The sequence below is a fragment of the Lampetra fluviatilis genome, chromosome 43 (assembly GCF_964198595.1).
Source record: "Lampetra fluviatilis chromosome 43, kcLamFluv1.1, whole genome shotgun sequence".
In the NCBI taxonomy this organism is placed as follows: domain Eukaryota; kingdom Metazoa; phylum Chordata; class Hyperoartia; order Petromyzontiformes; family Petromyzontidae; genus Lampetra; species Lampetra fluviatilis.
In genome coordinates, this window is record NC_136317.1 from 653,128 (window position 1) to 797,306 (window position 144,179).

Below are 144,179 nucleotides of genomic sequence, written 5' to 3' on the forward strand. Positions count from 1 at the left end.
TGCTGCTGCAGCTGCCCGCGAGGCGCCTGAGAAGCCGTCGAGCCGCGGGGCGTCTCGCTCGGTGACCCGCAGCGACTACAAGGCGTGGAGGAGGGTGCCGCGCGAGCCGAGCTGCAAGCCGCGCCGGGAGTACCTGCCGCCGGAAGACCCCTTCTCGAACGACACTCAGTACAAGGCGGACTTCAGGGTATGGCCTCTACACAGACGCGAGAAGCCGCAGTGGGGTCATCACTACCACGACCAACTTCAGCAGCAGCAGCAGCTGCTACCCCACCAACAGCACCACGGTCAGCAGCAGCAGCAGGACTCTGTGTACACGAGGCTGCTGGGTGAAGACGGCACGGGGCGAGACGGTGGAGGGATGATGGGGCCGGCTGGCGACGGGGAGGGGGAGCCCCTTGTCAAGAAGCACGGCGCGGAGTCGACAGCCCTGCTGGCCATGGCTCGCGAGGTCTGCATCATGCCCGTGCAGGGCACCACCAGGTGCGTCTCTCTGTCTCTCTCTCCGCGTCTCTCTCCGCGTCTCTCTGGCGGCCAGGCGTGGTGCTGGCCACCCACCCCCTCGTCGTGTGCCGTGCCGGCCTTCGTAGGTGCTCGCTGACAGCACTTGCCCCTACAGTCTGTGCAGGCTATACGGGGGATCTTTGTCTCTGTGTGTGTCTCTCGATTCACACTCACGGCCAACACCAGTAACGCGTATCTGAACCAGTCCTGGACCTTCCCTAGGTCGACACAGCCCTAAATGAGTACCTGGCGCGGTGTGTAAACATGCCCACTGATGCGTAAAGAAGTGGAGACCTCTCCGGAGTTTTGCCAGCTTAGACTAAATGCTGCTGTGTTGGCTGATAAAAACATCGCACGATCATTTTAATATCGTCCAAAAACCAGCACGCTCTTCAACAACACTGTAACATTAAATATATATTTTTATACAGTAATCGATAACGTTTCAGGCAATGGGCCTTCTTCAAAGCATACTCCTAAAACGTCACTGTACAATATATATGAATGAAAGTTTAAATTTTATGTTTTTCGCGTGGACGTACGCGTTGCGAGTCGTGCCAACGTCGCAGCGGCATCACCAGATATAAATAATGTCATCATGTGTCTGACCACGAATAACAATGTGTCTAACACACACATTCAACCGTTCACAAATTTATATATTCACATATTTATCCATTCACAATGGAACACATTCGCAAACGTGTATATTCACATGTTCAGTTACGTACATTATTTTCACCGGACAATATACGCACCAAATACCGATAGCTTAATGCCTAATTAGCATTTTAAAAAAATATCCGTGAAACGTGCAGAGCTTAGAACAGCAGGCGGCGCTCTGTGCCCGTGAAGTGCGGCCGGCCGCGTGGGTGTCCCGGCGGGTGTCGGAGTGGCCGCGTGAACATCGCGTGAACCCGGCGGGTGTCGGAGTGGCCGCGTGAACGCGTCGGATGAACGCGGCGGGTGTCGGAGTGGCCGCGTGAACGTCGCGTGAACCCGGCGGGTGTCGGAGTGGCCGCGTGAACGCGTCGGATGAACGCGTCGGGTGGCGGAGACGGCGGTAGTCGCCCCGATGCTCACAGAGCGGCACCCGCTGTGTCGGAGTGGCCGCGTGAACGCGTCGGATGAACGCGTCGGGTGGCGGAGACGGCGGCAGTCGCCCCGATGCTCACAGAGCGGCACCCGCTGTGTCGTCGGTGCAAATCTTTGATTTGGCCCCGTTCATTGCACGGGCGCCGCGAGGCTGCGCTTTGCTTTGACCGAAAACGAACGCCCTGGTCACTCAGCCTCTCCTCCTCGTCCCTCTGTCCCTCTGATCCATCCACCCCTCTGTCTCTGGCCCATCCATCCCTCTGCCTCTGGCCTATGTGCTTATTTATGATCCATCCATTGAACCCATCCATTAATTAATCTGTCTATCCCATCTTTCTGTGCACCCGAGACATAATCTGTCCTTTTTGTCCGAATAGGAGACCCAGCCGCATGTCCCATCCATCCCTTCCGTCTCTACGATCCATCCATCAATCTTTTCCCGTCCGTCTGTCCCTTCAAGGGCGTTTCAGATGTTGTCATGAAAGCCGGACAACCCCTAAACCGATCGCCGTGTTACTTACCGCATGGGGTTACCAATCGCACCACTTAGATCCGGTGTGCTTCTTGGGTGGAATTGGCAATTAAATATTGTGTGTATATTTTAATTACGACGGTGTTCATGATTTGTGTTCATGCTGCACGCTACGGCAATTAGCGCAGGTGCGTTAGAGCCGTGCTGCTGCTCTCCTCCGGATCAGGGCTGTTAAACCTGTTTTTTTTGCATTCCCAGCAACTGCATTACAAAAACGGTTAAAACCGGTTCACCAGTGCCCTGCACAAATCGTAGTGTGTCTCGAGCAATACACATCATAGATTCACCTTTTGAACTGAAAAACCTTGCACTCCGGCGTGGAAGAGTAGACCAATTACCCCTCCAGAGCTTCCTTTAGAGGAGCCCTGCTGCCCGGCAGTGACGCGAGCGAGCTGTTGCAGGCCGCGCCTTTACACTCGAACTGAGAACGCGTGGTGATGAGCCACGCCACGTGGACGATTTCGCCGTGAATTCGTGACACAAATTCCACTCGAATCGATTGATTCCCCCTTCTCCCCCCCCCCCGTCCCTGTTCCGGACTTTTTTTTCCCAGACCTGGTAACTGCTTCTGAAAACGGTTAGCGGTTTTTTTTTTACCGGTTATCGTCAAACGACCAGAAGCGGGCCAGAGCAAACCTCCCTCTGTTCCAGTGCCGAACAGTCCGTGATTACCAATCAGCAGGTGCGTGCAGTGTGCTGTGAGGCTCACGAGGGCTGGGGAGAGGCCCTGCGTTCGAGTGCGTGGTGCTCGCTTGGCTCTGGCCCTCGGCAACCGGGCGGCTCCTGAGCCGCGTGCGGCTCTTTAAGGACCTCGCTCCGTGACAGTTATTGATCAAGGTCCCACCACCGCCTCCTGTTCACATGCATTGCATTGCGGCTCTTGAAATATTGAATTTGTTACTGAATTCGAAAACAAACTAAAAAAATGTGGCTCTTCTTGATAGTTCGGTTGCCGACCCCTGGCTGAGCTGGTCGAATGCCCCAGCAAGCGAGAAGCGAAGGAACGGAGGCTCACCTAATGGATTGGCTTGTCAGCTCGTTTTTTTACGTCACGTCTCTATTAATCTTTTCCTCCCAAATTCATCCCGATTGGGCAATTGGTATCATTTCATGATGAGAAGAAGAGGACTTGTAACCCTCCGTATCAAGAGACTGACCCACGTAAGCGGCTACCGCAGAGCTACCACTGAGATCCCATCAAGCGAACCTCTGATCCACGCAAACAGGGGGCAGCACTTCCCCTCCCCACCCGGCCACGGGGAGCATTGTCCGTGACGTGACACGCTTTGAGTTGCCGAGGCGCTCAAAGCGCCCTGCGGCCACCTTTGTGCCGCACAGGGGACAGCTCCCACCCGGGGGGTTGCCTGCGCTGATCTGAAACGAACACGTGATAAGGTCGCGCTCATTGCACACAAAGTGCTTGCCACAAATGAACCACAATACCTCGCTGATCTCGTCGAGGAGTATAAACCATCATCACGTGAACTCCGGTCATCTCCACAGCAGCGGCTTTTGGCCGGCAATTAAACAAAGACGGTCACCGCATCACGCACTTTCAGATACGCTTATGCGCCCGTCTGGAACGCTCTTCCTTCCGATACTAGCTCACCACCGGAGTAATGCACCTCTAAATGAACTAGATTGAAAAATAATATTTTTAGAGCTGCTTTTCGCGTTTAGTTTGTCGTTCTTCCCCCGCACCTCCGATTATCACGGTTGACTACGTAGGGTGCGAAAGAAGTCCAACATACGTACTTATATACGTGCGTGAAAGAAGGCCGGCCGTTGGAAGGGCCGAGAGGGGATGCCGCTAACCCGCGTGGTTGCGCGCAGGCCGGACGCCCGGCGGCAGGAGACGTCGCCTCGCAGGAAGCGCGTGGCCCCAGCGTCCTCCTCCTCCCCGGAGTCACGCCGCCCGCGAACCCCCACGGCCACGGCGACGGCCCCGCGTCGTGACCTCTCCTCCCGTGCGGGCCCCCCGCCCGCCAGGCACAGCCGCTCACCGGGGCCGCCCCCCGCCGCCGCCGCCGCCGCCGTGGTGGAGAAGGGGGGGGGCGACGGCGCGGGAGCACCCGGAGGGGGGCGCGGACGGAGGGGATCGTCGAGGCGCGGCCGGAAGGTGAGCGTCGTGACGGCTACGGGCGGTCGCGTCACAATCGGAATTATTACTTAGGCCGGAGGAATCCGATGAGCTATGAAGCTCACCGATGGCCGGTACGGGCGGGTCTGGAAGCTACAACGGCAAACGTGAGGCTGCGTGACCGATGGAATGTAATAAAAGATACTCTTTGGGTCTTTTGGTAAAGTAACGGAGATAGAAAAAGAATAGATCACGACGTTTCGATCGCAACACGATTGCTTGTGTTGCGATCGAAACGTCGTGATCTGTTATTTTTCTATCTACGTGACTTTACCGGAAGACCCAAAGAGTATGAAATCCTGCAGTCACGAAAGCTTTAAATGAAGTAATAAAAGATGTTTATATTCACGTGGAGAGACGAATGTAGAAAGGAAGCTCCGTGAGTTAACTGCAGGCAATGGGAAAGATAATCGGTAGACATAACGGTGGCGTTGATTGAGATCTCCTCAACACGTGGGTGGCTCACAATGGCCGTGTGGGAGGCGCCGTGCCAGGGCTGATGAGATGCCACGCGGGAGTCGCTTTCTCTCAGGAGCTCATTTTGGCCGTGTCAGAGACACAGCGGTTAAGCCATAGTGCTGGCTGTCATAGCAATTTGAAACGTCGATAGCTGCCTCAGAGCCACCACGCTCATTTAATTGTGGAGAAGTTTCGCCTTTGTGGTCGCGAGGTCAAGGCGAGGGGTCACCGCAGACAACAGCGTTGACGCTGCCGCACCTCGCCGCAAGACGATCGCCGCCCTGGGATGACGGGCGGTGCCGGCTTTGGCCGAGCGGGCGGTCGAGGTTGGGTGTCGCTTGAGGGTCGAGGTCACGCGAGGCAGCTTTGGCATCGATCGAAACGACCTCGGGCAACGTCGCCCGGCTCGGATGGTGCGTGAGCAGGGGGGGGGGGGGGGGGCTGCGCTCTCTCCCCGCGTCCGGCTTGGAGAGGTCGGTCACGTGGCTCGCGAGTTGACTGGCGATGGTGAGCACCGCGTTTTCCTCCCTCTGCACTCCCCCCCCCCCCCCACCCTGAGCAGAGTGGATCCCAGGAGAACGACGCCGCGGGGCCGGCGGCCGGGGGGACGGCCACGACGAGGGCCGGCAGCGAGAGCCCCCGACCCGTCCGCCGCCCGCCCCGCGCGGCGGGCCCCGGGTTCGAGTCCGGGTTGGGCTCCGGATCGGGGAGCGGGCCGGGTCCGGGTCCGGGTGAGGCGGCGGCGGTGGCGGCCCCGCGCCGAGCGATCGAGATTCCGTGCGGACGGCCGGTGGCACGAGGAGGGGCCGGCGCCGCCAAGAGCGTCACCTTTGGGGAGAGGGCGGCCGAGGAGGAGGCGGCGGCGAGGGGGGCGCGGGGGGCCGGGACGAGCGAGCGGCGGCAGAAGCGGAACGATGGGGAGGCGCCCACGCGGGAGACGGACACCGGGGCGACGACCGGCGTGGCGGGGCCAGGGTCTGGACCCGGTGATTTGCCAGGGGGGGCGGCGGTGGGTGGAGCGGCCAACGCGGCTGGAGCGGGGTCTGGGCAAGGCAGTGCGGCGGGCGGTCGAGGTGTGAGTGGAGTAGGGGGCGTGGCAGTTGGAGGGCCCGGGCAAGGTCCCCTAACCGGCGGTGCCGCATCAGGCGGAGTGGGGGGCATGTCTGGGAGCGGAGTGGGGGGCATGTCTGGGAGCGGAGTGGGGGGCATGTCTGGGAGCGGAGTGGGGGGCATGTCTGGGAGCGGAGTGGGGGGCATGTCTGGGAGCAGAGTGGGGGGCATGTCTGGGAGCGGAGTGGGGGGCATGTCGGGGTCTGTGCAATGTCCCGTCACCACCGGTACGGCGGTGAGTGGACCAGGGGGCTTGGCTGGCGGTGGAGGTGGTTGCTTGATGGGGAGCATGATCGGTGCCGGGGCAGGCGGCATTCTGGAGGGCAAGGCCGGTGGGTTCGTCGGGGTCACGGCAGGGCCTGGAGTCACCGGCGTTTGCGATGAGGCTGCAGTGGTTTTGACGAAGTTGAACGGAGCGGATTTCTTGGGTGTAGGGGATGAGAAGGGAGACATTAACCAGGCAGAGCCCAAGAAGGCAGGGTAGCGCTGCAGGGACGCAGTAAAGTGCATACACAGTTGTCATTTGATAGAATCGTAATACGGTAATGATTGCTTGCTTTGCCCATGAATATCTCCTTCTCTGAGTCTCAAGACTCGTGTTCATGAGGGTCCTGCTTGGGATGTATAACCAAGCTCTTCTTATATTAACGCTTTCCAGCGAATGGTTGAAAACCTTAATGCACAGCTCCGTCTGTTCATCTGTAGTGGGGGGGGGGGTCGATAACTCCCATAAAGAAGATCCAATAGAAGCGAAACTTTCGCGTAGAGTCGCGTTGCTACGAGGGATTTACCTTCTGGGCAACTTTATTGTAGGGTTTCCCCGAATCGTGGCAATAAAAACACTAAAGGCCAGCACTAAACGTAAAATAAGCTTCAAATCAAGATAGAATAAGCCCTCCGGCCTAGGCAATGACGTCACAGGGCACGCCCCTGGCTGGGCCCTGGCTGGGCCTCGTTCTGGCGGCCCGGAAGTGACGTCGGTCCCGCCAACTGAAACGCTCTCGAGCCTTTTAGTTGGCGGGCGTTCTAGAACCCGTGCGTGCCACGGGAGTTTTATTTTATTTTCTTCTTCAAATAAGTGCCAGGGGAATGCTCATTTGTACGAAATGTGAACCTACTTGCTGCACTGCCTCACGTAGGCATCTCGATGCCGCCACGGAGGTGGGCGGCTCTCCACACATGATGAAGATGCCTCCGTCCGAAATGATCTGGGCGTCGCAAATAGACGAGTCCGTCAATTTAGACGCGGCTAATTTTCGAGGAACGCTGCCGCAGCGGGGTCACGGTGAGCGATGTTCTGGCCTTGCAATCCAGACGTTGCTGGTTCGATTCGACCTCCGGGAGCGGCAATAGTAACAGTGGATGCACGTTCCTTAACCCCCCTCCCCCCCCAACTCCCGCCGCCTGTGTCCACCCGGCAGCACGATGAATTCACCATAGCCGATCGGCAGGCTACGTGTGGTGGGGTGAATTGTGGGTAGTCCCACCCCGTCCAAGACGTCTGGTCAGCGTGACAGAGTAGGCAAACATACCTTCCGTGAGCAGGCAATTGCAGGGCTGCTGGGCCTCTTTTGCCATAAATTTTCTCAAAGGTCAACGAGCCAGATCGGCCTTCACGAGAAATGTGGGCGCAGTGAGAGTGCCTGTGGGCCGCCTCCACCTTCACTGGGACTCTTCTGCGTGTGCGCAGGCCACTCGTACAAATGCCACGAACGTTGTTTAAACGTCGGGCGATATAAAGTGGTTTGTTCGGTCGTGGCCATCGCACAGCGATGGAGGAGCGCGTTGCAGAAACGCAACCGCCTGTAAAAATCCGGTGCCCATTTGCCAAATGGAACCGTTTATCGATAGCACTTACACACAGCACTTATATAGGTGGATGGCACACGAAGCTTGATTGTGTATTGGACAAGGTCTGGGCTTAACTTTAGCTTTAGACAACAACAACAAAGACAAATTGTTGTTGATATGAGTTCTCTGGCCTTAAAGAGTCGCCGCGAGCTTCGCTCGCTTGCTCGCCCATTCCTCGATCGGGGCCGCGAACGCGTGCCGCCGCTGTGACGTCACGTGTCGATGATTGGGCAAATGCGGCCACGTGCCCCTCGTGCAACGTTGGCGCGGGCGTCGCGTCGAGTGTGTTTGCGTGCGCGAATCATCGTCGTCATCATCATCGCCATCGTCGTCGTCATCATCGCCATCGTCATCATCATCATCATCGCCATCGTCGCCGCCTTACCTGTAGTCGTCATTACTCGTGTTATTACGCTCGTTAAAAGGGGAATTGGTAATCGATTGAAGTGTCGTTTGTCATTCCGCAAACACGTTACCGCTATCGCTTGTCGATGCAGGCTGATTGCTTCTTATTAGAAGTGGGGATTTGGATTTCTGCCGCTGGCACATTCCGAATTGCTGTCTGCTCCATAGTGGCGCGTGATTGGTGCTCCATAGTGGCGCGTGATTGGTGCTATCGCCGATGCCAGACGGTCGCGTCGCCGTTTAGCCGTTCGGCGTGCATGCCCGGCCGGGTGTACAGGGTTCGTAGCGCCACGCGGCACCGTCGACACCTCCAGCGTAGGGGTGGCTGTCGCCTGATGAAGCTGGTTGTAATTACTGCCGAAACGTCATACTCGGATTGTAAATGTTGTGGCTTGGCTCTCCAACACACCGGTGTGCTGTACTAGTGACGAACTGGCACGTTCTCTTCACGTGACAACCCTTACTGGTTGACTGTGTCGGGTGGTGGCGGGTTTAACGACACAACATTTATATATTCACGCGATCTAACCCAAACAAACCTCTATTATGGGTGGCCGAACTGTCAGCCGGGTCGAACCGGGTCGACCACCCGCAAAATATTTCTGCACCCGGCACACCACATCCAGTATACCTCTCGTCGCTGTGGCTGTGGCTACTACTCACTCCAATGTAACCGCGACCCGGAGAGGGGGCGTATCGCCATTGTGGGCAGCACTCCTGGCGCTCTAAGCGACACTGAAGCGAAACGTCACCGCCGTCACACGGCACGATCCGCATCACTCATGAAGACTCTGAACGCGCGCCCGCATCTCGCGATGAGGCCCCAATTAGCAGCGTCGCTGCTAATTGGGGCCTCGGATTGCAAGCGGCAGTCGGTGAGCCACGGCGAGAGGGGACGGGCGAGGGACCTGGAGAAGCGTCTCCGGCAGTGAGGCGGTGCCCGGGAGGGCGCGTGTCACACCACCCCAGGGCCGGCGGCAGAGGAGAGTTGACCTCCCACGCAGTGAATGGATTTGTACATTTTGAGCAGGAGGCGTCTGGCTACCCGATTGTCACGCTGGATAGGTGGGGGAGGGTAGAGTTGAGATCAAAACGACGCCACCACCACCACCATCATCGTGATCATCATTATTCCCAGCGAGTTCTCAAGCGTTCAAGTTGCCATTCATACAAGACACGCATTACATTGTTAAAACTACACAACGATTGGGGTTAGATATTGTAGCTACTAGTTTTAATTTATGTCTGAGTCAACCTAGGCGTGGGGGGGGGGCACAGGCTACATTTGCAGTTGTTGATGGTCAGAAAAAGGAATCAGACCTGGGTATCAGCGGTCGAGGCGCAGTGCAGTATTACCACAGTAATAATACTGCCAATTATCCAGAAAAGCCTCAATTGAGTCTCAAGACTCTTTATCCAGGAGGGTCTTACTGTGGGATGCTTGGCCAACGCCATGAATGATGAGCATGCTTGGCTTCCTCGCGTAGGGGAGGAGAGTGGAGCAACTGGAGACAAGCCAGCACCTGGCCCACACACAGCCCCTCGCCCACAACACCTGGCAAGCCTTCGTGGTCATCCACGCGAGCACGAGGTCGGGCCTCACCAACGGTGATTCAGTCCCCATCCTTATATTCGGCTACTGATCTGATACACACGTACGCACGTACGATGGCTTCCATGCGTGTAATCCAATGCGACTTCGTGCCGGGTTTTTGCAAAACGTTCCCTTGCCGGTGCGGTGCACGTGTCATCAATGCACGTGTCATCGCAAAGCTCAATTCGTCGAGATTAATCAACGGAGTGACGCATTCCTTACGTGCCCCTACTCCCAGTGGCCGCCGTTCACTTGCCACGTTACCAGCGAACCGGGCACTCGTTTAAGGCTGAGTTAACCTAGTGGATTCGCAAGCCTTGGTCCGCATTCCGACTGGCACTGTGCGTCATCACTAGGACTGAAGCCCCCCCCCCTGCCGGCCTCATGGCGCCGTGTGAACCACGACACACAGACACGTGGTCGAAATGGTTGGGAAACGATTTGCTCAACAAAAGGTGACGTGACCCAACTTTGGGCTTATTTTGAAGCCTTGCATTGCATATTTTCTTATTTATTCTCTCCGTGTGTGTGATATACTACCATGATATACAACAGTCTGTGAGTATAGATGAATGCATGTCTTGTCAAAGTAAAATTGCTCTCATCATTCAAAGGGAAGTCGGAGCAGCTTGATCCTTAACATTGGGCGGTATTCATTTCTCCCGGTGGTCCCGAGCCACCGTTGTAAATTCCACATTCTTGCGACGGGGACCAGTATATCCACCCTCATTAGGTGTATTGTAGTTGGAGATGTGTGTCAATTCTGGGAGAGAAAGACAACAGCGACGGCATCGGTCTGCGGATTCACCACTCAGTCTTCTTTGGCAGCCGTGAATCAAACGGACGTGGCTCGCCGTTGAACTCGGTGGCCGAGACTCGAGGTCATCGACTCGATGCGGATCGCAGAGCTGTGCACCAGGAGGCCGTTTTCAACCTCGGTACGAGGGGCGAAGGGACATTTACCGTGGGGCCTGCCTGGAAACGTTGGAGCTACTCGCAAACGGCGAGCAGTGCGCTTAGAAGCAAGTTCGAGTTGATGCTGTGCGACCAGGAGCTGAGAAGTCAGGAGGCCAGGAGGGAGTCGCGTTCGCAAGGGTGACTCGGGGTGTTCGTCTTGCCAGTCGGGGCTCACGATCGCCGCTGTGTCCGCGCACGCGATCCCACTCGAGCGGTGGAACTTTCAAATTTTCGAATGACGTCACGGGATGTTTAACGTCCGCTGTGAAGCAGGCGGCGCGTGGAATTGTGGGGGTGAACCGCAGGAATAAGTAAGAGGATGGGGTCACACAATTGTACGGCAACAGATTAGCACCGTAGTGAAATAAAAATAGTTTTTGTGGTCATTCACTAGATTGAGGAACAGGTGGGGAAACGTCGGAGAGAAGTCTCGCTGGGCGGTGAATCAAATCCAAGAGAAATCTGGAGACACCTCACAGGTGCGTCGGTGCGACGCCCAGATCAGACCCCGTGGCGTCTGCGCTTCTCCCCCCAGCCGGAGAGTCGTCACGGGGTCAGGCGTCGTGGTGGTGAAGCAACTGGATCAGAGCGCGCCAGCGCGTGGCGGTGTGGGGGTTAAAGCCCTGGACTGCGCTGATGGTACAACACTGATCGATCGATAATGGTACAGTACTTATCAATCGAGCGATGATATAGTACTGGTCGATCGATGAACCAAGTGCACTGCACATGAAGGGACCCCCGTAGAGGAATAACGCAGCTTCGTCCAGGTCACTCACTGCTCTCCGTATCGGACCACGGACTCTTCCTTTAGCCCTCGTAAGTCCTAAACGCTTGCAGCCTTCTGCCCATAAAATCAGGGCACCCAATGGCATCGGGTTAAGAGGCAGCGGCTTGCTGATGAGACTAATTTATGACTTTGCTCTCTGTAATATTATCAACGTCGTCATTACGAATATTAAACTGGAGAGTGTCGAGAGCTAACGCCTGCATTTGAGACTCCGCACCTCCTGAAATATAAATAAATGTCGGTAACCTACTTGCTGTGCTGTATCTCTGCCCCAGCTGCCCAGTCGGTTCCGTGTCGATGTGTGAGTGGCCTCCTGTGTCGCAAATCTGTCTCACCTGTGGCTGCCAGTGGCGTGCAATAAAAACGGTCTGTGCTCCGTTGAATGTGACGATCGTGGTGATTAATTCTTACCATGGGATGGGGTGAATTAGTCTATCAATGTCTTCATCGATGTCATTAACAAAATCATCATCAACACTATCATCACCATTGTAACCAACATCATCATTGAAGCTGCCGCTACCATAACCACCATCAATACGAGCACCACTGCCGTCTGGGTTTGACCCGGCACGGACGTGGATGTGGCGTCTGTGTTCCGCTGGCAGCGGGCATTGATTTGTACCGAGGTCTGGTGCCCGCGTTGCTGTGTTGAACTTCGTTCCGGCAAACTGCACCGAGTCGAAGCTCGAGCCCGCGCTGACGGAGCGATGCGTCCGGGTTGTGTCTGCAGTTGGGTTGGTGGCTTCGCTGCCACGAGGAGAGCAGCAGCCCAGGGCGCATTCAGTCGGTCTCCGATCACACTCCGGGAGTGACCCAATGTGTTCTATTTTGGCCATGACCTTACGAACTATTCACATGAGTTATTTAGATAAGTAGACTTTAAACTACGTGCTGCATATAGGTTTTCAATGAGGCTTGCCGCAATACGACCCTTCTCACGAAGCGACAGTAAAATATTTGCGTAGTGACGGTGCTGCTCATCCGGTCTACGATTTACAAAAGCGAGGTGTAATGTCGTGGAGCTCCGCTTCAAAATCACACAATGGACAGGTACGTGGCATGCTGATGAGAAGCCACCGTTGCACCCCAGCCGGGTTCCCACGCGCGCTGCAATCATCGCCGTGCGTCAGCAAGAAGAAACATGTAAATCACAAGCCAAAAAAACCACCACAAAAAATGTGGGTTCATGTCGAGCGATGCGTCGCCGTTGGGGACTTTAGGAGCGACGTAATCAACAGAAACAAAAAACCCGACATTTATTTTTTATAAATTTACACGCCAAGAGAATATGTACTTCCCCCATAACGCGTAAAACTGAGTGTAAATGTGTTCACTCGGAGGACATTAATCCCGCACATTCCTCAATCCACCAACGGACCGTGGCCGGGAATCGAACGCGGGTGGCAATCACTGGGCCACGGCTCCACCCCCCCGAATGAAATTGACAATCTGCAAATTAAACAATAAATAATTGTTACATTCTGCAAGCGTTACCAATGTGAGCTCAACGAATTGACTACAGGACGTGTCTCTCGTAGCGTGAATGATACGTTAACTCAATGTTCCGTTGTATCGTCGCGTTGAGCGCCCAGGATAAAGTCGATTATACTGCCCAAGAAATCAAATCTCTCACTGCTCAAATATCAAATATGTAATGAGACAGTCGCTGATCTTTATTGGTGGCCCTGCGTCACGGGCGGAAATTCCACATTCCCATGGTGGGGGTGGTGGGGGGGGCAGTCTCTACGTTCGGCAATCACTTTTGAGAAGTGAATAACTATTGATGATGATGATGATACTACTATTAAAGTAACAACAAGAAAGACAGGGCGTATGGAATCCATGTGAATCACCCAGAATCCGCCCGATGGCTCCAGATCCTGGGACACTAAAGCGAGATTGACTTTGGAGACTGCATGAGCGCGCGATCATCCTGCACAGCGGGTTGCTGTGGGGGGCTGTGCGGAGGTCATCGCAAGGGACGATTGTACAACAGCACTCCGATGCTATATGTCCGCCTCTATTTAATATATTTTAAAGGATCTACACACAGCAGATCATAGATGAAATTCTCCATCCGGGCTGCTTCCAAAATGACCTGACGGTCCCGGGTCGATCCAGCAAAACCGCTACAAAGGATGTCACCAGTCCGGCCATCGTGACACACTCGTGGTCGTGTTGACACAAAGAGCAGAGCAGTTCGTGCCAAGGTTCCTACACCATCACGTGATGTCTTCGAGATTGGGAGTGGTACGGACGGTAAAGCAAATACGGTAACTTGTAACCGCAGGTTATTTATTTTGTCTTATTTGTATGTTTATTTACACCAATTTCATGAAGTAACATATATTTTTTAAATGTATACCATGTCTTGCAAGAGTATGTTGTTTTAAATGGTGACGATGTGGCGATTATCCGGCGTTTGTGAAAATCCGGCGCACCCTTCCCATCCGAAGCCGCCGGATAATCGATTATCTACTGTACAGCATATAATCGATTATCTAATATACTGTATGTAATCGATTCTCCACTGCATTGCATATAATCGAGTCTCCGATGTACTGTATATAATCTATTATCTACTGTATTGTATATAATCGATGACATACTGTAGTATATATAATCAAAACTGTACTGTATGGAATTGATTATATTGCATTGTACATCATATATGACACACTATATTGGATACAATCGACTATCTACTGTACTGTATTTAATCGATTATCTACTGTAAATGTATTTTTGTTCCGTTTAAAATCCTAGCTAGCCGGCAAATGTGCCCTTAACGCTCAAACTCTTTCCTGTCCACCCTCACACTCACACGCTTTGACACTCACCCCCACACACAATCGTACGCACACCCACACACACCCTCCCACGCACACCCTCTCTCACACACCCTCTCTCACACACACGTGCAACCTCACACACACACCTCACACACACACACACGTGCAACCTCACACACACACGAACCCTCTCTCACACACACACCTCACACGCACCTTCACACACACACCTCACACACACACACACACACCTCACACGCACACACTATCGCACACGCTGCACTTTCTCTCTGCGGAAACGTCGTGCGGGGAAATTGTTCTGAGAAGAAGTCCCCGAGGCGGCAGGGGGCCGTCACGTCCCCGCACATTCATCACGATGCCGGTAAGTGCGCGAGCGCGTGCGTGTGTGCGCGCGTGTGTGCGTGTGTGTGTACGTGTGTGTGTACGTGTGTGCACGTGTGTGTGTGGTGTGTGTACGTGTGTGTGTGTACGTGTGTGTACGTGTGTGCACGTGTGTATGTACGTGTGTGCACGTGTGTGTATGTACGTGTGTGCACGTGTGTGTACCTGTGTGGGCGTGTGTGTACGCATAGGTGTATGTGCGCGAGTGTGCGCGCGTATGTGTGCACGTGTGTGCGCGTGTGTGTGCGTGTTTGTGCGTGTGTGTGCAAGTGTGTGTGTGCACGTGTGTGCACGTGTGTGCACGTGTGTGCGTGTGTGTGCGTGTGTGTGCGTGTGTGTGTGCACGTGTGTGCACGTGTGTGCACACACGTGTGTAGCTGGGGTTGGCATCGTCCCCCACTCCACCTGATGTCGAGGGTAAATGGGCGAGGTTTAAGACTGTGACTCATGCAGCTGCAATGGCTGCTTTGGGTACGCGGTCCAGACCTCCCCAGAAACCCTGGCTGACGGAGGAGGTGTTCAGGTTAATTGAGAAAAAGCGACAGGCCCACTCTCATCGCCTACAGCATCCCACGTCAGAGAATGAGGAGGTTTACCGCAGTCTTCGCTCGGAGGTTCGGAGAGCCGTGAGGCGCTGTAAGGATGGGTGGTGGTCGCGGGTTGCTGAGGAGATGGAGTCTGCCTCAGTGGCCCGCGATCACAAATCACTATTTAACTCCATCAAAAAAGTAACCTGTAGCGCCACACCTATTACCATCATTAGAGGAAAAAACGGTGATCCAATCTCCGACCCCCAGGAACAGGTTTGCAGATTTGCTGAGCATTTCTGTGAGGTCCTGGGGGAGGGAAAATCTCTCAGCCAGGAAAACATCATGGCACAAAGTGGGGATAACCCTGCTGAGGCTGCGGTGCCTCAAATATTGGAAGAGGTCACCCCCTGTGAGTGGCTGGCTGAGGTACCGGCTGTTGAGGAAGTACTGAGGGCGATCCGGAGTCTGAGACCAGGGAAGGCACCGGGCAGAGATGATCTCCCAGGCGAAATGCTGAGGGAGGGTGGCGTTTGTGCACAGACTGCCCTATATGACATCATAACAACAGTCTGGACCACTGGACGGGTTCCGCAGGACTGGAAGGATGCCCTGGTGGTCCCCCTCTTTAAGAAGGGGGACCGTACCGACTGTAACAACTACAGGGGCATCTCACTCCTCAGTGTGCCGGGTAAGGTCCTGGCAAGGATTATTCAACATCGCCTTGCTAGGCATGCTGAGGAGAGGCTTGCGGAGCCCCAATGTGGTTTCAGGAAAGGGCGGTCCTGCACAGATGCCATATTTTCTGTCCGTCTGCTACAGCAGAGGTGTAGGGAATTCCAAAAAGACCTACATCTCTGCTTTATTGACCTGGTCAAGGCCTATGATACCATCAGTAGGACTGGGCTCTGGGTTGTTCTTCGTGCTTTCGGAGTCCCTGACCCTCTGCTCACGATCATTAAGGACCTTCATGATGGTGAGCGGGCCCGGGTAAAACTACGTGGCCGGGAGTCGGAGCCTTTCCCTGTACACCTTGGGGTGCGACAGGGATGTCCTCTGGCTCCCACATTATTTAACATCTATTTCGACTGCGTAGTTCGTGAAGCCTTCAATAGCTGTACCGGGGGAATTACCATTTGGTACAGATATAATGGGAGGCTGATCGACGCCCGGGTGCGATCAAGGGATGGCTCCCTATTGGTCAACCACGTTATGTATGCCGATGATTTGGTAATAGCTGCTCATTCAGAAGAGGAGTTGGAGACGCTGCTGCTGAGACTGGAGTGTGCTACTAAGAGGTGGGGCCTTACCATCAGCCCCACCAAAACTAAGCACCTGCCTGGGTATTTTGTACCATCGGGCACTCCGCCCCCACAACTCCCAATCGGTGATGGGGCAGTTGTGGAGAGAGTAGAGAGTTTCCCATACCTGGGCAGTGTGCTCATGACCGGCTCCAGTTTATCAGCAGAGGTCTCACTCCGAATCAGTCGAGCGGCAATATCTTTTCATCGGTTGCGTAACGCTGTGTGGAAGCTACCTGGTCTGTCGCTCCGCACGAAGCTTCAGGTCTTCTCGGCCACGGTCATTCCCTCCCTTCTCTATGCTTGCGAAACGTGGACCCCCCTAGTGGAGCATCTTCGCCGGTTGGAAACATTTAGGCTGGCCTGCCTACGATCCATCCTGGGTTTAACCAGGCTGGATTGTGTAAGGAGCTCACAAGTCCTTGAAAGATCTGGGCAAAGTCCCATCAGTGAGCTCCTCCGGCAGGCAAGGCTGCGTTGGCTGGGTCATGTAGCCCGCATGCCCAGCCACCGCATGCCTAAACAGCTGTTGTTCGGCCGGATCGAGGGGGCTAAACGGGCGCGGCACGGGCTAGAGAAGAGATGGAGTGATGTGGTACAGGAGGACGTGGAGCTGAGTGGACTTGCCGATGACTGGTACCAGCGGTGTCAAGATCGGCCTCAGTGGAGGAGGCTCGTGAAGGACGCTACTGGGCAGTTGGAGGCAGTCGCCCTCCAACAACAACGGAGGGCGGAGGAGCGACGCTCACAACAACGAGCGGAGCGCCGGGTGGCTAAAGCACAGCAAGTTGGCACAGTAGGGGGCACAGGTGGTGCATCAGCCAGTCATCTCGGTCATCTCGGTCAGTCGACCCGTGGCACCTGGGTTTGCCCCGTGACCTCCTGCCAGCGGGCGTTCGACACTTCACGTGGCCTCAAGGTGCACATGGCCTGGCACAAGCGTCGTGGTGACGTCACCGCCACTTAGTGGCGAATGGCGGTTGTTGTTGTTGCGTGTGTGCTCGCTCACAGCACTTGCTCCAAAACCGTTGTCCGGCTATCCCGGGCATCTTTGTCGTGTGAGCAAATTTTAACGAAGTTCGCGGCGCCTTATTGTCAAGAGATGATGATGATGATGATTCAATTGTCTGTCTGGACCGTCTTATTGTCAAGAGATGATGATGATGATGATTCAATTGTCTGGAGTGCCTTATTGTCAAGAGATGATGATGATGATGATTCAATTGTCTGTCCGCAGCGTCCTATTGTCAAGAGATGATGATGATGATTCAATTGTCTGGAGTGTCTTATTGTCAAGAGATGATGACGATGATGATTCAATTGTCTGTCCGCAGCATCCTATTGTCAAGAGATGATGACGATGATGATTCAATTGTCTGTCCGCAGCGTCTTATTGTCCGGAGAACGGCCGTAGTTGTTAACACGTTGCACGTCAGGGGGGGGGGGTTCACAGTATTTTCATCAAACCGACAAAACACATATATAATTAAATAAGTATACATATAATTATTTATTGTTGGGTTTTCCTCCCCCGTGTATATATAGAGTAGGCGGCGTTATCGGCGAACAGCAGCACCTGTAGCGATGGCTGTGTCCATCAAGATTGCACGAGAGATGATGATGATGATGATTCACTGCTGCTCAGCGGCATGAGTGTAATGTAGGAAACGCGTGGACTGGCGCTTGTCAGTTCAGTAACCCGACCGCCGTCGCCTCAAATCCCTCCGTGCTGATCGGGACGAGTCTGCCGAGCACCTGAGTTGGAATCCCACACGCCGCCTGTGCGTGGACGACGTGCGCTCTGTCCGCAAACGCGTCTCGCGAGGTAGGTGGATCTCAAGCGCGTGCGTTGCCTCTGCGTTCCATGACGCGTATTCGCATGCACGCACGTGCCGGTGTTTTGTTATAATTGTACGAGGGCCGTGTTCATGGTCCAAGCCCGTAAGGTGGAGGTCTCAGTCGTGTCTCTGCGCACAACCCACACGGTCCACTCGGTGTTGTTGTAGAGTGAAATTTGACGGACGCTGTCTTTCCGACAGCCCTGTTCTTCACCTGAGGACGACTGCTTGCGTTGTGACCGAAACGTCGTGAGAATTGTATTTTATTATGTTTTATTTTTATTATTTTATTATTTCCCATCTACGTAACTTTACCGAAAGAACCACGAAGATGAAATTTGAGTTTTCAAGTCCATACGGCGTGCAGCCGTTGCAATACGGCCGCATATTTGTGCGTCTATTTGCGTGTCTCCCGTGTGATGGGACTATGCAGGATGAACGTCGAGATGCATAGGGGCGCTGGGTGACAAATACGGTCTGAGTTGGTGTGTAATGGACAATGCCTCTCTTCAGGAGCTGCTGGAGGTTTATGTTTTGCACAAAGCCAGAGTGCGAGTTTTTAACGCACCGCGTTGTTTAAAGTGCCTGGTCTGGAGATGGAATCGAACCTGCGCACTCTGGGTTGCAGGTCCACCGTGCCGACCATGACACCACTGTCGCAGCTCCGCCAGTTGCTCAGATTCACATGTTGTGTTTTTCGCGAGATATTTCTGTATGTGCATCAAACCGGTAACCGTTATTTTCTTCCAATACGGTTACCGCTAATACGAAGATACGCTGTAACCTGAGCCTGTGTGCTACGTGCGCAGTCTTGTGGGTAGCCGTGCTGGAAGTGACTGATCGCCGCAAGGCGTTATTGCCCCCCGAGAACCGAGTTCAATTCCTGACCCATGACGAACTACGCCTCGCCATCCACTGCTGAAGGTCTTCCCCCAAGCCTCTGCGATGTAGCCATTCACCGCGAGCTATCTCCCTGCGTGCCAGCCGATGTCATCGCTCCATCTCCCCTCGGAACGCGTTCCAGGAGGACGTCCACTGATTGGCGGCGTTGTGGACCTCGCCGCCTCGGTCACCGCGAGCGTTCAGGGGCTCGATGTCTGCTGCTGGCCACGAGGAGAGGGCCTCAGGAGAGGGAGAGAGTTCGCGTCGTGTCGCTCTTCCTCGTCGGCGGAATGAGAGCAGACCGCTGTGCTTTACTGAATGGTCCATAGCTCTGGTGGCACGGTAGCGATCGCATAGTGGCTCGCTTTAACGCATCTCCGTGGGTCACTTCGTGAGTCTCTCTGCGAGTCTCTCTGTGTTTGTGTGTTTATATCGAGTTACTATGTGGTCCATAGTTGCACCGGCGTGGCTCGTCGAATGTTTCTCGATGTCTCTCCGTGGCTCTCGATGCGTCTCCGTGTCCCTACGGGTTGACTGCACGCTGCATAGTTTGGGTCGCATGGCCACACTCGCGCTCCTGTGACTTGGATCTTGAATTGTCCATTCGCGAAGGAGATGCGGTGCAGCGCCGTCTCCCCGCTGATCTTCCCACCGGTGTCTGTGAGGTTGGATGTCAAAGCCAGGCGGTGCGCAATGTTTGAGTCTCGAACGTTTGGCCGGAGGTTATGAAGTTTTCTCTTAGGTTATCAAAATGAGAAACCAGGGCATTGGTGTAAACCCTTTGAGCCATAATAGGTGCTCGCCAACAGCCTAAATATCGCTAAGCACGTTATCTGCACTAACACGGAGTGTATCGCTGTACCATGCTGACATGTACAGTGCAACCTCGTGGGGTTTGCGGTTTCTATCCGCACAGGAACACGCTCAACGGCTCGATTCTTCGCGCCGATAGCCCGAATGGACTGTCAAATAGTGTACGTTAACATTGAGTCACAGCTCCGATAAACTATGACGTGCCCGCATCGCAGCCCACGTACACCGTAATATTTGAGCGCGCATTTTAATAAAATAAAAATATATATTTATAAGGAACGAAACGAGAGGATTTCTCCACAAATCTGGCTGTCGCCTGATGAAGCGATTTGTAATTACTGGCGAAACGTCGTGCTCAGATTGTAAATGTTGTGGCTTGGCTCTCCAACACACAACGGTGTGCTGTACTAGTACACTACACTACACACTACACTACACACTACTATACACTACACTATACACTACACTATACACTACACTATACACTACACTATACACTACACTATACACTACACTATACACTACACTATACACTACACTACACTATACACTACACTATACACTACACTACACTATACACTACACTATATACTACACTATACACTACACTATACACTACACTATACACTACACACTAGTGCTGTACTAGTACACTACACTATACACTATACTATACACTACACTATACACTACACACTAGTGCTGTACTAGTACACTACACTATACACTACACTATACACTACTATACACTACACTATACACTACACTACACACTAGTGCTGTACTAGTACACTACACTATACACTACTATACACTACACTATACACTACACTACACACTAGTGCTGTACTAGTACACTACACTACACACTACACTATACACTACACTATACACTACACTATACACTACACTATACACTACACTATACACTACTATACACTACACTATACACTACACTACACACTAGTGCTGTACTAGTACACTACACTACACACTACACTATACACTACACTATACACTACACTATACACTACACTATACACTACACTATACACTACACTATACACTACACACTAGTGCTGTACTAGTGCACTACACTACACTATACACTACACTACACACTAGTGCTGTACTAGTACACTACACTACACACTACACTATACACTACACTATACACTACACTATACACTACACTATACACTACACTATACACTACTATACACTACACTATACACTACACTACACACTAGTGCTGTACTAGTACACTACACTACACACTACACTATACACTACACTATACACTACACTATACACTACACTATACACTACACTATACACTACACTATACACTACACACTAGTGCTGTACTAGTGCACTACACTACACTATACACTACACTACACACTAGTGCTGTACTAGTACACTACACTATACACTACTATACACTACACTATACACTACACTACACACTAGTACTGTATGAGTGACGAATTGGTACGTTCTGTTTACGTGACAACCCTTACTAGTTGGCTGTGTCGGGTGGTGGCGGGTTTAACGACACATTTATATATTTACGCGATCCAACCCCCCAAACAACCCTCTATTATGGTTGAATCCACCTGTTGAGTGTTTTTATCATCATCATCATTGTTATTTGTAATACCCACTTGCACGTGTGTGGGTTTTTACTTTGGGGTTCTTCGATTTCCTCCCACAAGCTAAAACACCCAGCCACGGCAATTCCCGGCATCCCGACACGAGAGCGCCTCTGGCAAGCGGCGCATCTGGGAAGCCAACCTGGCGACACTTGACGTCAAGCCGCAATGTTCGTGTGTTTGTGGAACTTCTTTCGCGCCGTACGTAGCCAACAGCCGACAGCGCTGATCAGAGGCGGGGAGACAAAGGCAATGGGGAGGGGGGGCTGTGACATCAGTGGCGGGGAGACAAAGGCGGTGGGGAGGGGGGGTCTCCACACCTGACCTTGCCATGGCATTATCGGTCTCTGGCGTCTGCCACGTGCTGGTAACGGCAGCATGGTGGTCCTGGCAGACGCGGGGAGCAAAGCGAGCGAGTTGGTGGCCACACTTTGTAACGACTCCGAGCAAGAGGGAGGAGGACCCGTGAGACGGCGCTATTGTTGTTGTTATTGATATTGTTGTTATTGTTGTTGTTATTGTTGTTGCTGCTGCTGCCATTGTCCTTTGTGGTTGGAGACGGCGCCGCTGTTGATGGTGGCGCCGTCTTGGCGAGCCACTTCTGGCCGTGAAGGCCGACGCGCGAGTCTCGGTCCCTCCCGCAGTGCTGGCGCCCGTGGCTGGATGCGAGGGTTGGGGATGTTGGCCTGTTGAGGCCCGGAGTTGTCAGCGTGGCCTGGGAAGAGAAGTGAGCGTGGCCTGGAGCGGCGTTGTGCCGCCGTGGGAAGGGAGCGATGGCCGAGGCTGACGCCGGAGTGGGAGCCAAAGGCGGCGGGAGTCGCCGGGGAGTTGGGCCACCGTGGGGATGGCGGCAGCTTGGGGAGAGGCCTTCATCCAGCGGCGGATAGATCGTGGCCAATGATGCCATGAAGATGTTAGCCTGCTAACGATGTATCCATCCACTTGACCTCTGTGGACTAAGCAAGCCACCCCCCTCTCCTTCACGTCTCTGTTGCAATCTCAATGCCCGGGGGGTTATATTCTTAGGTTTTTTCTGTAAAGTCACGTAGGTAAAACATCAAAATTAATGAAAATAAAATAAAAAACCCGGGGGGTTGCGTCGAGGCCGCGCCCGTCGCGTGCGACCTCGAGTCTCGCGGCGTTGCAGGGAGACCCGCAGGGGCAGGGAGACCCGCAGGGGCAGGGAGACCCGCAGGGGCAGCTGGTCCCTTGCGGGTGAAATGCGCCTGACGAACGTCAATGATGATGATGATCTAAGCGCGTGCAGGAATCACTTCCCAGTGAAGCTGACGTGACTCGGCTTGTTCTGCGTCGCTGTCGCTAAACTTGTGGCTGTGGGCTGCGTGGGCGCGCGTGCTGCATCCAACCAGCCTTGGGATATCATCAACCCACGCGCTCTCTGGCCGGACAGGTCCAAGATCTGCCGCACCGCGCACGCTGTCGCCTGATGCTGGAAGCAACAAACACAATCGGGCAGCTGAAGGTGCTGCAGGTCGCCGCCACGGATGTGCCGGTGCTGCTGCTGCTCCTTCTCAGAGTTTGAGGGGCTGTAGCACCGCGTGCCACGCCTCGCTGCCCGGTGACCTGTGACGAGATCGGGTGCGAGTCGCTTTCACTGGATCGAGAACTGCGGAACGGGGCGCAGCGACCCGACGGGAGGCTTTCTATGCCCGCGTTGTTGCAAGCGGCACGGGGTGGCAGCGTGCTGGTGGTAGTGGTAGCACTCGCGCCGCGCACCAAGAAGGAGACCTGGGTCCGATTCACAACTCAGGCACCGTTCTAGATGGGGGTGTGTATGTTCTCCCCCTGTTTTGCGTGGGTTGATTTCTCCGGGTTTTCAAGTTTCCTTCCCTAGGTGTAACAAAAAATCACACGTACAATGTAACTGGTACTGGTGAAAGATCTTAACGTTGAAGAACTACCTGCAAATTACTCAATTAGGATTACACAGCAGCAGCAGCAGTAGCAGCAGCATCAGCAGCAGCAGCATCACCCCTCCCCTACTGCGAAGAGCGTGGCAGGACCCCCCTGGAAAGCAGTCTTGAGACTCGGCTGAGGCTTCCCGCGGGTAAGCAAGCGGAGCAATAACAACATCATAATGTGATGCATTCAAATGGCATCCGCAAGATCGTGCAATTTAAACAATTAAAACTTCTTAACACGTGGGTCTTCACAGCCTATGTTATGATTCAGAATTGAGTTTATTCTTAGGCCACGTGATGACCTGCGCGCTTTGTCTGGTGAAACCTGCTCATTCTGACTTCCTGGAGCAGGACCTGAAGATCCTTGGCACAGTTTCGTAATTTTAATTTGCTGCTAATTCTGGTTGTGACATTTGTCCTCAACATTACCGCCGAGTTCAAACAATGACAACTGGCGCACTGCGATGCTTGCACACCAAGCGCCCATTTAATATGTTTGGCGATGTCGGGTGGTGGAGGGTCATCACGACATCTACTTTGACAAGATCATTACCGTGGCAAAGCCCAAACCATTCATTGAATGAATTTCAACCTGCGCTCATCACACACATTTTTCAATCTCCCCACTGCCTCCCTAATCCAATCCCATATCCATTTCAAGATCGCACTCGCCGTCTTCAATATTGTTTCTTGTGTTTAGTTTGTTGTCCTTCCCCCGCACCTCCAATTGCCACGGTTGACTACGTACGGTGCGAAAGAAGTTCAACAAACTATACATTCCTTCTCCGTGGACTTGCCCGTGTGCCTGCATCTCAACTCACCCTCCAGCGATCCGTTGTGCTGAAGCCCCAAGTGAACCGCGTCCAGTGGGAGGTCGCTCATTCTCCTCCGCTGCCCCCACAGCCACCCGTGCTGTCGAGGCTGAAGGGCCTGGCCCTTCTCCTCTGCCCATGGCTGAGGGCGACTGCCTCTTTGTCGCGATTACATGAATGTGGCCGTCGTGTCTGTGCGGCGTCGTGAGATGCAGGTGCATGGAGCTGCGCTGGCAATGTCAACTGTGATTTCAACACAAAGCTCGCCGCGCTCATACAGGCGGGTGAACAGCACGCCAGTAGTGGATACGTCGTGGAAATTCAACACTTCAAGCTGAACGAGTTGTTCTCGACTCCACGTGGGTCAGAGTGTATTGGCAAATGCGATAATGCGAGAATTGTATTTACCCGGAAAGAGACTCGCAGAGTCTAAAAGACACAGATCCGGAAGGGTTCATGCATTGGGGATGTTGCAAACGCGAGGAAACCGAAGTGCCCAGAGAAAACCCACACTTATGAGAGTGTAACAATCAAAGTTGCACACACACATGCACCAATCCACAATGGCCATTGTGGTGAAGTATGGTCAAACAACCTTTGCGATCAACGTGGCATGGAGAGGCCTACACCCACGAGTCGATTGTAAAGCATCTGTCATTGTTTTAAATGTTACACGAGAAAGAGACGAGTATTCGTACAAGGGGATTCATATCCCAAGCCTGACACGTGCTTGGAACTCAGCGCCGATTTAGGAATCGCTCGCCGTGGCCGGGAATCGAGCTCGGGTCGCCAGATAATCACTGCACCACCACTTTCACATTGTTCATTCGTCACTGTCTGTGATTGCATTCCGATGATCTGTGCTCTGGTGGGGGGGGGGGTGATATCACGGGCACGTGGCCCGCGGTTTCGTGGAACAACAAAATCCGAGAAATATTCAAAATAGCGCGGACGTGACCCCTGGAGGAGCGAGCCGCGTGAGATGCAAATAGCCCGGCACCCCCCTCGTGGCACCCCCCTCGTGCCCCCCCCCCTTGTGGCCCCCTCTCGTGCCCCCCCCCCTCCTGCCCGGCTCGCACAATCGCCAACTTCTTCGTGGCCACGGGAAATATTTCAGGTTGACATTTTGGACAGAAATTTTCATTTAGTGCACTGATTCTATATATTTTTGCCGAGATATCTGTGATCTATTCCTTTTACACGGATATGAATGCCTGTCAACCCATACGGTTGAGCCATATGCGTGTGCAGGGAAATTTAGTTTGCAGGCCCATAAGGCGCACAGCCGTTTCAATTCGGGCAACAAAACAAAAATACGCTTCCGTCTGTTTGTGTTTCTCGCTCGCGATGGGACTTTGTAGGATGAACGTTGGGATTTGCAAGGGGCACGGGGTGACCAACAAGGTCTGACTTGGTCTGTGATGAGGCAGGGCTCTGACAAGGGGTTGACAGCTATGGATCTGTGATTCTTAAATTATATTTTTGCTCCGTTTTTTACGATTCGGTTATTTTATTTATGCGCAAACAGTGAATAGCTGCACTAATTCTGTTTCTCCAGCGGCTCCGGCTGCTTTGGTGACGTCTATGTGGCCTGGGTGGATAAATAATGGCAAAGAAAGTGACAGACATCCTGAAGTCTCTAGAGCCATCGGCGGAAAGAGAACACCGAGTGATTGTATCGTGAATAAAATACAGCTCTAAGGACGACGATGAGATCAGCTTCGGGGCGCAGATGTTTGACTGGCAGTCTTTATCGACCGCGGGACCTTGACAGATGGCAATGGCACGGGAAAGCCTCCCAGCAGTCAATTATTCATGGCTGATGATGCCGATGATGATGATATCTGCTGTGTAAGAGGATGTGAGAGAATAAAAAAACCAATCCCTTCTGCCACTTTGCAAACTCGTGTCACCGACGAGCAAGGTGGAGTTGGGCGCGGTGGAGGGGTGGATAATAGGGGAGAGTGTTGTGGATAATAGGGGAGAGTGTTGTGGATAATAGGGGAGAGAGTTGTGGATAATAGGGGAGAGTATTGTGGGTAATAGGGGAGAGTGTTGTGGGTAATAGGGGAGAGTGTTGTGGGTAATAGGGGAAAGTATTGTGGATAATAGGGGAGAGAGTTGTGGATAATAGGGGAGAGAGTTGTGGATAATAGGGGAGATTTGTGGATAATAGGGGAGAGTGTTGTGGGTAATAGGGGAAAGTATTGTGGATAATAGGGGAGAGAGTTGTGGATAATAGGGGAGAGTGTTGTGGATAATAGGGGAGATTTGTGGATAATAGGGGAAAGTGTTGTGGGTAATAGGGGAGAGTGTTGTGGGTAATAGGGGAGTGTTGTGGGTAATAGGGGAGAGTGTTGTGGATAATAGGGGAGAGAGTTGTGGATAATAGGGGAGAGAGTTGTGGATAATAGGGGAGATTTGTGGATAATAGGGGAGAGTGTTGTGGGTAATAGGGGAGAGTGTTGTGGGTAATAGGGGAGTGTTGTGGGTAATAGGGGAGAGTGTTGTGGATAATAGGGGAGATTTGTGGATAATAGGGGAAAGTGTTGTGGATAATAGGGGAGAGAGTTGTGGGTAATAGGGGAGAGAATTGTGGGTAATATGGGAGAGAGTTGTGTGTAATAGGGGGAAGTGTTGTGGATAATAGGGCAGAGTGTTGTGGGTAATAGGGGAGAGTGTAATTCGTGTGAGTGGGAGGCAGGTAGTTGCGTGTGTGCGTGTGTGACTAAGAGCGGAAGCAGTGTGGCAACGCAGGTAGAATGTCACTGTGGAATGAGTCACGCTGTGGGGGTGCAGCCCACCCACGAAGTTAGCACCACGTGCGAGCCAGACGCAGAATAAAAACAATGTTCAGATAAAGAAAATTTGGTAAATAAAAACTAAAAAGCCAACCGTACTGGGAGCGCGTGTTCGCCTGGACATGGACTTCATTTGTGACCGGCGTCGTCCCCTGGACGTCTGTGTCGTCTCAGCGCTGCCGGGATGAAGCCGCCTTCCTGCCGCCTGTGCGTGGCCCTCCTGCTCCTGGGCGCCGTGAGCCCTTGCCGACCCGAGCCCGGTAAGAGGAGCTTCACTGTCATCGTCACCATCGCCATCGTCGTCGTCAACACCACGCGCGTCCTCTGAGCTCGCGGGTCAGAAAACGAGAACACCAAGAAGAGCATTTTTCTTCAAATTCTGGACAAAACAAATTGATAAGCCGCAATGCGTTTGAATTCGAAACGGTGGTCATTAATACGTGACGTCACGAGACAGGGTTTTAATTATCTGCTTGTGGCTTGGGAGCCGCAGGTTGCTGACCGCCTCCTGCCTTAGCTACTTGTCCCATACTCATCAACCTCATCATTGCTCCCACACGTCTGGCTACACAATCATCATCGTCACAATCACCGTCGCCATCGTCTTACATCCTCCACCATCATCATCGTCACCATCACTGTGGTCATCGTCTTACATCCCCCACCATCATCATCATCATCGTCACCATCACTGTGGTCGTCGTCTTACATCCTCCACCATCATCATCGTCACCATCACCGTCGCCATCGTCTTACATCCCCCACCATCATCTATCGTTGTCGACCTCCGTCTAGCAGCGACCACATTAGCGACGCCAGCCGCATCACGGCGCCCTCGTTTCATCGCCACCGCCGCCACCACCACGACGATCAGCGCTGTCAGCGCTAATCTTACTCATTGTTTTAGAGACGTCAATATCTTGACGTCCAATTTGAGAACGCAGTGTGCGGTTACAGAGAGCAAGGGGGGAAACAAACACGTAGGAGAGGCAGTACAACGTGGGAAGGTAGCTGGCCTGGTGAGGGTTAGCATCATTGAGATGACTAGTTCTAGTGACTGGCTGGGTGAGAGTGACTGAGATGACTAGTTCTAGTGACTGGCTGGGTGAGAGTGACTGAGATGACTAGTTCTAGTGACTGGCTGGGTGAGAGTGACTGAGATGACTAGTTCTAGTGACTGGCTGGGTGAGAGTGACTGAGATGACTAGTTCTAGTGACTGGCTGATCCTCTCGTTGTTATCGCTCAGACCTGAAGCCACCGTCCCAGGTTCGTCTCAAGGCCTACGTGGAGGGCATCCGGCTGCCCGTGCGATGGAACCCCGCGACTCGGCAGGAGAACCCCGCACGCAGTCTGCTCTACCAGCTCCGCCTGTGCTCGCCTGTCGAGAAGGACGCGAGGCCTCAGTGTGAGGTTGGTCGGCCTGAGAACCGGGGAAATCGACAGCATGGGTTGGGGGCCCTGTCATTCCCATGGGCCCAATCTCTCCCTCTCTCCGTCTCTACGGGCCGTGTTACTTTGTCAACGATATCAGCGATCGGGGCCTTTCTTCAATTTAGCGCTGTGCATGAGACTTACTCAAGAACTTTGCTTTAGATTCTCTTCCCAGTTGCATCCAAGTGTTCGAATTGCTCCTGGTGTAACTTACAGCGCTCTTTGCCAGCGTCTTCTTGTGCCGATCTTCCAAGTCGAAGCACATTCGTACGTCGTCTCTTTTTTCTAAATAGAGTTCGAACGAAGCTGATATCACATAACTATTTCTGAGATCAAGTGATACCTCTAAACAAACTACGCGTGTCAACGTTCAGTCATGGAGCTCGCGAAACATCTCAATATAGGGCCACAGAGCTTGTTGGTGCCGATTCTGGCTGCCTTCCCCGCTTGTCTGTGGTTTCCCGCGTCTCTGTTAAAAAAACTGCGTGCGTTACAATTTGCACGATTGTCGCCGATATATATATGTGTATTTTATTATTATGACTTCAACTCGTGTGCAGGAGCGAGATGGACTGTTCCTGTGTTTGCGAGAGCGTGAGAGACACCGACCGCTTGGGGAAGCCTCAAGCTAGCAGCGGATAGATGCCGACGAGGATCTTGCGCGTCTGACCGTCGTCTGTGCGCGCGCGACGCTCCGCAGGGATCTTGCGTCTGCCAGCAGAAGCAGAAGGGGAGCAAAGTGTTGGGCTGGCCGGATCGGGAGGTGACCGTGTCCGTGCGTTCCGTGGCCTACGCCGACGACGCCGACGACGGCGCGTGCCCTTGCCCCACGCTGGACACCGCGGGCAACGCCAGCGCGTGGACAGAGCCCATCACCAAGCCTCCAGTCGGTAGGACCCACCGGCGCAAACGCAAATCTCACTCGGGAATTGGCTCGGCTTGAAGTCACACCGGTGTGTCCGTGAAGGTGCGGTCCGCCGGTGGTAACACATTAAACCTCAAACAGACAGATCTCGCTTAGCGCTCAAGATACGTTCCTGGGGAAGTGAGCGCGAATCAAATGGACGCTTAACGAGGTCGTGATGCAGGCCCGTGTAGTACTCCAATCCCCCGCCAAATCTGCAGCTCGGCGAAGGCTTCCTGCGTCTCGTGCCGTGAGTCTGTTGCCGTGACCTGTGCCAAGTGGTACGGATAGCCGCTCGATGTGTGTGTTGTTGTAAATTCACGATGTGCCTAAGTGTGTATGTTGGACATCTTTCGCACTGGACGTAGCCGACCTGCTCGTCGGGGGTGCGGGGGGAGGACAAGAAACTAAACACAAAAATAAGTTGGCGGTGGGTTCACGGCACATTTATATTTACGCGATATAACCCAAAAAAACTTGTCTTATGAATATTGGTTGCAAAAGCCTACCACGTGTTAAACTTTCCGCAACAGTCTGTTCGAAGCGACACGGGGTATCTGCGTGTGTGCGTGCAGGCGAGCCCGGCACGGCGGCCCGTGACGTCTCGTGCGTCTACCGAGACATGGAGGCGTTGGAGTGCCGCTGGAGAACCGGGGAGAAAGCTCCCCCGGGCACCAGCTACTCCCTCTACTACGCCGTGTGAGTTTCCCGCACGCTGACGACGGCTCGTGGCCTCATGGTTACCAGAAGCGGATTTAGGAACTTCCCAAGTGGGAGGTGGGGTGGGAGAGGCAGTCACAAAATGCCAGTTTTTCATCAATAGCCCCCGACATTTCTTGAAAAACAGAATCAACGTATTTCCCCCGCGGTAAATCTGAATAGAGACACACATTTCTGAGCCTTCGAGGGGAATGGTGGTGCTGGTGGTGGTGATGGGGGCAGTTAATGCTGCCACCATCCACCCTCTTGCCTCCGCCACTGAATGCCGAGCGCGTCGGACTCGCAATCCAGAGGGCGCGGGTCGATCCCAGATCCCGGCGCCGGTGGCCAGAGAGGTCCACCCTCCGCTGCCTCTACCCACCCAGCAGCGCGAATGGGCGCAGCGCGGCCGACCCAGGGGCTGCGTGCGTTGGGGGTATCGCCCACCTCCTCCAAGACGCCCGGGCCGGCGTGGAGGAGGTGGGCGAGTGCCCTCTGGTGGAGGTCATTCCGCCGGGAGTGGCGTTAGCAATCTGCACGGCTGCAGCTCGTGCCGTGGGGTCTCCGTGCCCTTGGATGGTGGTGAAGACGCGACGATGACGATGACGCAATAGCTCCCAAGACGTAACGACTGCGATGTCATTGCAGGTACTTGGACGAGCCCCTCCTCTGGACGAGGTGTGGGGACGACGAGGGGATGCCCCCGGGCACGCCGCGTTGCGTCAGCAGCAGCATCGTGGAGTGGGACAGAGACGCCAACAGCTTCGCGATCCTCGTCAACGGCACCCTGCCCGGCGGAGAGGCGGCTCGGCCCAGCCTGCTCCTCATCACCCCCTTGGAGAAAAGTACGATCGCAGCGCCACGCTTCATCATCACCAGCATCACCAGTCAGCCATGATCAGTCCACTGCTGGATGACCCCGCGCTGCGTGCGACCTCCAACAGAGCCACGTGACCCCGAGCGACCATCTGTGCCCCCCCCGTCCACTCCCCCCCGTCCCCTCCCCCCGTCCCCCCCCCTCCCCCCGTCCCCCCCCCGTCCCCTCCCCCCGCCCCCTCCTCCGTCCCCTCCCTCCCGTCCCGTCCCCTCCCCCCGCCCCCTCCCCCGTAGTCTCGCCGAGTGCTCCGCGGGGTCTCCGCGCCTCCGTGCTCAGCCCGTCGAGCCTCGTGTTCGTCTGGGACCCTCCCAGCAGCACGCGGCTGCTCAGCTTCGTCAAGTACCGTGCGCGCCTCGTCACCCCCCGCGCGGGACGAGAGGTGCGAGGTGCCGTCACGAGTCCAGACGATCGCGTCTCGTGGCACAGCAGGGGCTGGTTCCGATGCCCGACTTGGGCGCCCTTCCTGTGCATGTCCTCTGCCCCGCTGTGCAGTGTGTGAGTGAGTGAGCGAGCGAGTGAGTGCAGGTGGTGTGTGTGTGTCCCCTGTTCTATCGTGTGAGTGTGTGAGCGAGTGCAGAGTGACAATGTTCTCTCGGTGTTCCCCGCGAGCATGTGAGCATGTGAGTGGAGTGTAAATGTTCTCCCAGGTGAGCATGTGAGAATGTGAGTGAGTGGGGTGGAAATGTCCTCCCCCTGATCTGCATGGGGTTTCTCCGCGGTTCTCCAGTTTGCTCTCATAGCAAGCAAAACATTAAATGTAACTGGAATGAGCCAGAACATTCCAGTGCTGAAAAAGTAATCACTGCGCATAACCCAATTTGCATTACACGTAGCAGCAACATTGCCACCCCCACACTGCAAACACTCGGCAGGACCCATCTTGAAAGAGCCTTGAGACTGTGACATTTTTATTTGTAAGCAACAGAAACAGTAACAATGTTTGTCATCCATCGGTTACGGTCGCCACATTGTCCACAGAACAAACCGGGACATGTTTCTCAGCCGGCGTAGGACCGATCAAACGGGTGCGGCGCTATCCCTGCGTTAATTTTAGAACTTTCGTGACTGCAGGAATTATTATTTGGTTCTTTCGGTTAAGTCACGTCTAAAGATAAAATAATAAATTAAATTAAATAATAGAATACGACGTTTCGATTGCAACACAAGCAATCATCATCAGGTATAATGAAATAGCGACATAAAATCTAACCAGAAAACTATAGACAGACATATTAGCAGACCGATATTACCAAGATACATAGCGAAAGTAACACAGGAAACAGAGAGGGGTGATCGTCTCTGTGTGGTGGCCTTAAATAGACAGAGGGGGGGCGGAGGCAGAGAGAGGGAGGGAGGTAGAGAAAAAATTAGCATATCAATTGGTGCTGCAAGAACGATTACACGGCAAGCAAGCCTGAAAATCAGGAGAAAGACGCACTAAAATTAAATAACCTAGTAAAATATCGAAATGTAATGTAATACATGCGTTAATTGTGTGTTGACCGACCCTCTGTGTTGTATTACATTACATTTCGATATTTTACTAGGTTATTTAATTTTAGTGCGTCTTTCTCCTGATTTTCAGGCTTGCTTGCCGTGTAATCGTTCTTGCAGCACCAATTGATATGCTAATTTTTTCTCTACCTCCCTCCCTCTCTCTGCCTCCGCCCCCCCTCTGTCTATTTAAGGCCACCACACAGAGACGATCACCCCTCTCTGTTTCCTGTGTTACTTTCGCTATGTATCTTGGTAATATCGGTCTGCTAATATGTCTGTCTATAGTTTTCTGGTTAGATTTTATGTCGCTATTTCATTATACCTGATGATGATTGCTTGTGTTGCAATCGAAACGTCGTATTCTATTATTTAATTTAATTTATTATTTTATCTTTAGACGTGACTTAACCGAAAGAACCAAATAATAACTATCCCTGCGTGTTCGTCACCGCCCCACCGTCGCTGGATGATAACACCGCCGCTGCTGCCGCCGCTGCTGCTGCTGTTCACGTGTGCCGCTCACAGCCCCAGGTGCTGGCTGACACCTTGATAGAGAAGAGGACCGCGCTGGACCTGGTCGTGGACCCAGGGCTTCCCTACCGCGTGTCCGTCCGAGCCATCCCCATCTACTCCGAGAACTTGAGCAGTCCCTGGTCGCACTTGGATTACTCGCGTGAGGCACTCGTACACGCGGGCACCTGTGTGTCCGTACACCTGCAGAGTCGCACACCTGTTTACCTGCGTGTCCATTGTCGGCGTCGGCAGTCCTTCGGGGTCCGAGGATGACGTCCACCAGATTTAGCGATGGCTCTCGAGGCGGCTGAGGAGTCCAACTGTGGATCCGCAGATCTTGGGCACTGGGGGTGCCACGCGGCCCCAGATGGAAGTGGAATCCGCAGTGCCGGGTTGCTTTCCTTTCCCTCTCTGATTGGTGGCGGTGATCCGCTTCGGCATCGAGACGCCGCGTCTCCAAGTGGGCCGTGGCCCGCGGGATGCGGCGCCGCCACCGCCAGGCGGTCGGCAGCCTGCTGCTGCTGCTCCTCCTCCCGGTGTTGGAGGCTGATTTTTGCGCGCATCAGGGAGGACTCGAGGGTATTCTTGAACCGCTTCCTTCGTCCCTCCACTGGGCAGCTCGGAGAAAATGATCTGGCGGCGAAGGCGGTTCTCAGGCATGCGGATGCAGTGGCCGGTCCGTCGGAGTTGTTTTTCTTCAAAGTATCGCTGCAGTGCTGGTGGTGTCAGCCTGCAGGAGGACACTCGCAGCGGTGCAGCGCCTTCCCACTCGGTCCCCGGGATTTGACGGAGGCGGCGCCGATGGAAGCGCTCGAGCGCAGTGACGTGGCGCCGGTCGGCAGTCCACGCTCCGCTGCACAAGAGGAGCATCGCGATGACAACTGCCCGGTAAAGTGGGAGCTTTGTCGTCAAGCGGAGATCTTTGTTGTCGAAGACGGCGCTGGCGCAGTCTGTGGAAGGCGGCGCTGGCGCTCTGGACTCGGTGTTGAATCTCCTCATCGACAGTGGCCGTTTGGGAGAGATGACTCCCGAGGAAAGAGAAACACTCCACGTGTTCAAGCGAAATACACCACGTGATCAGGTGAAATACACCACGTGATCAAGGGCCTCTCCATCGACGTAGATAGTCGGGGGACGTTGGGCTGGTGGAGGACCTTGGTTTTGTTGGTGTTCAAGGCTAAGCCAAGTCTCTAGTACGCAGAGTGCAACACGCCGAGGGTCACCTGGACGTCATGCGCAGAGCGACCACCGCGCAATCTGCAGGTCGTGGATGCCCTTTGCGGTCAGCTCCTTCTTCGTCTTCTTTGCCCGAAAACGTCCGAGGTTGAGGAGCTTCCCGTCCAGGCGGAACTGGATGCTGATGCCAGATGGAAGGCGACCGTGGACGAGGAGGGTGACCACGACCCTATAGATGGTGAATCAGGTGGTGGGGGAGAGGGGCGATCATGCAACCCTGTCGGACACCCATTCGGACCTGAAAGGCATCGGTTTCAGATCCCCCACTCAGCACAGTGGCAGTCGCGTCGCCGTGCAGGAGCCGCAGGACGGCGACACACTCCTCTGGACATCCAAGACGTTGGAGGACACTCCAAAGGGCTCCCCGGTTGAGGGAGTCAAATGCCTTGGTTAGTAGGTCGAAGAATGTCAAGAACAGTTCTTGATGCCGCTCTCGACACTTTTCTTGAATCTGTCGGGTAGCCAAGGCCACATTTGCAGTGCCCCGGGATGGTGGGAACCCGCACTGCGTCTCCGACAGGACCTGCTCAGCGACAGGGCTCAGACAATTGAGCCGGATGCGGGCCAGCATCGTTCCTGCTATGGACCAGAGGGAGATCCCCCTGTCGTCTCCACAGCAAAACCCCTTCTTGGAGATTGTTACTATGTGTGTCCACACACCTGTACACTCACACACCTGTCTGTGTGTGTGTCCACACACCTGTACACTCACACACCTGTGTGTGTGTGTCCACACACCTGTACACTCACACACCTATACATTTACACACCTGTCTGTGTGTGCGTCCACACACCTGTACACTCACACACCTGTCTATGTATGTGTGTGTCCACACACCTGTACACTCACACACCTGTACACTCGCACACCTGTACACTCGCACACCTGTACAAAGGTGGCCTGACGTTGTGTTGTCGTTCTGGCCTTAATAGGTGCTCGCTAACAGCAATTGCCCCAAGAGTCTGCTGAAGGATATGCGGGGGTGGGGTTCTTTGTCTTTATTTCCATAGGCGAGTGGTGCTGGCCACGCGATCCCCTCGTGTCACGTGTTGGGCCGTCATTTGTGCTCACTGGCAGCACTTGTCCCAACGGTCTGTTGAGGCTGTATGGGTGACCTGTGTCTTTGTCTTTATTGTGTGTAGCCAAGGAGAAGTCCCCGTACTCAGGACCCCCACCCGTGGCTCCGCTCGTCATCGCGTTCGGCGCGGTTCTCGCCGTCATCACCGCCATCTCCTTCCTCGTGTGGCGCTGGCCCCGGTAACAAAACCACCGGCATCATTGTCACCGTCACCGACACCTTCTCTGCCATCAGCATGATTACCGCTGCCGCTGGGGGTCCCCGTGGATGGACTGCCGCACGGCAATGGAATGGATGAGATGGGATGCAAGAAGCCGCTGTCAGTTGCTGAGGCATTCCAGAAAGCGCCAGTGCACACAGAGATCGAGGATGATCAATTTATAATAAGAATAATGTCCTTTATCCAGCAAAGCCTCGCCGAGTCTCCAGATGGTTTCCCATGCGGGTTCTGCATTGGGATGTTTGTCCAATTGTTTTGGTCTCGAGTTTGTTTTTCAATTGTGGGAGGAAACTGGAAGTAGCTGGAGAAAATCCGCCACGCACACATGGGGGTAAAACTCAAAAGGTCGGCACAGATCGGTCAGGAACCCACTTGCTGTACTGCTGTCTCTGATCCACCTTGCAATCTCGTGGATGTAGGTGTTCCACAGCACACAGTGATCCTGCATGATCCATTAATCCCACTTTAAAAGCGATGGGTCACAGGCCACCACCATTCCCTTCAGCGTCACCATCTTCTTTACCCTTGGCTCATCTTTGCTTATGTTTGAGTAAAAAACGATGCGTGCATCACGGTGTGAAAATGTTACATTGTAAGATTGACCTTCAGAGGTGTGATCTAAGATCTCTGAAGACCTGGGTTTGAATCCGGGCACCCGCCTCTGAGTAAACTGGCTACTTGTGTGCAGTGAGTTGATGTTCTCAGCACAGACAAAAATAATCACGGTAAAAATGGCAATGTGCTTAGTTTGGCATCATTTTAGATCTGAGAATTTAAAAGATCAATGAGTTTGCCTCATGCGACCGACATGCTTGTTGGTGGCATGGCGAGTGGGGGAATTCTGCTTCTTACTCTGTCGGGCAGCGCTCACTTGAAGGGGTCTCAGAACTAGTTCTGCCATGCCCGTCCCTGCGGCCCATCCTCGAGCAGTATGAGCGGTGGCACCGCGACAGAGAGCCGAATGGACACTCCTCACGTGACCAGCAGCAGCAGCAACAGCAGCAGCAGCGCAGACGGGAGAGAGCAGTGGGAGAAGAAATTACGACGGAATAATCTCGATTTTAAAAATTCGATAGTTCACATTTAACCGCATTTTATAAAAAGCCGCATATCTGTAAAAGGAAACAAACTTGTAGCTCTGTGGCAGGAAATGAACTTCCTTTTATTATAAAAGCCATTTCTTGTGTTTGTGTTAAAGTAAATTTACATCGCGCCAAGCGCGAAGGAAGCGGACGCCACAAGCGACGCAGCGCGAGTCTCGGTACAACCCTGTGACGTCACCTCCCTGTGACGTCACCTCCCTGTGACGTCACCTCCCTGTGACGTCTCCTCCCTGTGACGTCACCTCCCTGTGACGTCACCTCCCACCGCCCACTTTTTGCCTATCCCATCGGGCCTCCAGATTGAACTCTAGCAGTGGTGTTTTATTATTATTATTATAGTTATGGTGATTATTATATTGTTATGGTGATGATGATTACACTTGTTCACTAAGGAAAGCCTGAGTCTCAAGGTTATCTTTCAGGAAGGTCCTGTCAAGTTTTGACAGTGGTGGGGGGGGTTGATAAGTTTCCCATCTCGTAATTTGTGGTGTGGATTTTTTGTTATTTTAAACGAGGGAAGTTTGGACCGTGAAGCCGGCACAACGATGGGGATCGTCCATGTGAATTGATGCGTCGTCACATGCCCAATTGTCCACACACACACACGTGTATGTGTGTGTGTGTTTGTAATTGACGACAGATGAATACATCTGCTCTCAATTGGCCTGGCACAGTCAGTCACGACTGGCCGTTGTGCTGCATGTTGCATGTGTACGCGTGTGTGCGTGTCTTGCAGCATGAAGGTTCGAGTGTGGCCGGATATTCCCGATCCTGCTGGGCCATTGGATGCTTTTCTCAAGAGAAACATTGATCCCGTTAAGGTGCGCGATGCAATTCCCTTCACGTGCCCTTTATAATCATAATATAAACTTGCAACGCGTCGCCACCGCTGCACCGAGATCGCCCGCTCATTCGCTCGCTCGCATAGAAAGGACGACTCAGAGGCATCACAGACGAGCGGGAAGGCAACCACGCAGTGGAGCCAGTACCAACAATTGCCCAACTTCTGCGGTCCTATATACATTAAGCTGTTATTGGCCAATCATTTTGATTCTTGCTTAAGGGCACTTTGTTCCGCAGCTGAATGCCAATGTCGAGGTTTGGCGTTGCCGGCCACGACGAGAGGGCTTCAGGAGAGAGTTTGTGTCGTTTGCCTGCTCCTCCTCCTCCTTTGAAGGAGCGCAGACGGCAGTGGGGTTGACTATATGGTTGACTATATGGTTGACTATAAGGTTGACTTCACGGTTGACTATATGGTGGACTATACGATGGACTATATGGTTGACTTCATGGTTGACTATATGATTGACTATATGGTGGACTATATGGTGGACAATATGGTTGACTATATGGTTGACTATATGGTTGACTATGGTGGACTATATGGTGCACTATATGGTTGACTATATGGTTGACTCTATGGTGGACTATATGGTGGACTATATGGTTGACTTCATGGTTGACTCTATGGTCCAAGTTTGGGTTGCGTGGCCACAATGCCACCACCGTGGCTCGCGTCTCTGATGTCCCAGTCGTGAAGGAGGCGATGTCCGTGCTGACGCGGCTCTCCCCCCGTGTGCCGCCGCTGGTGCTGCAGGCAGCCGCCTGCGCGCCCCGCCTGGAGGCGCAGGACCCCTACAGCCTGGTGGAGGAGCTCGACTCGCCCCAACTGCCGCAGCCACGAGCCCCCCACCCTCAATAGACCAATGAGCGCAACATACAAATATTATTTCGAAGTGTATATACGAAACGTAAAGTGAGATTGCATTTGCTTCCCACGCACAGGTGTGCCGAGGCACGTGACATTGAGTTGTTGGCAGCAATGACTTTCACACAATACCACCTTGAAAACGCGTCCCGTAGTGATATAACTGATACACGTGCACAGCATTCGTTAATCCACCGCTGGATGAAGGCCTCCCCGTGCTGCGCCGGTCGTGGGGACTTTGAGACCATACTTCTCCACGCTGGTTCAGTGCGGTTTGGTGAATGTGGGCGGGGCAAGGAGACGGTTCAGATGCCACTTGCCACTGATGTTTGCCGTGAGCCCTGCGTGTATTTTATGTTGTCTTCGTAGTTTGGCGACGGGGTATGCGCCGCACCGCAGAAGCTCGTGTGTCTGTGTGGGGTCAGCTGTCCGTCCCCCGCATCTAGCAACGTTTGGCTACGTACGGTGCGAAAAAAGTTCAACGCGCGGTACAGCGTACGTGTCGTGCATCGAAGAAAGGCCTTGTAAGGCGGGCAGCGAAACACAACGACAGGCCCCACACATCGTCACCGACAGCGACACGCACACGGTGGCCATAGAGGGGTTAGTCCAAGCTGACTGGGTTCAGTGTCCTGTCAATATTTAGACGACGCCTGTTTTACCCAGGAACAGCCTCGCCGAGTCACAAGGATCTTCTTTTTGGGAGGGTCCTGCCAAGTTGTGGCAGTCGTGACCCCTACACGGGTCACGTGAAGCACTGCGATGGGTGGTGTGGACACTGTGAACCTGGAGGAACGCCCACGACAAACGAACAGGTGGTGAGCAGACAAACTACACGCAGGAAGGTGCCCGAGTCGGGAATAGAACCGAGGGGCATCTTGCCGTGAGTGTTAACCACTGTGCCACCCCGCCACCAGTTTAAAAAAAAACACAAAAAGTTCCGCAGCGAAGACTCAGAAGGGCTCTTGACGTTTTATTTTTTACAATTTTTGCTGACCACGTGTCGGAAATGTGCCACAATAGCTGGCGTCATGGCGATCACAGATTACAAATGCACCTCCCCTGGCTATCAGGCCAGCCAGGCATGCTCGGAAATCATTTGCATACCATGCAGCAGGTTATAGAGCGTAGTAACATGAAGCAATGTGCAACAATGACTTTCCTGTTTTCACTTGAAAAATAACGTATCCCCATTTTTGGGATCTATTCCTGTAGTCAGGTTCCTCCACTTTTTTCCTGGAATTTACGTCAAGAGATACCAAGAACTGCACAACGCGAACTGCTGCATGCACGCAGACTACAACTTAGACTTGAAAGGCTTAAACAATGCAAACGAGATGTCAAAAGCGAAGACGCGTTAATACCATCTATTGTACAGCCTGAATAGTCACTGTTTATATGCCTGCTCCGTGTATCCTCATAAGAGAATGTTTGTTATCATCACAGCACTTACATTTAGAAAATAATATATAACTTTAAATATGTATTCTTAAAATGGGGACATGGTTTCAGCAACGTGGGTTCAAGTAAGGGAAGCACACCGATCATGGGGACGCACAGGGGCTGTTACTTCAACAGTAACCATGATTAGATGATGATGAGTTTTGGATGCTGCTGGGGCTCGCAGTGCTGTACACAATCACAACAACAACAACCCGTCACCAGCACCGCTTCAACGATAGGTGACGTGGCGGACAACGGCCCTTCACGTGCTGTGTGCTGAAGGGTCGTTGCCTGAAACGTCGCCTATTATAAATCAACCGGAAGGGTTCATCTCCTAGTTTCTGCTGAGGGCTTTGTGGGCCTGCGGGCTACAATTGTAACCAGCGAAGCCGAACGTAAGGTGAGGAGGCTTCATAGGTTAGAATTCGTCAAAGCTAAGCATCAAATTAATAAACATTAAGGAATACATTTTTTCTCTCTCTCAAAAACAACGTTAAAACATTCTTAATACACCATTGGAACCTCATTTGCCAGTAAAAATATGATAATTGTTTTTTTACCCTTCTGTCTGGCGTCATCTGGTCCAACCCATGTGAGACTAGGCTCTAAGGAAAGCTGTCTCGTGTGTGGACCAATCAACTTCAAGGACAGTGCACATTATCAGAGTTATGTTTTTTGTTTGCATTATGACTGCAGGTATTGTGGTCTATGTAAACATGACTCCTTGTAAAAAAGGTGTCAGTTTTGTTGCCAGATAGAAGGGTAAAAAAACAATTATAACATTCTTAATGTTAGAATATGCGGCAAAACAGTCCCCGTGTACTATTAAATTGATAGACCAAGCGTGTTACGTGCACAGTACTGGAGATGACAATTTTACCAAAATTGACGCAAAGTGTTTTTTGTTAATAAATATAAATGTTTACAATTATCTTCTTACCTTTTCTTCGTCCTTCATCTGCTTAAGTGAAACTCAGGAACTTTCTACGACGACGTTGCACGGTTCAAACGTCGACTGTTCAAATGTGTTCAGTCGCGTTGGGAATTGGGTCGCAAATGAAAATTCTGCGTCGTAAATCGAGCCGTGCTCGGTCTTCAACAAACGTCGTGAATCGAGCCGCGGTGGCCTTGCACAGATCTCGTGAATGGCGTCACGGCGGCATTGCATAGACGACTAAATCCAGTCGCGATGCCCTGATATCGGCGTTAATGCGCGTCGCAAATCGGGCTGTCGTAAATAGGATGTAATGTTTTCCAAAGGTTAAATAAAATTGTTTTATACTCACATTTTAAATATACTGTGCTTAATTGAAAATTAATATTTCACGAATGTTCTGCACTAAAAAAAATGGGCTTGAAAAAAATCCGGGCGGAGTAATAATGATGATGATGATGAATCATACAACTGTATGAAGCGAAGACTAACTCACGCTTGCTCCATTGTAGCATGATGCACTTGTAAGGGCGGTGCTATTGATGTACGCGCTGAGTTGTGGTGCTGCTTCAATTGTCGTTATATTTGTGTCACTTTACAGCATCTTGTCAATCAGTCTACTGCTTGATGAAGGCCTTGCCCATAACCCTGTCAATCATGGGAGTTGCTTGACCATACATCACCGCACTCGTATGTGCGGGGTCGCCGTGAGGTGGGATGCGGCACTGAGTCAGACTTGACTCGCCACTGATGTTGGCCGTTGCTAGGACTCGAACTGCGGCCGCTGGGTGCATTGTGCGGCGCGTGGACCACTTGCACCGCCATGTCGGAGGTTTAAACGACCGAATTAATGTTAGTTCGAGGAAAGTAATCATAGGGGTAACCAAGGAATCAGATTGTTTACACTGATAATATGAAACACAGTACGTCCTTTAGTACATTACTGTACTTCCGAAGTGCCAAGTAATTGTTTGGAAACCGATTACATTTCACTCAGATGTTTATTTATTTATTAGTAGCTTTTGAGCAGCGCTTGCAAGAAGGCTTCTAGCAATGGCGTTGTGTGTGTATTAGACACAACAATGGCGTTGTGTGTGTATTAGACACAACAATGGCGTTGTGTGTGTATTAGACACAACAATGGCGTTGTGTGTGTATTAGACACAACAATGGCGTTGTGTGTGTATTAGACACAACAATGGCGTTGTGTGTGTATTAGACACAACAATGGCGTTGTGTGTGTATTAGACACAACAATGGCGTTGTGTGTGTATTAGACACAACAATGGCGTTGTGTGTGTATTAGACACAACAATGGCGTTGTGTGTGTATTAGACACAACAATGGCGTTGTGTGTGTATTAGACACAACAATGGCGTTGTGTGTGTATTAGACACAACAATGGCGTTGTGTGTGTATTATACACAACAATGGCGTTGTGTGTGTATTAGACACAACAATGGCGTTGTGTGTTTACTAGACACAACAATGGCGTTGTGTGTTTACTAGACACAACAATGGCGTTGTGTGTGTATTAGACACAACAATGGAGTTGTGTGTGTATTAGACACACCAATGGCGTTGTGTGTGTATTAGACACAACAATGGCGTTGTGTGTGTATTAGACACAACGATGGCGTTGTGTGTGTATTAGACACAACAATGGCGTTGTGTGTGTATTAGACACAACAATGGCGTTGTGTGTTTACTAGACACAACAATGGCGTTGTGTGTGTATTAGACACAACAATGGAGTTGTGTGTGTATTAGACACAACGATGGCGTTGTGTGTGTATTAGACACAACAATGGCGTTGTGTGTTTACTAGACACAACAATGGCGTTGTGTGTGTATTAGACACAACAATGGAGTTGTGTGTGTATTAGACACAACGATGGCGTTGTGTGTGTATTAGACACAACAATGGCGTTGTGTGTGTATTAGACACAACAATGGAGTTGTGTGTGTATTAGACACAACAATGGAGTTGTGTGTGTATTAGACACAACAATGGCGTTGTGTGTGTATTAGACACAACAATGGCGTTGTGTGTGTATTAGACACAACAATGGAGTTGTGTGTGTATTAGACACAACAATGGAGTTGTGTGTGTATTAGACACAACAATGGCGGTGTGTGTGTATTAGACACAACAATGGAGTTGTGTGTGTATTAGACACAACAATGGAGTTGTGTGTGTATTAGACACAACAATGGAGTTGTGTGTGTATTAGACACAACAATGGAGTTGTGTGTGTATTAGACACAACAATGGAGTTGTGTGTGTATTAGACACAACGATGGCGTTGTGTGTGTATTAGACACAACAATGGCGTTGTGTGTGTATTAGACACAACAATGGAGTTGTGTGTGTATTAGACACAACAATGGAGTTGTGTGTGTATTAGACACAACAATGGAGTTGTGTGTGTATTAGACACAACAATGGAGTTGTGTGTGTATTAGACACAACAATGGCGTTGTGTGTGTATTAGACACAACAATGGCGTTGTGTGTGTATTAGACACAACAATGGAGTTGTGTGTGTATTAGACACAACAATGGCGTTGTGTGTGTATTAGACACAACAATGGCGGTGTGTGTTTACTAGACACAACAATGGCGTTGTGTGTGTATTAGACACAACAATGGCGGTGTGTGTTTACTAGACTCAACGATGGCGTTGTGTGTGTATTAGACACAACAATGGCGGTGTGTGTTTACTAGACACAACAATGGCGTTGTGTGTGTATTAGACACAACAATGGCGTTGTGTGTTTACTAGACACAACGATGGCGTTGTGTGTGTATTAGACACAACAATGGCGGTGTGTGTGTATTAGACACAACAATGGCGTTGTGTGTGTATTAGACACAACAATGGCGTTGTGTGTGTATTAGACACAACAATGGCGTTGTGTGTTTATTAGACACAACGATGGCGTTGTGTGTGTATTAGACCCAAGAGTGGTCCTCATCTCACTTTGTAACCAGCGCACGGCCCCAACCGCGATGTGGTCGCTATCTCGCTGAGTGAGGGGAGCGCGCGTAGAGGCGGGAGAACGCGATGAAGGAGCGGGTTATAGACCGTCACGCCATCTCTATTCACAACGACCATTTGTGTTTAGAGCTCACCTCAGGGCTGAAAATGAGAATAAATTACTGGGGGCGGGGGGGGCTCATAAATGATTTCCTCTCTACCCCCATAAGACCCGGGGAGGAGCGGGAGGAGGAGCGTTGCTTCATCGTGTGGGGTCTCTATGCGTGTCTGTGGGTCTCTATGCGTGTCTGTGGGTCTCTATGTGTGTCTGTGGGTCTCTATGCGTGTCTGTGGGGTCTCTATTCGTGTCTGTGGGTCTCTATGTGTGTCTGTGGGTCTCTATTCGTGTCTGTGAGGTCTCTATTCGTGTCTGTGGGTCTCTATGCGTGTCTGTGGGTCTCTATTCGTGTCTGTGGGTCTCTATGTGTGTCTGTGGGTCTCTATGTGTGTCTGTGGGTCTCTATGCGTGTCTGTGGGGTCTCTATTCGTGTCTGTGGGTCTCTATGTGTGTCTGTGGGTCTCTATGCGTGTCTGTGAGGTCTCTATTCGTGTCTGTGGGTCTCTATGCGTGTCTGTGGGTCTCTATGCGTGTCTGTGGGTCTCTATGCGTGTCTGTGGGTCTCTCTGTTAGCCTAGGGGTCTATCTGCGAGTCAAATTATAATTAGATGATTCATTGATTTCTTCCATAACGCAGTGGGGTTACAATGTTCTTTCCCACCACTGCGTTCTGGGGCGTGGTGGCCGGGCTCCCTCTTCTGCCAGCAGTGGCATGAGCAGGAAATTGCAGGGCTGCACCTCTACACTTCGATAACCAACGGCAATACTGTATAAAGGGCATTAACTGAAATATTACGTGGTGGAATAATGACAATATCTACTGCAGATTTCTGTGCGAAAAGCCTTTGGAGGGGAAACTGTGCGTGCCTATGGCAGTCGTGGCCATTCTATGTGGCGATGCTACGATGGTTTTAAGATCCAGGATCCACGAGAATCGTTGTTTATTTATTTGTTACATATTTAATTTCGTGAGAAAAGTTGTACAAAATAGCACTGATTGAAATTCATTACAATCATTTGATGTTATTTTTTTTACAAAAAAGTGTCGCCCAATAAATTGTCGCTTACTGAAATGTCTTCCCGAGTTACTGAAATTTTATTTTCACCGTGGGCTTGTGCCATCGTCGTAATCATACAATGAATCACCTGAGATTGACAGCGTTTGGGTTATGAGCGTGACAGACTGTAACGCTACAGCGGTCAGCAACCTGTCAGCAGGCTCACGTTGAGTGTGCAGCAGTTGGATAACGAGGTGAAGTCCATCACTGCGTATTACACCCTGTGCAAAGATATCATGTAAACGGTGTGCGTGCCATCACGCGTTTCTTATCGTGGGGATCGGTAGCGTAGTGGTGAGCGCCCTGCGCTACGAAGCCAGCCACCCGGCCTCGAGTCCCGCTCACGGTTCATTTGTAAAGAATGTCTAAACCGGTCATGGGCCTCCCCAAGGTCGACTCAGCCTTATGTGAGTAACCGGTGCGGTGTGTAAAATATCAGCGCTGGGGAGACACAGGCAGCCGGGCTGGGCACCCACCGCATTGTGTGCTGTGCCGGTCTTCATAGGTGCTCGCTAATAAGAGTTTATTAAAGGCTCTATGGGGATCTTTGTCTTTTGCTAAGCACGTGTTAATCAACGGCCTGGGCACCCTTGCAAACGAGATATTCCATCTTGAGGGATTGTTGGGAGGTGAAATTATAAAATTATAATAAAAAAACATCGTGGTAGGTGGTGTAAAATTAAATATAACCGCCGCATATTGTCCACTGACATTCTGTGAAAAATGTTGAAAACGTTTCAAGGTGGGTTCCTTTGACACCTCCAAAAATATTCCATTAAACAAAATTTTTGTTCGATGTGGCGGAATTTAGCTTGCGTTGGATTGCGCGCGCGAAGGGATTTTTTATTTTTGTTGTTGCTGGTGAAGGGAAATGCCAAACCAGCGGGAATTTACAGAAGTGTAGCTGCAAAATATCCTGACGCACGTCTTTAAAAGCGGCGCGTTCTTACTTTCGTTGGGGGGGGGGGGTCGGTGTGAAGGTTTCCGAACAAACCGACTCGAGTGGGGAAAGTGACGATGGGAACGCAGATGTCCTGGGACGGCTCCCTCATGCCTCTCGCAAACAGCCACTCCGGCGATGGAGCCACTGCGCATGCGTAGCAGAGGAATGCCTTCGAAAAATAGGGGTCAGATTAGTCACCTCCGGCTCGCAATTTAATCGGAGCTCTCCACAGGTCTGGATGTCGCCTGATGAAGCTTGTGGTAATTACTGGCGAAACGTCGTACTCAGATTGTAAGTGTTGTGGGTTTTCTCTCCAACACACAACCGGTGTGCTGTACTATACACTACACTATACACTACACTATACATTACACTATACACTACACTACACACTAGTGCTGTACTATTCACGAATTGGCCACGTTCTGTTTACGTGACAACCCTTACTAGTTGGCTGTGTCGGGTGGTGGCGGGTTTAACTACACAGCATTGATATATCTAAACCCTCTACTACGGATGAATACAGATGGTTGTGCACTGTGTGGAGAACGGTGGCGAAGTGGTGTTCGCACCATGATATCATCTCAGACGTCCACAATGATGAATGTCTGCAACGTGTGACTTGGTGTTCGATGCGATAAAGTGCAAAATGTGAATGTGTCGAACGCCTGCGTGACGATGACTCTCGTCACCCATGGTCAGTGTCTCACTCTGGTGGGTACACGTGGTACTACAAGCGACCTCTTCACACCCCTTGGCACGAAGCGAGTGGTTATCTATGAGCCACTGTTCCCTGCCCTCCTGCCCACCCCCAGGCTACTGAGGCTACAATCCACAGAGAGACAGGAAGGCGTCTAACGCCGTGCAAGTAAAGCATGTGTGTCTAAATGTCTAAGTGTTTAAATGTCTAAATGTGTATATGTCTAAATGTCTAAGTGTATAAATGTCTAAGTGTTTAAATGTCTAAATGTTTAAGTGTTTAAATGTCTAAATGTCTAAATGTTTAAATGTGTATATGTCTAAATGTCTAAGTGTATAAATGTCTAAGTGTTTAAATGTCTAAATGTCTAAGTGTTTAAATGTCTAAATGTCTAAATGTTTAAATGTGTAAATGTCTAAATGTGTAAATGTCTAAGTGTTTAAATGACTAAATGTCTAAATGTGTAAATGTGTAAGTGTTTAAATGTCTAAATGCTGCGCGTTTGGAGGTTTTGTCGCCACATCGCGACTCTGACGCCCCCCCCCCCCCCAGCGCATTCAACACGTTCATCCTGCACGGTATCCACGCCGCAGCACGTGCGCCCGGCACGTGTCCATGCATCGCTGCACGAAGCTTTGACGCCGCGTCCTTCACCTCACGACGAGGGCTCGCACACGCGCCGCCTCCAGGGGGCGGAGAGAGCCTCGATGCGCGTGAGGGCATCGGTGAGATTTCGAGACACCACCTTTGCTCACGGCCTACTGAAGTTGCCGTGATGCCACGACACTGCGACGTGTATAACCGTTGCACGATGTATAAATGGGAGTAGACGTGAGATCCACGACCATCGTAATCGTCCTAGGAGTGGGCAGGTCGCGCTGCGCTGCCACCAACTCAGCTCCTGCCATTGCAGCTGTGGAGCTGCTCGCGGCTATACCGGGTTCCCGAGCGCAGGTGGTCTCAGTCCCATTACTATCAACTACACAAGATTAAAGTAGGTGGTGCACGAACACAACCCTTGCGGTTGATTGTCAGTCGACAGCTGGGTGTGTGGGAGGGTGCTGCTCCCACCGCCCCCCAGTGTGGACAAGGGGGTGGCTTTCAGGGATTTCAGATGTACCGATAGAGCTCTGTGATATACACTTCCGCGGGACGTTCTTGAACACGAGGTTATTGATACATCTGCTCTTCGAGTGATCTGAATGGATTATTCGACTCGTAACGTGGCGCACATGGCACCATTGGCAAGACATTCGGGGGAAAGAAAATCTAAAAGGCGCAAAGTAACAAAACAATAAACCAGTTTGTCCCAAAACGGTCTCGATTTCCAGGCACAAAAAATCATTTTATTTTTACAAAAACTGCATTACTTTCTCCCTGATGTGATGAACAAACAGAAGCTCAAAGATACAAGCGAAGTTTCCTCTGAAAACAAACAAACGAGACATCCATCCTGAAGAGGGATGCCTATCGTAGAAGCACAGGGTCCCTTTAAGAGACATCTTTAAAACAGGGGACCCCCGTTAGAGCTGGAAAACTCCGTTGGGAGACACCGCTCCCTTCACATCAAGACCAGACACTCCTCTGCTGAGAGACACTGCTCCGCTGGGAGACACTGCTGGGAGACACTGCTGGGAGACACTGCCCTGCTGGGAGACACTGCCCTGATGGGAGACACTGCTGGGAGACACTGCTGGAAGACATTGCCCTGCTGGGAGACACTGCCCTGATGGGAGACACTGCTGGGAGACACTGCTGGGAGACACTGCCCTGCTGGGAGACACTGCTGGGAGACACTGCCCTGTTGGGAGACACTGCTGGGAGACACTGCTGGGAGACACTGCCCTGCTGGGAGACACTGCTGGGAGACACTGCTGGGAGACACTGCCCTGCTGGGAGACACTGCCCTGCTGGGAGACACTGCTGGGAGACACTGCTGGGAGACACTGCCCTGATGGGAGACACTGCTGGGAGACACTGCTGGGAGACACTGCCCTGCTGGGAGACACTGCCCTGCTGGGAGACACTGCTGGGAGACACTGCTGGGAGACACTGCTGGGAGACACTGCCCTGCTGGGAGACACTGCCCTCCTGGGAGACACTGCCCTCCTGGGAGACGACACTGCTGGGAGACACTGCCCTGATGGGAGACACTGCCCTGATGGGAGACATTGCTGGGAGACACTGCCCTGCTGGGAGACACTGCCCTGCTGGGAGACACTGCTGGGAGACACTGCTGGGAGACACTGCCCTTATGGGAGACACTGCCCTGATGGGAGACATTGCTGGGAGACACTGCCCTGCTGGGAGACACTGCCCTCCTGGGAGACACTGCCCTCCTGGGAGACGACACTGCTGGGAGACACTGCCCTTATGGGAGACACTGCCCTGATGGGAGACATTGCTGGGAGACACTGCCCTGCTGGGAGACACTGCCCTGCTGGGAGACACTGCCCTGCTGGGAGACACTGCTGGGAGACACTGCTGGGAGACACTGCTGGGAGACACTGCCCTTATGGGAGACACTGCCCTTATGGGAGACACTGCCCTGCTGGGAGACACTGCTGGGAGACACTGCTGGGAGACACTGCCCTGTTGGGAGACACTGCTGGGAGACACTGCCCTGCTGGGAGACACTGATGGGAGACACTGATGGGAGACACTGCCCTGATGGGAGACACTGCCCTGCTGGGAGACGACACTGCTGGGAGACACTGCTGGGAGACACTGCCCTGCTAGGAGACACTGATGGGAGACACTGCCCTGCTGGGAGACACTGATGGGAGACACTGCCCTGCTGGGAGACACTGCTGGGAGACACTGCCCTGCTGGGAGACGACACTGCTGGGAGACACTGCCCTGCTAGGAGACACTGATGGGAGACACTGCCCTGCTGGGAGACACTGATGGGAGACACTGCCCTGCTAGGAGACACTGATGGGAGACACTGCCCTGCTAGGAGACACTGATGGGAGACACTGCCCTGCTAGGAGACACTGATGGGAGACACTGCCCTGCTAGGAGACACTGATGGGAGACACTGCCCTGCTGGGAGACATTGCTGGGAGACACTGCCCTGCTGGGAGACACTGCTGGGAGATACTGCCCTGCTGGGAGACACTGCTGGGAGACACTGCCCTCCTGGGAGACGACACTGCTAATATTGCCAGGCAGAGGGCGCTCTTGAGACAGAGAGGAACCCGTCATTGTAAGAAATGGCGCAGCCCTTCAGAGTAATACTTTGTTTTTTTCGGTAAAGTCACAAAAAACCAAAGAGTATGGACCCTTGCAGTCACGAAAACTTCAACTCCTTCGGAGTAAATTTTGACTTGAAACTTTCGTGACTGCAGGAACTCATATTCTATGGTTCTTTCAGTAAAGTCACGTAGATAGAAACATATATAATAAATATCACGACGTTTCGATCGTGATATTTTTAATCACTTTATTTTTATTTATTATTATTATGTTTTCTATCTCCGTGCCGTTACCGAAAGAACCATAGAATACCCTTAAGAGTGACACGCCATGTAGCGGCAGGTGTAGTTCACTCTTATGGAAGACAGCCCGACAAGTGATTCACATTTCAAAGGCACACCGAGCAGTGGGAGACGTGCGCCTTTAAGACGCTCAGTGCAGGCGAACAACAGATGGGGATTTTTGTGTTTGTTTTAAAGAGACCATTAAGAATGGGGTCACTGATAACATCACAGACACGGCGTAGCCTTAAGACGTCAGCAGCACGGCTGATAATAATGTGAGAAAGACGTGCGGCTTCAGGAACTGCAACATTTTCATACTCACCTTTAATACTGACACACCTAAACTCGCAGCATAAAGACCACTCGTCGCCTCTAAAGCGGCACGCTTCATAGAGCAGCAAGGGGTGTTCCCTCTCGCCAGACGCGAATGCTATAGAACCCCTCATATCTGTAGTCATGCAAGAGACGAACATCGCCTGATCCGATAATTACCCACGGTATCATTTAGGGGGAAAACTGCGTTTAATCGAAATAGCCCCGCGAGTTAACAGGAGTTTGTGTGGCTACCACAGAACCCGCGGATACTAGAATTCCCCGGTGACAGGGAATTCTAGTTGAAAGGGAGATCCTGTCCACTCGCAGTAGTCGTCGTCCTGCAGTGCGCCTTGCAGGGAGGCCGCCTTGAGACGCTCGTGGCGAGAGGAGGAGGAGGCACCGCGCGCCTTGCAGACGGAGGCGCCGTGGGCTGTGCACCGTGTCGAGAGAAGTCCAGACACTCGATAAGGATCATGTCCAGTTCTTGGTCAATTCACTGCTACGCCGTGTCGGCTACGGGGGCTGTTTGACCATACTTCACCACACCGGTCAGTGAAAGATGGGCAGCATTAGTCGTGGGAGCATAGGAGTGCAGTCTAACGCTGCAGGCTCAAGCATGCTTAGCCCTCAAGGCAAACGTCAATGTTATTAGACCGCGTGTTGTGCGGATACAGGAAGATGTCGCCGAAAGACAGACGCACATATACTCGTGTGATACACAATGCACCTTTAAGAGAGCGGCACCCTTAAGAAAAAGACGCATAATGCACGGTGCATCCTTGAGACAGAGACCAATGCTGTCGAGATCCATCAAACCCCACCACGCAAGCATTGGACACCTTTAAGAGAGAGAGAGAGGCGCCCGTCAGCTGGTGTTGTGGGATGCGGTACAGCACCAACATTATATCGATGTACAGACCTGGACTGGTAACTCTGCTTGGTAGAGCAAGCGTCCCTTTCAGGGAGGCATCCTTAAGACAGATTCCCACAGCAGGGACGCTCGATAGCGGCACACAGACAAAGATCCCCCGTATAGCCTGGAACGCACTGTTGGGCCAAGTGCTGTCAGAGACGACATTATGGAGGCGCCGCGAGCGGGTGGGTGGCCAGCGCCGCGCCCGGCTGCCTTTGTCCTCGGGGAGGCCCAGGGACCGGTCCGAGTGCTCGTTCACTGCTGTTGGTCGTGAGCGTAGCGCAGCGCGCTAACCACTGCACCACCGCTCCCCACATCACACGCACACACCGGACACACACACAGAGCACACACACAAGGGACACACACACACCGGACACACACACACACAGAGCACACACACACGGGACACGCATCCCTCTTTCATCAGCGCACACACACGCACAGCGCTCATATGCACATAGAGCACACACACACAATCACACAGCACAAACACACAGAGCGCATACAACACACACACAGAGCACACGCAGCGCGCATACACACACACAGAGCGCGCATACACACACACAGAGCGCACCAACACAATCACACAGAGCGCGCATACACACACACAGCGCACACACACACACAGAGAGAGCACAGGGCGCACACACACAGCGCACACACACACAGCGCACACACACGCACAGCCTCTGCTCCTCCCCTCCGCACTGTGTGTGGTTTCCGTGCTGCCGCAGTGCTGCTGCTGCTGCCCCCACAGCGGCGCCCAGCGCAGCCTGCCGGCAAGGCGCACGCACGGGTCGTGTGCACGCAGCACGCAGCGCGGCGTGGCGCGCAGCACTTTGCGGGATTGCCACACGGTCAATACGACTCACAACACACGTCGCGCGAGCTGCTGGAGCGTCCAGGCGCGCTCGGATGTCGGGAGCGAGTGGCGCTGATAGCGACCTTGGTCTGAACGTCGGGCGTACGGCGGTGGGTGGGTTGTGTGTGCGAGCGTGGTATGTTTACTCTCGTACGTGCGGGTATCTGCTTGAATAATTCACGAATTGATAGCTCGCGGTCTGCATTGTGCGCGGTCGTCAACGGGCGCTCTCTGCTGACAATTTGATCTTTACTGCTGCGATATCAAGGGGTGGGTAGCTACACCATTGAACATTATATTACGTGTGCCGGTGTATATATAGAGAGCACTATATTTAAAACCGACACCGATAAAGTATAATGGTAAGTGTAGCTTGCAAATCGCGCGAGGCGGATTGCATATATGATGGTGTGGGCTTGCCGAGCCGTTTGACGGCGTCGTAGGTAGGGGCCAATCCATACACCCAGATTATATGGTGTGTTATCATCTCGGTACAAGTGTCATCCCGTCAAATTATCGAACAACAGCAGGCGACGTGCTTGTGCATTAGTTGCATTACTGTGCGCATTGATAATTGCATGTAAACCCGTGTAGCGAATCGCAGTGCAGTGTTACTATACGAATTGTCAATACACAAGACGGTCTCATTTGAATTTGTTCGAGAATTTGAGCAGCGAATCGGACACGATTTAGCATTGTATTATGTATATATGTAGTCTGCATAGAGCACGCGATTAACTTATAATAGTTCATTGTCATTGGGACCGCACTGCCATCGCTTGCCTTAGCGTACGTGCAGCAAACGTCGTGATGGTTGTGTTGAGGTGTAGGCAGTAGGTCGACTCAGTGGCTCATTCAGCCAGACGACAGCCCTCTCACATCCAGACGATCGCCCTCGCCACCATGGGGCTGTGCTCTCTCTGCGGCCGCGCCGTCCGCTTTATCCTCCTGCGGCCCGCGTCGCTGCTCCTCGCCTGCCTCTGCCTGGCCTTCTGGTCCTACCTCGGATCTCCTGGGACCCGGGTTCGAACCCTGGTCTCTGCCGGGAGCGGCACGGCTGGGCGTGGCGCTGCTCGGTTCCTGGGTGGAGGAGAACTGCCTGGTGCCAGGGCCGGTGCTGGCGGTGCTGCTGCTGCTGACGGTGGTGGTGGTGACATCTCAGATGCTGCCGATGACATGGAAGGGCCGGGAGGCTACATGGCTCAGGCTGGCCGCCCAGGGATGATACCTGGCGGAGGGCCTGAGTTTGTGGAGGTGGCGAAATGGAACAGCAAAGCGGCCTCCGCATTTGCTCTAAGGGGACTTGGTCGAAGGGCTGCTGCTGCTGGTGATCGAGGACCTTCAGACCCTAAAATGCGCGCGCTTGAAGATTGGGACAACCGCACTCACCCTGGAATATTTTGCATCTTTGACGGCCACGGAGGAGAGGTGAGGAGCCGTCGTACGGCCATCCTGCTGTGTTGGCATGCGGCAGCATTCGCAAGTTCGTGTGTGCTCTTTTTAATTTTAATTTGTGATGCTCGTCGACACAAAGCGCACTGTCGTGACATTTGAAGTCGATTGACTAACGTGTACTCGCATTGTGTACGAAGCGAAATGTACTCACCAAATTTTGCTAACATGCAGACGACCGAGCAATATTATAGGGCAACTACAAAGTTTGTAACAATTTCAGTTGTCCTAGAATGACCTTGTGATGGACACACTGGCTCCAGTGGGATAACGCTTGCCAATTGTTTATCACTTCCATACCAGCAGAAGCTTGCCCAGGCACAATGAATGAATGAATTTCGAGCTATAATAATTTACAAAGGCTCACTGACTCGAAAAACAAATTTTCAAGAGTGCTCTGTTTTTCAATACTTGACCATATGATATTGGATTATCTTTCAGGAAGGAACCCAGATTTAAAAAAAACCTTGTATATATAAAAATATATTGAGAACCAGTGAAGGTTTCCTGGTTAACGATGTAAATACTTATTGCTATATAGAATGGGATGCTACAGTGGTGTTGTTAGCACTCGGGACCTGTAATCCAGACATGGCCCGTTTTATCTCCCGGTCTGGAAATGTAAAAAATCGTGCAAGTCACGTCAACCCCTCCGTGTTTATTTCCCCTCCGTGTCTCTCTCTCTCCGTGTCTCTCTTCCCTCCGTGTCTCTCTCTCTCCCGCGTCTCTCTCCCCTCCGTGTCTCTCTCTCTCCCGCGTCTCTCTTCCCTCCGTGTCTCTCTCTCTCCGTGTCTCTCTTCCCTCCGTGTCTCTCTTCCCTCCGTGTCTCTCTTCCCTCCGTGTCTCTCTCTCTCCCGCGTCTCTCTTCCCTCCGTGTCTCTCTTCCCTCCGTGTCTCTCTTCCCTCCGTGTCTCTCTCTCTCCCGCGTCTCTCTCCCCTCCGTGTCTCTCTCTCTCCCGCGTCTCTCTTCCCTCCGCGTCTCTCTCTCTCCCGCGTCTCTCTTCCCTCCGTGTCTGTCCATCAAGCAGCTGTTAAATTTGGTTTACCACAGTCGATGGGGAGGTCGCATGTGGTGGAGACATTTGTGGGTGTCCCCACCTCTTCCAACACATCTGGACAGCGTGGAAGAGTAGGCCAAATTGCCATCTAGAGTGGCTGCTTGAAGCTCCCTCTAGGGAAGGCCTTTCCTCCAGCAGGGGCAAGAGAAAGCCATTTTATACCTGCGCCTTTATCTTTACTTTTACCTACGCACAGTACAGTCGATCTACGTCATCTCTTCCATCCAATACCTTGGGCGAGTGTGTACACGCGTGTTCAATTTAACACTGTACATGTCCGTGACATGATCTCTCCCGAGAATCTCAATATTCTATTCTTGCGTGTGGCAGCAACATTACCCAGGAGGTCGATGCCACCACTGTCGAGGTCTCCTGCTCGCCACGACGAGAGGGCTTTAGGAGGGAAAGGAGAGTTCGTGTAGTTCTGCTGTTCCCTCTCCTGCAGCGGCTCACGATTCTGTCTGGTCCAGAGCTCGTGCGGGGGGCGTGGTGGGCACGGTCGCACTGCTGTGGCTTGCCTCTTTCGTTTGACGTATTTGAAGGAGATGTGCACATCGGACCGTCGATGTTCTGATGCGTTTGATGGTAACACCACCGGTGTCATCGCACCTCCGATTAGCACGATTGTCTACGTGCGGTGTGAAAGAAGTCCAGCATACAGTACACGAGTGGTCACGGACGAATGTCCAAGCTAGGAGGTGCAATGTTTGGGTTTCGAATGAGGTGTTTATTCAAAGCAGGATGGAAACGGCGTGTACAATTCCGTTGCGTTTTGTTTGGCAGCCACCGTAAATATTGTTGCAGGCTTTCCTCGCGTGTTCCAGCTGGTTGGCACCGTGGTTAGCGCGCACCTGACCGACTATCGGAAAGTTAAAAGTTTAAATCCCGGTCAAGGGCCGACTCAGCAATAAATCAGGTACCACATTGCGTGAGGTCACCACTGTGCTCTTACGGTCCTAGACTGCATCCGGCCATAGCAATGGTAGAACGTCTCAGAACCTATAGACTCACACAGAGACCCATAGATCTGCCCTGACAGTCCCCCACCATCCACTCTTAGATACCTAGAGACCTACAGAGTCACATAGGGACCTGTAGACTCACACAGAGACCCATAGATCTGCCCTGACAGTCCCCCACCATCCACTCTTAGATACCTAGAGACCTACAGAGTCACATAGGGACCTATAAACTCACACAGAGACCCATAGATCTGCCCTGACAGTCCCCCACCATCCACTCTTAGATACCTAGAGACCTACAGAGTCACATAGAGACATATAGACTCACACAGAGACCCAAAGATCTGCCCTGACAGTCCCCCACTATCCACTCTTAGATACCTAGAGACCTACAGAGTCACATAGGGACCTGTAGACTCACACAGAGACCCATAGACCTGCCCTGACAGTCCCTCACCATCCACTCTTAGATACCTAGAGACCTACAGAGTCACATAGAGACCTATAGACTCGCACAGAGACCCACAGACATTTGTGCACCAGGCTGCTGTGTGCCAAACCAAGAGGAGGAGGTTGCAATGAGCGGGACACGTGTTCTGGATGGAGAAGGGGCAGGCTACCCACGCAGACATTGGGGTGGCAATGTCTGTGTGGGTTGGCAACCGAGGGGAAGACCTAAAGGGGAAGACTTAAAGCAAGACGGTACTGGTGATGATGATGATGAGACTGTAAGAATGGATCTTTGAGGCTGGGTTTTAACTGTGCAACAGCTCAGGACTGGCAGAAGGAAGGAATCATCATCAGAGGAATTGACCACAAGAAACACTTTGATGTTGAGATCTGTTGTATGAGTTCAAGTTGATGTTGTTTAAGCAGGTGAGCACTCCAAGAGATCAGCACAGAGTCTCATTCGCACGAGTGGCCTGAGGCGACGATCAGCGCTGTGTGTGTGTGCGATCCCAATTGAGTGATGTGCGGTGTAACTTTTGAATTTGGCAAATTCGGACCCTGACGCCTGCACACGGTTTGCCTACTCTTGCGAATGTCGTCGGGGGGATCTTTTATGCCCGCTGTGAATCGGATGGCGCGTGGGCGTTGTTATCGCTAATACACGCCCAGTATTAACCAGGGCGACCGCTGGATTCGAACTGTGAACCTCTGCAACGAGCGGTGAACACGCTACTTCGAGTCTCTACCGTTTGCTTTTTCGTCGCCAAATGTCCCTGTACGTGCCCGGCCTCATCACAGGTGGGAAGCCAAGCAGGGGCAAGCCTGGCGAGTATATTTTAGGGGAAACTACCGCTCATCGACGTAATTGCCCAAAAACATCGCTAAATAGCAGAGGACCGGCCGCGTTTACAAAGAGTCTTGAGCCTCGGCAAGGCGCTCGTGGGTAGATCAAGCGAATCGTCACCTCGGCCGCGAGTGATAACGACGACCGTTCATGTTCAGTTCGCCGCAGACTTCTCTCTCAAGCGGCTGACCCAAGGCCTCCGCCGACGGCTGCTGGAGGAGAGGGTCGGCACCGCGCCGCCGGCCGCCCCCCGGGCTCTTCCGAGGGCCCCGCCCCCCCCTCCGTCGTCGACGTCGTCGTCACTCTCGTCGCTCTCGTCGCTCTCATCAGCCCCAGCGGCGGCGGCGCCGTCCAAGGGAGGAGGGACCTCGCCCGCGGCGGCCCTCGCGGCCGGCGGGACGTCGGCGAGGGCCCCGGGCGGCGACGGCGACCGCCACCGGCGCCGGGGCGCGAAGGCCCGGGGGGCGGGGCGCCCCGCGCGCGAGCTCGCGGCGTCCCGCGTGCGCGAGCTGGCGCTCGAGGAGGTCCTCGCCACGGAGACGGAGCTGCTGGCGCACCAGGCGGCGAGCCAGGACGAGTCCGGTAGGACGCGCCACTCTGGGCCCGCTCCGCGAGACGGGGTCCCCGTTCGATTCCGCGGCGGCGCGAGACATTCAACATTCTGGTTGGATGCTTTGTTTTAAACGGAAATCACATTTCTCGCTCAGCGTCATCGTCGTCATCGTGATGGGCCATGGTCTGTTCGCTGCTAGATGATGGCCTCCCCACGTCGTAGTGATACATCCATCACGCACCATCGATCAATCCCCTCGGTGGACTGAAAGTGCTTGCCGCCCCAGCTGCCCCTTTGCCGCCGTTTGAGCCGCGTGTCCTGCGCACGTGCCACTTACTCCTTCAACAGCGAGAGCGATAGCTACAGGCTGTCGTGTTTGTTATCTAACCCACTTGTTCCCACTTTACCTCTCGTCATATTTAATCTATAATAATCATCCATTACCACCATCATTATCTATTCTCCATGGCTGAGTTGATGTCTTCCCCTGTTACGTCATCTACTTGGCAGTTCCTCATTGTCTTTGTCTACAGCTGAATGACCGATGACCACATTGGTACTGTACAGTATAAAGCATTCATTTTTGTTTTGTTTATGCCAATTCTGTGGGTGTGCCGCCACTCTCCCCAAACGCGCGGCCGCTCGAACAATGCCGTGCTCTTTCGTGCTGCAGAGGGAGTTTATCATCAGCGCGGCTGTAACTTCAAAGGTCAAGTGAAAATCCGCGGAAGCCCTCACGAACGTTCGGTTTGTCGGTCGAGATCCGCCAGCCGGCGAGGTGTCGCGCGGGAGAGACCTGGAGTTCGCAACCCAGCTGGGATGCGAACGAGCCCCATCGACTGGGTGCTTGCCGCCTCTGTCCTCAATCTTCCCAGGATCGCCCCCCTTGTTTGAGGCAGCCCGCTGTCGCGAGAAATCTGAGGCTTCCCGCGTAATGATGGCGATGGGCCACTCAACACGACGCACTCATGTGCAGTTCTCCGCGGTATATTTTGTACCGCAGGTGACAAGCCTGCCCTTCATCCCTCCGGGTCCAGTAAAGTAATTACGAATGAGCGGAGCACGTGCCATGGATACACTTGACATTTGCTATTGTAATGTGGAATTTCCACCACGATCTCAGGGCCACCCAATGGGCACAATCGTACCCCCCTTTTCCACTTGCACATCCGAGCCACGCCAGCGCAGCACAGGCGGATTTTCCACTGGCGTTTTTACCGACCCCGAGAGAGACGAAGCCGAGCCGCGCTATGTCGGCTTCGCAGAGGCGACATCGGAATTTGGCTCGGGGTCAAGCAGGGCCAGGGGCGGGACTAGTGACGTCACGCGGTCGATACGCAACTCGAGCACCGCGGCACCCGCTTGAGTCTCGAAGACGCAAGTCGCGCGCGACGTCAGCGTCACGGCACACAACGCGAGCCGGACCAGCACGGCTCGCGTTGTGTACGTACGCATCAGTGCGTGTGTACCTTGAACTTGTTCCGCACCGCACGTAGCCAACCGCGCGAATCGGAGGTGCGAGAGGTTTTATTAGAGCGGCTGCCCGAGTGCTCACTTGAGCAGGGGCCAGAATTCTTCTTCTCCGGCGAGGTGTTTTTTGTTGCTGCCAAACCATTCGTCGCCGAGTGGCACGGAGCAAAAAGTCATCGGAGAGCAACGGCGTCCATTTGGGATGTTGCAACTGTCACGGGCGAGAGGGCAGAGAGGGCAGAGTGGCGGGGTGGACGAGCGTTGCCGCGGGTGTCCACCGAGCGGCGGTGCGAAGGAGGGGTGGTTTTGGGGTGGGGGGGGTAAAGACATCGCGGATCGCCCCCTCGTCGTGCGCCGGGGGGTGCCCGGCGGGGTGGTGGCTGGGGTGCCGCGAGCCTCGTCGCATCGCCCGGCGGCGCTGACACAGACGGTGGCCACGCCGACTGTGGGAGGGAGAGAGCTCCGGTGGTGTCAGTGGACAGGAGACGGTTATCGCAACTTCGGCGATATAATCCGGTGGTGTAAGTGGTTCGTTCGTGCGCGGACGGACGCACACAGGGCAGGGAAGGCAACATGTATTAGAATGAACGTCGTCGCGGCTGTTTGCTGCGGGTGCCTCCGCTTTGTTGCTGATGAGGCTCAGCGAGGTCAAAACAGTCCCCGGGTTTATCTTACCTAATAAAAAAAACAATGTAGCTTTGAGCAAAAAACAATCTAAGAGAAAAGTAATTTAGTCCGCGGTATTAAATTTTATTTCATTTCAGGGATTGATACAAACCGATTAGTGAAGGAAGTATTTCCATTAAGTGTTGCCTTAGAATTTTGGCATCAAAGCATTTAGTAAAAAAAAAAGCCGCTTTTTTTCCTTCTGAAGGCATTCCTCTCGAGCCATTCCAATCCTCGTTGAGATTGTTCGAGAATGCCGCCAGTCGAATGTGACTTGGCTACCCAAACAGCTCAACTCTTTCACCGATTGTATCTCCTCGCCCACGACCGCAGGCAAGGACTCTCTCAGCGTTCTCTCCTCGAGACCCGCATTACTTGGAGTTTTATTTTAATTCCCAAATCTTCTGCCGCTTCGCTTTTGGCTTCGTAACCAAAAAGGTGCCGCCCCCCCCCCCCCCATAGACAATGCTGCCCTGTCGCCTGCGAATCTGCTGGATCTCACCGTTTGTCCTCCAAACCGTGATCCCTTCCGTCGGATTCTTCCCAAAGATTGCTTGACAGTCGTCTCCACGTAGCCGTTGCACTGTGATGGTGATGATTCCTCCCGACGACTGCAGCATCAACTCCGTCCGCTCCGTCCGCTCCGTCCTCCGGCTGTTTCGTGCTGTTGCCGTGTGGCCCACAGCGGCGATGACCCTGAATGACCTTTCCAGGCCGCAGCTATCCTAGCCGTGTACTTTGAGCCAAGACACTAAACAATTCACAACACCGGAATGTTTTCTCAAAGTCCCTGCAACAGGTGTCAGCTTATCGGTGGGGGCACAGATTAAAACGGTTGGGTTATGATTAATTAATGTGCATAGCGGAAGCGTGTGCGAGTGCAGTCGGCGTTTAAGCCCTGCTGTGACATTTGGATCGGAAAGGTGAGCATCGGCAGAGAAAACGGAGCAAAGTGTGCAGAGAAGCGTTGAGAGATGAATTCCTGGATGGATTACAACGAGAGACGGCAAGGGGGGGACCGATTGGTTGGAAATCGAACGGGAGTTGCAGACCCATTAGCTATTAAGAACGCAACAATTGTGGACGCTTGTGGGCAGGACACAATGCGAGGCTGAGGACCCGAGCGGCAGCCAAATGTGGAAACCCTCTCCGCACGGGATGGACACCGCGTCGATGGAGCGGTGATTCGAGCTCCCGGGTGAATAATCCACGTGGAGATCGCGCGCGAACTGGCGGACGCGCAAATCGCAAAAGTGCCACAGGGCGTCCTTCATGTGACGGGGCGAGGAGCCCGCTAGCGCTCGTTCCCTCCATCGGCGGGGAGATCTCGGGAGGGCGCGCGGCTTTCATGACGAAACAAAAAACATTTAGCGTGGGGGCTGTGGTGCAACGCGCTCTCCCCCCCCCCCTCTTTACCCCCCCCCCGAGCCTCCGTTATCAGTTAATAACCAGAGAAAGTGTTTTACCTCGCTCCTCATGCATCAGTGAGGGAAGCCCAAGTGGGTTTTTTTCCTTTTTTACCTCCAGAACCCAGCGTGTTTGCAATGTAATTCCAGGAGCGGCGCTTATGAAAATAGGGTGCTGGTAGCTTCGAGCAAAATACCTCCTTTAAGCTTGCGGATTTAATTCCAATCGAAAATACATATGTATATATTCAACAACCAAAATAACAAACGGGACGTCTTGGGCACAAGTAGGGATTTTACGGCGACCTCAATCGCAAGCAATGGGCTCGTACGGGGGGATGCTACGTCGAGCGGTTGTGGCAGACGGTGGCGACTCGGGTAGGCCTCCATCCAGCAGTGGAGTTGTATTTTCCTTACGGCGGAATACGGAGACCGGGATTCGTAACGAGAGTCGGAGCTTGTAGAACCCGGTCACCGCCGGTTGGATGGTTCGCTTCTCCAGCAGCGGAGTGAGCATGGCTGTTGATGGCGTTGGTGAGGGATTCATGACTCAGTGGTGCAAGTGATTGGGGCGTGTGGCCGGCTGCTGGTGAGTTGCGAGTTCAAATCCCAGCCAGGGGTCGACTCAGCCCATCATCCATCAAGGGGGTCCACAAAATCGATACCACTTTGTGCGGGAGTCAGCGGTGGCTATCACGAGTTGCCACCAGTCTTGGGGTTTCCCCGGCATCGTCCTATTGTTGAGGCAGCTGCTGTCCTGGGAAATCTGTGAATCTTCCCCAGGCATGAAAAGTCCCAGATTTCATCAGTTGCATATCAAAATTATCACGCCCCGTTTTTTGTTTGAAATATTAGGGGCGGCAACCCGAGCGGTTACTTTATGGATACACTCACCCTTGCCGTAGGAATGTGACATTCCTGCCTCTGGCTCATGGTTGTAAACTGCAGATTAGCGTCGCCCTAGACTCGTTCATCATCATCATCATCCGTGGTCAATCCACAGCTGAGTGAAGTCGTACCCAAGTCACCGCCATCTCCAAGAAGCCTGAAATGTAATGAGAACGTTTAGTTTTTTTCGGCATTGTCGGTCATGCAGATTGCATCTCACAATCACCGAGGAACCACAGACAATCCGGGTTGTAGCCAGGCGGTGAGCGGTGCCAAAAATTTCCCAAGCTCTGCAGTCCTCTGTATATTAAAATCTTCTCAACCAACGAATGAATGTTTATATGTGTCGGAGACAACCGGAGCACCCAGAGAAAACTCACGCCTGTGAGGGGGAAACACTTTACCCCACATAGAAGGGACAGGTGACATTGGCCCACTTGCTGTACTGCATTCTCCTGGCGAGTCAGGGGACGGCACCTCCTCGACACCCCGGTGGAAGGGAGTTTCACACCATCTGCGTGCGAACCACCAACCCTCGCTGCCTCCAAAGCGCTCGAGGATTCCAGGCCACGTGCACAGCCACCACCACCACCGCCACCACCACCACCACCACCACCGCCACCACCACCACCGCCGCCACCACCACCACCGCCGCCACCACCACCACCGCCCGGTTATGAGTGACACATTCAAGACTCTTTCTCAATTTGTATTATTCATTTGAGGGGTGCAGTCTGCCGTTAGCCACAGAAGCGTCCGGAATTCCCGTGCGGAACGTGGGTCGTGTCGCGCCTTGCATTTTCTGCACCGAGACGCAGCATGCAGAGAGCTGGCTCTTAATGATAAATCAGCAAAACGAGCTGGATCTGTTTCATGAACAAATTTAATTTTTTAGTTTTAGTCCTCATTAGTGTATGGGGCCTATGGGAACAATGATCCAGCAGGATTGGTTCAAAAAGGGGAGATCCTCGGACCGGTTTTGACTTCTCTGAGTGCCATCAGCAAGGTTCGTGGCCTGTTCAATCAAAGTGCCGCTCTTACAGAGCCCGGTGCTGTTGTGGAGGGAAGAGTGCTCGCGGGCACGACGGGAGGGTGAGCTGCGCGATTTAAACAGCGCCTCTCTTCCCAGAGCGTCCACCAGCAACAACGTCTCTCTGCTTTGGATTTCACGATGTGATCCTATATCCGGAGTTGGCGAGTAGCGCGTTGCAAGTTACAAACTACTTTAATCGGATCACCCAAGTTAGATACGAGTAATCCCCTTGGATGACTGAGTTTTCAGTGCCTAGCTTGTACCCAGATTACCCGTAACCTAGCTTGTACCCAGATTACCCGTTCTGCTCACACGTGAGGTATGTCGTGGCGGGAGTGCTGGGTTCTCTGGAGGCAGCGTTGTGTGCAGTGAAACGCAGAGGGCTCTATTTATAACGGCCAAGTGTTTTCACTGGTTCCTGCTGTGCCGAGTATAAAAATACAGTAGCAGCTCTCTCTCTCTCTCTCGCTCTTCAGCAGTGTCTGTTTGTGTACAGTGAGGATTACGTCTTACATTTCTGTTCTACTTGAGTGTTCCTTGACCCGCAATGCCGCCACCGAATCATTCCCAAGTCCCGTCCTCATCTCCACAACAGCAACGGGACCCGCGCCTCGCTCCCCCGGGAACGAGACGGACAGCGCCTCGGTGGGACGTCACCGGCCGCTGGGTCGCGGGACGCCTGGACCTCACGACCGTCACCGGGCCCCGGCGTACGCGGGTGCGACGCTGGCACGAGGCGGTGCCAAATCGGCGGTGCCAAATCGGCGGTGCGTGCGTGCGCTGCGCCGCAGATCAGACGGCCTGATGAGACGCGTTCTGTGGAGCTGCGGTGGAAGGAATGTTCCCGGCGCTTCTGGGTCGCGTGTTCCTACACGCGTTTAAGCCCCCAACAAAGACAGACACAAGACAAATATGCGCGGGGCTTCCATTGTGGGGGGGGGGGGGTAATTATTTATTTAAATACGATTCATCGCTTCATTCACTGCCGTTCGCTTTGGTCCAGGAAATCGTTGCCGCCGTGCGGTACAAAACATGGCGAGGATATAGAAATGTTTTTCAAGTTCGCCGTTAAGAGCGGTCGCCCTTTTGACAGAAGCACCCTGAAAGAGCCCGTTCTGGTCGGATCTCCGCAAGCGAAGCGGCTGTTGAGCCTGGCTAGGACTCGGATGGGACGCTGCCTGGTTAATACTGGGCCTTGCAGACTTGAGCTGAGAGGTAAGCCAAGAGGTTGAGTCACAGAAGCGGATCGTTGATTCCATCCGTTCGGCTCCCCTCGTTTGCGTGGGAGTTGTTCTCCTACAAGCCAGACGCTCCTCAGTGGAATTCCCTCTAAAAAAACCCGCGGGGCAGCGCACAGCGTCCTGAAGCGAGGACAGTAAACATGACTCCGTAGGCATCGCACACAGAGCACTCGTTGCGCCCTGCGGGCAGAGGGATGCCCGCCGGCAGGTCCGGTGCTGAGTCGCCTTCTGCCACGCAGAGCTGGCTACTGCTAGTGGGCGGGAGGTCCCCCCCGGCGCCCCCCCCCCACCTCCCCCACCACCACGTCGTCTTCTTCTTTTTCTGTACTGACTGCTGAAGTAGCTGCAGTGCGACAACGACAATTTCAGATTGAGGTGTTCAAGCCCAGATCACCGCGCCAGGAGCAGTGGCTGAGTGGGTTGTCGCTCCAGTGACGACTCCGTCGTTGTGCGTTGTGCGGTCCGTTCCGGATGATCACAGTCGCACGCTGCTGCTGCTGCAGAGTTCGAGGTGCCGATGTATTCCGGCAATCGCCGTATCAATGCACAGGCTATTGTTGCAGGACTATCGTAATGACATCTTGAGAGTAATGTCTCTTATTTAAATTCAGTTGAGAGCCCAATGAGAAGAAAAGCGGTTTGCCGAATGCCAATCATCTGAAAAATGGGTACATTATCTGATTGATATATATACACACACACGTATCATATAATACATAGCATGCAGACTGCTAAGTCCTATGGTCCAGAACAATGCCAGATTGGCAGCCAAGAAACGGAACGTGCCTGAACGCGTCCATCCAGGACACGGGGCGATAAAGCCGCGTGCGATGTGGATTATTGCAACGTGCGGTCGTTGTGAGAGATGGCGTCGGCTCTATGGATTCCTTCATGCAGCAGTGGATTGGCCCTGGCTGATGATGATGGCTTCTCAAGCCCGGCTTGACCTCCAATTAAGTGCCCTTCCCCCTCGACTGCGATGAGCACGGTTGGCCACGTACGGTGCGAAAGAAGTCCAACACACATCCATTGTGACCGCACGTCGTTCCTGCAGGCGGTGGGCGAGGAGGAGGAGGGGGGGGGGCGGACACTGTCCAGCACCGGGCCGACTCACGCGCGGCTCGGGCTTGAACTCGGCCTCGGTGCCGTGTTGGCCCTCAGCCACCATGTGGGGGGCGGGGGGGGGTTTAGGGGATGGTTGCGGGGGGGGGGTGTTTAGGGGGGGGGGGTTAGGGGAGAGGTTGTGGCGTGGACGTTGCCAGAATTGGGGTCAGCGCGGAGGGAAAAGGAGCAGCAACAGGAGCAGCAAGAGTAGGAGCAGGAGGAGGAGGGGCAGGAGCAGGAGGAGGAGGAGGGGCAGGAGCAGGAGGAGGAGGGGCAGGGGCAGGAGGAGGAGGAGGAGGGGCAGGGGCAGGGCTCTCCGTGTGGTGGCGCTGGGAACAGGGAAGGGCGGCACACAACGACCCCCCCTCCCCGTCCGCGTGGCCGCCGTCTCCGCGTGGCCGCGAGACGCAGAGGAACGCCGGCGGCCTCGCCCAGGGCCCTGGCGGCACGCGTGCGCCTCTCTCCGGGGGGGCTGCTTGGCCACGTGGTGTTGACTAAGGACGCGGCACCACCGTCTCCTAGTCACCACCAAACTGCATTGCGGGGGATTTGTTTCTTTATATATCGAGGAGGGAGTTTTTTTTGCAGTTGTTACAAAAATCTAAAAACCACAAACCCTCGTCTTGTTGCTCTATTGTGATATTGGTTGCTGAGCCCTGGTGTAGAGCGACCGGCACGCCGAGGGCTTTGATTTGTTTGGGATTATTTGGCCACCGTCTGCCGTTGGGGCCGTCGGCGTTCCACGTTGGCTTCCAACTGCCCGCGCCGCGCCACCGTGAATATCACCTCCCTCTGTGCCTGCTGCTGCTGCTGCGGTGTGTGTGCACGTGTGTGTATAGGTGTGTGTGTGTACGTGTGGGTAGGTGTGTGTGTACGTGTGGGTAGGTGTGTGTGTAGGTGTGTGGGTAGGTGTGTGTGTGTACGTGTTGGTAGGTCTGTGGGTAGGTGTGTGTGTACGTGTGTGTATCGGTGATGTGGGGAGCGGTAGTGCAGCGGTTAGCGCGCTGCGCTATGAACCTGGCGACCCGGGTTCGATTCCCGCTCACGGCCAACACCGCCAGTGACGATTATCTGAACCGGTCCTGGGCCTCTCCTAGGTCGACTCAGCCTCAAATGAGTACCTGGTGTGGTGTGTAAATATCGCCACTAGGGAGACAAAGGCGGTCGGGCGTGGTGCTGGCCACCCACCCCCTCGTGTACCGTTCCGGCCTTCATAGGTGCTCGCTAACAGCACTTGCCCCTACAGTCTGTTAAGGCTATACGGGGGATCTGTATCTGTGTATCGGTGATGGGGCAGTGGTGGAGAGAGTGGAGAGTTTTGCATACCTGAGCAGTGTGCTTATGACCGGCTCCGGTTTAACAGCAGAGGTCTCACTCCGAACCAGTCGAGCGGAAATATCTTTCCATCGGTTGCGTAACACTGTGTGGAAGCTACCTGGTCTGTCGCTCCGCACGAAGCTTCAAGTCTTCTCAGCCACAGTCATTCCCTCCCTTCTCTACGCTTGCAAAACGTGGACCCCCCTAATGGAGCATCTTCGCCGGTTGGAAACATTTAGGCTGGCCTGCCTACGATCCATCCTGGGTTTAACCAGGCTGGGTTGTGTGAGGAGCTCACAAATCCTTGAAAGATCTGGGCAAAGTCCCATCGGTGAGCTACTCCAGCAGGCAAGGCTGCTTTGGCTGGGTCATGTAGCCCGCATGCCCAGCCACCGCATGCCTAAACAGCTTTTGTTCGGCCGGATCGAGGGGGCTAAACGGGCGCGGCACGGGCTAGAGAAGAGATGGAGTGATGTGGTACAGGAGGACGTGGAGCTGAGTGGACTTGCCGATGACTGGTACCAGCGGTGTCAAGATCGGCCTCTGTGGAGGAGGCTCGTGAAGGACGCTGCTGGGCAGTTGGAGGCAGTCGCCCTCCAGCAACAACGGAGGGTGGAGGAGCGACGCTCACAACAACGAGCGGAGCGCCGGGTGGCTAAAGCACAGCAAGTTGGTGACGATTATTTGAACCGGTCCTGGGCCTCCCCTAGGCCGACTCAGCCTCAAATTGAGTACCTGGTGCGGTGTCTAGTAAACATCGCCACTGGGGAGACAAAGGCGGCCGGGCGTGGTGCTGGCAACCCACCCCCTCGCGTGCCGTTCCGACCTTCGCAGGTGCTCGCTCACAGCACTTGCCACAACAGACTGTTAAGGCTATACGGGGGGTCTTTGTCTTTGTGGGTGTTCCCCCCCACCGTACGCTCCCGCGTGTAACTCGAAGCCGTCCCAGTTCACAAACGGCGCTCGCGCGCGTCGGAGGTCGTGAGTTCAAATGGCAGTCGGGAGCCGGACTCGTGCGCCCGTCCCATCAGGGGTTGAAACAACCAGCACTGCCATGTACTTGTCCCTGCCGTAGGAACGTGGAGTTCCCACCAACACCGGTTCATGGGTGCGATAATGGAGTTGAGTGCCACCCCAGGTTTCTTTTAAGAGGGAAGCCACTTCGAATTTGGTTATGTAATCGTACTCGTGTGTGAGTGTGTGTCTATAATAGTAGTGTAGCGGTTAGCGTGCTGCGCTACGAACCTGGTGACCCGGGTGACGCGGGTTCGATTCCCGCTCACGGCCAACACCGGTGACGATTATCTGAACCGGTAGTGGCCCTCACCTAGGTCGACTCGGCCTCAAATGAGTACCTGGTGCGGTGGGGAGACAAAGGCGGCTTAGGTATGGTGGTGGCCACCCACCCCTTCGAAGGTGCTACTCGCCAACAGCACTTGCCCCAACAGTCCGTTGAGGCTATGCGGGAGATCTTTGTGCATGCGTCACCGTATGTTTTCCATGTGTTTACACCAAATTGCACAGTGCTGAGTGCGGTCTTCTGGCAATGAGGTCGAGACGGATCGATGCGCGTGGACAGGGCGAGTCTTTTATCCGAGGCAATGAAAACGCTCGCCGCGAGCCGTGCCCGGAGCTCCAGGGAATACATCCGAGATCAACGCCGCATCGCAAGAACACCGCGCTGTGCGCTCGATAGCGAATCCCGCGTCAACACGATGCCAACAACCTGGCCGCGTCACTGCTTCCCGCTCACGATGAGCGGCGGCAGCGGCATGGATAGCTGATGGCCCTGAGCCCTTGGTGGAAATTCCACATTCCTATGTTGGGAGGGTTGCCACCTGTGATGGCTTTCCCAGGATCGTCCTATTTGTGAGGTAGCTACTTTCTTGGGAAATCAGCCAGCGCTCCGAGGACTTTAATAATCCTATTTATATTCTTTGGGTATTTCGGTAAAGCCACGTAGATAGAAAATTAATCAAAAGTAATACAATATCACGACGTTTCGATCGCAACACAAGCAATCGTCATCAGGTGAAAAAGTATAGCGGGAGAGCTGCTGAGGCAGCGATTGAAACGTGATATTTTTAAAATTATTTTTCTATCTACGTGGCTTTGCCGAAAAACCCAAAGAATATTAATTCCTGCAGTCACGAAAGCTTTAAGTAAAAATGTAATAAGACTATTTTATTTGTCAGTTGCTTAATGATATTAATAATTATTCACCACTCTGACGATGCGTTCGACGCACGTGTTTCCCATTGTCCGGCTTCGTGAGATATATTCTTCTCCCACGATGTGTCGCGCTGTTTTGTACCTCAGAGATGGCAGCCCCATATGAGCCCTGGTGACTTCGCACAAATTGGTACATACTTTATCAGCCCAGAGAGGTGATGGGCCGAGTCAACATCCGATTGAAGCCAAAACTGGCGAACATTCAATATCGCGGGCGGGACCGTCTGACCGCAGTGCCACTTCAGAGTCAGAATACAGGGTGCTCAAAGAAATGTGAACGCTTCCGAGAATTTGCAACGATACCACGAGAAATGTGCCTCCGAGCTCTGGAGACCACCTGGAGAAGATTCCGGGCACGCGTTGACATTCAAGGCGAACGAGTGGACACTCTTTGACTTTTTGAAGCTATTAACATATATTAGTTATCATGTTACAGTGTATTATCCGTTCTTTTCCCATTTAAAAACGATAGTCTTATATAAGTGTTAACATGTTTTGAGACACCTGCATTTATTCAGAGTGGAGGAATCCGATGAGCTCTGAAGCTCGTTGTCACATTCGCCACTCGACTTCACAAAAGAAAAAAAAAACCAGGTCGCAGGTAAAATCGAAGCACTTTTGCTCAAATGTCCATTCACAAAAGGCGGCGGTGGTTGATGCCGGGAGAAAACGTCGCGAAAGTGAACCTCCACTCGCACTGCCGTGAATCCGTCGTGCGCAGCGAGCGAGCGGCGCGCTAAGAACGAGTTGACAAATTGTCTAATTGAATGCGCGGGCTAATTGTCATGCACAGTCTGTGCCACCCCACCCCACCCCCCTCCCCTCGGCTCTTGTGTGCGAGTTGACCTCGGCAGCCCCCCGACAAATCCCTCACATTTACACGGGGACAGCGGGGAGGGGTGCAGGGGGAAGGATGTGGGGAGTGGTGGTGGGGGAGCGCTCCCCAGATTGTCCCTTTGTGTTACATTCACAATGTCTGGCTCGCAGAGTCTCGCCAGCGCGCGTGTGTGTGTACACCTTCCTGTGTGTGTGTGTTGGGGGGAGCGGTGTCGCGGCGATTAGCGCAATGCACTACGAACCCGTTGATCCGAGTTCGATTCCCACCAACGGGTCGACATCAGTGACGAGCGGCTGAGCCGGTCACGGGCCTCCCCTAGGTCGACTCCGCCTTCACCAAGTACCTGGAGCGGTGTGTAAACATCGGCACTGTGGGGAGCCGAAGGCGGATGGGCGTGGGGCCGACTTCCCGTCACCGCTTGCGCCGTGACGACCTTAATAGGTGCTTGCTAACAGCCACCGTCACAGTCTGCCGGGGGGGGCTATGTGGGCGGTGGGGGTCTTTGTTGTTGTGAGTGCAAAGGGCACTTGGCCACTCGCGCCCTCTTCGTAGCCTGGAGCCGCTGCCCCAAATGAGCCGTCTCTCTCTCTCTCACCAACATTGCTGTGCTGTTCTACAAAGACCTCGACACGTTCGTCGCTGACACCGCCCTAAAAGGGCACCGATGTACAGGCTGTCCCATAAGTCTGGAATCACAAGCAAAATCATACAACATGGCAATACGAACGCTTCTATTCACAACACGTGCTCAGCGTGTCCACCGTTGTTCCTGACACGCAACTCCTCGAAGGGACACTGCGTGGTTTGTCTCGCATGGAGCCCGTTTCCCTAAACTTTGCAACAGGTTTGCAGACACAGCTCCGTGTTGTTGGCTCGCGGTCTGGATGCGCTCTGTTAAACTCAACAGCGATCCTCCCTCTCACTCCGATTTCCTACGAGGAAGATTCGCTGGGCTCGTTCTTCCTTCCTCAGAGACATCTTGGGCCTGCAGACACAAAAACATACGTATGAGTTATGTTTCCCTATAATTCCAGTCTGTATATAAAATATATAAGAGGCGACGTTTCGGGCCACGGCCCTGTTTCATAGCACATTGGTGCGTGTGAAGCCACTGCCAACGCAGCATCACCAAACGATTTGTCGTGCCACAGAACAGTCTAAGATCGTGGCGATTTTTTTTTAACTCAAGATCGATGTCATAAATCATTAACGACCCTCTCCTCGTTTTTTTAATGAAATAAAATCGTGCCTTAATGGGGTCAGAGGTCGGCGCGTATTGACAGAGAGCTATTGAAACACAATCGATCGCTGTAACGCTATCTGTCCGCACACGTGTTCAATACATTCGATCGAGAGGCACTGCGGTTAGACCGCTAGAAAGGAAGAAAACACATCTGTGGAAAGACTGGTCGCTGCCATGGAAGTGTGGAATTTCCACTGCTGGCTCAGGGCTGCCCACAGAGTTTATCGGTGCCCTGTTGGTTCGTATTCTAGCCTGAGACCAAATCGCCCTGAATGTATCAGATCTCATAAGCTAAGCAGGCCTGAGTCTGGTTGGTACCTACACGGGAGACAGCTTGGAACACCAGCTATTGTAGGATTGGCCCGCTAGGTTGCAGTACTGGAATCGTTTCTTGAATCTCTCTGTGTGGCGCTTCGAGTGTTAACTCCTGGTGTACGTGATTTTCTTCAGATCCTGCAATTTCCTCCAACCAGCCAGACACTCATTCATCGAATTGGCCAAACATCCGAGTGCAGGAACCTCCTGCAAGAGAGTCACGGTTCTCATTGCTGGGGCAGCGTGGTGAGGCAGTAGCTGGCACACGGCACTACGAACCCAGTGACCCGAGTTGAACTCCTGGCCACGGCACTGCTGTTTTGTCGGCGGCGAGTGATAGCTGAGCCAGTCCTGGGCCTCCCATCGCTGCTGTGCACGCCGACCCGCGTGGTGAAGTATGGTCACACGCCGTGCGGGGAGATCTTCATCCCGTAGTGCATTCACAAATGCTGGTACCGTATAGCAGCATCATCATCATCACCATTATTATTTGAGCAAGAAAATACGTTCACTGTTTTACTATCACCTTCAATTAAGTCTCACGCGTCTGCCACTATGTATTTGCTGGTATGTCTATTACTCGATTCACTATCTCATCGGCATGCCTTTGCTTATTGGGGCACGTGCCCTGAATACAAACGACCCGATTATGTTTTAGGCACAAGGAAAGGGCTGTGTGGCTTAAAAAAAAATGTCTTTCACCATCGTGTTCCCCGTGTTAATTTCCACATCACAACCATCGCGCGATGTTTAGCTCGTGATGTGACATCATCATCGTCGTCATTGTCGTCGTCATCATCGTCATCATCGTTAATGCATCATGCAAAATGTGTATTGCCTGTAACTTTTCCCGACCATGTGATCTCAAGGGTTAACTCTGCTGCATTTCGATCAACGTCGTCATCATCATCACCATTACTGAGCTCGCGTCATCCATCTCACTAGACCGATTGAATCGTCATCACCATAATCAATGGTGGCCTCCCGAGAAACACTTCAGAGGAGTCGGCGTTTCACCATGAACAACGACTCTCACGACAGCGGCTGCTCAGAATCACGTGATTCTGACGTTTATGTTTCCTCGCTGAGATCATTTGCACGGTGCTTTCACGTTTGAACACAAATCTCGTTTGCAAAACAACCTTCGTCTTCACTGGTTATGAATAGATTGCCTACGTGTGTGCGTATGAGGTAAGAGTGGGGAGACGGAGTGTCCTGGTCGCGAACCCGACGAGCCCAGTTCGCTCCCCGCTTCGGACAAACAACAGTGACGGTTATCTGAACCGGTTTCGGGGCTCGCCGAGGTCTACCAAGCCGTGTGTAAAACAACAGCACTGGGGAGACAAAGGCGGCCGGGCGTGGTGTTGGCCGCCCACCCGCTCGTGTGCCGTGCTGGCCTCGCTAGCAGCACTTGCCCCAACAGCCTGTGCAGGCTCTATGGGGGATCTTTGTGTGGTGCTGGTGTATTGTGGCCTTCGTCCTGTAGTGCCTTGACAAAGGGCTGTCAGTGACGACTCTCAGCATCACCACACTGTAGCTGTGCGTGTGGGGACTTGGTGGCCGTGAATGTATCATGCGACCGTGTAGGTGGGAAGTGAGGTTGTGGCATCATCACATGGAGAGGGAGGCAGTGTGAGGCGCCCGCCTGCCGGGTTGGTGGTGCTTGCAGCAGGCGGCAGGGCAGCAAGTAGGTCTCACACTGACTAGTGGCGCGATGCAGCTTGAGGTTTAGCGCAGGGTGAGCTTTGCCACATTTCCAGTGGGTGGGCAATGCAATAGACAGGCTGCATCAACCGGCGATGACCAGCGTGGTGAAGTATGGTCAACAATCCCCATGACCGATTCAGCATGAGGAGGCCATTGTCCCATAATTGCTTCACAAATAACGCAGAGTAATAAAGACTGAACACATGGCAGCGATAATACCTTCAGGCGCTATATGCGCTATGAAACAATATTCATGACAAAAAATATAGTTTGGCGAATTTCAAACGTGAGAGATTGGCTTCTTGCGTGTGGAAACCGGGGAAACTTAGAAATCCCACCGCGCATACGAGGAGAGGGTGATACTCAAAGATCCGCACAGATAGATTCAAGAAACCGTCGCTGTGCAACCGTTTTCTGACCACACCTCGCAACCCGACAGCGGCTGCGATTAATGCCGGGCAGTCTCCCCTTTAGGCACCAACAGTCGTTTCGAAAGGCGCGACACAGAGGGCAGTTTGCTTTGGGGGGGGGGTCTCGAATGTAGGAAAAAAATAATTAATAAACTGGGAAAATAATAAAATGACCATTTCGAAAAATTCAAAGCAATCTCGACTGTGCTTGTTTTGGCACAGCACTGCTTGCAGAATCTTTCAAGCAAAACATTTTGATGTTTCCCTTTATGTTCCAGGCTTCCTCCCTGGCTTTTATCCTCATGCAACAAACAAAAAACGCAGCAATAAATAAAGGCCGCTGTTTTCTACGTGAAGCTGAGACTCGCCTTCAAATGGAAAACCGTCGTAAATAATTTACCGTCCCATTAAATGAAAAGATATAAAGATAGCCATGTTACTCTTGTGTTCGCATTATTCATTGTTGGTTAAGAAAATTAACAAATAGTAGGTTGGGCCGGTGAGGCAGAGGTCAGAGGTCAGCCTGGTTTCAACCCTGTGATTAAACAGGGCCCTCAGGTGTTGCGATTTGATGGTCTCAGCCTGGTCACCAATAACTGCACACCCCACTAACCCCCCCCCCCCCCATCATTTAAAATTCGGTTGTTCACTTTTTGGCTAAATTCCAGCTGTACGAATTAAAATGCCGCATCGGGTTGACTGTCGGTGGCGTGGCCAAGCGGGCATGAGTTCATCGCTTGTTGCAGATGTTCACGGTTTGATTCCAGCCGGCCTCCCTGGTTAATACTGCGGTGGTGTATTAACCGTCAAATACGTGGCATCTGCTTCGCGGTGGACTTTAAAGATCCCGTGATGTCATTTAAAGATGAGGCCATTGTGTGCTGGTGTCATGGTCCAAATTTGGCAATGAAAAAAAAGATTACGTGCTGAATTAGGAAACGTATACCAATCACTGTGCACTCTCCTGGGTAAACAAACGTAATGGTGATACTACTACTACTGTGATGAACTTAACATCCATGCACAGGGTGTGTTGGAAGTGCTGCCCTCTACTGTGTGCGGATCAGAGGTCGCTGGAAATCATTTCAGAGGGAGCTCTGAGAATTGTGTGCGTAAGGTGAAATCGCAACGAACAAGAGAGTAGTATGCTTCATAAGTAGATGAGGTGTAATGTACATTTGATTTTGCGAGATTCCTCCACCGCCTGACAACAGAGCAAATCAAATCAACTTCGTCACGTGTGTGGGTAAACGTGCCGCTTCGATTTGTTTTTCAGCAAAAAAACCCAGCGAGTGTTATGTCGAAATTCAAACAAATTGTATAAGGTGTCAAAATTGCGCGTTTCAACACTCCTCCGGGTTTGGCTGAACAGCCAAAATCAATTGGCACATTTGGCCACGCGCGTGACAAGCGGATTTTGATCGGCTCCGTCGTCGGTGTTGGTGGAGGGTAATTATCGGTGGTAGCTCTGTGGTACCCACTTCTGTTGAGCCCGTTCCTGAACACCACGTGAGAGACCACGTGACCTTGTGACAGCGGAAGCGAGATGGAGGGGGGAAATTACAACTTTAAAAAAACTCAGATAATTTTTCAATTGCCTAACAATTCGTGTAAACTCACCTTCTGCCGAATTATTGTCAAATGTTTTTTTTCGCCATGTAAAGCCATTTCGCTCAAATGTAAATCTTGTTTAAATCAATCTACTTCACCGTGCCCGTACAATAGTTGTATATATATGTGTGTGTTGAATTTCTTTCGCATCGTACGTGGCCAACCGTGCCAGTTGTCGGTCATTAAGGAAAATCCAACGCATCTTTTCCTCCGAACCTAGCAAATGACACAAACTTAACCTGTGCCGAGCTGCAAGAGCCATGCGGCTGAAATGTAATCCTATTTTGTTTTACAATTTCCTTCAGGGCTGCAAAACAAAGAGAGAGGGGAAACCCCACCGCTAATTGTTTCTGCTTCATCAACGAATCACTTTATTGTAAAATTGGCAACAATTTTGCCCAATGTACAGTCTAATAATTGCTCGTGTGTGATGTATGTCCACGTTTATTGCCTGTGCGAGTTATATATTTATTTACTTGTGACTGCAATGCAGCACTGTGACCACGTGCGTGTGTGCCCACGTGAATTTAAATTAAGCCTCTGTGCGTGCCTCTGCGTGTGTTCGTCTGCGTCTACGTGTGTCTGTATCTACGTGTGTGTGTGTCTACGTGTGTCTGTGTCTACGTGTGTCTGTGTGTACGTGTGTCTGTATCTACGTCTGTGTGTGTCTACGTGTGTCTGTATCTACGTGTGTGTGTATCTACGTGTGTGTGTGTCTACGTGTGTCTGTATCTACGTGTGTGTGTGTCTACGTGTGTCTGTGTCTACGTGTGTCTACGTGCCTCTGCGTGTGTTCGTCTGTGTCTACGTGTGTCTGTATCGACGTGTGTGTGTGTCTACGTGTGTCTGTGTGTGTGTGTTAGTGTCTTAGTGTCTGTATCTACGTGTGTCTGTGTCTACGTGTGTCTGTGTGTGTGAGTGTCTTAGTGTCTGTATCTACGTGTGTGTGTGTATCTTAGTGTCTCTGTGTGTGTGTTAGTGTCTGTATCTCCGTGCAAATGGCGTTTGTTGTTTCCGTGTGTGTGTGTCCGGGTGTATTTTTGTGTGTATTCATATCCACGTGTGTCTGCACGTGTGTGTATGTGGGGAGCGGTAGTGTAGTGGTAAGCGCACCGCGCTACAAACCCGGCGACACGGGTTTAATTCCCGCTAACGGCCACCGTGACTGGGAATCGAACCGGTTCTGGGCCTCTCCTAGGTCGACTCAGCCTCAAATGAGTATCTGGTCCGACGTGTAATCATCGCCACTGAGGAGACAAAGGCGGTCGGGCGTGGTGCTGGCTACCCACCCCCTCGCGTGCCGTTCCGGCCTTAATAGGTGCTCGCTAACAGCGCTTGTTCCAACAGTCTGGTAACGAGATATGGGGGATCTGTGTCCATGTGTGCTGCGTTGTTCCTGCAGACGTGTGTGTGCTGCGTTGTTCCTGCAGACGTGTGTGTGCTGCGTTGTTCCTGCAGACGTGTGTGTGCTGCGTTGTTCCTGCAGACGTGTGTGTGCTGCGTTGTTCCTGCAGACGTGTGTGTGCTGCGTTGTTCCTGCAGACGTGTGTGTGCTGCGTTGTTTCTGCAGACGTGTGTGTGCTGCGTTGTTCCTGCAGACGTGTGTGTGCTGCGTTGTTCCTGCAGACGTGTGTGTGCTGCGTTGTTCCTGCAGACGTGTGTGTGCTCGTCCCTGCAGACGTGTGTGTGCTCGTCCCTGCAGACGTGTGTGTGCTGCGTTGTTCCTGCAGACGTGTGTGTGCTCGTCCCTGCAGACGTGTGTGTGCTGCGTTGTTCCTGCAGACGTGTGTGTGCTCGTTCCTGCAGACGTGTGTGTGCTGCGTTGTTCCTGCAGACGTGTGTGTGCTGCGTTGTTCCTGCAGACGTGTGTGTGCTGCGTTGTTCCTGCAGACGTGTGTGTGCTGCGTTGTTCCTGCAGACGTGTGTGTGCTGCGTTGTTCCTGCAGACGTGTGTGTGCTGCGTTGTTCCTGCAGACGTGTGTGTGCTGCGTTGTTCCTGCAGACGTGTGTGTGCTGCGTTGGACGTGGTGTGTTTGTGGTCTGACACGGAGCTACTAGTTCTGCCTTCTAAATGACCACCCACTTGCGCAACCTTTATCTGACCCCTGCATGGACCTCCCCTTACGTCAGCTCAGCCAAAAATCCACTCATTTTTTTGTATTATGTCCTTAGCAGCCGTTCAGAGCGCACATTGCAACATATTCACCACACTCCAACTCATCGCTACGTTCTGCGTTGCCCCATTGTGCAAGGCCCATGCGTATAAATCACTCTGACGCCATGCACCCCCCACACAGCTAAGTTACGGAGACTTAAAACACTATGAACACAGAAGCACAAGGATAATCAAATAAACAGAGCTCCATCTGCCTCCGCATTCGTTTTCGTGACCCCATCGACCAATCGTCCTTGCGGATGTCATTCAGCAGCATTTTCCCGGTCTCAGCATAGTCATACATGTTTAAACAAATACGTGTGTATTGTCAGATGTTATCGGCAAGAACAGTTTCTCCCCTACACGACAGTGCCCCCCCCCCCGTTCCGGCGGAAAATAATAATCAATAATGTATAGAAACTCATTACGTGTCGTAGTGGGAGGATGATTTTATTACCACTAATGCACCGCGTTCAGAACGTAATGGGGGTTACGCGGGTGTCAAGGAGCACGGGGTCAATTCCGAAGCGGCCCTTCGCAGAGAGGGGAGATGAGTCATCGTCATTGGACATTGAAGAAAAACCACGAGCACGCGTGGGTTACGTAACGCCTTGGCATCGCGTGTTCGTCCGTGAAAGATTTGAGCGGTCTGTAAGCCGATGGTTAACAGCTGTCAGGGGAAAAATGTGTTTTCACATTGTGCAATTATTCCAGGACATTATTTTTCACTGGCTTGTGTCTCCAAGTTTTTAGGAAACACTTTCATCAGTTTGGGCCGTTTTCTATTCTTGCATGCGATGGCAAAATACGTTCAGGAGCTGCCCGTCAATGTCGAGGTGTGCCGTTCGCCACGACGAGAGGGTTTCAGGAGGGAGAGTTCGTCTGCTTCTCCTCCTCATCCTCCTGCTGCGTTGATGGAGCGCAGACTCCCGTGGACTGCGATGTGCAACCATAGTTTCTGGGTTGCTTGGCCACGATAGCCCGGCAGTGGCTTGCCTTCAATTCGGCAGGTGACGCTTTGTGTTGCGCTGCCTCTGTGTGGCTGTGTGCGTCGGCGATGTAGCGTTGAGCGCGCTGCGCTACGAACCCCGACGCATGAGTTCGACTTCCGCTCGTGGCCAACACCAATGACAATTCTCTGAACCGGTCCTGAGCCTCCCCTAGGTGGACTCGGCCTCAAATGAGTACCTCGCGTGGTGCGTAAACATCGCCACCGGGGAGACAAAGGCGGCCGGGCGTGGCGCTGGCCACCCACCCCCTCGCGTGCCACAGTGCCGGCCTTCGTAGGCGCCGCAACTCGCTACAGCACTTGCCACCGACAGTCGTTTAAGGCTACCCGGGGGATCTTTGTCTCTGTCGTGTGCTGCCTGCAGGGACGTCGCTGCTGCTCGCCGTGGTGGGCGAGCGCGGCCTCACCGTGCTGAGCGTGGGCGACTCCCAGGCCGTGCTGTGCGACCGCGACGGGCCCGCGCGACCCCTGACCCGCCCGCACAAGCCCTACCTGCAGGCCGAGCGCAGGCGCATCAAGCGCGCCGGTAGGTTCACACGTGGGGCGGTGGGGGGGGCAGGGGAGTGGGGGGGGGCAGGGGAGTGGGGGGGGCAGGGGAGTGGGTGGGGGGTGGGGCAGGGGAGTGGGTGGGGGGGGGGCAGGGGAGTGGGTGGGGGGGGCAGGGGAGTGGGTGGGGGGGGCAGGGGAGTGGGTGGGGGGGGGGCAGGGGAGTGGGTGAGGGGGGCAGGGGAGTGGGTGGGGGGGGCAGGGGAGTGGGTGAGGGGGCAGGGGAGTGGGGGCAGGGGAGTGGGGGGCAGGGGAGTGGGTGGGGGGGCCAGGTGAGTGGGTGAGGGGGGCAGGGGAGTGGGTGGGGGGGGGCAGGGGAGTGGGTGGGGGGGCAGGGGAGTGGGGGCAGGGGAGTGGGGGGCAGGGGAGTGGGGGCCAGGTGAGTGGGTGAGGGGGGCAGGGGAGTGGGTGGGAGGGGCAGGGGAGTGGGTGAAGGGGGCAGGGGAGTGGGTGGGGGGGCAGGGGAGTGGGTGGGGGGGCAGGGGCAGGGGAGTGGGGGGGGGGCAGGGGTGTGGGTTGGGGGGGGCAGAGGAGTGGATTGGGGGGGGGTGCAGGGGTGGGGGGTTGCTGAGCACTGCGGCCTACAGGCACAGGCCTGCTGCTTCTAAACTAAACTATTTTTTATTGTACCAGGTAAGGCCCACTGAGCTCTGTAGCTCTCTTTCGGGAAGCGACCTGGCCGTCACAAATGAGAGAGTAACTGAGTGCCTTATCACGTGGACATTTATGGCAACCAAATACTCTTAACTGCACGCTTCTAAATGTGAAGGAAAAAACAGAGGACCCAGAGAAAAAACCACGGGGAGAGAGACACGCAAACTCCAAATATAGAGCAGCAGGCGTCAGGGTCGGGATCGAACCCACGACCTCCTGTAGACCGAGCGAGGTAGTCAACATCTCAGCACAGTGGCCCCTCGGCCCATCCCTTGTCACCGGCACGTGGGGCAACCCAACGGCACACGCAGACGCTCGTAGAGACAAGTTGACTCTCAGGGGAGACCTGGGACCGCATCTCAAGACGTAGAGACAAGTTGACTCTCAGGGGAGACCTGGGACCGCATCTCAAGACGTAGAGACAAGTTGACTCTCAGGGGAGACCTGGGACCGCATCTCAAGACGTAGAGACAAGTTGACTCTCAGGGGAGACCTGGGACCGCATCTCAAGACGTAGAGACAAGTTGACTCTCAGGGGAGACCTGGGACCGCATCTCAAGACGTAGAGACAAGTTGACTCTCAGGGGAGACCTGGGACCGCATCTCAAGACGTAGAGACAAGTTGACTCTCAGGGGAGACCTGGGACCGCATCTCAAGACGTAGAGACAAGTTGACTCTCAGGGGAGACCTGGGACCGCATCTCAAGACGTAGAGACAAGTTGACTCTCAGGGGAGACCTGGGACCGCATCTCAAGACGTAGAGACAAGTTGACTCTCAGGGGAGACCTGGGACCGCATCTCAAGACGTAGAGACAAGTTGACTCTCAGGGGAGACCTGGGACCGCATCTCAAGACGTAGAGACAAGTTGACTCTCAGGGGAGACCTGGGACCGCATCTCAAGACGTAGAGACAAGTTGACTCTCAGGGGAGACCTGGGACCGCATCTCAAGACGTAGAGACAAGTTGACTCTCAGGGGAGACCTGGGACCGCATCTCAAGACGTAGAGACAAGTTGACTCTCAGGGGAGACCTGGGACCGCATCTCAAGACGTAGAGACAAGTTGACTCTCAGGGGAGACCTGGGACCGCATCTCAAGACGTAGAGACAAGTTGACTCTCAGGGGAGACCTGGGACCGCATCTCAAGACGTAGAGACAAGTTGACTCTCAGGGGAGACCTGGGACCGCATCTCAAGACGTAGAGACAAGTTGACTCTCAGGGGAGACCTGGGACCGCATCTCAAGACGTAGAGACAAGTTGACTCTCAGGGGAGACCTGGGACCGCATCTCAAGACGTAGAGACAAGTTGACTCTCAGGGGAGACCTGGGACCGCATCTCAAGACGTAGAGACAAGTTGACTCTCAGGGGAGACCTGGGACCGCATCTCAAGACGTAGAGACAAGTTGACTCTCAGGGGAGACCTGGGACCGCATCTCAAGACGTAGAGACAAGTTGACTCTCAGGGGAGACCTGGGACCGCATCTCAAGACGTAGAGACAAGTTGACTCTCAGGGGAGACCTGGGACCGCATCTCAAGACGTAGAGACAAGTTGACTCTCAGGGGAGACCTGGGACAGCATCTCAAGACGTAGAGACAAGTTGACTCTCAGGGGAGACCTGGGACCGCATCTCAAGATGTAGAGACAAGTTGACTCTCAGGGGAGACCTGGGACCGCATCTCAAGACGCCGTGGAGAAACTGAGCACATTTAGATGATGAAGAGAGGCAGTCAGTCATAAGGAGAGGAAAAAAATCAAGTATGTGAAGCCCCATGACAGTTTTAGGCAGTGGCGGTCCTGCACTGATGCCACATTCCCCGTGTATATTTCTGCACCTTGCACACCACATCCAGTATACCTCGTCGTGGCTGTGGCTACGACTAAGGTGCCACCTCCGGGTCTACCAGTGACCTGGTAACTCTTTAGTGAGAAGACATCTTGAGTCTGCAATTGACCAGGTGCAGGTAGTCGACAGCACAGATGACTGGTGGAAGAGATGTTCTTTGGGTCTTTTGGTAAAGTCACGTGGATAGGTTATTTTCAAGTGGTCATGGTGGAAGGGAGTTTTAGACCACGGGGGCAGTCGTTGAGAATGAGCGACGTCCCTCGGATCGAGGTTGACGGTGGGAGCCTTGGGGAGAAAGCCTCGGCTGCCGGAGCAGATCGCGCGCGGAGTGGAGTACCAACACGCACACAACAGCGCCATTCCTTTAGGTAGCGGAGTCACTTTCACCTTGACTGGACTTCCCGTGTAGAATCAGATTGCCTTCACTTTGCATGTACCAGATGATTACCTTTCAAGATAACTTTCAAAGTGACCTGATTAGATTCTGAGGAGTGTAATTTAAAACGCCTCGCTTGCGTGCGGGTCATGCACTCAGGCTGATTGAGTTGACAAATCCTTTCCTCCCCTCACTGACCAAAGGACAGGCTCGCAGTGTAAACACAAACACAGAAACAACAACACAGTCCAGGTTCGCAGTGTAAACACAAACACAGAAACAACAACAACACAGTCCAGGCTCGCTGTGTAAACACAAACACAGAAACAACAACAACACAGTCCAGGCTCGCAGTGTAAACACAAACACAGACACAACAACACAGTCCAGGCTCGCTGTGTAAACACAAACACAGACACAACAACAACACAGTCCAGGCTCGCTGTGTAAACACAAACACAGACACAACAACAACACAGTCCAGGCTCGCTGTGTAAACACAAACACAGACACAACAACAACACAGTCCAGGCTCGCTGTGTAAACACAAACACAGACACAACAACAACACAGTCCAGGCTCGCAGTGTAAACAAAAACACAGACACAACAACAACACAGTCCAGGTTCGCAGTGTAAACACAAACACAGAAACAACAACAACACAGTCCAGGCTCGCAGTGTAAACACAAACACAGACACAACAACAACACAGTCCAGGCTCGCAGTGTAAACACAAACACAGAAACAACAACAACACAGTCCAGGCTCGCTGTGTAAACACAAACACAGAAACAACAACAACACAGTCCAGGCTCGCAGTGTAAACACAAACACAGACACAACAACACAGTCCAGGCTCGCTGTGTAAACACAAACACAGACACAACAACAACACAGTCCAGGCTCGCTGTGTAAACACAAACACAGACACAACAACAACACAGTCCAGGCTCGCTGTGTAAACACAAACACAGACACAACAACAACACAGTCCAGGCTCGCTGTGTAAACACAGACACAACAACAACACAGTCCAGGCTCGCAGTGTAAACACAAACACAGACACAACAACAACACAGTCCAGGCTCGCTGTGTAAACACAAACACAGACACAACAACAACACAGTCCAGGCTCGCAGTGTAAACACAAACACAGACACAACAACAACACAGTCCAGGCTCGCTGTGTAAACACAAACACAGACACAACAACAACACAGTCCAGGCTCGCAGTGTAAACAAAAACACAGACACAACAACAACACAGTCCAGGTTCGCAGTGTAAACACAAACACAGAAACAACAACAACACAGTCCAGGCTCGCAGTGTAAACACAAACACAGACACAACAACAACACAGTCCAGGCTCGCAGTGTAAACACAAACACAGAAACAACAACAACACAGTCCAGGCTCGCTGTGTAAACACAAACACAGAAACAACAACAACACAGTCCAGGCTCGCAGTGTAAACACAAACACAGACACAACAACACAGTCCAGGCTCGCTGTGTAAACACAAACACAGACACAACAACAACACAGTCCAGGCTCGCTGTGTAAACACAAACACAGACACAACAACAACACAGTCCAGGCTCGCTGTGTAAACACAAACACAGACACAACAACAACACAGTCCAGGCTCGCTGTGTAAACACAGACACAACAACAACACAGTCCAGGCTCGCAGTGTAAACACAAACACAGACACAACAACAACACAGTCCAGGTTCGCAGTGTAAACACAAACACAGACACAACAACAACACAGTCCAGGCTCGCAGTGTAAACACAAACACAGAAACAACAACAACACAGTCCAGGTTCGCAGTGTAAACACAAACACAGACACAACAACAACACAGTCCAGGCTCGCAGTGTAAACACAAACACAGACACAACAACACAGTCCAGGCGAGCAGTGTAAACACAAACACAGACACAACAACAACACAGTCCAGGCGAGCAGTGTAAACACAAACACAGACACAACAACAACACAGTCCAGGCGAGCAGTGTAAACACAAACACAGACACAACAACAACACAGTCCAGGCGAGCAGTGTAAACACAAACACAGACACAACAACACAGTCCAGGCGAGCAGTGTAAACACAAACACAGACACAACAACAACACAGTCCAGGCTCGCAGTGTAAACACAAACACAGAAACAACAACAACACAGTCCAGGCGAACAGTGTAAACACAAAAACACAGAAACAGTAACAATGGCTCAGAAAAGGTCATGTGAGCGATTTTACGGTGGCCGTTCCACGGGATATAATTTTACTGGAAAAACTCCCAAGCGACAAGTTCTATTTTTACTGAGCAGCCTGGGTAAATGTATTCAATAATACTCACAGCCTGCCTCGGGATTGCAATATTGTTTTCCCTGCATCGCAGAAGTACGTTATTTTCCTTCTGCACTTTTTCCGAGCGCTGCCGTACTGATAAATCGGCGTACTTATGCACATTATTTACGAAATTTTCTCGCTCTGCAAGAGTTTCCGCTGAGTGACAACAATCTGAGAAGCACACCTTTTCAGATTCGTCACCTTTTTTTGCTGCAATAACGACAATTTAGTATTAAATATTCGGTATTTTACGCGCTCATATACACTGAGTGAGCCAAACATGCCAAAGCAATGGCCTTCTTGAAAATGAGTCTTGAGGCTCACTAAAAAAAACCGTTCCTGAATATGTCGTAAAAAATATAATAGTACGGTCATATTTTTTCGTGGGTAAATAATAAATGTTTTGGAGCAGGGGTCCCCAACCCCGGGGCCACGGACCGCTACCGGTCCGTGGCCTGTTAGGAACCAGGCCGCACAGCAGCAGCAGGTGAGAGCGGTGAGTCCGCGCGTGTACACACTCTACACACCGCATAGTGGTGAGCGGTGAGTCCGTGTGTACACACTCTACACACCGCATAGTGGTGAGCGGTGAGTCCGTGTGTGTACACACTCTACACACCGCATAGTGGTGAGCGGTGAGTCCGTGTGTGTACACACTCTACACACCGCATAGTGGTGAGCGGTGAGTCCGCGCGTGTACACACTCTACACACCGCATAGTGGTGAGCGGTGAGTCCGTGTGTGTACACACTCTACACACCGCATAGTGGTGAGCGGTGAGTCCGCGCGTGTACACACTCTACACACCGCATAGTGGTGAGCGGTGAGTCCGCGCGTGTACACACTCTACACACCGCGTAGTGGTGAGCGGTGAGTCCGTGCGTGGCCCCCCGCCCCCATTGTTTTATTATTGGCCACTTCCATCCGCGCCTCTCTCCCGCACTGCGCACTCGTCTCAGTCACAGTGTTGGTAGCCCACAAGCTCTAGCCCCGAGTAGCCACAGTGAGTCAAGAACAAACGTCGCTGGAGAGCTTCTTTGAAAAGGGGGAAAGACCCAATGATGAAGCCCCCCCCCCGGTCCGTGAAAAAATTGTCTTCCACGAAACCGGTCCCTGGTGCCAAGAAGGTTTGGGAGGACCGCTGCTGCTCTAGAGGGTTGTGCTGTGAAGAGGCTGAACTCCATCACAGAAATGTGCAAAATCCACGGGTGGCTCTGGACGGCCAACGGGAAATCAGAATTGGTCAAGAACATTGCCCCGTGATAGTTATTCTGCTCTTTCCTTGCCATAACAGCGACTCCTCCTCTCATTACAGTGATTCGTTCTGTACTCAGTTATCCACGTACACACTGAGATACACAACGATAAAGACAAATCATCCTCCCGTATAGCCCGGATAGACCGCTGGGGCAGGTGCTGCTCGCGAGCCACCTTTGAAGGCCGGCACCTTGGCGGCCTTCATAGGCGGGCAATGCTCTCACCGCCACATCACTCGGGCACGCTCCCTGCTGCCCGCCGGCGCACTATTTTTACGCGGCTCTCCCAGGAGACACGGCGGTGTAATTTTGAACAGAGACAGCGACGAACACGCAGCTGTCACAGCGAAGATTCTCTATTTTATCGACGGACAAGGCCTGGCGGCCATCGACCTAAATTGCTCTTCTTGTATTGGATAGCTACGTAGATACAGTATGTAGACACATATCTCATTATCTAAATTTCATAGAGCCTTTGCAGACATCACTAAAGCTCTGCTTACCATATGTTACCACACGCACACACACCCACAAAAACAAAGATCCCCCGTGTAGCCATAACAGACTGTTGGGGCAAGTGCTGTTAGCGAGTACCCATGAAGGCCGGCACGGCACACGAGGGGGTGAGTGGCCAGCACTACACCCGGCCGCCTTTGTCTCTCTAGTGGCGATGTTTACACATCGCAGCAGATACTCATTTGAGGCTGAGTCGATCTAGATACACACACATACATATTCACATTCAGACTCGCACACGGCCCATTACACTATGTAACACAATTTTTTTTCTTGGTTAGTAAGTGTTATTTCGTAATTGCTTATGCCTAAAAAGTATAGAAATGCCTATTATTCCCTACAAACTTTTCTTTTGTGACCGGACAGTGATATTTAGAAATGTACTTCTTTTCAATGAGAAAACGGGCAAATTTGTGTATTTTCGTTCACATAAAGTCAGAAAAAAAACATATGAATCAAAATTAACATGCATTCATACTAAAGTAATACAAAAATGACTACAAAAGATTTGGAAGTGAGCAGTTTTTCGAGATTTAAGATTATACTGGAAATCACTTCCACGAATCAGCCCCCAAATGTAGTCTCCCATCATGTTCTCGTTATACTGTGCTTGGTAGCGGCGTTCAAAGTCCAGTACATCCTGGTGGAAGTGCTCGCCTTGCTCCTCCGAGTACGCTCCCATGTTCTCCTTGAATTTACTAAGATGAGCATCAAGGATAGCGAGTCTTTCGGCTTTGCGGGACATCCTACAGCCCATTGTGCCGTAGTTCTTCACCAGAGTCTCAACCAGCTCCACATAATTTTCGACCTTGTGATTGCCCAGGAAGCCACGAACCACTGCAACAAAGCTGTCCCGAGCCGCTCTCTCCTTACTAGTGAGCTTCTTGGGGAATTCATTGCACTCCAGGATCTTCTTTATCTGTGGTCCGACGAAGACACCGGCATTGACCTTTGCCTCAGACAGCTTCGGGAAGAAGGCTTGAAGGTACTTGAAGGCTGCTGACTCCTTATCTACAGCTCTGACAAATTGTTTCATAAGGCCCAATTTGATGTGCAGTGGTGGCATCAGCACCTTCCGGGGGTCCACCAGTGGCTCCCAATTAACGTTGTTCCTCCCCACAGAGAACTCGGTCCGCTGTGGCCAGTCCCGCCTGTGGTAGTGCGCCTTGGTGTCCCTGCTGTCCCGAAGGCAAAGATAGCAGGGAAACTTGGTAAAACCGCCTAGGAAACCCTTCAGGAATGCCACCATTTTAAAGTCTCCGATGATCTCCCAGCCGCACTCATCATACTTCAAGGCGTCCAGCAAGGTCTTGATGCTGTTGTAATCCTCTTTGAGGTGCACCGAGTGAGCCAGGGGAAGAGACGGGTACTTGTTGCCATTATGGAGCAGCACGGCTTTGAGGCTCCTGGATGAGCTGTCAATGAAGAGGCGCCACTCATTCTGGTTACAGGCGATTCCGATTGCCACGAACAGACTGGTCACATTGTGGCAGAAGCAGGGCCCATCTTGACGGGTGAAGAAGCTGCAAAAAGGTTGGTGATGCTTCCTCTGATCTGCGACTTGCACACTTTTATCAAACAATTTCCACTGCTTTAGCCTAGACGTCAAAAGCTCGGCATTGGACTTGGTGAGACCAAGATCTCTGATCAAGTCGTTGAGGTATTTTTGGTTGGGGTAGTATGGGTTTCTCTCCTCAGCTCCACCTCTGAAATTGTCATCTGGATCTACAACGTCTTCCTCGCTCTCTGACTTGCCGCTCTCTGCTACCCCAGGTCAACCAGTGATTAGTCATCCTCTACCCCCTGGTCAACCGGCGACCCGGAAAATAAGAATAGATAAATGCAGCCTTGCCTGTGAGTGAAAGCCGCGGTAATCCTCTTCATTCTCGGGATGCTGCAGATGCTTAGAATGGGCTTTCTGCTTTGTGGCTGTTGTTGTTGCTGTGGCTCTGTGTGCACACGCACACAAAGCCACAGCAACAACAACAGCCACCATTGACATCACCACAGCGCTTGTGCCAGACCAGGTGCACGCAGACACAGCATCAACAAGAGCAGCAACCACCATTCACCACAAAGTGGCGGTGACATCACCACAGCATTGTGCCAGACCAGGTGCACACAGACACACGCTCACCGCCACACACCCACACACGTACGCACACATTCATGCAAAGAAAACCACACGTGCAAAGGCAAGCACGTACAGTATATGTATGCCCAATGGGCGATGATCCCACGTGTTGCCCCACAGACTTCTGGCTAAAGTTAGCGCATTAACGCGTGCGCAGCGCGCACACACAGGGGGCGGCCTGGCTAGCACCGTGCACGCCAGGCCACCTTTGTCTTCCCACCACGGACGTCCATCACTCCAGGCACGCACGTGGTGCGGACGCAAACAACCTCGTGGGGCACCCGGGAGCGGTTCAGGCACCAGTGGCGACTGTGGTAATGTGCATCACAGCCAGGTATCAAACTCGGGGCGGCTGGACATCTTTGGCGTCGTGCCGTGATCCGCTGAGGCCGCAGTCGAAACCACAGATTGGGACCCAATGATCTGGGTGATGTTGGCTGATTGCTCTGACGTGGCCACTGTGAACTGCTCAGCCGCCTCCAGAGGTTGGGGCACCCTCTTGATGTAGGGGCAACAGGAGCTGTGGCTGGGGAAAACACCTCTAGGTTGGCTCAGCCTAAAATGAGTACCTGGTGTAGTGGCGAGTCACTCTCAGCACCGCGAGGGCACCACGGTGGTGAGATGTGAACGACCTCGCCTCTTATACAGGAGGTCGTGGGTTCAATCATGACCTTGACGCCTACTGTATATTTGGAGTTTGCATGTGTTCTCCCCGTGGTTGCGTGGAATGGTCTCCACACCATGCGCTCGGAGTATTTGGCTCCTGCTATCAATGTGCACGTGATGATAATCCCACTTTGTTGAGCTGTCATTTGTGATCAGCTCGCTTTTAAAAAAGAGTTACACAGCTCCATGGGGCCTTACTTGGTTCAAATAAAAAATAGTTTTAGTTTAGAATGCGGTTGGATAGGCCTCGGTAGATTCTCGCGAACAGAAAGGTGTGTGGACAGTCAGTCCAGAGACGAACAGAAACGTGCCTGAACAACAGTCGGTTCAGCGACGAACGCAACGCACACGCGTTGTTGCAGAGTCACCGCCTGCGCCGTGCGTGCGTGCGGACAGCCTGCACGGGAGATGGCTTTGGCACCTGCAGCAATATAACAGAGGGGGCATCAATCCAATCATTCCATTATCAAGGTCAACAACAAACACCACTTGAATCTCAGAGCTGAAAGCAATTTACAGCCAACCTTTGAATGGCGATTTTCTTGTCAAGAGAGTTTCCTTCCTTCTCTCTCTCCCTCTCCGCCGCGCTCTCTCTCTCTCCGCTGATGCTCACCGTTTCCCCGCACAATTGGGACACTGCACAGATTTATATTTCGTTTCTGTGCCGAGGATTCCCATTGGTAATTTTTTTTTTCTTAATTAGGCTCCGCTGTTAGTCATAATTATCAACATAATTATCGTTGTAACGATTTCAGCCCTATGCCAATCCACTTCTGGATGTGGGCCTCACTCTGTCGGTCGTAGGGGTTGTTTGACCATACTTCACCACGCTGGTCAGTGCGGGTTGCTGAAGGGGAGGGCTCAGAGCTGGTCCACACAGCACCTGCCGCCGATGTTAGCCGTGGCGGAGAAGCCAAGTCACTCCGCCACGCGTCGCCGCCTCTGCCAATCATAATGAAAGCGAAATTCGGAGTACTTCATCTCCCTGTTCAGACGAATGTGGGGCTGCTCACCTCCCTGCGCTGTATTGCGATGGAGCGTTCCACTGTGCTCTCACCCACAGTGCCGCTCGATTCTCACGACCGTACCGCGCTCTCCGCATTATGAGATGCTCGAGAAAGGTCACGCGCACCTCGAACTCGTGCCTGGTGTCCATTAAGTTATACAAATCTGGTCTCACTCACTCACACACCACAACACACAACACACGTCATCGGCCTCCTGCTGCCCCAGCGTCTCCCGTTCCGTTATCGGCCTCTGCGGTGCGCTAATTGCAGTTGAGAGGGACACATTTTGTGGAGGGCTTCATCCCGCGACTCTCAGCACGGAGGGCGATGACCGTCCGTGTGTTACTCCGCTTGAATTAAACCACTTAATCCCAACAGATGTCACGTTACCTTAATGAGTATCTTAAACAAGGGTTTATGTAATTAATTCTAAGAACCTAATTAACATGCTTTCTAGATGTGCTTTATAATTATTTATTTACTTTAAGGAACTGCTTGTGTGCCTACTTGTATACCTGGTTGTGTACCTGGTTGTGTACCTGCTTGTGTACCTGCTTGTGTAACTGCTTGTGTGCCTGGTTGTGTGCCTGCTTGTGTGTCTGCTCGTGTACCTGGTTGTGTATCTGCTTGTGTACCTGGTTGTGTACCTGTTTGTGTATCTGCTTGTGTACCTAGTTGTGTGCCTGGTTGTGTGCTTGCTTGTGTGTCTGCTCGTATACCTGGTTGTATACCTGCTTGTGTACCTACTTGTGTACCTGCCTGTGTATCTGCTTGTGTATCTGGTTGTGTATCTGCTTGTGTACCTGCTTGTGTACCTGGTTGTGTATCTGCTTGTGTACCTGCTTGTGTACCTGTTTATGTATCTGGTTGTGTATCTGTTTATGTATCTGGTTGTGTACCTGCTTGTGTATCCGGTTGTGTACCTGTCACGTCGCGTGCACATTCTCTCTCGCGATGGCACCAGTTAGCAATGGCCGACTTTGTGTCTTCTCGACCACAAGTTAACAGATGGCCAACAATGGCGTCCGTGGAACTTCATTAAAAACTAAACTTTCAACTGAACTATTTTCATTTCGCCAGGTGAGGCCCACTGAGCTAGTTTTTCAGAAGCGACCTGGCCACAAATGAAAGATCAACGAAGTGTGGAAATTTATAGCAGCGGACAAATAATCTCAACGCACGTTTCTAGATGTGGAGGGGAAAAGCACGTGACCACGAGGAGAGAGAGACACGCAAACTCCAAATAAACAGCAGCAGGCGTCAGGATCGAGATCGAACCCACGACCTCCCGCGTACCAGGCGAGGTCGTTAACATCTCGGCACCGCGGCACCCCGAGACGCTATATTTCCGGGCGATCCGACCGCACGCTTACAAGGGCCGACTCCCACGACGAGCCCACGACAGTCTCCCGGAATCCGCCTCCATCTCGTCAGATCCCGCAGACTCAGGCGAGGTTCGAGCCTGCAGAGAATGTGGACACGTGACCACAAGGTCGCTACCGGGCAGCAAACTCCTTTGTGCCTGTGCTGCCCCAGTATTAGCCAAGCTACCGCAACCAGCGTGGTGAAGTATGGTCAAAACAAGCCCCACGGCCCGCACCAAGCGGGGGTGCTCTCATCCAGCAGTGGATTGACAGTGTGGGCCTTGCGCGTCACACGCGGACCACTTTTGTGGATAGTGGTCATTTGGTGTTCCTGTGCCGTGCCGTAGGAATGTCGCATTTCCATTGCCGGCTCAGAACTGGGAAAAGAGTGTGGGGACATTGAACTTTGTAGCAATGTGCAGCGATGACCGGCCTATTGACACATCATGAGGCTAGATTCTGGTCGGGGTACTTTTTTTATTTATTTTTAGCATCGGTGGACTGACCTGTAATTAGCTGTTCATTATTACTCCACGTGGGTAAACATTTGCCAAGTGGAAAAATAATTAATCTTTTTTTCTTCCATCTGCAGCAGTAATGTGGACAGCTGCTTTCTAAGTCAAGGCACACTTCATAACAATCCTCTGTGCCAAGTTTGGATATTTCTGAGAAATCTGCAAAGTATAAATAGATTGATTTAATTTGCTATTATGAATCGGGAATGTCTGCAATCCCTGAGAATTGGCAGCAGCAGCACATGCTTGTATTTGTCACCATCCATCATCAGCGATCACAAACGCAGCGTTTCGCATGCAAACCGCACGAAGCATCTTTAGGACAGACCCCAGGAAGCGAGAAGTGTCCCGTAATGAACGCGTGTCGTCTCTTCCCCGTGGCGTGCGCGTGACAGGCGGGTACATCAGCTTCAGCGACCGAGCGTGGCGCGTGCAGGGTGTCCTCACGGCCTCGCGCTCGCTGGGCGACCCGGGCCTCAAGGCCTCGCGGGTCGTCATCGCCGAGCCCGACGTCGTCACCCGAGAGACGAACCCCGACCCCGTCGAGTCCGCGACCGGCGTCTCCGCCGGCGGCGCGGATGCCGGCGGAGACGCCGGAGGAGCTCGCGCCGCCGGGTCCCCCGGCCTCCTCGGGGAACCCGGCGGCTTCCTGCTGCTCGGCTCCAACGAGCTGTGGAGCGGCGTCTCCCCGGACGAGGCGTGCGCCCTCGTGAGCGAGCGGCTGCTCGACCCGGGCATGGGGGCGCGGGAGCTGGCGCTGCGAGCGTTCCACCGCAGGGGTGGCCCCGACGCGCCCATCGCCGTCATGGTCGTCAAACCGCCCCTCGGGGCCCACTGAGGACCCCCCCACCCCCCCGCTCAATGCGTGCGTGTGCGTGTGTGCGTAGGCGCTGGCTAACGACGCTTGCCCCAACGGTCTGTTGAGGCTACAACGGAGATCTTTGTCTTTGTGCGCACGGCGGCGTAGCGTCCAGCACGCTGTGCTACGAACCCGGCAATCTGTGTTCGATTTTCTGGCCCACGAACGGTTCTGTGAAATCAGTGATATCCTCGGCGATCTGCCCTAGGTTGACTCAGCCTAAAATTAATTCTTGCTGCAGTCTGTAAATGTCAGAACTAGGCAGACTAAGGTGGCCGGGCGTGGTGCTACCCTTTCGGGCGCTGTGCCAGCCTTAGCACGTGCTCCCTAACAACATTTGCCCAACAGCTTGTAAAAGCCTCTGCGGGGGATCTTTATCTGTGTGTTTGTTGGCACTGCAGGGAGTGTGGGTAGGCCATGTGACAGTCACCGTGTTGTCTTAACCCAACTACAGTCCCTGCGACCCACCATGATATGCGTTTCCACGTTTACCAGTCTTCTCTCATCACACATCTACGAATAGCCAATAATGCTTCATTACGTCCCACGTGACGTGGGACGTAATGCTGATTCTAGTTACAGCTCCTGTGTAGACTGTGTGGGGAGCGGTGGTGCAGTGGTTAGCGCTACGCTGCGCTACGAATGCGGCGACCCGAGTTCAATTCCCGGTCACGGCCAACAACAGTGACGATTATTTGAACCGGTCTTGGGCCTATCCCTTGGTCGACTCAGCCTCAAATAAGTACCTGGTGACGTGTAAACATCACCACTAAGGAGACAAAGGCGGCCGGGCGTGGTGCTGGCTACCCACCCTCTCCGTGTGCCATTCCGGCCAACCGTCTGTTCAGGATCCGCTCACTGTCGTCGAGAGAGAATGACTCGAGTGGGAGGAGCCGCAGACGAGCAGGAAGGCAGCCATGCAATAAGTCGGTGCCAACAACTGCCCAAGCTCTGCGATCCTCTATATGAACGTATTGGCGGTACACCGGTGATGCGCGGTATAAAACAAAACAAAAAGCAGATTTTTCACAAGCATTATTTATTGTCCAGCGATTTCGCAACCCCGGTCAGAAAATCTTGCGCTGTGGTAGTAGTGGAGGCGCGTCAAAATCAGTTCTCGTGATGTCGAAGCAGTCGGAAGACGAATGTCAGTTACAATTTAGATTTGAGAACTGTCGTTCTGAGAACCCCGGTGTGTTATGCTGCACCGGTGTGCACAGGCCGCCAACACGTCCAATGAGTGAGTGCTCGAGGAGCAACCGTCACGTGTGTGGTCACACCGCAGCTGGCGGAAGGGCCCCCACTCAAGCGACTTGTACTTCCATCAAATAGTTGAATCTGTAAAAGTGGATAATGATGAGTGACAAAGACTGACGTTTGGAACTCGCTGGGTCAACCCATTACACTGAGTCCTCCTCGTGTGATAGTTACCGCCACTGCAAGTGCGCCGAGCCTGTGGGACAAATGCTGCAGTGACGTCCCTACCGAGTCTGCCTCGCTGTCCTGTTGGTGTCACAAACACAGTGGCGACAGTATTCACACCCCTCCGCTGGAATCATCTTCCCTTGTACATCACGCAGCAGTCACCCTCCTGCACCTCCTTCCCTTCATCTCTTAACGCCTCAACCTCTTCAAGCCTCACCTCTTAAAGCTTCACCTCTTAAAGCCTCACCACTTCCCTACCGCCCGATCTCTTCCCTCCGCCTTGCCCATTCCACTCCTTCCCGTTCCTCTCCCCCCTTTCCTGAGCCCCAAGTGCCCCTTCCATCACGGTCGCCCATTCCTCAATCGTCAATCATTTTATCCTGTCACCGTGTTGCAAGCGATGTCAAGCGCCTTGACTTGAAGGCGCCCGATGGACACGACTACGTTCGATTAGATGACCCGGCCGCGTAGAGCGTTGGGGCCCGTGTCCGCACGGGTTTAAGATTTCTGCCCGGCCGGAAACCTCACCTAGCCTCAGGTGAGGCGAGTAGCGAGATCGTCCACGGGAGAAACCGCCTGGATCTGTAGCTGACTCGAGCTGTGTCGAGACATCGACACGGAGTGGGGGGGGGCTGGGTAGGGTGGCGGAGGGGTAGCCCAGTCGAGTTGGCCTGCGTTCTCAAGTTCTGTGGCTTCATGGCTACTTTGTAGTCGTGGTGGATGGCGGTTGTTATTTGTCGTCGTTGTTGTTGTTTGCGTGTTGTGCCAGTGCATTTTCATTTTTCCGTGTTCAAGTTGACGGTTCGCAGTGGAGTGTCCGTCGTGATTCCGAAGTAGCTGCCGCGTCTGGCTGCGTTGTGGCACGAAGCACAACTCCCAAGTCTGACGGCTCGCGAGCTCCAATCCCAGTCGGGGTCAGGTCGGGGTCAAGTCGGTCCATCGCCCCTCTGACGTTGGAAAAAAATGCAATACCGTTTCGTGAAAAGTCGTAATCTAGCCCCCGTCATGGGAATTTAGAATATCCACCACCGGCTCAGAGCAAACAACATAAACGAGTCCTGCCACCGCAGCGTTCATCCGAGCAATGAAACCTCTGTTTGACATTGTGTGACTGATGAACATTCGACGTCACTGCGCCGCTCCATAATTTGTTTTGCTGTTGTCCTGTGGAGCGTCCCGATCTGTCCCCCCCCCCTCCCCCCCGTCGTTTGGCACGACGTCCGACGTTTCAGCTGCCCGTGCCCGGAGCCTCTCCAGGAATACGCCGGGAGCTTTCTTTGGTTCGGGCACGCGGAAACGAAACGTCGGACATCGTTTGCCGCAGCAGCAGCACGCGGTACGGTACAACCCAACGGCTCGCTGGAGGGTCGGCCGTAGTTTCACAGTAACGACGTCGCTATTTTTAGACGCGGTCAGCTTTTGTAAATGTTTAAACATGCATTTCCGTATAAGTTTTATGTAGTTATGTTTCTTTTAAAATGTAACTTTTCTTCCTTGTGGAAGGTCCATTGAACAAAAAAGTAACTCACACGATGTACACAGATGGGTGCTTTCCATTGCACCGGTTGAGTACTTCATCAAGTTTACACATTCCATTGTATACGCTTGTTCATTATCCGGCATGCACGAGAGGCATGGACATCACTACCACAATACACTCACTCGCAAAGGCCTTCACTTTATTGTAAACATTACTTTTATTTATTCCGTAAAAAAAATAACTCTTAATTTTCCTAGAATTGCGATTGCGGATTATAGCTGCTCCAACTTTACTTAATTTCCATTCGTGTTGATTAATATCCGCGAGTGAGTTCACTGGACTGTATTATTATGCCAAAACATTTCACGGCAAGGTTGTATAAGAATATTAGTTCTCTGTGTTTTTTTTGAAAGACCGTTAATATTACGATTAAGTTGAATAGTGTTGGGTTTGTTGACATTTTAACACGGAGGCTTTCGCGACCAATATCCATAATCGAGGTTTTTTGGGTTAGATCGCGTAAATATGTGTCGTTAAATCCCGCCACCACCCGACACAGCCAATCTGAGTAGTCAGATTGTAAATGTTGCGGCTTGGCTCTCCAACACACCGGTTAGTGCTGTACTCGTGACGAATTGGACACGTTCTGTTTACGTTACTGGTTGGCTGTGTCGGGTGGTGGCGGGTTTTAACGACACATTTATATATTTACGCGATCTAAACCAAAAAACCTCTTATGGATCTATTGTCATTGCTCTCTGCTTGTGTGTGTACGTATTAATTTGCCCGTGTGCGGGTGTGTTGGTTCGTGCCCATGTGTGTATGTCAGTTGTGCATACGCGTCTGTGATTACTGGTTTCTGTGTGTGTGTGCGTGCATTCCTTTGTTTATATTTGTGTTTGTGTGTAAATGTGTCCATATGTGTGCGCACTTCTGTGAGTGTGCACTAGTTTGTGTTTGTATCTGTGCTCATGCGTGTGCTGGTTTGTGCGTGTGCTGGTTTGTATGTCTGTGTATGTTCGTATGTGTGTCTATTGTTGCGTTATGTTTTTAGTTAGGTATGCGCAAGGGATACATCTGCCCCCACACACCACAAGCAGGACACATCTCTCGCTATTGCTAGGGGCCACTGGTCACGTGGTGCCCACTCCAGTCCACCAGCGACCCGGAGAACGTTCATTGAAAATGAATCCGTGTGTGTGTGTATGTAGAGTATGTGTGTATGTAGAGTGTATGTGTGTGTGTAGAGTGTGTGTATGTAGAGTGTGTGTATGTAGAGTGTGTGTATAGTGTGTGTATGTAGAGTGTGTGTATGTAGAGTGTGTGTATGTAGAGTGTGTGTATGTAGTGTGTGTGTGTATGTAGAGTGTGTGTGTATGTAGAGTGTGTGTGTGTAGAGTGTCTGTGTATGTAGAGTGTGTGTGTAGAGTGTGTGTATGTAGAGTGTGTGTGTATGTAGAGTGTGTGTGTATGTAGAGTGTGTGTGTGTAGAATATGTGTGTGTAGAGTGTGTGTGTATGTAGAGTGTATGTGTATGTAGAGTGTGTGTGTGTAGAGTGTCTGTGTATGTAGAGTGTGTGTGTGTAGAGTGTGTGTATGTAGAGTGTGTGTGTATGTAGAGTGTGTGTATGTAGAGTGTGTGTGTGTAGAATATGTGTGTGTAGAGTGTGTGTGTATGTAGAGTGTGTGTAGAGTGTGTGTGTAGTGCGTGCGGAGCGGTGGTGTAGCGGTTAGCGCGCTGCGCTACGAACCCGGCGACCCGACATCGATTCCCGCTCACGGCCAACACCAGTGACGATTATCTGAACCGGTCCTGGGTCTCCTCCAGGTCGACTCAGCCTCAAATGAGTATCTGGTGTGGTGTGTAAAAATTATCAATGGGGAGACAAAGGCGGCCGAATGTGGTGTTGTCCACCCACCCCCTCGTGTGCCATGCCGGCCTTCATAGGTGCTCGCTAACTAACAGCACTTGCTCCCCAAAACAAACTGTTGCAGGCTATACGGGGGATCTTTGTCTTGTTCACTTGTGCACTTGTCATTGCCTGTACATAGAGAGCGAGCGAGTGTATAGAGAGCTGTGTAGGCCACTCGACGTTGGCTGTGCACACCTGTGCGACTACGTGCGACGTTACTGTGTGGGGGTGTTTGGGGGTCTTCCTCGCAGCTCCGTGAGGCCTGCCGCCTGCTCCTCCTCGGCGTGCCCACGTGGCACCAACCAGAGGCCTCGTCCTCTCTCTCTCTCTCTCGCCGTTGTGCAGGGGCTGACGTCACGCAGGTGCTGCCCCCTTCGATGGTGATTTAATTTGATGATGCTGATAATTGCAGATCTCCACCTACCAGAAGATAGAGAATGGATAATGATGGTGGTGATCCATCGACATGATGGTACACTGGCATTGGCAGATGTGAATCAGCAGCAGATGGAAAGATTCTGCTGATGGTGATGGTGCTGATGATGATGGTGGTGATACATCGACATGATGGTACACTGACATTGGCAGATGTGAATCAGCAGCAGATGGAAATATTCTGCTGATGGTGATGGTGCTGATGATGATGATGGTGGTGATACATCGACATGATGGTACACTGACATTGGCAGATGTGAATCAGCAGCAGATGGAAACATGCTGCTGATGGTGATGGTGATGATGAGGACCTAAATTCAGCCGGGTCCGTCCGGGTCAGCATACCTGAAACTAGTTGCACGCCCGGCATACCACATCGAGTATACATATCGCTCTGGCAGTGAGTACTCGTCACGTGACGACTTCCGGGTATGCAAACGATCCGGATATTCAGTGATAAATAAAGCCCTGATGGTGGTGATGATGGTGATGATTTTACATGGTGTCAAGTTAAGATGGTTAATAACTTTAAATCAATGGATCATGATATGATGAGCGAGCTGATGATGATGATGATGCTAACGTTGATTATGATGACTTAGAAGTAACTATGATTATTTTGCCACAACAAAACCAAGAGTGGAGGTTTTGGCATCCGTTATATATATTAAAATAACCCTGTATATGCAACAGTGCTTAAATGTTTATAACTTGTAAATTATTACAGAGCTTACGCTATCGATTTACGTCCAAGATGTGTATTGTTCATAAGGGGCATTTCCCACAGCCCGCACAGACGCCTCGCCCCGTCAGAGACAGAAGCGTGGCGATTTCACATTGCCACGATGGGGAAAAAAAAACACATATCCATCTGACGATATCCATCTCACGAATACAAGCAGCTTACTCGGACAGAAGTAATATGATGGTATCGTTATTATTGTTGACGTTTTATGTGGTTTTTTATTTTTAGTAATTGCCAAGCGTGCTTGTGAGTTTTGTTTCACACGTCGGCTTTCGCAACCAATATCATCATAATACAGGTTTGTTTTGGGTTAGATCGCGTAATATATAAATGTGTCGGTAAACCCGCCACCACCCGACACAGCCAATTAGTAAGGTTTGTCACGTAAACAGCCACGCCATTGACAATCTGAGTACGACGTGTCACTATTTGTAATTACTGGCGAAACGTCGCGCTCAGATTGTAAATGTTGTGGCTTGGCTCTCCAACACACCGGTGTGCTGTACTAGTGACGAATTGGCACGTTTTGTTGACGTGACAAACCTTACTAATTGGCTGTGCCGGGTGGTGGTGGGTTTACCGACACAACATTTATAACCCCAAACCCCCCAGTGTTATGCTTGTGAGTTGTATTGCAATGCATGGTGGGAAGCTTCGTGACGCTATTCCAATTACAATGCCGTTCAAGTCAAGTGACAGCTGCCGTGAAATTCGTGCTCGTCGTAGAATCCTGAAAATATTGGACCTCATGAATCTATCTTAAGAGCAAAGTACGCACACAATTTTGCCGTGTTGTGTAACATTTAGCTTACGAATGTCTGAGCGTAACAACCGATGGGCATTTGTTGCGTTGGTTCCTTGCTATCGCGTTTACCTTTCCAGCTGACGGGTAATCTACAACGGCATGAGATATCCGCTCAGATATGAATAAAATGGTGGCTTATGAATGATTTGAGTCAGATATACTTTAAATCCGGCCTTGAATCGCGTCAGTTATGGGCACTTGTGGTCGGCCATCAGTGTTTCGCCCTGTGGGTGGACTGGCCTTGTCATCGGAACATGGAATTTCCACCGCTGGCATCAGGCCACCATTGGAAGTTTCACACCGATTCACGTCCGTGTGTGCGGGGCGATTCTCTGTCGTTTTGAATTTTTTTTGGTTTTAAAACGCGGCTCACAAATAATAAACCCATCATTGCACAGCTGTGCCTACTATGACCTTGAAAACACCTTGCAAATGTTTACGTGACCACCACCCCCAACTACTCCGCGTGCGCGTGCGTGTGTGCGTGCGTGTGTGCGTGTGTGCGTGTGTGTGTGTGCGTGCGTGTGTGCGTGCGTGTACGTGTGTGTGTGTGTGCATGTGTGTGTGCGTGTGTGCGTGTGCGCGTGTGTGTGCGTGTGTGCGCGTGTGTGCGTGCGTGTGTGCGTGTGTGCGTGAGTGAGTGTGCGTGCGTGTGTGCGCGTGCGTGCGTGTGTGCGTGTGTGTGTACGTGTGTGCGTGTGCATGTGTGTGTGCGTGTGTGCATGTGTGTGCGTGTGTGTGTGCGTGTGTGCGCGTGTGTGCGTGTGCATGTGTGTGTGCGTGTGTGCATGTGTGTGTGCGTGTGCGTGCGGCCAGCCCGCGACGCGGTGACATCTGCAACCCAGCGCCTTGTGAACCCGGCGCGGGAGATGTCTCCCACTTCGAGGGGCAGCTTTTATTAACTTAATCCCCCCCCCCCCCTTATCGTTTTGTTTGCTTTAAAGGGGGAAAAAATCTGTTCCGCATCAAAGCGAATGTTTAATGTGCGAATACAAAATTGCCCCCCCCCATCCGTATTGCTCGACATTTGCCCACGCTTCACTTTGTGCATTATTGATGGGCGGGCGTTCTCATCATATTTGTTCTTGTTAAGTGGGGGGCGTGGAGGAGGGGGGGCGTTCCATTTTTGACCCCCCCCCCGACAAATACAAAGAGGCTCCACGTGCCGTCCGTCGTCGGTGTATGTCAAGAGAGGGGGTTTAGATCGTCAACAACAACAACAACGGCGATGGGTAAACAGCGCGGCTGGTGACACATCGCCCCCCGCTCGTCGTGTGGGGGAAGCTTTCACGCCCTGGGCGCAGTGAAAGGGATCCATCGCTCGCGCACAGGGGATCGCGGCGTGGCGGAGAGAGGAAATGCGCCTCAAGATGACAGAGAGAGAGAGAGACTCCCCCCCGCCCTCTGGGGATTTAAACGTTTGAAACGATGTCGAGTTATGCAATAAAACTCCCCCGTGTCACTGTTGTTGCAATGCCTAGTGTAGTGTGTGTGGTGTGTGTGGTGTGTTTGCGTGTGGTGTGTGTGGTGTGTGTGTGGTGTGTGTGGTGTGGTGTTTGTATGTGTGGTGTGTGTGTGGTGTGTGTGTATGTGTGGTGTGTGTGGTGTGTGTGTGATGTGTGTGGTGTGGTGTTTGTATGTGTGGTGTGTGTGTGGTGTGTGTGTATGCGTGGTGTGTGCGTGGTGTGTGTGGTGTGTGTATGTGGTGTGTGTGTGGTGTGTTGTGTGTGTGTGGTGTGTGTGTGTGTGTTGTGTGTGTGTGGTGTGTGTGTGGTGTGGTGTGTGTGGTGTATGTGTGGTCAAGGCTGGATTATATGGACCGGGCCAGCGGGGCCAGTGCCCCGGGGCCTCGGACTGCCAGGAGACCTCCAAGCCTCGGGCCGCTCGCGGTGCGTGGCCCAATACTTCCGAAGGAAGTTGAACGCCAGGGCCCTCAGCGCGCACAGTGTGAGCTCACCACTCGGGCCCCCAGACCCCTGGGTTCTCACAGTGTGAGCTCACCACTCGGGCCCCCAAGACCCCTGGGTTCTAACAGTGTGAGCTCACCACTCGGGCCCCCAAGACCCCTGGGTTCTAACAGTGTGAGCTCACCACTCGGGCCCCCAAGACCCCTGGGTTCTAACAGTGTGAGCTCACCACTCGGGCCCCCAGACCCCTGGGTTCTAACAGTGTGAGCTCACCACTCGGGCCCCCAAGACCCCTGGGTTCTAACAGTGTGAGCTCACCACTCGGGCCCCCAAGACCCCTGGTTTCTAACAGTGTGAGCTCACCACTCGGGCCCCAAGACCCCTGGGTTCTAACAGTGTGAGCTCACCACTCGGGCCCCCAGACCCCTGGGTTCTAACAGTGTGAGCTCACCACTCGGGCCCCCAAGACCCCTGGGTTCTAACAGTGTGAGCTCACCACTCGGGCCCCCAGACCCCTGGGTTCTAACAGTGTGAGCTCACCACTCGGGCCCCCAAGACCCCTGGGTTCTAACAGTGTGAGCTCACCACTCGGGCCCCCAAGATCCCTGGGTTCTAACAGTGTGAGCTCACCACTCGGGCCCCCAAGATCCCTGGGTTCTAACAGTGTGAGCTCACCACTCGGGCCCCCAAGACCCCTGGGTTCTAACAGTGTGAGCTCACCACTCGGGCCCCAAGATCCCTGGGTTCTAACAGTGTGAGCTCACCACTCGGGCCCCCAAGACCCCTGGGTTCTAACAGTGTGAGCTCACCACTCGGGCCCCCAAGACCCCTGGGTTCTAACAGTGTGAGCTCACCACTCGGGCCCCCAGACCCCTGGGTTCTAACAGTGTGAGCTCACCACTCGGGCCCCCAAGACCCCTGGGTTCTAACAGTGTGAGCTCACCACTCGGGCCCCCAAGATCCCTGGGTTCTAACAGTGTGAGCTCACCACTCGGGCCCCCAAGATCCCTGGGTTCTCACAGTGTGAGCTCACCACTCGGGCCCCCAAGATCCCTGGGTTCTAACAGTGTGAGCTCACCACTCGGGCCCCCCAGACCCCTCAGCGCTTACATTGTGAGGGTCCCAGAGCCCCTTGGCGTCTAGAATGTGAGCTCTCCACTAGGGCCCCAGGCCCCTGGGTGCTAACAGTGTGAGTTGACCACTAGGGCCCCAGGCCCCTGGGTTCTAACAGTGTGAGTTGACCACTCGGGCCCCAGGCCCCTGGGTGCACACATCGAGTGTAACACCTGGGGGCCCCTTGGGTACACGCAGTGCGTGCTGAAAGCGAGAGCCTCTCGGAGAGCGCAGTGCTGCTGTACAACTGAGCCCCGGTTGGCACGCTGCAGCACACTGTAACATGACACAATATTCACCAACAAGTCATTTCATTCTGCATAACAGGACAGTTTGAAGGGCGTCATTATGGCAAGCAGTTCGTTATTTGACTTACCGTAACTCGCTATCCCTTTATTTTAGCTCGGTGCCCATTTTCCCAAGCTAGCTGCCCACATGATTCAGCTTGTTAACAGAAACGAGTTAGCTAGTTGCAATTTTTGCCAGCTAGCTGCCCTGACAACCAAATTAGCTGCACTAAAAAGCCAGCTCGTGAGACCGAGGGCTCCTCGTTTGTTGAGAGCTTAGCCGTTGACAAATCAATTATGAAAAATACATCGCGGTTTTGTTAAACATTAAAAAAAATATGCCAAAAGCTATATTTTTCATACACAAACGCATATATAAGATACCCAATCCATACTTAAAGATTAAGGAAAACCTCATTCGTTGTATCCATAGACCGTCTGTTTCTAGATCCACGGAAGTAGACAATGCTAACGTTGACATGCAAATTGTCGACAGCTCTCACGAGGTCTTTTTCCCCCTCCCCATCGATGTGGTGTGGCCTATGTGCGTAGTCTCCACCAAGTCGTTTCACTGACTTATGAGAAACCTTTGGTGGTTGTTCAGCCAATGAAAAAAAAGTTATCTTTGAATTTCGAGCAACATAATCCTGTCTGTGCCAGGCAGGTCTATGAGACATTTCCTGGTAGGAAAAGCCACAGACAGATGCCTGTTTTCTTGCTCGGTACACCACAGTGAATATATTCAGAGACTTTTTTTCATCTTTTTCTAAAACAAGAGACTTTTTAAATGCTATTTCAACCATCCCTCCTGAGGGCTATTTTCTAACAGCATTTTTAAAGGGTTAGGGTTATTTTATTTTACGTTATTTTCTATGTTTTTCTTTTATCTACTCGAAGCTGCCTTTAGGTACAGGTAGACATGAAATACTACCACTTGATTGTATTTTGCAAACAACACTATTTGAAGGGTGTTGTCATTATTAATTGATATTTATTCAATAATTATTTAATAAGTATTGAGATATACTATAAATATTAATAACATAAACGCCCAACTGTATCTGTGATGAACGCTGCACATATTTTTCAATAATTGTTGACTCCACCCCAGACCTGTCACGTGTGGACCAATTTGCGTCCATATGCTGGTGTGTGAACAGCAGCGGGAATGTGGTGGAGCGATTCCTGGGCTTCCAGCCAATTGAGAGCAACACCACACTGGTAAAAGTTTAGCAGACTGTGTGACTTTGATGGTGGAGGGCCTTGGGTTGGACCTCTCAGACGGTAGAGGTCAGTCACATGACAATGCAAGCAACATGTCAGGAAAATGCAATGGGCTACAGGCCCAACTTAAGCAAAAAAACCGTCTGATGGAATCTGTGCCTTGCGCAGCGCATTAACTTAACTGAGTTAGTGTTAACACCTTAGACGGCAGTAGCTAAGAGGCTGACGAGTTGTTTAGCATGTTGCAGTCACTGTGCACATTTTTCTCTTCATCCACACACAGATGGAGGGAAGTCTTTCAGAAGACAGACGTCAGACTGGCATTAAAATCGCTGTCCAGTACTCGGTGGAGTGTTCGGGGAGAGTCAACAAGGCACCGTGGAGAAATGACACCCACATTGGAGATGCCTTCGGTGGTGTGTGCAATGATGATAATGAGAAAAGAGACACTCGAATTGAGGCCGCTGGACTACGTGCTAAATTGGACACCTTAGAGATGGTGTTCATGGCACATTTCTGGGACGTCGTACTTGACCGGTTCCACGCTACAAGCATGCACCTGCACAAAAGTGACATTGACATCTCTGTAGCAGCACAGCTTTTGATTTCGTTGATGGATTTTGTGGCGGGACAGCGAGACCAGTTTGAGGCTTTTGAGAGGGCAACCTTCAATGTGACAGGCGTCTCAGTCATATGAGCACGATCTTCAGCGAGAGAGGAATCGCAAAACATTTGCAGATGAGAGCTCAGAGCCAGGTGTGACACTTGAGGGGAGGGAGAAGTTCAAAATAGAAACATTTCATGTAGTCATTGATAAGCTAGTGGCATGCCTTGAACATCGCTTGGACACTTACAAGCGTTTGACCGGTCTCTTTGGAGTTCTGTTAATGTCAGATCAGGTGTCTAACAGTGATGTCACAGTCGAAAAGGTAAATGCACTCTCCGCTGCATATCCATCAGACCTGGACATGAACTTTGCCAGCGAACTCATCCAATTCAAGTCTTTCATGTCTGACACTAAATTGCTTGAGACGTTGCAGGCACCTAGTCTGCAGTCGGTGTTCCCCAATGTTTCCGTGGCACTTTGGATTTTTCTAACTTTGCAAGTGACAACGTGGCAGGGTGAGCGGACACTTTCCCTTTTAGGCGGAATAAAAAATTAGCTGCGGAGTAGCATGTGCCAAACTCGTCTCAGCTCATTGTCACCTATGTCAATAGAGTCAGACCTCGTCAGACAGCGAGATTTTGACGGTCTAGTGGATGATTTTGCGAGTAGGAAGGTAAGAAAGACACCAACATAGGAAAGCGGGGGTGGGGGGGGGGCTCCAAAAGACATGTGCCCAGGGGCCTCACGGGACCATGATCCGGCCCTGTGTGTGGTGTGTAGTATGCTGTGTGTAGTATGTGTGCTGTGTGTGTGTGCTGTGTGGTGTGTGTGCGTGGTGTGTAGTATGCGTGCTGTGTGTGTGTGTGTGGTATGTGTGCTGTGTGTGTGTGTGCTGTGTGTGTGGTGTGTGTGCGTGGTGTGTAGTATGTGTGCTGTGTGTGTGTGCTGTTTGTGTATGGTATGTGGTGCGTGTGCTGTGTGGTGTGTGTGCGTGGTGTGTAATATGCGTGCTGTGTGTGGTATGTATGCTGTGTGTGTGTGCTGTTTGTGTGTGTGCTGTGTGTGTGGCATATATGTGTATGGTGTTTGTGTGGTGTGTGTGGGTGGTGTTTGTGTGGTGTGTGTGGGTGGTGTTTGTGTGGTGTGTGTGTGGGTGATGTTTGTGTGGTGTGTGGTGTTTCTGGTGTGTGTGTTGTGTTTGTGTAGTGTGTGTGTGTGGTGTTTGTGTGGTGTGTGTGCGGTGTTTGTGTGGTGTGTGTGGTTTGTGTGGTGTGTGTGGTTTGTGTGGTGTGTGTGGTTTGTGGTGTGTGTTGTGTGTGTGGTGTTTATGTGTGTGTGTGTGGTGTGTGTGATGTTTATGGGTATGTGTGTGGTGTGTGGTGTGTGTGTGGTGTTTATGAGTGTGGTGTGTGTGTGGGGTTTATGGGTGTGTGTGTGTGTGATGTTTGTGTGGTGTGTGTGGTTTGTGTGGTGTGTGGTTTGTGGTGTGGTGTGTGTGTGCTGTTTATGGGTGTGTGTCATGTGTGTGTGTGTGTGGTGTTTATGGGTGTGTGTGTGGTGTGTGGTGTTTGTGGGTGTGTGTGGTGTGTGTGTGGTGTTTATGGGTGTGTGTGTGGTGTTTGTGGGTATGTGTGTTGTGTGTGTGGTGTTTATGGGTGTGTGTGTGGTGTGTGTGTGGTGTGTGTGTGTGGGGGAATCGGTGGTGCAGAATTCCAGCGAGCTTCGCTACAAACCCGGCCATCCGAGTTCGATTCCCGCTCACAGCCAACACCAGTGACTTATCTGAACCGGCCCTGGGCCTCCCCTAGATCGACTCAGCCTAAAATGAGTACCTGGTGGGGGGTGTAAACATCGGGTGTGGTTCTGGCCACCAACCCCCTCGTATGCCGTTCCGGCCTTCATAGGTGCTCGCTAACAGCACTTGACCCACCGTCTGTGAAGGCTATCGGGGGATATTTGTATGGGGTGTGTGTTTTGTGGGGTGTGTGTGTGCGCGTGCCTGGGCAGGTGTGTGTGTGTTGTAGTAAGCATGTGTTCACAACCGTCCATGCCTTCGTGTTGACATTGACAATAACCACACGTGGGTGGAGTGGTGGCGCAGTCGTTAGCGCATTGTGTTCTAAACCCAGCAATCCAAGTTTAATGCCTGCCCGCTGCTAACGCCAGTAGGCGAATGATGCCTGAACCAATCCTGGCCCTCACCCCCTTAACCAACTTGCATTGACTAGCGCGGTGAAGAATGGACAAACGAAATCACGTGGCTTAGAACATATTCAGGTTAAAGGCATTATTTGGACATGTTAGCAGTTTTAAATTGGCAGACAGTTAATAAGTAATGAATACTCTTTGGTTCTTTCGGTAAAGTCACGTGGGTAGAAAAATATGTTTTTTCTACCCACGTGACTTTACCGAAAGAACCAAAGAGTATGGATTCCTGCAGTCACGAAAACTCCAAATCAAGAATAAGCAATTAACGTATAATACACGGCAAAAAAAGCCTTCAGTGAGATGGGTACACGTATCGCTAAGGGTACACGTATCGCTACGGTACACGTATCGCTAAGGGTACACGTATCGCTACGGTACCCGTATCGCTAGGGGTACACGTATCGCTAGGGTACACGTATCGCTAGGGTACACGTATCGCTAGGGTACACGTATCACTAAGGGTACATGTATCGCTAGGGTACACGTATCGCTACGGTACACGTATCGCTACGGTACACGTATCGCTAGGGGTACACGTATCGCTACGGTACACGTATCGCTAAGGGTACACGTATCGCTAGGGGTACACGTATCGCTAGGGTACACGTATCGCTAGGGTACACGTATCGCTACGGTACACGTATCGCTAAGGGTACACGTATCGCTAGGGTACACGTATCGCTAAGGGTACATGTATCGCTAGGGTACACGTATCGCTACGGTACACGTATCGCTACGGTACACGTATCGCTAGGGGTACACGTATCGCTACGGTACACGTATCGCTAAGGGTACACGTATCGCTAGGGGTACACGTATCGCTAGGGTACACGTATCGCTAGGGTACACGTATCGCTACGGTACACGTATCGCTAGGGTACACGTATCGCTACGGTACACGTATCGCTAGGGTACACGTATCGCTATGGTACACGTATCGCTACGGTACACGTATCGCTAGGGGTACACGTATCGCTAAGGATACACGTATCGCTACAATACACATATCGCTAGGGTACACGTATCGCTACGGTACACGTATCGCTAGGGGTACACGTATCGCTACGGCTGCCACCCTTTCCCATTGTAGACCAAGCCCGGCCATGTTTCTCAGTCAGCACGAGGTTTATAATGAAAACGGTGCAGTTTACTGTAATTAAGTTCAACGCAATAGAGGTACCACCCGGGCTTAGTACAAGTAAATCCCTGCAACCCGAATACAGATGCCAATTCCCATGTGAACACTGGACAAGTGGCACACTCTCTTCTGTCCTGTACATGTATATTGGGCGGGAGGGGGGGGCAGTGGTGCACGCACGCTTGCGACCATCATCATGGGGAGGGCTTCGTCCAGCAGTGGATTAACAACGGGCCCTAATGTCTTTTTTGATCAATGTCACATAGGTGAGAGCGATGATTTGAAACAATCATTCACATCGTACAAAACGACTGTAATTATTTTCCACCAGAGACCTACAATTATTTATAAAGGGCTTAAACTAAAGTCCAGGCTCCATCCACGATTGCATTGCTTAAATTTAAAATCTCAAAGTGAGTGGCTCAAAATAGTCACAATCTTATTTCTTGATTTACATAATTACACGACTGCAAAATACGACACTGCGATAATTATCTAACACTCATTATTTATTTCAGCCTCTTTCACTATCTCCTTTGCTGCCCTGTTAAGGATTTTCACACCGCTAAGAGAGATTCGCACTCCAATTCAATTTGCTATTCATCCGAAAACTCACGCTTCGTTAGGCTCATTCAAATATCCGTGATCTGAACACTAATACCAGTTTCATATGAACTGTCACAAAATGAATTTAATCTCAGAATGTCCTGCCTGGTCACAAAGCCTCTGGTTCAATGTGTCTCTCACCAACATGAATCCTTCACATTGTCAGAATTGTGAAATCACCGCGGGGTGCAGCAGTGGCTCAGGAGGTTTGCTTGAATTTGATGAGCAGCTAAAGTAGTCCGCGAGCCCAGGAGACCAGATAGCTCTCTCGCGTCGTCAATAACACCTGGGGTGGCAGCGCTTCAGCGGATCCTATGTCTTCATGTGACCGACAACAGTGAACGACGTGATAACCATTTGAAATGAGTGGGGCTGTCGATTAATTCACTCTAATTATATTATCCATCCTCAAAATACATCTGCTCATTGTCAGTGTTGCTACGTTTTGGTGTCACCAACCACTGAGTGGGCGAGTGATCTTGGACACCACCTATCACCAACGCGATCTCACCTGCTGTGTGAAGTGTTATCAAGAGTGATCCTGGACACCACCTATCACCAACGCGATCTCACCTGCTGTGTGAAGTGTTAGCAAGAGTGATCCTGGACACCACCTATCACCAACGCGATCTCACCTGCTGTGTGAAGTGTTAGCAAGAGTGATCCTGGACACCACCTATCACCAACGCGATCTCACCTGCTGTGTGAAGTGTTAGCAAGAGTGATCCTGGACACCACCTATCACCAACGCGATTTCACCTGCTGTGTGAAGTGTTAGCAAGAGTGATCCTGGACACCACCAATCACCAACGCGATCTCACCTGCTGTGTGAAGTGTTAGCAAGAGTGATCCTGGACACCACCTATCACCAACGCGATCTCACCTGCTGTGTGAAGTGTTAGCAAGAGTGATCCTGGACACCACCTATCACCAACGCGATCTCACCTGCTGTGTGAAGTGTTAGCAAGAGTGATCCTGGACACCACCTATCACCAACGCGATCTCACCTGCTGTGTGAAGTGTTAGCAAGAGTGATCCTGGACACCACCTATCACCAACGCGATCTCACCTGCTGTGTGAAGTGTTAGCAAGAGTGATCCTGGACACCACCTATCAGCAACGCGATCTCACCTGCTGTGGGAAGTGTTAGCAAGCTAACACTCCATGGAGCCCCTCCTCGATTTCGCCCCCCCCCACTCCCCGCCTCACTTCACCAACTCGCAGTGTGGTCCAACAACCTGAATGACCGACGTGCCACGAGGAGGCCTTCATCTAAGCAGTGGGTTGACAAAGGGCCGTCAATTCCTGTCCTCACTGCACGGTGTTCCATTTCTGCGCAGCGGCAACGGACAAGGGCCGGCGTCTCCTCGTGTTACACCACTGCCCTCTTGTGATCACTTTGGCTATGGTCTGCTCACAATGGAGGAAGCTCAAAGATAAAGAATGTGTTGGTATCCCGCCCCCCGCCCCCCGCCCCCTGTTTACCCAGGAAAGCCTCGCTGAGTTTCGCCACTCTTTTTCAGGAGTATCCTGCCAAGTTGTCGCAGTAGGCGGGGGGGGGATAAATAATCATACTTTAGTCATTTGCGGTTCATTCTTTTCAAATGCCCTACTCTTGGTTGGGAATGACATCACCGGATGATTAATGTCCACTGTGCGTATGTATGTTGAACTTCTTTCGCACCGTACGTATCCAACCGTACTAATCGGAGGTACGGTCAATGCACCCACAGTATTAACCAGGGCGGCCGCTTGATTCAAACCTCTGCTTGTTGCGGAGGTTTACAGGCCAGCGCTGAGACAATTGACGTCCCCTGTTCACAGGAGTCAAGTTCGACTACTGGTGGTGGTGACAGCAGCTCACTCGGGGCCCTAAGCAGAATTTATTTTTGGATGTTTCACATTGCTACGAACGTGATATGATGGACAAGGCGAATAACGTAATAATATCACAGTTGTAATAATCAGGCTAATGAAGACAAATCACAATTATTTTTGTCGGGGTGTTAGAATGATGAACTTTTCCGTTATTATACGGATCTGAGTTCAAGGTAATATTCGATTTAGCCCGATTTTCTTCATGAACCTGGGGCCTCTTCAGCTGCTTAGGGTCCCACGCTTTTGCTTGGTTCGCTTATTCCTGGCACCGCCACTGCCGATCGAGATAGGGAAGCATCCACTGGCACACGGCGTTTCCTTTGCAATTAGACTCGAATGGAATTTTTTCACAGGCCTTTGGCAAACACAGCGCCATGATAAATATGCACGTGAAAGAGTAGGTGATTTTAGAGCGAAAGAAAAAAAGAGTTTGTGCAGAATGAAACCGATAATAACGCGTGAGACATCCAGCGCAATGACCGCAACAAGGATGAGGAGGAGTTCGCGGGTACCAGGGCCCCCCGCACTGAGGGTACTCCGCGGGGTTTCCGGGCTCAGCACTCCCCGCCTGGTCGAGTGAGGAGCTCGGGAGAGCCTCGGGGTCGAGCCGCTGCTCCTCCAGACCGAGAGGAGCCACTCGAGGTGGCTCGGGCACCCGGAACTCTCCCGGGCAGCAGCAGCAGCAGCCGCGTCCCACTGGGCCAAGACCCCGGGGCCGGCCCAGGACCACGCGGCTGCTGCTGCTGGCGGTGGGACGACGTCGCTCGGCTGGCCTGGGAACGCCGCCTGGGAATTACCCAGGAAGAGCTGCAGTCTGTGTAGAGTAGTGTGTAGTGTATAGTAGTGTAGTGTATAGTGTAGTAGTGTATAGTGTATAGTAGTGTAGTAGTGTATAGTAGTGTAGTGTATAGTGTAGTAGTGTATAGTGTAGTGTATAGTGTAGTGTATAGTAGTGTAGTAGTGTATAGTAGTGTAGTAGTGTATAGTAGTGTAGTAGTGTATAGTGTAGTGTATAGTAGTGTAGTGTATAGTGTAGTAGTGTATAGTAGTGTGTAGTAGTGTATAGTAGTGTAGTAGTGTATAGTAGTGTGTAGTAGTGTATAGTGTAGTGTAGGGCTGGAGTCTGTCGCCAGGGAGGTCTGGACCCAACACGCTGCCGCCGCGACCCGCGCCAGGCCAAGCGGGTTGAGAAACGACCGCACGGACATCCGCCGCTCTGCTTCACAGGCTGACATGGCCACGTGCACGTTGTCTGGACCACGTTCTCTTTTAACACATCTGGCGAGCTTGGACGTGTCGGCCAAATACCTTCCCAGACTCTACAGGGTCTTTCCAGAGCTCCCTCTAGTGGAGGCCCTTCTGCCAGCAGTGGCGTGAGCAGGCAGTTGCAGGGCTGCGCCTTCGTCTTGCGAGTCATTTGATTGGAGCAGCATATGCAGTCTGCTCTCAGACAACAGGAGCTCCCATCCAGCGGTGGATTGAGGATGGTTACGGGTAGGAAGCGTTTTCAAAAGACGCCTGGAATGTTGTCTCTGTTCGCATAAAAAAAAAATTCAACTGATGCCTTTTGGGTCCATAACCAAATGCCATACAATCACGTCTCATGCCACAATTACTTTGTCTCACTTCTAATTAGTGTAATCATTCAATGGTGCCGATTCTGGTCTATCCACAAGGGTTCTTTTCTCGGGATTGAAGTAACGCCCTAAACATTCCCATTCTTGGAACTAGAATGGAAATGCTGCCTCCCACTCAACTGATCTCAACTGAGATCTCGCAGGCGGGGGCAGCTCTCAGAGCGCAAGCGCGTCCGTCACTGGGGAAGAAGCCTCGCCATTGCCACGAATTACAAGCGCGTGTAGTCGTCACATGCAGCAGATTGTCCCTGAAAGTTGTCATTTTGTGTTCAATGCAGGGATGCTGCCACTGTGTAACCACGGCGAACACCCCCTGTGGTTACAATGCAGAGGTCGCCGATTTAAATCTCCCATGCGCGGCAGTTGAAGCAATCGGCAAGTTCTTATTCATTTTAAATCCTCCGCCTCTACGCACCCATCAGTGTAGTTAGTGAGACGTCACCCAGTGGCTGGGCAGGCCGCGTGTGCGTCCGACTCCAATCTCTGGCGGCGTGTCGGGCAAGACTCTGCACATCACCGCGTTGTAGAGCCTCCCCTGGTGGGAGCCCCCAGAAGTGTTCCCATGACTCAGCAGCCTGCGGCGAGGAATGTTCTCGATGTCCGTGAGCTCTCGCGAGCTTCGTGCCGTCGAGGCTTGGACGGGCGACCACCGCGCGCCACGTGGTGGCCATCAGAGGGCACGTGCGGCAACCTCCATTGTTGGCCCGTACTTCTATGCTCATCCAGCAGTGGATTGAGATTGCCGACTGGTCTCGTCAGAGTACAGTTACATTTGAGGTTGTCCTAAACATCACTGCCATCGGCACATGGACATTCATCATCCATGTGCTATCCACTGCTGGATGAAGGCGTGTGTGTGATTGACCAGATTTGGATACCGTGAGCAAGTTGTGGGGTGAGGGTTATGGTCTTATAATCCGTTGATAGAAGGTAAATGACGTCAAAAGACATCCTCTTAAAAGCGACGGTGATCAAGCGAAGGATCGACTGGTTTAACCGCCATAGCACCGTGGAAATTACGTAACCTCGCCTCAGGACCAATCGCGGAACCTTCCAGAGCGCGTTCCTCCGTGCGTTTCTTGTCCGACACGATAATTAACAATGATTCAATGGCATGAGCGCGCCCCGCGCGGGACGGGAAGGGCTGGAAACTCATCGCCTTCATCTGCCGCACAATCCGCGGGCCAATTGACTCATTGGCGCGCGTGATTCATTCGCAATCTCCACCCTCCTCGTGCTCCTCATGAATGGGACTCAGGTGGCGATGTGGTGGGCGGGGCTTGAGGTGGGCGGGGCTTGGAGTGGGCGGGGCTTGGGGTCGTGCTCTAAGCGCGAGACGAAGTGGAGGGGACGCGAGTCAGTGGGCGGGGCCTGTAAGACGAGGGGGTGGGTGAGTAAGTGGGGGAGGGGGTGGAGTTGAGGGGGTGGGTGAGTAAGTGGGGGAGGGGTGGAGTGAGGGGTGGGGGTACCCCGTTGTTAATGGGGAGGGGCGCGGTGGGGGGGGTTACGAGGGGCGGGGCTCGCGGGTACTAAGTCACGTGGTGCGTAGTTCGCGCCATTTTTCTCAAACAGCGGCGTGAGCGCGCGCGCGGCGGATGACCCCGTCCAGCGTCAACAACGATTTTTTCTAATGTTCGATGTAAACTTTAAATTATACAGAAATGTTCAGCAAAGAAGTCTGCAGTTTGAGCGCAGGTAAGCTCGTTTTTGTTAAACACGACCGGGTGGCGAAATTTACGCGGAACTATTTAAAAACATTTAAGTTTGTGAGGGGGGGGGGTCTAAAGTTGTGGACGCTGCTGTCGGAACAATGCCGCCGCTGACTTAAGTTAACTTTTACAAACCAAAATATTCTCTCTCCTCGTTTTAAAATCGTGCCCGTTCCGCCACTAGGCGCGCGTAGTCATTGTGAAGTCGCAAATTTTTTTAAAGTAAACATTTTTGGGGGGAGAATTTTTTTTTAAAGTATAAATCTGGCCCGCCCGCCCGCAGCGTGGTGGTGGTGGGTGCGGACTAGTCGAGCCCGCCAGGCCGCGATCGCGCGACGCGCAAAAAAAACGGCGCGCGAGGCGCCCCCCGTTCTTTTTGTTCAATAATTTATCTTTTTCGTTCATCTTCACGACCAAAAGTAGACGCTGCAACTTCGCCTCGCCCCTTTTTACAGCAACTGCTGGGATCTTTTTTTTTAATCTGAGCTTTTTTTAAGGTAAAGTTTGTGCGAGGCGCGTGCAGCGCTACTGCCGCTGCTGCCCGTGTCGGTGGGTGACCGCGGGCCGAGCACATGTTCGCCTGGCGCGGGGCATGGGGGGGGGGGGTTTGGCTCCGCGGGTGCGCGCATAACAAAAGCGGCTCGCCCCAAACAGCGACAAACTCGCACGGAGCAACTCTATTGTTTTAGATTTTCACACCTGTGTGGTGGCGCGCGGTGCTAAACGTCTCTAAAGCGGCGCGAAAAGTTTTTTTGTGTGTGGAGGCATCGGCGGGGCCCGCACCCCGCCCTGGAACAATGGCCGCCGCCAGCAACATGTGCACGAGCACATGGCGAGCGGGGTCAAATGATAACTCGCACTCGAGCGAGTTGTTGTTCTGTTGCCCGGTTTTTGGTCGTGTTCGTGCGTCGCCGCTTTCCCTACGTCGCGGCAATTTTGTTTTAATTTTTTTACTTTTGTTCATTGTGTAATGCGCTGGTTTCGGTTGCTGCCGAATACGCCGCCTAACAAACACGTGCTCGCAGGCAAAGCTGGCAGTGAATACTCTTGTGGGATTGTACGCTTAGCAATTATTTAATGCTTGTTTGTAATAACTTTATTACAATTCACCAATTACAACTTACAGACATTTACAGTTTTAATATATTTATCGCGCACACGTCCTACAATCGGCGCCTCCAATTAGAATTGGAGAAATAACGCCGCTTTGTACAATATACAAGCAGTGTTGCTTAAATAAACATTTGTAGCCTCGTACACAGCGGTATTATATGATTTGTACATTATATGAAATATGTACATCGGATGTGTACATTATACGCTATAGGCAGCTGGATGCGAGACTCAAAACATTTTAATAGTTGCTTTTTAAGTTGTCAAGTGCTCTCTGCTGCGCAGCTGTTTAAAACGAAGTGTGGCGTTGGTTGTGTGGCTGAACACGTCTTTTGTTGTTTGCAGGGTGGCGGGAAAGTCATTGGAAGCCACGTGCGGTGAGCGGCACGTGGCCTTAAATTGGCCCCCAGCAAAGACGGTGGTGGCGGCGGGTTTAACGACACAAATTTACGCGGTCAACCCCAAACTATGGATGATGCTATTGGTCGCGAAAGCGTACTGTTTAGAAATGTTTTTTTAGTCTGGTGGGGTTGGCGATTTTGTTGTGGGAGGGGGGGGGGGTAACGGAAATCGTTTTAAAATAAAATATTGAGAAGACGCGCAACAGTGCAATCCTCTTAAATGTGTTTTTTTGTGAGAATGCCCTGGCCTTGCCAAAGTGCTGACATTGCAGGTAGTGACGACTTATCTTTCTACTGCAGTGCAAGCACTTGTAGCTGGGCCGTCTGGGTCATCCACCGCACAAAAGAACGTTGCACGTTGTGGTTGTCACGACGCTTTAGAATTTTGGGGGAAAAAATTCCCCCCCAGGTCGGGTATTCGGAATTGCTGTTGGTAATTAACCGCGTTTTTTTAATTATAAATTAACATTAACTGATTTTCTTGCCTGCGCGTGTTCGCGTTGCCACCCCTGTCCAGATTTGAGCTTCCTGCGCGCGCATGTGCTGTGCTTGCTTGTGTAAAGGTGCATTTAGTGCAGATAGTGGCATAGCTGGCATTCTACTGCTCTATGTGCTCCTTCTTTCACAAGAAGTCACTTTGCTGCTGCCGCTGCTGCTTCCTCATTCCTGCTTCCATCCCTGGACACACCCCGCCCGTGCGCCATCCACCCCCCCCCCCCTGGGGCGTGCTACCCAGCTTGGGATTTTCATCGACTTATTGACGACAATGTAGTGTTGTCGGCATTGCTCACCTGTACTGCAAGTGAAATTACCGCTTGCTCTGCCTGATCAATCTGTCCCCCCCACCCCCTCTGCACCATTTGTTCTGGTAAATCCAAGCTGAGATATTGCGCTGCTGATAATTCGCACCTGGTGGGGGGGGGGGTAAATGTGTGCTGTGTGGTGCTGTGCTTTTGTCAGGTTGGGGGGTGGGGCGGGAGTGCACTTCGACCTGGGGCTTGCTCGCTCTACGGTGGCGCTTGTGCAATCGTGTGCCGCTGGATTCAGGTGGTGTGATTTTTTTTTTTAACACGCGGTCTTCAAATGGCATAGCGGTGAGATTTCAAAGAATTGAAGAAAACGAGGAATCAAGCCTGCTGTGGGCGTGCATTGTTAAAGTGCAGATAGTGGTAGTTGGTCCTAAAAATGACAGCTACTCTATTTACACTTTAAACACTGTGCGGTTCCCAATCCCCTCTGTCGCCTTCTGCTGGATGGATCATTGTTTAACAGGAAATGGTTCCCTGTAAAAGTTGATGGGCTTTGAATGGGCTTCAGGTTTGACGACACGCTTCGTTTTTAGAGCCCAGTTGTGTAATGAGCAGGTGGTGGGAGGGATTTGTCTTCATCTTGGGGGAGTGGTTAAATATTAAACGGCATGCGCACGTCCGTTAAATTCTAATTTTGGGTTTTGTAGCACGATGTGCCATGCTTTACAGAGTTGTGTGCTTTAAAATTGCTTGCCCCCCCCCCCCCCAACACTGCTATTGGAAATATTTCGCGTTAAGCAAATGTACTTGCAACAAAGTGCAAGGATTCTTGAATCCAACAAATGTAACTGCTCGGTCACTTGAGGCTGGCACGGGCGCCTGATTTTTTTTTTGTTGCAAGTTCAGGTGCTAACCTGGTTAAAGGAATACCTCATGATTATCAACGTTCAGAATTTATGTAATGTAGCTGGGATAATTGTTCCTACCCTGAATTGGTACATCATGTAGACAACTTTTGCAAGTGGTGTTTTTTTTACATTTTTCTATGCATTTAGAGATTGCACTTAAAAAGGTTAAGAGGACAGGATTCCTTTTGCATCGTCTCCGCGCTGGTGAGAAGGTGCCTCTGTCAGTTTTGCAGATTTGCACTGCGGTGGTGCCTCGTTCCCAAGCTGTGCAAATCCCCTGCAAAACTGATGGCGACACTGCATGTGCTCCCTACCTCGTGCCCCCCCATCCCCTCGCTAATGCTGCTTCATTGTCAACTTCACTTGCATCGTTTTTTTGCCTTGTCCACCATTGTCTTTTGGATACATTGTAAAATCCATACCAAGTTATTTTTAAGACTTTTTTTTTTTCCAACCAATTGCTGTTGCATTAAATCTGTAATTACGAAAAATTGTTAAGGTTTTTTAAAGTAATTGGCTGCCATGAGTTATTAGGTGGCGCATGGTTGGGGAGAGCACCCGTCCGTGGCTGTTGCTTGAGTTTGGGGTGTCTTGCGCATGTGCTGAATTACATCTGGCTGAGACTTACACCTTGCCCCTGCCCCCTCTTTCGTGCGAGTCGGATACACACCTTTGCAGGGCTTTGGCAGAAGCGCTGAAATGAAAACACGGTGGGCAAGGATTGAACCAAGAAGAAATGTTGTTTGAACTGTGACCCTGGTGTGATCCTCGAGTTACCTGCTGCTGTTGTGATAATCCCAATGATTGTAACCTTTTCTGCAGAGTTGACCCGTCATGAACCCCCTTACCTTCCAATGAAGGCATCTAAATTCGGCTTCTCCGTGTTCTCACACGCATGCTGTCCTTGGTCTTACAGCAGTCGCGAATTACACGCTTATTGGTGCAAGGTTTGTACTGTTATGCCGTCCTTTTGGTGTCAAGGTTTAGAGTTAAATCCTGTTTAAGGGCTAACATGTCCTAATATCCATGCATAATTAATAAGATGCGTATTTTGGATGTGGTTCTCCCCATTGAATTGCTGAATTTGCTTTGGCTGCAGGTGGACAATTGTGCATTATTTGGCTGTCGAGCATAATTTAATATTCATTGCATGTTTGCGATTTGTTAAAATGATAGTGCCTTTAGTATTGTAACTGCTTCATATTTTGTTAATGCTGCCAATGTCTTGTCTCCACAGCATTACGTGCACGTTGTGCTGTGTGTTAACCAGTCTTGAGGTAAATTGTATACATGGGAAGCAACATTGTACTCTGTACTGATGCCTCTGCTGCTTTCTGTGCTACATAGTTCAACACTGGCCATTTCTGTATAACGATGCTTGGTGTGTAACCTTTGACTAGAAATGTAAATGCAAGTCTCTTAGCGTTCACTCAACTTTTTTGCCTCCAACCTAATCCCTTGCTGTTAAATATGGAGACACTAATAATGCATTTTTTTTATCTAGTGCTTTTCCCACGCTCAATGCACTGAACGGGAAAATATTAACCTTTATACATACTAGAGAGCATATTACACAAAAAACAATGATGTGTACTAAAACTAAAGAGCATTGCAGGGATGGGGAATATACAAAGGAGAAAGAGGGAATTTAATCCCGTTATGACCTTTTGAGAACAGTCTTTAGTTGATTTTGAATGTACACATTGACTCTATCTGTTCCATAGCCTAGGGGCAACTGACATGAGTTTAGCAAGCAACCTCCCAGCTTGCTAATTATCTTGTAGATCCACATTGATTACACGTTTGGCGGTATTATTTAGTGGCAGGACTTTGCTTGTGTTATGTCTGCCCACATGGTGCCAAAGTGCTTATAGTGCAGGTAGTTGATCTTAGTCTACTGCATTTTGAGCACTTGTAGCACCAGGTGTGGAAAAAACCATCCTTTAGGTCTGTATTGTAAAAGTTTATGGATGCCTCCTAGCCATGCAACTGCAAACTACAGGCCTTTCTAATCATGTGGCTCGTGTTTTTGAATTTTAAAACGTTTGCTCCCTTCATGCTCTCCCTGCCAGTTTTGCATGTTTGCTGTCGGCTTGTCAAAATGTGCTGTGCAAATCCATGCAAAACTGACGGTGAGTGCACCTCCGCTGACTCTTCACATCAACGCAGCATGTCTTCACGGTCTGCAGCAGATTCAGTGTTACCCTGTCGAGCATTTCGGGGGATTGCCTTGTGATTTATTTATTGTTGCATCTATTTGTACAACGCGTTCCCCGTCCCGCTGAGGTCGGGATGGGCAGCAATGCGTGACTAGATCCTGTATTGCACTCGTCCCGGCCTTAGCGAGATTTATTGGGTATCTGATCCTTTTCAGGGGAATGAGGTGCAGCTTTGAAGCAGCATTTTTTTTTACCACCTTATAGTGTTCATACCTTTTTTAAAGCAACTGCCCACAGAATTTTTTTAAATGCTTTACACACTGGATTGGTAAAGTTATTTCCTTCATGCCATGTGTATTTGAAAAGTTGTAAAGTGTTCAACAGTTTGAAATATAAATCTTTTTAATCTGATCTGTAATTCCGAACTCCTGTGGCCAGATTAAAACTTAAAAGTTTTAATACCACTGAAATGTAAATTGTTTACGTTTGCCCCAAATTGGTTTTCTGGTATTAAGTGTTTATTGACATGCTGTTAACTATTAGTAAGAATTTGTGTCAAATATTGGTATTGATTGGATTCTACAAGAAATTTTAAGTAAAATCTGTGGGTGGCCACAACTCTCCTAAGGTGTTTGCCAAGTAGTTAATTGCGGAATTTACATGTTTGCGTCATCCCTTAATTGAGACGGCAATATCGAGTTGCAACAGTGTCTGAATTTTAATGTACCTCGTTAAATCGGCCAACGTTTGAGGTCGAAGGGATTACATAAATCTATACCAAAAAGGGCATTTCAATCTGTTTAATTCAGGAACCATTTGCAATATTATTAACCGTTATAATGAATTGATCGTGACCCTTATGCAGACATTGGTTGATGTGCATTACCATTTTCTAACTTCAAATGCTATTAAAAAAATTGTGGCAATGTAACGTTCACTGCAATTTGGGGTGCATATTTGTGACCCAATGGAGTCCTGATTTTGGTCAATGTTGATAGGGTTTTATTTTGGATGGAAAATTTATTTTTAGGGTTTTGTTTGAACCATTCATTCAATAATCCAGTAAAATTTCAATGTGGGTGCCAACATGGTAAGGGAATGCAAATGTTTTTCATGTTTGGTTTGACAGATTCTGGCAATGTTGTCTTGGTTTGCATCACCACTGCTTGGGCCCCTGCCAAGCTTGTAAACATCTTGGAGAGAAGGGCCCAAAAAACTCTTTAGCCAGTGAAGTCCAAATGGCACACACAGATTACGCATTTCACCACTGCTTAATGTGTCCAAAGGCTCCCAATATTGACGACCTGGCAAGTGACAAGTTGGATCTATAATTGCTCTGATTTTAGAAACCATTTGCCATACTGAAAGCACCCGGTTTTGCAGTGGATTCAAGTAGCAACCTCGGCAGGATGTTGTGGGGGTGGTGGCGACATCCACGGTCCCTTCGGTTGCCTTAAGTGTAGGCTCCAGGACTGCGTCTTGTGACATGACATTTGTAGCGCTCCTTAGACTATTTTGTAAGTGGCGTATTAGCACGTTAATGCCTACTCACAAGTGCTACAGAGCTATCGTTGGCAAGTAAGGTTTTCTGGAATTATGCAGATCACAAACCTTACCTTTTTTTGAACATTCTTCTAGTCGGACTTGCGAAAATAACCTATTTAAAAGTGCTATCAAATGTGAAAAGCAGCGGTGCGTTTGTGGCTTGGACGATCCACGTAGACAACTGATGTCGTTTTTCGTGGGGGGTGGTGACATCTTTGTAACCTGCATGGTGCAGGCTGAAACCTGTCCCTGGCCGTTAGCCCAAACAAAACAACCCAACTCGTTCTCGCTGGTTCGAGTTATGCAGCGTGATGTCTGCCGATAGCGGCATTCAGCACTGTCCTGGGGCCACAGGTGAACAACTCCGGCTGGAATTGGGTGGTGGGGGGGACCGGAAAGGGAGCGGGCTGCCCTTTGTCTGTACCCCTGGGCGCTGGGTGGAGCGAGTGGAGGGTGGGGAGGGAGATGCGGGGTCTCGTCTGGACGGCGCGAGCAGGCGGAGACTGGAGCAAGTGCTCGACGCTGGTGGTGGCATTGCACTAGTCTCAGTCTGCCCGAGTCGCCTGAAACTTTCACCACCCCTGGCCCGCTTTGTTGTCGCCGCTGTGTGGCGACTCCGTCGAAGCACAAGGAGGCGAGCGAACTGCCGTTGGTGCGAGGCGCTGTGAATCTGAAATGCAAACATTAAAAGCACCTCTTGAAGTGTAATGGATGTCACCAATGCTCGAAGTTCACCGGGTAGCCTCGTATTTACTATCTCGTTTAACATTCGTTACGTCATTATCCTTGCACACTTTCGAATGTTTTAACCGCACCGGTCTAAAAATGTTGCATGGACAACTCGTGGCTTTCAGTAGGTGCAATTACAGGTGGGCAGTTCTCGTACGAGCGGTATTTTGTATTTCAAGTAGCGAATGTGCGCCGATGGTGCCACCGTCTAGACTCGGGGCATCACTGGCCCGTCTGGTTTGTGTCGACTCTGAACTGCCATGCGGTGATGTCGACCTCAGGTATTTCTATGGATGTCTTGTCCCCCCCGCACCCCTCCCATTCGCACGTTTTTTAATAAAAAATAATACTTGAGGCACCGAGTCTTTGTAAGATTATTCCATACGCTCGCAGTGTTCAACCCCCACCCCCTCCTACGCCTTGTTTTATGGTGATATCTCGCAGTATTTTTTTTCAAACCTACATAAACAGACTTGTTTACAGTACAACATTTTAAGATCGGAAACATGCGCGCTGGTTAAGGCTCGTTCATGAGTCTTGGCAGAAGAGCTACTTAACCCAAATACGGTGTTTTTCTGAACACTTCAGTTTGGGTCTCGCAAATTAAAATCCTTGGGTTGAGTACCCCGTGATTGACTCCCCTACACCGTGGTTGACACTACTACACCCTGGTTGACACTACACCCTGGTTGACACTACTAGACCGTCCATTGCGGACTTGCGACATTCTAATCTGGCGGGCGTCGCGAGCTGCGTTTTGCTGCGTGGCCGCCAGGGAGCGGTCCAAGGCTGGTTGGATCCCTTCCACTCGACGTCCCCTGCTGCAGGAGCGTGTCCCATGCCCACGGCCTTGCTAGTGGCGCCTGCTCGAGTCACGTACACGTTGCTGTTTCTCTCTAGAGAGAGATCTGAGACCGTAACTTCACCGTGCGGGTTTGAAAGGCGGAGTTGCATAACCCCCCTCTTTCCCCCATGGGTTTCGCTGTAACGCCGATAGCGCGTGGTGATCGCTAATTCAAGCCCACCCCCCCCAACCTGCTTGGCAAACGAAAGCGAGCGCATTCCGGATGCTTTCTAAGTGCACGCCGAGCCGTGATGCACAGGTAGTGTGGGAGGTTCTGGTTGCTGCAGAACTCGAGGTTTGCGTGCCGGGCCCCACACCCAGCGACCCAAGTTCGATTCCCGCTCACAGCCAACGCCGGTGACGATTATCTGGGCCTCCCCTAGGTCTACTCGGCCTCGGTACCTCGTGTGGTGCGTGTCAGGATCGCCACGAGGGGGACGAAGACTGTCGGGCGTGGTGCTGGCCACCCCCTCGTGTGCTGTTCTGGCTTTCATGGGTGCTTGTTAGGGGCCGTCCATAAATGACGTCACGCACCTGGGGGGGGGGGTGGTTGAGAAATGTTACGTCACATCAAAATGCGCAACTTTAAATATAGGCAACGTTCTACTTAATTAAATACTCTTTAATAAATGTTTTCTTCTGCAACATCAGTGCAGCGGCACATTAAATATGCACTACAATGATAATAGTTTAAAGAGATTTGAAGCATGTATTTTGGGGGGGGGGGGGGCAGAGCTTTGTGACGTCATATTCGAGGGGGGGGGTGGTCAAAAATCGTTCAAAATCGCGTGACGACATTTATTGACGGCCCCTTAACAGCACGTTCCCAAACAGTCTTAAGGCGGCTATACGTGGTGGTCTCTGCGGTGCAAATCCAGTTCGAATGCACTCGTTGCAGGCAGCTTCTACCAACTCATCACCCAGGAATGTCCTTGACGCTCGAGACGTCACACGTCGACCAGCCACCCTCAATAATCATGAGCGGTGACGTCACTAGTCCCCCCTCACTAACAATCAGCAAGTGACGTCACTCCACATCGAACAGCCCCCCCAATAATTAACAGGTGACGTCTTCCAAATGGACACCCCCACCCCATTAATAATTAGCGGGTGACGTCACTCCACATGGGGGGGGGGAGGGGGCAAGGCGCCTCCTCCCCCCTCTTCGGCGTCAACTCAACCGTCACTACAAAGGCAGAACCCTCACGTCACGTGGTCTCCGTCACGCTGTTGAGACATCGAAGTAAAAAGGACGTCATGATGAACGAGGGATTATGACCTTTACATGAACTAAGTCTGTGTCACCGCGCCCTTACAAATTGCACACGAATGGATGCAATGAATATCACGTCGCGGTTTGCTTTTCGCTTGCAAGTTTCAGATGTACTGCAATACACGCGTCCTTGGACGGGCAAAAGGCGAGTAATATCATGTTTTTTAAATGACATTTGAACTTTATGGCGGGACCCCGGGGTCCCATAAGCCCCCGGCTCTCGCAGAAACTGCGTTGTGACGTCGTTTTGTCTGGAGGCGAACGACACGGCGATGTATTCCTCTCGACGCGCTCTACACGATGCGCTAATCAAAGTTTACAAGTTGTGTTTGTGACTACGGCTGTGTTGGCAACGACGGGGGCTTGGTGAAGAACGAGAGGATTCATTTCTGGTGGGTCGCGGCGTTGATGTGCGCCGTGGGACGGAGTCGCCAAAAATAAAATACGATTTTGACTTCCGTTTATTCGGGACCCCGGGGTCCCGCCATAAGGTTCATCTAATATAATAATGCCCAGTCTACACTTATAGTTCAGTAAAGAAAAACACTTCCTGCCAAATGTGTAGTTTCGCGGCTTAAAATTCTTAAAATATAAAACTGATACTTGCGTTACTGATTGTACTTTTAACAATGAAAATTCATATTTTTCAAAAATTTGCCTAAACTTGTATGTAGGTGCATTGGTTCAGAGTCAAACTGATGCTCGCAGAGAGATGTCGTCTGGAACGCGCCCGAGGACCCAAGCGGCAGTGAGAATTTCAGTTTTGGTCAAGTCTTAAAATAATGAAAAAAGTCGGCATTCTCTCCGAGTTCATCCAAACTAAACTTACACTATACAACGGTGAATTATTACTATAATAAGCCAAGAATGTGTCCAGTGTGTGACGTCACTCCATGAGGCCCACCCCCTCATTAATATTTATGAGTGGGTGGATTTTACACGAACGCAGAGGAAGGTCGATCTGAAATAAATAATTTATTACGCAGTCGCTTCAAATATGCCGTCTCTTTACAGAAAGTGATGATAAAAATGTTCATCTTTGCAGCACACTGCTACATCTGTGCGTGACGTCACTGCAAAAGAGCCCCCCCCCCTTCATTAATATTCGTGCCCGCGTGGAAATTTACACAAACGCACAAGACGGTCGCGCACTCCACATGCCGCACCCCTCCCCTTATTAATATTCATGAGCGGGTGACGTCACTCCACATGACGCACCTCTCCCCTCATTAATATTCATGAGCGGGTGACGTCACTCCACATGCCGCACCCCTCCCCTTATTAATATTCATGAGCGGGTGACGTCACTCCACATGACGCACCTCTCCCCTCATTAATATTCATGAGCGGGTGACGTCACTCCACATGCCGCACCCCTCCCCTTATTAATATTCATGAGCGGGTGACGTCACTCCACATGACGCACCTCTCCCCTCATTAATAATCATGAGCGGGTGACGTCACTCCACAAGCCGCATCCCTCCCCTCATTAATAATCATGAGCGGGTGACGTCACTCCGCATGCCGCACCCCTCATTAATAATCATGAGCGGGTGACGTCACTCCACAAGCCGCATCCCTCCCCTCATTAATAATCATGAGCGGGTGACGTCACTCCACATGACGCATCTCTCCCCTCATTAATAATCATGAGCGGGTGACGTCACTCCACATGCCGCACCCCTCCCCTCCAATAACCGTTAACGAGTGACGTCACTCCACATGGGGCAACCCCCCCCCCCCCCTAATTAATAATCATGAGCTGAACAATTTTTCTATTGAATATTTCCGATTTGCTGCAATCTACACCCGTCCTTGGACGGGCAGACAAGCTCGCACAATCACGTGCTGCTAAATCTCACGCTTTACCACTTGCCCAATGATTGAACCGGCAGTTTCGTTTGCCAATACACTGGGTTAAAAAAGCAGAGTCCTAATGTTTTCATTTTTCTTTTGTCTCCCAAATTGATGTTGGTTGTCTCAACACACGCGTTTACATTTGTATAAATGCTGCTGACAAATCGTGATTCATGCCGCCCAGACTGCGTGACGCTGTGCAGAAGGCCCCTTTCACGATGCCAGCTACGAAGATGGCTGGCAGATGTGTTCCCAGCCCACGGTCTCTGCCCTTCCTTCAAGTCTGCCCCCTCCCGCACAGCAAGCAGAGCTGTAAACACGAAAGCGAGTGCGAAGATCGACAAATTGACGCTTCGGCAAAATAGAATAAAAATAGCGTTCGGATGAAGAATTCTAATATAGGCGTTGATATTTTTGTTATTAAAATATCGCGGCTATGCTGAACACTGTGAGATACACCGCCAACATTGCAGCTCGCCTCGGGCGGCTTGCTCGTCGTAGTCCGTCACGACCAATCCACTGCTGGATGTCAAAGACTCGCCAATCCGTCACCACCACCACGACCACCACCACGACCACCACCACCGGTGTAGGTCATCCACGGCCCACGTGATGCACGCGATCTCGTTCCGTCGCTCCAGGTGCCCCCCCCCCCCCCGTCTGTGGGACACTGCAGTCCGTTTGCTGCCACTCGGTAGTTGTTGGTGACGGGAGGATCCTAATGCAAGTCGCGGTGTAAGTCGCCTTTCGTGCAGAGCGCAAATAGTAATCTTCGCAGTGTGTGTGCCCATTCTCTTTGATAGACGAAACCGTGCTCGGGGATGATTTATTTTAAGGGAAGAAAAAGGTCATCCCTGTGCAGTGCTGCTGTGCACGCGCGCGTGGCTGTCCCCACTTCGCTATCGGCGCGGTCTGGGCCAATGTACGGCGCGAAAGAAGTTCGACGTGCATCGGGGGGGGGGGGGGGGGGCTCGTGTCGTCCCGAGGGGCAGGCAGCTCGTAGCTTCAATTCGTACCGAGCGCCCCTCCCCCCGCAGTCCTCCCTCCGCTTTTCCCGCATCTGCCCCCCCCCTCGCCGTGATGTATCCCCCAGGCAGCCCCTCCCCTAGGTGAAAGAGACCCCAAAAAGCAAATGGTTTGTTTTGTTGCGGGCGAGCTTTGTCGCCGTGCCATGCACACTCCAGCATGGGGGGGGGGGGTAAAGGGGGTCTCGTGTCCTGGCAACGCGGTCTTTTAAGTGCACACGTGGAGCACGCACGCGCGCGTGTGGGACAGTTTACCGTGTGAACGAATCCTTTTACCGATGTGTACTGGTCGGTCTTCATTTAGAGACTGATACAAGCAGCGGACGGACGTCTCCTAATTTGCTTGGGCTCCATTCTTAATTCCCAAGGCACTGCGCTCTGAGAGCGAGCTCTTGCCACAGTGAAACGAGGACAGTCCTGGGGTGGGTGAGCGTCATCGTCACCCCTGGCGAACCTCTTGCCGCAGGGCAAGAAGACGCCTGCTCTTCGTGCCGTCTCCATGTCACAGGGTGCCCCAGATGTCTTCTGACGAGAGAGGCCGGAAAGTGTCACAACACCCACACGCAGAATGTTGAGAAAACAAACGACTGACGGGTGCAGTGATGGAGGTGGTCTGTTCGATGGAGATGTTGGAGGTGGTCTGTTTGATGGAGATGATGCAGGTGATGGAGATGTTGAAGGTGGCTTGTTTGCACGGTACAATGTTGTTTGCAACGTACACGCTTTCCGGCCTGCACTGTTCATGTTATGATATTGAGGTTTCTTGTAATTTACAAGTTTTATTTGTAGCGCACAATAGCAAGGACGCTTCTAAAGGAGATTTAATTATGTATCACTCCCCTTATCACGCAACGATGAATTATCAATGTTATGATATAATCGTTTGTTTATATGATATTGTATTATGAACGTCATTCGCACCGTACGTAGCCACCCGTGCTAATTGGAGGTGTCTTGTGCTGTCCGTTTCCATTATCCTAAAGGTGGCACGTGTTTGTGTGTGTGGTACGTGTGTGTGGGGCACGTGTGTGTGTGGGGCACGTGTGTGTGTATATGTGGGGAGCGGTAGTGCAACGGTGAGCGCCCTGTGACCCGAGTTCGATTCCTGCTCGCGACCAAACGCAGTGACGATTTTCTGAATCCCTCCTGCGCCTCCCCTAGCTGGACTGGGCCTCACGAGTGCCTGGTGCGATGTGTAAACGTCGCCACTGGGGAGACAAAGGCGGCCGTGCGTGGTGCTGGCAACCAACCCACCCCCTCGTGTGGCGTGCCTGTCTGCAAAGGTGCTCGCTAACAGAAATCGCCCCAATATTCTGTTAAGAATATACGGGTGATCTTTGTTTTAATATCTGTACATAACACTACTTACGAACAATAAATGCTTCTGTACACCCACTTTGAAATTGTGAGTTTAAATCGACATCAAGCTTCTAGAGGAGGTTGGCGTTCTCTGAACGTGATCATGAAAGGCCGTTACGGCGTGCGTGACGTGACGTTTTAATATCGTGTTACCTGCCATTGACGTGGACCGGAAATGGGAATCTTAACACGTGGAACAAAGCGGGAGAGTTAATTTTAAAGCGGACGTTTTCAGTCGTGAACACGCATTGGTTAAGAATGCACTCTACATTGATACGTATAAATTAATAGTATATTTTTTAAACGTGAAATTCCGTGTATCTTGTTGGGTGGTGCTGCGTTAACGGCAACTATTTTGGCGTCAAACCACCACGTGGCCTCACCCGGAGACAAATATGGGCCAAAGTTGATGACTCCACAGAGGGGCAGTGCAATGGTGCAACGTTGTGGGATTTTCACAGTGTGCTTTGGCCTCCACTTGTTGACGGAATAAGCCAGCGGAGAGCGAGATGATAGGCAGGGCACGGGGTGGCGTGCGATGACATCCGACGCGTTAGGAGTCGTAGCGAGATGCATTTTGACGTCGCGAGGGGGAGGGATGACGTGGGCCTGGAGAGACCTCCGTCCAGCAGTGGAGAGAGCATGCCTCGCGAGAATCCGATTTTTATTTGTCAATTCCAGCCGCAGGGAGGGAGGGGGGAGAGGGTCTTCTGTTGGCGGACGAGTCTGCGCGTGACGGGATCCGTTGATTTAAATCCCACCGACACGCTCCTGATAGCAAGCGTTGAATGATGTCCAGGAATTGATTGTAAAAGAAATGTCCCAGTGCACGGCGAGGCGAGGCGCGTGAGTGGCGGTGGTGGTCCAGTAAGCTGCCGAGACGATACCAATGAGCAATCGTGGGGTTTGCCCACTGGGGGCCCGAAGCTGCAATTATTTTTGGAGCCGTGTCCTGACTAAGCATTACACGAGCAAGCTCCGTGATCTAATTATCTCAGCGATGTGTCAAATAGTTAAGCTAATAGACTAATTACAATCAGTTAATCACACTAACACATTTTTTTTGTTCCTGGGTAGTAAGTGTTATTTCCGAATTGCTTATGCCTCAAAACCTTGTTTTTGTGACCAGGACAGTGATATTTAGAAATTTACCTATTTTCAATGAGAAAACGGGCGAATTTGTGTCTTTTCGTTCACATAAAGTCAGAAAAAAACAACATATGAATCAAAATTAACGTATTTATACCGAAGTAATACAAAAATGACTACGAAAGATTTAGACACCAAGGCGCACTACCACAGGCGGGACAGGCCACAGCGGACCGAGTTCTCTGTGGGGAGGAACAACGTCAAGTGGGAGCCACTGGTGGACCCCCGGAAGGTGCTGATGCCACCACTGCATATCAAATTGGGCCTTATGAAACAATTTGTCAGAGCTGTAGATAGGGAGTCGGCAGCCTTCAAGTACCTTTAAGACTTCATCCCTAAGCTGTCTGAGGAAAAGGTCAAAGCCGGTGTCTTCGTCGGACCACAGATGAAGAAGATCCTGGAGTGCAATTAATTCCCCAAGAAGCTCACTAGTAAGGAGAAAGCGGCTTGGAACAGCTTTGTTGCAGTGGTTCGTGGCTTCCTGGGCAATCACAAGGTCGACAACTATGTGGAGCTGGTTGAGACTGGTGAAGAACTACGGCACAATGGGCTGTAGGATGTCCCTCAAAGTCCATATCCTTGATGCTCATCTTGATAAATTCAAGGAGAACATGGGAGCGTACTCGGAGGAGCAAGGCGAGTGCTTCCACCAGGATATTCTGGACTTTGAACGCCGCTACCAAGCACAGTATAACAAGAACATGATGGGAGACTACTTTTGGGGGGCTGATTCGTGAAAGTGATTTACAGTATAATCGTAAATCTCGAATAACTACTCCTAAATCTTTTGTAGTCATTTTTGTATTACTTTAGTATAAATACATGTTCATTTTGATTCATATGTTGTTGTTTTCTGACTTTATGTGAACGAAAAGACACACACTCTTAGGTTTTTATCGGTAAAGTCACGTAGATAAAACAAATAAAAAAAAATATTTGGTATTTTTTTACCTACGTGACTTTACCGAAAAAAACCTAAGAGTATGAATCCTTGCAGTCACGAAAGCTTCAAATCTAGAAAAGACACTAAATCGCACGTTTTCTCATTGAAAATAGGTACATTTCAAAATTTCACTGTCCTGGTCACAAAAGCAACGTTTGTGGGGAATAATAGTCATTTTCTATACTTTTTAGGCATAAGCAATTACGAAATAACACTTACTACCCAGGAACAAAAATTGTGTTACATAGTGTTATTTGAGAGTGCTATTAGACGACATTTATATATACACACCTGAGATGTAGCTGATATTTGATGCACCCACATTATATTTTTTTAAAAATTCAATCGTGGGCCCCTGAAGCTACTTGAGGCATCATGCGTTTGCTTCTGTCTCGAACAACCACTGCAAACAGGGCGGGGACAACGATGCGGGTTGATAGATAATTCGATAATTAATCGAATCACGACATCGTCGAATCGCCCACGTGTGTGCGCGTGCGTGTGTATTTAATTGTCCCTCTCGAACATAACACTTTTAAAACCAACTGACTAGACACGACACCTGGTAGGTCGAATCGAGCGGTCCACCCGTGAGCTGCTTCACGTGGTGGCGGTTCTGACCTCCGTGGTCGGTTACGCGATGAGCAGATTGCACTTCGACACTTTTCGTTTCTCACTTTGCCACCACCACCACCCCACTCCCCTTGCCGGTGGCTGCCACGGGGCTGCGATGTGGCCACCGCCACGCGAGAGGGCGCCGGAGGACCACGTGGCTCTTCCGCCGGAGGCTGAATCTGATGTCTTTTTTTTTGGTTAAATTTGAGACGATGCAATGGAACTGGTGGCTTCTGGGCTGCCATTCGTCTCTTGGCGCACGACGCGGCGTGCTCACAATGCTCTATTAATTTGCCCGTCCTCGATTACATAAGTGCTTCCATCCAGTCCTAACAATTCGCGTCATTAATTTACCCAGGGCAGCTTTCAAAGAGTCCCAAATGACTCATTTTTTTCGGAGGGGCCTTGGAGTTGTGCGTGTTTGGCTAATTCCGTTGATTTAATGAATAGATTATCGCTCAAAGGTTGGCTCATCCCATCATCAGTCTGGGGGGGATCGTAAAATGAGTACCACTTCTTGGGGGAGTTAGCTGTTGTCCCCACCGTTGCATTGTGGGACGTTGTCACGTGCTCGTGGGAACAAAACGATCCGTCTCCCGTGCTCGCGATAGCGCTAGGCCGATCACGAATCGGTGGTGAAAACTCCATGATCCTATGGCCGGGCCAAGTCCTCTTACTTCAACAGTCGCTGTTACTTCCTGATCACGTGGTGCTGAACTCACCGACACCAGATAAATGAAGATGACGACGACGACTGCTTGACTGCGATATGAAAATAATTCCCTCCTCAAGCCACTTGGCTAATTGTAATGACATGATGACACCTGCTGGCTGGAAAAGGGAAGCACGGGTACGGGCACCGCTAAGACAACATCCAGTCTGAAGGGAGAGGTATCTGCGGCAAAGGTAATGGGCGGGGTTGGCCAAGATGCTCTGGGAACCTGCTCGAAGGTTCCACGAGAGGGCGTGGCCGGAGGCGGAGCCTAGCCGCACCTGGGGGTATATAAGGGGGAGCGGACCCAGGGTTCGCGTGTGGAGTCTTGGGCCCGGACTATGTTGCTCCTCGCCGTCAATTCTCTCTCCGTCGTGCGGCCACGTGGAAGATCTCCTGCGGGCTTCCATCGCCATCCTCGGCGGAGTGAGGGCGGCGGGACCACGCCGAGTGATCTGCTGTGTGTAGCCAGTAGAGGCGTTAATATCTAAGTGTTGTACTCAGAGTAAGACGGACAAGGTTGGCCTGTGTTGTGCCCGTGTGAGAAATAAATAAAACGTTCCCTCTACACGACGTGTTGCAGAAGTCGCTCATTACATAATCACTGCTTTGTGGGTGAGCACTGAGACGCGACTCAATTCCCATTGTCTACATCTCTCCGTCAAACTCCATTCCAATAATACAAACAAAATGTGACTCTACGTGTTGCACACGAATCTCAAATCAGACGCCTATGGGCTCGTGTGTTTATAAGTTCTGCTGCTAAAACCGTGATCTCCCTGCAGATATAGCTAACAATGTGATTGTTGTGATTAGATGTCATTTAAAAACAAAAATCACTGCTCCCTACAATTGTCACGTCCAAAGTCGCACCCACACAGGTCGCTCATTTGACACGTGGCAGTTTTTTGGCAAAAGAGCCTCAGGAAATATCTCCCTGCGGTTGGGGCTGGGCATATGCTCCAGCTCATTCCATTGTTCCCCAAACGCGCACACTGCTGCACGTCGAACACCTCGGACTGTATTGGCAATACTTTATAAGCAACAGACGCTACTTAAGTGGTAAAGCATTACGCACGTACTGTACGTCGAACTTCTTTCGCACCGTACCTAGCCAACCGTGCTAATCATGCTAACGTGCATCAGCCACGCGATATCAGCAGCCTGGTGAAGGCCCTTTGCCGGAACGTTGCCTTCGTTTTACGGCCTCGCTGCAATCGTAGAGCGAAGGCCTCAAGCCTCGGGGCCACGTGACCCTGTGGACGGAGGCCCCCCACTCACAAGCAAGACGGGTCGCAGTTGCAATCCAGGACGGGGGTCGTCGACTCGACACAACGCCCCTCTGTTCCTATGGGGTGCTGTTGGGAGTCTACAGTGCCTGTTGTTTTGGGATATCCTGGTCCCCTTCGGTGGGAACGTGGAATTTGTCTCTGACTGGATTAGGACCTGCGGCAGACACGAACAAGGCCCCATCGCCAGTCTGGGCGAGGGAGGCCACTTTTATTTTGAACGTTTTAAAAACACAACGCGCAGCAACTGCGCTAAGAACTCGGACAAGCAGCCCTGCCCACCCCTTCCCCCGCCCACTTCAACCGGTACTCGCCAGCGTGGTGAAGTATGGCCAAACACCCCCCCCTCCTGTTGACCGACAGCGGTGTGGGGTGGGGGTCGCCTTCATCCTCCAGCGGTGGCTTGGCGGAGAGGGGGCTGCAAACGATGGAGACGCGTGGCCGCACGAGAAATTGGCAATTCGGACTTTACAATCTCGGCGGACGAGGCCCCACGAAGCTGAATCAGTTCCACAATGAGCACGACCACAGCCTCAGGTCGTTGGCGGTGGGGGAGGTGGCGGCGGTGGTGGCAGCTACAGGACACTGCGAGGCGGGGATGTGAAAACGAACCAGAGGCAAACAACGTGAAGAATCCGCAGCGCGTGATGTACGCGAGACAAACCAGAACGAACTTTGTTCAAACGGCACATTAAGCCACGGCGACTCGGGGTGTAATCACAGCAGCAGCAGCACGGGCACCTCTACAACAACAATTATCATTATTATACACTGGGAGCACGCAGCAACCGCCCTGTCGCGGTTTACACAACTGGACAATTGGCAAAGTGGAGAAGTCTCATCGGACCTTGCGTCAAGGCGAGCACAGGGGCCGCTGTGCCCACGCAGAGGAGAGTGCAGGGGGGGGCAGGGGGGGGAGAGGAACCAAAGGGAGGGAGGGAGATGCGAAGTGGGTGGGAAAGTGTGATTCGAGCTATCGGCGATCCGTGTGAGCGCGACATTCAGAGCAGAGGCACGGAGCGATCCGCCTTAATTGAGTCCACAAAGGGAGGGAGCCAAGCCCGCAGCGGACACGCGCGTGCTGTCGAGTGCGACTACAAAGAGAGGCTCTTGCCCGAAACGTCGCTTATCATATATCTTGTTTCCATTTAAGGCGGGGTTATCGACGAGCGAGTGGTGTTATCGACGAGCGAGTGGGGTTATCGACGAGCGAGTGGTGTTATCGACGAGCGAGTGGTGTTATCGACGAGCGAGTGGTGTTATCGACGAGCGAGTGGTGTTATCGACGAGCGAGTGGTGTTATCGACGAGCGAGTGGTGTTATCGACGAGCGAGTGGTGTTATCGACGAGCGAGTGGTGTTATCGACGAGCGAGTGGTGTTATCGACGAGCGAGTGGTGTTATCGACGAGCGAGTGGTGTTATCGACGAGCGAGTGGTGTTATCGACGAGCGAGTGGTGTTATCGACGAGCGAGTGGTGTTTTTTTTTGCGTGACTCGAGTACGGCAAGAGGTGTGGACATCTCGCACGCACGACGGCCACACGGTAACCGTTGGGAGCATCATCATTGTTCCTCCGCCCGCACACACGCACGGCGTGCACGGCACGACACCTCGCACGGCAGCTCTCGCGGAGAGCCACTTGGATAGCGAGCCGCACGCAGCCGGCGGCGAGCAGGAAGCTACCACACGTCCAGCGCGCCTCGAGTCGCCGTCCCAGCGAGGAGGAGGAGGCACAGCGAGACGCACGCGGAGGAGACGGCACCACGACGATGTCGTCTCGCGTCCACTCGGCTCTCTCGCCGCCGCTGTCTTGCCTGGGCTACGGGCAGCATCAGCTGCTGCTGCATCGTCAGCTCCTGCTGCTGCTGCCGGCACTGCTGCTGCTGCTGCTGGGGGGCTCCGGCGTGACCGCTGCCGGGGATGCCGCGGGCTCGGCGCGGGCTTGCGGGGCGGTGCGCCAAGCGTACGCGGCGCGGGGGCTCCCTGCCAGGGGGGTCCCTTCCCACGAGATGGCGGGTGAGTGGAGTGTGTGGGTGTCGGTGGGTGGGTGTCTGTGGGTGTCTGTGGGTGTGTGGGTGTCTGTGGGTGTGGGTGGGTGTCTGTCTGTGTGTGGGTGTCTGTGGGCGTGTGGGGGTCTATGTGTGTGTCTGTCTTTGTGTCTGTGGGTGTATGTCTGTGTGTGGGCCTCCCCTAGGTCGACTCAGCCTCAAATGAGTACCTGGTGCTGAGTGTAAACATCGGCACTGGGGAGACAAAGGCGGTCGGGCGTGGTACTGGCCACCCACCCCCTCGTGTACCGTTCAGGCCTTCATAGGTGCTCGCTAACAGCCCCTAGAGTCTGTCAAGGCTATATGGGGGATCTTTGTCTTTGTCTGTCTGTGTGTCTGTCTGTCTGTGTGTGGGTGTCTATGTGTGTGTCTGTGTTTGTGTCTGTGTGTGTGTGGGTGTCTGTGTGTGTGTCTGTCTGTGTGTGTGTGTCTGTGGGGAGCGGCAGTGTAGCGGGCAGCGCTATGCTGCGCTACGAACCCGGCGACCCGAGTTCGATTCCCGCTCACGGCCAATATCGGTGACGATTATCTGAACCGGTCCTGGGCCTCCCCTAGGTCGACCCAGCCTCAATTGCGTACCTAGTGCGGTTTCTCAACATCGCCACTGGGGAGACAAAGGCGGGCGGGCGTGGTGTTGGCCACCCACCCCCTCGTGTGCCGTGCCGGCCTTCACAGCTGCTGCTCGCTAACAGCACTTGCCCCTCCAGTCTGTTGAGGCTACACGGCGGCGTGCGGGGGGGGGGATTTTTGTCTTTGTAATGTGGTCTATGCGTGAGTTGGGGCTGCCATCAAGCCAGCAGTGGATAGAGAATGACTTGATGACACCACAGCTGTCAACCCACGCGGTTTATTCCGAATTCTTGTCAAGGGACATTGAGTTTTCACGTCCATACGGCGAACAGCCGTTTCAATACGCGCACAAAGAATGTGTTTTGTCTGTTGGTGTACCTCGCTTGTGATGGGACTTTGCAGGATGAACGCTGAGATTTATAAGGCCACGGGGTGACCAATAAGGTCTGAGTTGGCCTGTAATAAGGTAGGGCACTGACAAGGGGTTGACAGGTTTGTGATATACGTGATATGTATACACACGCAGAGTAAACATTAACGTCATCGTGGAGCATATAAATAACACTTCATAAGCCGCCTATTCACTGACTCCCCACTTCTGTGCCAATATACACCCCACCCCCCACCAAACATGTGTCGTTGATTCAAATACAATGGCAGACATGCAAGACACATGTATGTACGACTCCTTGTCAATCGCAAGTCCTGTCGGGCACGAGGGGAGGAGGGGTCGTTGTGGCCATACTTCACCGAGCAGGTCCGTGCGGGTTGTTTGGTGAGAGGCGGGGTGCGGGTTGTTCACTGCTGATTGCCGCCGTGGCCGGGAATTGAATTCAGGTGGGCGGGCTCACAAAGTGGCGGTGCGCGCACCGCAGACCGGCAACTGCTGCTGCTGCTGCTGCTCGAGATCGCACCGCACGCGCCGTTCACGGGCGGTGTTCACGAGAGTTGTTCACGGGAGTTGTTCACGGGAGTTGTTCACGGGCGGTGTTCACGGGAGTTGTTCACGAGAGTTGTTCACGGGAGTTGTTCACGGGCGGTGTTCACGGGAGTTGTTCACGAGAGTTGTTCACGGGAATTGTTCACGGGCAGTGTTCACGGGAGTTGTTCACGAGAGTTGTTCACGAGAGTTGTTCACGGGCGGTGTTCATGGGAGTTGTTCACGAGAGTTGTTCACGGGAGTTGTTCACGGGAGTTGTTCACGGGAGTTCACGGGAGTTGTTCACGAGAGTTGTTCACGAGAGTTGTTCACGGGCGGTGTTCACGGGAGTTGTTCACGGGCTGTGTTCACGGGAGTTGTTCACGGGCTGTGTTCACGGGAGTTGTTCATGAGAGTTGTTCACGAGAGTTGTTCACAAGAGTTGTTCACGGGCGGTGTTCACGGGAGTTGTTCACGGGCTGTGTTCACGGGAGTTGTTCACGGGAGTTGTTCACGGGAGTTGTTCACGGGAGTTGTTCACGAGAGTTGTTCATGGGAGTTGTTCACGAGAGTTGTTCACGGGAGTTGTTCGCGGGAGTTGTTCGCGGGAGTTGTTCACGGGAGTTGTTCATGGGAGTTGTTCACAGGTGGTGTTCACGGGAGTTGTTCATGGGCTGTGTTCACGGGAGTTGTTCACGAGAGTTGTTCACGGGCTGTGTTCACGGGAGTTGTTCACGGGAGTTGTTCATGGGAGTTGTTCACAGGTGGTGTTCACGGGAGTTGTTCATGGGCTGTGTTCACGGGAGTTGTTCACGGGAGTTGTTCACGGGCTGTGTTCACGGGAGTTGTTCATGGGCTGTGTTCACGGGAGTTGTTCATGGGCGGTGTTCACGGGAGTTGTTCACGGGAATTGTTCACGGGAGTTGTTCATGGGAGTTGTTCATGGGAGTTGTTCACGGGCTGTGTTCACGGGCTGTGTTCACGGGAGTTGTTCACGGGAATTGTTCACGGGCGGTGTTCACGGGAGTTGTTCACGGGCTGTGTTCACGGAAGTTGTTCACGAGAGTTGTTCACGAGAGTTGTTCACGAGAGTTGTTCACGGGAGTTGTTCACGGGAGTTGTTCACGAGAGTTGTTCACGGGAGTTGTTCACGGGAGTTGTTCACGAGAGTTGTTCACGGGAGTTGTTCACGGGAATTGTTCACGGGCAGTGTTCACGGGAGTTGTTCACGAGAGTTGTTCACGAGAGTTGTTCACGGGAGTTGTTCACGGGAGTTGTTCACGAGAGTTGTTCACGGGAGTTGTTCACGGGTAACAGAGTCGTTGACACGAGCACGCCGCGTCGGCGTCTCGTCGCTTGAAACTTGCATGAGGCGCGTGCCCACTGCGCGTCTCCACCACCGCCACCACCGTCGTCAGCATCGTCGGTGCCGTCACCTCGCGAAGCGGCCATCAGTCCCGACGAATTCCCACCGCGATGTCCGCGTTTCCGCACACGACTCATCCCCCCCCATCCGTCCTTTGGCTGCCATTCCATCGCCGGTCTCGTCCACAGGCCATCGCTCCCTCGACGTAGACGTGGTCTGCCCACGACGGCTTGCCGCCCTTGGCAGCGTGGCGCCTCCGGGTTTTGCCTTTTTGGTTTTCCCCTCTTTCTCTTTCTCTCGGTGCAGAACACGGAGTTCGCGCGAGCTCCGTGTTCTGTGCCCCACGTCGCGTGCCTTCCGAGCCGTACGCCGCAGCCGGAGCTGGGGTTAGTCGACGCGTCAATGAGACGTGGACACGCGCGCACGCCTCGCTGTGTGCGTTGGAATACGCACGACATTGGAATACGCCGATACCATTTTTCTCGTGAAAACAACAACAACAACAACAACAACCACCACTTCCATCCTGTTCTCGTTCGCTTCTTTATTTTATTTTAATTACAATCTGCTTTTCATAATTGTCTGGGGTATACTTGGCATATTATGATCCGCTGTCAAATTACAGACGATGCATTCCTCGAGAAAATTGTTAACTATTTAGCACGCACACTCTCTTATTGCTACTACTACTACACATTGTTAACTATTTAGCACACACACTCTCTTACTACTACACATTGTTAACTATTTAGCACGCACACTCTCTTATTGATACTACTACTACACATTGTTAACTATTTAGCACACACACTCTCTTACTACTACTATACTACTACGACGCTCGTTTGCCCAGGGCAACCACAGTGAGCCTCACGTCTCTTTTTCAGGAGGGTCCTGCCAGGTTTTCGCAGTAAGTAGGGGGCGACGATTGCCGAGTGCGATGCTAATTGAGTGACTTGCGGTATAATTCTTCCAATTAGGACCAGGACGTCAGCGCGCACACAGCGGCCTGCTACTTACACACGACGTCGCACGCTTTTTAAAGGTCACTGCAGTGGCAGCAATAACCAGGGCGGGCCGCCGGATTCGAACCGTGACGCTCGGCAACACGCGGCGACCGGCGCTACCGCTGGGGCTGTCACCGCCCCGACGTGTGCAGTGCATCGCTGCAGTGCCGATTGTCAATTCTTGCCGACGGCGAAATATTAGCGGCGAGTGAGATACCTGAAGCAGCTCTGGGTTCCCCCTCACCCCGCTTCATAAACTCGTAGCGACCAGCGCGGTGCAGTGTGCTCCCAGCAACACCCGTGACCGACATGGCATGTGGAGACTTTCATCCAGCAGTACTTTGACAAAAGGGTCATCAGTTATTTCGCTACTACTATTACTATTATTCATAGTATACTTCTTGAGTCAGGTCACGTAGTGATCTGACAAAATGTGTGTTGTTGACACCCTCCACCATCGAACGCATCCAAGCACATCGTGTCAGGTTGGTGGGGTTTTAACGACGCCAAAATGTGGCCGGATCGTTCCGTGGCCCGACCCAGAAATCATACTCTGTGAATTGTAACATTTGGCTGTGAAACCCTTTGTTACAACTCGGATGTGGGGTTTGCACTAAATGCTGCATTTAGGAGACTTGGAGCCAAGGGAGAAAAAATAAATGGCAGGAGTGGTCAATAAATCTCACCGTGCTGTCCCCTGCTAGTGAAGAAAGGGCTCACTGCTCCACCGATCGATCGACCACTTGATTGATTGATTGATAGCGAGTGGCCAGTGACCGCTAGTGGCAATGGCTTGAGTCCGGCGTGGTTTTGCACATTTTACGTTGCCCCCTTCGATTTTCGCAGGAGGCATGACTCCAGGGAGTCACAAATCTGACACACCTGGGTGGCGGTGGTGGTGGTGGTGGTGGGTGGGGGCGGGCGGGCGGGTCAGATTTGGGGTTAGTTGCCGAGCAAGATGCATTGGCGTCCGATATCTCTCGCGCAGTTAATCGTTCCCCTTGTTACGTCTGCCTCTCGGAAAAGCGCGGTCAAGTTTATAGCGCGGGCGGGCGGGCGCCTGCGGTCCAAGCGTGATGGAGGCAAAGCGGCGGCGAATCTCGTGGAGTTTTTCGCGATACTCCCCGATCGCGATGTGTGCGTGAAGAAAGGCCACCACTGCCGTTAAAACTGTAAACTATTTTTTATTTTACCAGGTAAGGCCCACTGAGCTATTTCGCTGTGTCTTTTAGAAGTGACCTGCCCACCACAAAGTGGCTGGCTTATCATCGTGTGGAAATGTATAGCAGCCAAATACTCTTGAACGCGTGATGTTAATTCTAAATGCGGAGGGAAAAACCGGAGGACCCGGAGAAAAATCCACGTGACCACGGGGAGAGAGACACGGAAACTCCAAATACACAGCAGCTGTCAGGGTCGGGATCGAACCCACGACCTCCTGTATACCAGGCGAGGGAGTTAAATATCGTACCGACATTTTTCACTTAACTATAAGCATTTAGGATGAGGGGGGCTGAGAATTCAGCATGGGGGACGGTGTAGAGGTGGGGGCACACTCCTCTAACCACCCCAAGGTTACAGGACTGCCTGTGGTAAGGTCGCCACCTTTAGCACAGACCAGACTCGAATATATTCCCCAGTCAGTTCAAGGCCCCTTCAAGACGACGCAGTCCATCGTGGGTAACCTCCAACACGGCGCCACCACGTCTCGGATGCTACACCCAGGCGGGTCCAGGTCAACGGTAGCGCCCGCATAGGTGAGGGCACCCACGCCTCGTCCGTGCTCGCCTTCTGCGCCCTGCCGACGATCGTCAGCGTTGGGGCCGATTCGGTCGGAGGCCACGTGAACGTTTCGTGAATTGCAGGGCGGAGGGGTCGCGCACGTGCCCAAGTGAATAATGCGCAATCTGCATCGTTAGTGTCACTGCGAGCGTGATATTTGTCAAAGGGCAGATGGGGAGCAGTGACACGGGGCGCCGCCTTACGTCCTCACGGCGGCTGCCAGCCACCGAGAGCGTCCGTGTTGTTGGGCAAGCCGCACGTCGTCAACGCGTCTGCCCCGCGCGCTCCCGCGGCGTCACGAGCGACGAGCCGGAGTCGCGATCCAGAGGTCGCCGCTTCGACGCGACCTCCTGGCGTGGCAGCTGAACCCCCCCCCCCCCCCCACCGTAGTTGGTCACTCGGCCGGTCGCACGCGGTGGGGTAAAGTGTGGGCACTCCCGCCTCGTCCAAGACAACTGGGCAGCGTGGAAGAGTAGACCAAAACACCCCTCCAGAGGGCCTCTGCGGAGCTCGCTCTCGTGGCGGGCCTCCCGCCAGCAGTGGCGGGAGTGGGCAATTGCAGGGTTGCGCCTTTGCCTCGTGCTGCTGCTGACCCCGTTGTTGACGCGATGTCCACTCCACGTGCCCTTCGGGAGGGCGCCGAGTCCATCGGTGGCGTGGCGCTGCCACGGATTTAAACTTTCAGTGGGGACGGGGGGGGGGCTGTCTCGAGGGTTGCCGCCACCTCTGCTTGTGGTGATCCCGGGGTTGTCGTGGTTAATCTGTAAGTCTCCCCCGGGGCATGACGAGTTCTTATGTTTGACTTGGCCAGCAATCAACCTCTGTGGCATCATCATTAGAGAACTACATTATTATTATTGAACACATCGTGTGGCGATGCTGTACTGGCAGTGGTGCACAACAAACAAAAACGCAACAACAACAAAAACAACAATTAATACAGCAACAAAAAACACAACAACAACAATTAATACAACAACAAAAACACAACAACAACAATTAATACAACAACAAAAACACAACAACAACAATTAATACAACAACAAAAACACAACAACAACAACAACAATTAATACAACAACAAAAACACAACAACAACAATTAATACAACAACAAAAACACAACAACAACAATTAATACAACAACAAAAACACAACAACAACAATTAATACAACAACAAAAAACACAACAACAACAACAATTAATACAACAACAAAAACACAACAACAACAATTAATACAACAACAAAAACACAACAACAACAATTAATACAACAACAAAAAACACAACAACAACAAAACTCAACACATTGGTCAATACACCGCTCCCCTTCAAAGGGGAGCTCCGCACTGCACAGCAGAGTGCCACAGGCCCCCCTTCCTGACGGCACGATGCATGTGCCCCATTGTTGAGTGCCCCAAGCTCGATTGTCCATTCTGTAAAGAACCGAACAGTGGACCCCTGCTCTACTGTGTCGAGCTCGTCATCCTTCACCCCACCCGCACCTCCGATTAGCGCGGTCGGCTACGCGCAGTGTGAAAGAAGTTCAAGGTTCGTAAAGTAAAAACGCATGTGTGTGCAATTTGTGGAGTTTCCGTGCGTTTATAGTTGCCATAGGGGCTGCACGCACACGCGCACAAACACCGCACGTGCTGGCGTTTGGCCGATTTGCATGAATCTAGTTTCAGATTTTTTCCCCAAGAGATGATGGGAAGGGTTTTCTGTGTTGGTCTTTCACGGCGGGTTTTAACGTTTTTCCTTGCCCCGCTGAGACATTTTTGCATTTTAACACGTAGCAGGCTTTCGTGACCAATATCATCCATAATAGGTTTTTTTTCAGTTCGCGTAAATACATAAATGTGTCGTTAAAACCCACCACCACCCGACACAGCCAACTAGTAAGGGTTGTCACGTAAACAGAACGTGCCCATTCGTCACTAGTACAGCACACCGGTGTGTTGGAGAGCCAAACCACAACATTTACAATCTGAGTACGACGTTTCGCCAGTAATTTGCATTTATGATGAACCAGATGATCAACATCAACCCTTGGCGCCGTCGCTGGCAGGCGATTTTGGAGTAAATTAAATTTTAATGACAAAGCCATCCCGCTGGGGAAATTACAGCTGATGAGAATAATATGGCAGATTTTGTTCATTACGGATTTATTTTCTCTGCAAGACGACGTTTCATCTCGTTTCTTATTGTGTTAACAAAAAAAGAAATATATTTGCCAGCGAATATATCAGGATCAAGGGATGGATTTTTGAGTTCTGATTCTAACACTAAAGAGCGTGGAGATTCATGAATAGTTTTTGTAAGAAATGGAATTAAAATTGCTGAACATGGAATGATCAATCCAGAAGGCAATGGTATCGATGGTGACGGTGTTTTCTTTTGTAAAGTTTGTGAATAATGTTAACAATGTCCTTGCAGAAACTAACGGTGGAAGGTCCAGACAGGGATGGATAGATGAAGGCCTCAAAGCACAAGATGACACAGACGGGGTTATGACTGATGATCTAATATTTTGTACTTTTTGATAGAAATAAGAAATACATTTCTCCCATTGAACCACCGATGTAGATGCAATGAAAGGATTTATTTTTATGATAGAGAAGGTAATTCATTGTTTCGTATAATTTAGTGAAGTCTCCCTCGGCTTCGTTGACAAGCCTAGAATAATCGTCAGTTTTGGCTTTAATCGTCAGTTTTGGCTTTGACAAGCAATATATGCTATGCTTGCAAGTGATTGTTCCAGATCTGTAAATGAACGTCAAGACCAGTTTATCTCCACTGCCTCTCTAAGCAACGTCCAGCTGTTTCGTTGATCATGCACATGCGTTGTGTACCACGGAGTTGAAGAAGAGTGTGTCGACTAAATAGTTTTGTGAAAGGATACATATTGTTAACTACTTCTGATAATGTTTGATTATAGTGGTTCACAGAAGGTACATCAGGAGTAAGGAAAGTCGGATTTAAAAAAAATCAAGAATGTGCGAAGAGACTCGAGCAGGTGAGATATGATGATAAGACCGATAAGAAAAGGTGGTGACATCAGGTGGAGGATTTGTAAGGCAGGCAGAGAGATCAATGCGGTAGTGGTCACTGTGAACCACAGAGGAGATTAAGAAAACAGTAATTGCAATGTTGTTTGACATTACCAGATCTAAGATATTGCCTTTCGAACGAGTAGGAGAATAAATAGATTGAGTCGGTCCAAGGGTACCAAGAATGGACAGAATGCAGATGTAGAAGGATCTCTCGGGTTATCTAAATGTAAATTGAAAGCACCAACAATTATATTACCAGAGCAGAAGACAGTGAGCCGTGATACGTAATCTGTGAAGTCTTACATAAAGCCACAATGAGCCTTAGGTGGGTGGTAGAATATACACAGTTTCAGATGCGGAAAGGATGATAAGTGAAGGTGGGTGCAGCTGGACAGTTTCATATTCACGAATTTGAAATTATCTTCTTGGTTCTTTCGGTAAAGTCACGTAGAAGGGAAATAACAAAAATAAAATAAAAACATAATAAAATACAATTCTCAATTGAATTTTTATTATTTTATTATTTCCCTTCTACGTGACTTTACCGAAAGAACCAAGAAGATGAATCCCTGCAGTCACAAAAGCTTTAAATCGGAATTTGAAATGAGATTTAGCAATCGCAACCACACCACCACCCCAACATGATGGCCGCGCACATTCAAATAAGTGGTAAACCGTGGAGGAACCGATTCAAGAAAATGGACCAATATCTGATGGCGAATGCCACGTTCCAGTCAGGCAGAGAATGTACGTAGTCCTCTCCACAAGAATATCATTAATATGATCAGTGTTTCATTATCAATGGACCGAATGTTGAATAGGGATCACCTAACAGTCGTTGGGAATCAGTGGGGTTTGGTGTAGACGGGGATTACAATTTTGTGGAGGAGACCTTCGATTCCTGCGCGGCTGTGGATGAGAGTACGTCTTCATCAAGGTGGGTATGTCATAGTTTAAACCTCGACCGCGGTCAGAATGAATGCTGTGTTGATTGCTTTGTCTGGGCGGTTCACTTGATGGGTACAGCCTTTGACCGCGCCGCCACCAGAGTGCGGAGCTTTGGTCGCCGTCTTAACATTCCCGGCATTTGACAAGCGCCGTGGACGTGGAAGCCAGGTCGATGTGAAGTATACTTCAGTCCCAGCAACAACAAAAAGACTCACGGGTGTAACTCGTTGCCGCACTTCAGAAGTAGGTGACGATTGCTGGCGTATAAGCAGCCCAAAACCAACGAGCCACTGGCAGAGCAGCCAAATTGGTTCAGCCAAGATATTGGCTTTTCATGTAATTTTTTACGCTTGACATAATTCCCCACTCGTGTATTTTTTATGCACCCCCCCCCCCGCCCCATTCCCCCGTCCTCTTCCCACC

At 51.8% G+C, this 144,179-nt stretch overlaps 4 protein-coding genes and 1 long non-coding RNA gene across 6 annotated transcripts in view; 4 read left to right on the plus strand and 1 right to left on the minus strand.

Moving 5' to 3' along the window:
- The window catches only part of LOC144946908 (uncharacterized), a 10,751-nt gene extending 1,723 nt beyond the window's left edge, over positions 1–9,028 (plus strand). The window contains exons 2-6 of the mRNA XM_078875975.1: positions 1–483; positions 3,965–4,250; positions 5,293–6,320; positions 6,980–7,125; positions 8,928–9,028. The exon at positions 1–483 is cut by the window's left edge and continues 844 nt beyond it. Of these exons, the coding sequence (XP_078732101.1) occupies positions 1–483; positions 3,965–4,250; positions 5,293–6,320; positions 6,980–7,125; positions 8,928–9,028 (2,044 nt within the window). The remainder of the gene's footprint in view (positions 484–3,964; positions 4,251–5,292; positions 6,321–6,979; positions 7,126–8,927) is intronic.
- Positions 9,029–27,310: 18,282 nt separating this feature from the next.
- LOC144946924 (interleukin-5 receptor subunit alpha-like) lies at positions 27,311–39,093 on the plus strand. Its single transcript, XM_078875992.1, has 10 exons — positions 27,311–27,445; positions 28,433–28,596; positions 29,318–29,507; positions 30,097–30,220; positions 30,869–31,065; positions 31,331–31,476; positions 33,120–33,267; positions 35,487–35,601; positions 37,482–37,566; positions 38,343–39,093. The coding sequence occupies exons 1-10, from the start codon at positions 27,370–27,372 to the stop codon at positions 38,445–38,447; spliced, it is 1,350 nt and encodes a 449-aa protein (XP_078732118.1). The 5' UTR covers positions 27,311–27,369; the 3' UTR covers positions 38,448–39,093.
- A 12,870-nt stretch (positions 39,094–51,963) lies between these two features.
- LOC144946975 (protein phosphatase 1L-like) lies at positions 51,964–99,491 on the plus strand. Its single transcript, XM_078876056.1, has 4 exons — positions 51,964–53,635; positions 57,132–57,555; positions 78,536–78,697; positions 91,812–99,491. The coding sequence occupies exons 1-4, from the start codon at positions 53,111–53,113 to the stop codon at positions 92,252–92,254; spliced, it is 1,554 nt and encodes a 517-aa protein (XP_078732182.1). The 5' UTR covers positions 51,964–53,110; the 3' UTR covers positions 92,255–99,491.
- Positions 60,047–63,906, minus strand: LOC144946976 (uncharacterized). The gene is made up of 3 exons (XR_013639961.1): positions 63,503–63,906; positions 61,963–62,113; positions 60,047–60,644 (listed from the first exon to the last, which is right to left on the minus strand). It is a non-coding gene; the product is annotated as an uncharacterized LOC144946976 (long non-coding RNA).
- Positions 99,492–132,971: 33,480 nt separating the features above from the next.
- The window catches only part of LOC144946977 (glypican-6-like), a 117,393-nt gene continuing 106,185 nt past the window's right edge, over positions 132,972–144,179 (plus strand). The window contains exon 1 of one of the 2 annotated variants that reach the window (XM_078876057.1): positions 132,972–134,079. In XM_078876057.1, the coding sequence (XP_078732183.1) occupies positions 133,833–134,079 (247 nt within the window). In that variant the 5' untranslated portion in view covers positions 132,972–133,832. The remainder of the gene's footprint in view (positions 134,080–144,179) is intronic. The other variant, XM_078876058.1, reaches the window with a different exon arrangement.

Excerpts from the sequence above, each read along its gene's own strand:
- LOC144946924 (XM_078875992.1), top strand. The coding sequence starts at position 27,370 with ATGAAGCCGCCTTCCTGCCGCCTGTGCGTGGCCCTCCTGCTCCTGGGC. Across the intron at positions 33,268-35,486 it reads GTCGCACTTGGATTACTCGC|CCAAGGAGAAGTCCCCGTAC; the intron begins GTGAGGCACTCG and ends TATTGTGTGTAG. Across the intron at positions 37,567-38,342 it reads GAAACATTGATCCCGTTAAG|GCAGCCGCCTGCGCGCCCCG; the intron begins GTGCGCGATGCA and ends CTGGTGCTGCAG.
- LOC144946975 (XM_078876056.1), top strand. The coding sequence starts at position 53,111 with ATGGGGCTGTGCTCTCTCTGCGGCCGCGCCGTCCGCTTTATCCTCCTG. Across the intron at positions 53,636-57,131 it reads TTGACGGCCACGGAGGAGAG|TTCGCCGCAGACTTCTCTCT; the intron begins GTGAGGAGCCGT and ends GTTCATGTTCAG. Across the intron at positions 57,556-78,535 it reads GGCGAGCCAGGACGAGTCCG|GGACGTCGCTGCTGCTCGCC; the intron begins GTAGGACGCGCC and ends TGCTGCCTGCAG.